Here is a 126,900-nt window from a genome sequence, read left to right as displayed (position 1 = left end):
TGGTTTTTCGAGACAGGGTTTCTCTGCAGCTTTTAGAGCCTGTCCTGGAGCTAGGTCTTGTAGACCAGGCTGGTCTTGAACTCACAGAGATCGCCTGCCTCTGCCTCCCGAGTGCTGGGATTAAAGGCGTGCGCCACTACCGCCCGGCTTTTGCCAGCTTTTCTTAAATTATCCTGACTACCTTTTGCTTCTGAGCTTTTATCTTTCTCTACTTTGGTATACCTTTTTTTACGTCTTTCTCCATGGCTGGCTGTGTAGCTGGGTGACTAGCCCCTGATGTCCTCCTCTCCTTGTTCTCTTGCCCCTCTACTTCCTCATTTCTCCTTCTATTTATCCTCTCTGCCTGCCAGCCCCACCTATCCTCACTCCTGCCTCCCTATTGGCCGTTCAGCTCTTTATTAGGTGTTTTAGACAGGCAAAGAATCACAGCTTCACAGAGTTAAACAAATGGAGCATAAACAAAAGCAACAAACCTTAAGATAATATTTCCCAGCAAAACCCTGTCTCAAAAAAGGAAGAAGGAAATAAAAAAGAAAGAATTATGATTTTACCACCATATAACCAAAAACATTATACTTATTTTTCTTGTGGGTTTTTTTTTCTGATGTATCTCCCCCTATACTGTAAGTCCCCCAAGTGAGAGTTCTTTCTCTGTTTCGTTAGCTACTATATCGGTCAGAAAGACAGGATTTGGCCAAAGGGTAGGGACCTAGTAGGTAGATTTTGAATGAATAAATGATTAAATGAATGGCTCCTTAAAAAGGTTAGTTTCCATACAACTCAGTTGAAGAGCTGAATTACAACTGTAGTCCCCGATAGTGTCCCATTGCTTACGGGTCTGGCTGGAGATCCCTACATTTCACTGGCTGTGTGTGTGCACCTCCCAAGCTTCTTACTCCCTCCACCCCATTGTGTTCATCTATAAATTAGGAGGGCTGTACTGCTGACCTAGAGGGCTTAAGGAGATTAAATGCACAGTGCCTGGCACACGGCAGTGTTCAGTAAATGCTCCCTATTGTTACCTTAATCCTCTGCATGGGTGGAAATGAAACACAGCACTGGGTGAGATTAGAAATCTTCCAGAACCAATGGCCTAAACTAAACACTCAAAACAACCGATCTGTATTTCAACAACTATGAAATACATAATTTAAGCTGTGATTCCTAGAGAAGAGGCCTAGGAATGTGTATTTTTTAAGCAAAATTCTTTAGGTAGTTTTTTGTGTTCTTTGTTTGTTTGGTTTTTTGGGTTTTTTTGTTTTGTTTTGTTTTGTTTTGTTTTTCGAGACAGGATTTCTCTGTAGCTTTTGGAGCCTGTCCTGGAGCTAGCTCTTGTAGACCAGGCTGGCCTCAATCTCAGAGATCTGCCTGCCTCTGCCTCCCGAGTGCTGGAATTAAAGGCGTGTGCCACCACCGCCCGGCCTTTTGTTTGTTTTTTTGTTGTTGTTGTTTTACAAGACAGAATGTCTCTGTGTAATAGCCTGTCCTAGAACTCTCTCTGTAGACCAGGCTGGCCTTGAACTCACAGAGATCGCCTGTCTCTGCCTCCCCAGTGCTGGGATTAAAGGCATGCGCCACCATGGCCAGGTACTCGAGGTAGTCTTTATAATGATATGCACATATTTGCTTGCGTGGTTTAGGACAGTAGTCCAGAATGGTATCAAATTCATAGTCCTTCATTCTCAGCCTCCCATGTAGCTAGGATTACAGAATATTCTCAGGTGGGAATGGTAGTTCTCACCCCTAGTCCCAGCATTTGGGAGATGGAAGGACTAGGAAGTAATAGGAGGCATTCAAAGTCAACTTCAGTCACAGATTGAGTTTGAGGCCAACATGGGCTATATGACACTGTCTCTCAAAAACAACAAAAGTAAAATAAAACAAAACAAAATAAAATAAAACAGCAATAACAACAAAGTTTCCCAACAGGCATTCAAGATGACTGGAAGTAACTCCCATATATACCATGGCATGTGCACACCCACACATATGTATGCATATGCACATTAAATAAATAAATCAATTTTTAAAATATTTAGCTGGGTGGTGTCCCAGCACTCGGTGGCAGAGGCAGGAGGATCTCTGAGAGTTTGAGACCAGCTAGAACAACCAAAGCTACACAAACCCTGTCTCAAAAAAGGAAAAAAATCACTTTCCAATCTTCATTTTATCTCTTTATTTACTTAGGGTTTTCTGATTGTTTGTTATTTTTGTTACGTTTTCAAGAGAAATGACCCAGGTAGCCCAAGCTGTCATCAAACTAACTGTGAAGCAGAGGCTGATCCTTAGGAAGATTGCCTGGTACCCTGCCTCCATTGGATCCATGTGCTAGGATTACAGGCGTGTCACCATGCCCAATGCCTGCTAGCTTGCTTGTTTGTTCATTTATTTATTTTATGTATTTTGAAACAGGGTCTTAGTCTTATTCTGTAGCCAGAAGGGCTTGGCATTCATATATTGTCTAGACTGACTGCAACAATTCTTCTACATCGTCCTCCTGCGGCAGAGATAGCAGGCTGACCACCAGGATAGGTCTGCATTTAAAATAGCCTTCTTCTCCAGGCTATTCTTTTTTTTTTTTTTTTGGTTTTTAGAGACAGGGTTTCTCTGCAGCTTTAGAGCCTGTCGTGGAGCTAGCTCTTGTAGACCAGGCTGGTCTCGAACTCACAGAGATCCGCCTGCCTCTGCCTCCCGAGTGCTGGGATTAAAGGCATGTGCCACCTCCGCCTGGCTTCCAGGCTATTCTTAATCCCAGCACTCAGGAGGCAGAGGCAGGCAGATCTCTGTGAGTTCGAGGTCAGCCTGGGCTACAGAGTGAGTTCCAGAATAGAAAGGGCTACAAAGAGAAACCCTATCTCAAAAAACAAACAAACTCTGGTTAGCTTTGTAATTTGAAAATTAACCTTGGTCAAATCTAGACTCAAATGTGGCCACATTAACATTATCCCTAACTGTCATAGAAAGTCACATGGTTATGCAAGAGTTTGTTTCCTTCTCTAGGTTTCCAGTGTGTCATCCTCAAAATCATGTGTTCAAAACTTAATCCTCTGGCCAGCTATGGCGGCACATATTTGTAATCTCAGCACTCAGGAGGGAGAGGCAGGAGGATGAGAAATTTGAGGTCATTCGTAGCTACATGGTGAATTTGAGGCCAGTCTCGGCTATATAAGACTGTGTGTCAAAAAACAAACAAACGAAAAACTTAAAAAAAAAAGACTGTATGCCAAATCAAAAAAATAAATAAAAATAATAAAATAATGATCTTATTGGCATTGGTCTCTCCCAGCTACCCAGATTGTAAATTCTTCAAGGTTTAAGGGGGAATACAGAGTTCATCTCTCTTTTAAAAAAAATGATGAAAGCAGCCATATGGTAGTGGCCTTAGTGCACACCTTTAATCCCAGCACTCAGGAGGCAGAGGCAGGCCGATCTCTGTGAGTTCAAGGCCAGCCTTATCCACAAAGGGAACTCCAAGGCTCTTACATAGAGAAACCCTGTCTCGAAAAACCAAAGCAACAAACCAACCAACCAAGCAAACAAGATGAAAACACCAGGCACTTTGCTGACCTCAGTTCTGTTGGAGGGAGACTGTGAGGAGACTCGCAGAGACTGTGTCAGGGAAGGAAGATGCAAGTGGCAGCATCTATGTCGAGTATTCAAGGGACAGAGCTGGAGAGTCAGAAGCAACGTCTCCCGAATTCACTTTGCGGAGGTGTGACCAAATGCCTGACTTATTAACGTAAGGGAAGATGTATTGATCAAGCAATTGGTTTCAGAGGTTTAGTGCATGGCCACTTAGCCCCATGCCCTTGCATCATGGCAGTGGCAGCCCATGGTGAAAAAGATTGTTAACTCCGTGGTAGACAGGAAGTGCAGAGATCAGACACACTAAGTTATTGGCATTATCTTCAAAGGCACACCCCCAGTGATCTACTTCATCCAGGTAGGCCTCAAAATAGATCCACCAGCTAGGGACCAAACTCTCAGGAACCCACGAATTACCTGTATCCCTAGTGAGGGGCTGGGGGGGGGGGTAGGACTCAGAGGTGTGTCACTGTCTACCACGCTCAAGGCAGGCTTTGGATTCAGTCCCCAGAACTGAAGAGAGACAGACAGACAGACACAGAGGAAAAGCAGAAGGGCAAGATGGAGACATAGCCTAGTTGTAGAAGGCTTGGCCTGGCATAGACAAAGCCTTGACTTCGTTTCCCAGAACCACATAAAACTGGCTGAGGAGCACAACACGCTTGAAACTCTCAACTCTGGAGTTGGAAACAGAAGGGTCGGGAATTCAAGGTCATCCTCAGCTAAGGAGCTAGTTTGAAGCCAACCTAGGATACACCAACCCCCGTCAAAAATAAGAAAACAAAAGAAATGGAATTCTTGTTATGCTGGGACAAAAACTGTGAGCCTGCAACATTCACCATGCCTACGTAAGCATCTATGTGCTGTAGGCTTGGGGGAAAGGTCAAAAGGTACTCTCTTAACAGCTTTGATAAAAGCCAAAGAATAGGGGCTGGAGAGATGGCTCAGAGGTTAAGAGCATTGCTTGTTCTTCCAAAGGTCCTGAGTTCAATTCCCAGCAACCACATGGTGGCTCACAACCCATCTGTAATGGGGTCTGGTGCCCTCTTCTGGTCTGCAGACATAAACACAGACAGAATATTATATACATAATAAATAGATAGATAGATAGATAGATAGATAGATAGATAGATAGATAGATATAAAAAAAGCCGAAGAATACATTGCCTAACACTTGAGAAAGGGAGGTAGGGAGTTCTCTAGTTCAAGGATAGCCTGGGCTACATATTGAGACCTTGCCTCAAAATAAAAATGTGTGTGTCTGTCGTGTGTGTGTGTGTGTGTGTGTGTGTGTATTTGTTTTGAGAGCCTCTCCCTACCCTCCTTTGAAAAGCTTCTTTTTACAGTAAATTGTTATTAGCACAGAAACCCACAACAGGCCAAGACACAGAAAATAAGAGGCTGCTGAGTGCATGGCCCTAATAAATACACAGCATCCTTCCATGACCAAGGGTCAGGGATCATTGCAAAAGAGAGGGAGGAAAGAGCATAAGAGTCGAACAGTGGATGACTACAAGGAAACATCTGGAAGGGAGGGAAGGAGGGAGGGAGGGAAGGAGGGAGGGAGAGAGGGAAGGAGGGAGGGAGGGAGGGAGGAAGGGAGGGAGGGAGTGAAGGAGGAAGGGAGGAAAGAAGGAAAATTATTTTAGGGAACATGTGGTTTCATCCTCTATTTTCACCTTGCTTTTTGTTTCCATCTAATTTTGTTTTATAGGCGGGCGGTGGTGGTGCACACCTTTAATCCCAGCACTCAGGAGGCAGAGGCAGGCGGATCTCTGTGAGTTCAACACCAGCCTGGTCTATGAGAGCTAGTTCCAGGACAGGCTCCAAAGCTACAGAGAAGCCCTATCTCGAAAAACAACAAACAAACAAATAAATAAGTATATATATATATATATATATATATATATATATATATAATTTTGTTTCATTTCTTGAGATAGGGGTTTATTATGTTGCCCAGGCTGGCTCTGAACTTCCGGCTTCAAACTTCACTTCTGTCTGAGCCTCCCAAGGAGCTGGGAGTACAGACTACATCCCACCACACTCTGATTGTCAAGATGAGAAAACTGGGTACCAAAGAGACTAAGGCTGGGATGGGACTTAGTTGGTATTAAGTTTGGAACATAGCCCCCAGCCTCTGGCATCCATCCCAGCCTCCCTGGCCTGGGAGTTACATTGCTCTGGACTCCAAATTCCAGCATGCCAGGTCCTGACCCCTCCCTGCACTCAGCCACTGGAGAACATCATTCTTAATAAAACGATGGGCATTTTGATTTGGTTTGATTTGACCTAATTGGATTTTTTGCACTGGCGGAGCTGCCTCTTTCTTATTATTTTTACTTAACAGTTGGTAGAATGTTTACCTAGCAGAAAGATCTGGATCTAGACTTGGACCCTGGTACCCTGTTTCAAAAGTAAATAAATAAACAAATAAATAAATAAATAGCAAAGACTAAATGATTCTAAATTAATCTAAATAAATAATAAACAAAAATAAAATCTAAATAAATAAATAGCAAAGACTAAATGGTTCTTTTTTTGTATGTTTGTTTGAGACGGGGTTTCTCTGGTAGCCCTGGCTGTCCTGGAACTCACTCTGTACACTAGACTGTGCCTGAACTCAGAGATCCGCCTGAGTTCCAGTGCCGGGATTTAAAGGCTGCTGCTGTCATTCCCCTTTCACATGATTCCTATTTGGCATTTTTCTCACAGCAGCAGGTATAAAACGCCAAGAAGAGAAGGACCGTTCTTAGGTCCACTGTTCCCACAGTGAGTCTCTCACTAGAAGCCTAGGGAGACACTGCCTCCATTTCCTGAGTTCAGTGGGAAACTGCCCGAGGCCACTCTGAGGTGGCCTCTCCCACCTCAGAGGACAAGTCACCATGTCCTTTGCCTCTTTCACACCCTTTCCAAAAGTACTGTTTCTCAACCTTGTGTTTATGCAAGCTCTTGAACAGCACACATGCCTGAATGGAAAGACACTCTGCTTGGTTTGCAATGAAGGCCAAAGGCTAGAATAGGTTGGCCACTCTCCAAATGCCTTCCCTAGAGGCCTGAGGTGGACAGAAACGAAATAATTATTTTTTTGTACATTGTGAGTGGAAGCTAGGTTCATCAAGTAGAGTAAGTAAGTTTGCTTTACTCATTTTTGCTTCTCTATCTATCTGGCACTCCGCCTCTCTGTTGCACTCTCTCCCTCTCTGTCTCTGTCTCTGTCTCTGTCTCTCTCTGTCTCTGTCTCTCTCTGTCTCTGTCTCTCTCTCTGTCTGTCTCTCTGTCTCTCTCTGTCTCTCTCTCTGTGTGTGTGTGTCCCTCCCTCCCTCTCTCTCTGATGTTTTGAAACGCAGTTTCATATAGTGACGCCGGTCTCTCTCTGACTTGTTACTTCAACCCTGATCATGCTCCTGAGTCATCCCAGCTCACCTCCGGAAGGCTGGGATCACAGCAGGGTACCACCATGCCCAGTTTATGCTGTGCTGAGGACCAAACCCAAGACTTCGTGCATACCAGGCAAGTACTCTCCCAGTGAAGCTAAATGTCCAACCTCCAAACTATCTTATTCTTGATGTAAAAGAAACATTGGGGGAGGAGGGCATTGATCAAGAATATGCTAAGAGGGTGAGGAGATGGCTTAGTTGGTAAACGGCCTGCCACACAAACACAAAGACCTGATCCCTACTAACCAGGGAAAGAGCTCAGGCACAGCGGCCTGTGTCTGTAGGTCACTGCTTACAGGCGCAGAGACCATTCAAGCCAATCATTGAGCTCCATGAGCTCCTGGCTCAGTGAGAGATCCCGTCTCAGAAAATCAGACGGAGGACTGGGGAGACGGCTCAGTGGTCAACCACAAGCCCTCCACAGTATAAGGAGGGAACTAGGCTGACTCCTGAAAGTGTCCTCTGACCACCACACATGCATTGTTGCGTGTGTGCACACGCACACACACATTTCCCAGTTATAACAAAAATAAAAAACTTTAAATGATAATATTAAAGATAGAGTATGACTGAAGAACACCCAACATTGATTTCTGTCTTTCCCATGCACACACACATAAATGCGCACACGTGCACACACACAAGGAAAAGAAAAAAAGAGAACACACAAATGGCCAGCTGACGGGCAACTGATAGGAAAAGATGTAACTCAAAAATATTATATTGGTAGAGACTAGTTTGCCTGGTTTCTAGTTCTCACTCAGGTTAGTTATAAGCACGTATTGAGTGTAGTAGCAGAGTTCTTGAGCAGCTGAGGCAGGCACTCCCAGCTCAAAACTGACCTAGGCTACAGAGCGAGACCCAGTGTCAAAACAAACATTAAAAAAATAAAGCCAGGTGGTGGTGGCGCACACCTTTAATCCCAGCACTCAGGAGGCAGAGGCAGGAGGATCTCTGAGTTCAAAGCTGGCTTGATCTACAAAGTGAGTTTCAGGACAGCCAAGGCTACCCAAAGAAACCCTATCTCAAAAAGCCAGGAGAGAGAAAAAGAAAAATGAGCCTGGCAATGGTGGCGCACACCTTTAATCCCAGCACTCAGGAGGCAGAGGCAGGAGGATCTCTGTGAGTTCGAGGTCATCCTAGTCTATAAGAGCTAGTTCCAGGATGTAGGCTCCAAAGCTACAGAGAGACCCTCTCTCGAAAAACAAAAACAACAACAAAAAACGTTTATGAGATTAGAGGCAATAAAATAGTATTTGAAAAAAAGAGAAATATCCTGTCTTAAAAAATACATGAATAAGCCAGGCGGTGGTGGCGCATGCCTTTAATCCCAGCACTCGGGAGGCAGAGGCAGGCGGATCTCTGAGTTCAAGGCTAGCCTGGTCTACAAGAGCTAGTTCCAGGACAGGCTCTAGAAACTACAGGGAAACCCTGTCTCGAAAAACCAAAAAAAAAAAAAAACATGAATAAATAAATAAAAGAATGCAGTACTTCATCAAAAGGCATATCATATACCTGTAAAGACTGATATAGAATTGGGTTGGGCCAAGTGCCTGCTAAGCTTTTCAACTTGAAAGATAAAAGTAGCTTTCCACAAACCTTTGGACGAGAAAGTGTGATCTACCTACGACAAGAACCTTTGGCCAGCCACAGACTTGTCCAGAGCCTCTGCCACAGCTAAATGATTCTACACTAACAGCTAAGGAAAGGGCATCTGGAATATTCTATGGGGACTGGAGAGATGGCTCAGCAGTAAAGAATGTACAGTGAGTCAGGCAGTAGTGGGGTACACCTTTAATCCCAGCATTTAGGAGATAGAGGAAGGTGGGTCTCTAAGTTGTAGGCTAGCCTGGTCTATAAAGGGAGTTCCAGGCCAGACAAGGATACACAGAGAAACCCTATCTCCAAAAGCAACATAAATAGATAAAAACAAGAGTAACTGACTTGCCGGGCAGTGGTGATTCACACTTTTAATCCCAGCACTCAGAGGCAGGTAGATCTCTGTGAGTTTGAAGACAGCCTGATCTACAGAACAAGTGCCAGGACAGTCTCCAAAGCTACAGAGAAACCCTGTCTAGAAAAACCAAAAAAAATAAAAATAAAATAAAATTAACTGACATGGAGGCACATGCCTTTAATGCCAGCCTCAGGAAGCAGAGGCATGTGAATCTCTGTGAGTTTCCAAACATCTAGTGCTACACAATAAGACCCTGTCTCAAATAAATAAATAAATAAATAAATAAATAAATAAATAAATGTCTAGTGGCCTTGCAGAAGACCTAAGTTCCATTCCTTCCTTTCCCAGCTCCCCCACTAGACCGGTCTCCATTGTCTTTAACCAGCTCTGAGGGGTCTGGCACTCTGACCACTGTAGGCACTAGCATTCACCTGCACACACCAACACAGGCATAACATAAACCTTTAAAACAAGAATATTTGATGAAGATGTCATCCACTATAAAATCATTAAACAGAAACTCTCAAATGTGCCAAGTCAGGAAACACAGCAGCAATGAGCCGAAATAGAAATTGTAGATTAAAAAGAATCATGGCATTTTATTTTTTTTTATGTTATGTGTCAGTGTTCTGCTCACACACATGTCTGTGAACCTCTTGAGTGTTTGGTTCCTGTGGAAGCTGAAGAAGGGGTCAGATCCTCTGGAGCTGGGTTATAACTGTGAGCCATCTTGTAGCACTGGCAACCAAATCCTAGTCCTCTGCAAGAGCAGCAAGAAACTCTGTCTCAAAGACAAAAGAATAGCAAGTACTCTTCATCACTGAGCCATCTCTCTAGCCCCAACTCTCTCTCTCTCTCTCTCTCTATGTGTACATATGATATGATATATATATTATGTTATGCATATTGTTGTTGTTGGTTTGGTTTTTCGAGTCAGGATTTCTCTGTGTAACAGCTCTGGTTGTTCTGGAACTTGCTTTGTAGACCAGGCTGGCCTCAAACTCACAGAAATCCTCCTGCCTCTGCCTCCAGAGTGTTAGGATTAAAGACATTCACCACCATGTCCAATCATGATATTTTTAATCTTTATAACTGTAGATAATCTTGAAGAAACAGGTATCATTTGTTCATAAGCATTAATATGAATTCATAAATTCTTACATTTTATTTGATTCCATTTAGCTTCTATATTAGGCATGAGTCAGGGCACACTCCTGTAACTTTAGCACCTAGGAGGTAAAGATTGAATGATCAGGGAGTCCAAGGCTAGCCTAGTCTATAAAAGGCTGTACCTAAAGCTGGGCATGGTGGCATGCGCCTTTAATCCCAGGATTTGGAGGTAGAGATCCTAGTGGATCCCTATGAGTTCAAGGTCAGCAAGGTTCCAGACTAGCTGAGCTACACAGTGAGACCTTTTCTTTAAATAAATAAATAAATAAATAAATAAATAAATAAATAAATGGCCTTGGGTGTCAGATGTAGCTGTGCAGCTCAATAGCACAGTGATGGCGTGGTGTGATTTAGGATCCCGGTGCCATCTTCAGTGCCATTTAAATGAAGTTAACTCTTGCTGGCAGGAAATTTCATAATTTGTTATTTTTCTTTTCTTTGTAATTTTCTTGTTTGAATGCTGTTTTGTTTTCTTTTTTCTTTGGTTTTTCGAGACAGGGTTTCTCTGCAGCTTTTTTAGAGCCTGTCCTGGAACTAGCTCTTGTAGACCAGGCTGGCCTCGAACTCACAGAGATCCGCCTGCCTCTGCCTCCCGAGTGCTGGGATTAAAGGCGTGCGCCACCACCGCCCGGCTGAATGCTGTTTTTTTGAGACAGGGTTTCTTGTAGCCTGACTGGCCTCTAACTCATCTTATAGATGAGGATAACTTCTGATTCTCCACCTCTGTCTCCGAAGTGCTGGGCTTACAGGTGTACACGCGCACGCTCGGTTTATGTGGGGCTGAGAAGCAAACCCAGGGGCTTCCTGCATGCAAATGTTCTATCAACTGAGCTGCATTCTAAAACGGTTATATTTTATTAATTGTTTGAAGGTTTTAAACTTTTTTAGGGGCTGGAGAGATGTCTCAGTGGTTAAGAGTACTGGTTGCTCCTCCAGGAGACTTGGGTTCAATTCCCAGCATGCACATGGCAGCTCTTTATGAGGGTGTCAGATCTGCTGGAACAGAGTTACAGACAGTTGTGAGCTGCCACGTGGGTGCTGGGAATTGAATCTGGGTTCTCTGGAAGAGCAGCCAGTGCTCTTAACTGCTGAGCCATCTCTCCAGCCCCCCAAAGAATGACTCTTAATTGTAGAAATTCCTTCATCAGATTGGTCTTAGACAAGTCTTTGGGGAATATTCTTTTTTTTTATGTATATAGTATTCTGCCTGAGTGTATGCCTGAAGGCCAGAAGAGGGCACCAGACCTCATTACAGATGGTTGTGAGCCACCATGTGGTTGCTGGGAATTGAACTCAGGACCTTTGGAAGAGCAGGCAATGCTCTTAACCGCTGATCCATCTCTCCAGCCCCATGGGGAATATTCTTGATTAGTGATTGACGTGGAAGGGTCCTGCTCACTGTGGGTAGTGCCATCCCTGGGCAGGTGGTCCTGGGTGTAAAACAAAGGAGTTGTGCAAGCCAGTGAGCAGCATTCCTCCTCAGCTTTTGCTTCAGTTCTTGCCTCTAGGTTCTTGCTCTGATTTCTCTCCATCATGAACTGACTGTAAACTATATGGTGAGATAAAGCCTTTAATCCCCAATTTGCTTGGTGTTTTATCACAACAACAGAAACCCTAACTCAGACACCAAGGAAACATTTTTATCCACTGAGCCATCTTCCTGGTTCCATAAAAAAAATATTGTAATTGGACGGCAGAGGTACCCATCTTTAATCCCAGCACTCCAAAGGCAGAGGCAGGGAGATCTCTGTGAGTTCAAGGTTAGCCTGATCTACAGAGTGAGTTCCAGGACAGCCAGGGCTACAATAGAGAAAACCTGTCTCAAAAAAAATTATTTAACATTTATTGAGAACGAGCCAAAAGAAATAATAGTTGTTCAGTTATACACTAGATACCTTGCATGTACTGGACTGTCTAATCCACATATCAGCCATTAAAATACATATAAAAATAATCATTTCCCAGTATAGGAAACTGACGTTTTCAAGTATTTCTTTTTTAAATTTTAGTTATTTAATTATTTTGTAGTCTGTTTTGTCCACATGTATGTCTGTGCACCACGTGTGTACAGTGCCCTTTGAGGCCAGAATAGGGTGTTGAACCCCTCTGGCACTGAAGTTCTAGACAGTTGTGAGCCGTCATGTGGGTTCTGGGAGCCCATTCTCTGAAACAGTAGCCGGTGCTCTTAAGCACTGAACCGCCGCTCCAGCCATGCATGAGGATTTCTTAATTCCCTGATCCCACAGCGAGGGCAGGGCTCAAAACCCTGCTCGGTGCCAAAACCATTGTGCCTATTTCCAGCTTCACCAAGTTCAGCCCTCCGGGGTACGCCTGCGGGCATTCATGTAATTCACTTACATACCTACAGTATTCCATCTGCCCAGGGCAGGACCTAGTAGGGTCAGACAAACGCAATACCCGCTTCCTGACCAAGGCTGTTACTCAACACCTCGGCGTTCGGGAAACATCTGCTGGTTTCAGTGACAATGATCTTAAATGCCGTAATAACTGCAAAGCCTCGCGCTCCAGGTGGAAGGGATGTGACGATGACGTTCAGGCATCCCAGCCCTTTGCCATGCTCTGCTGGAAGGTGACCAAAGGGCAAAGTCCTGTTGACTCATGACTTCCTTCAGCAACCTCACTTTCGTTGGTAGCGGCACTTTGCACTGCTTCAGAGTTTTGTTTTGCTTTGGTTTTTTTTTTTTTTTTTCGGGTAAGGACTCACTCTGCAGCCTAGGCCAGCCTGGGACCCACTGTAGAGCCCAGATTGGCCTGAAATTCATTGCAGTATCCCTGGCTCAGCCACCCAAGTGCCGGGATCACAGGTGTGTGCTGCCACATCTGGCTGATGGTGATTTCAAAATCCCAAGGAAATGTGTGAATCTTCCTATGTGTTTAATTACATATGTGTATGTACATCATGTATGTGCTTGCAGAGGTCGGAAGAGGGCTTGAGAACCCTTTGGAACTGAAGTCACAGATGGCTGTGAGCCACCATGTGGGACCTGGGAATTAGTCCCAGGTCCCCTACAAGAGAAGCAAGTGCTCTTAACCACTGAACCATCACTCCAGTTCCTTCCCAAATATTAGTAATTTTTTTAAGTTTTTAAGTTTTTTGTTTGTTTGTTTGTTTTTTTGAGACACGGTTTCTCTGTGTATCTTTGGCTGTCCTGGAACTCAGTCTGTAGATCAGGCTAGCCTCAAACTCACAGAGATCCACCTGCCTCTGCCTCCTGAGTGATGGGATTAAAGGCATGTGCCACCATGCCTGGTAGTAAATTTTTTTATTATGTGTTTACGTGTGTGTGTGTGTGTGTGTGTGTGTGTGTGTGTGTGTGAGAGAGAGAGAGAGTGCAAATGCATGCAGGTACCTGGGAAGGCCAGAAGAGGGCACCGGATACCTTAGAGCTAGAGCCAAGGATATGTTTTGGGTGCTGAGAATTGAACTCTTGTCCTCTGCAAGAATAGTAAGTGCTAGCCAGGCAGTGGTGGCACACACCTTTAATCTCAGCACTGGGGAGGTAAAGACAGGTAGATCTCTGTGAGTTCAAGGCCAGCCTGATCTATAGAGCGAGTTCCAGTACAGGCTCTAAAGCTACCGAGAAACCCTGTCTCAAAAAAACAAACAAATGGCCTGGAGGGATGGCTCAGCCGTTGAAGGCTAGGCTCACTACCAAAAATATAAGAATTCACTTCCCAGCACCCACGGCTGTTCCTCCAGGTAATAAAAAAAAATAGTAATGTGTTCTTAACAATTGAGCCATCTCTCTAGCCCTTTTCCAGATTATTTCTGACCCATGTTTAGATGAGTTTACATACACGAAATGAGGATAAAGTAAGTCACATATTCTCACTATTACTAGTAAAAGCTTAAGCCACCAATAATCTGCAAAAAAAAATCAAATGACAATAAATGAAACCTCTTCCGTGTCTCCCAGAAACGCCAGTGCTAGGTCAGATGTGAAAAATGAAGACACAATCATAATCATAAAGGAATGTCACTGGTCCTGTCTCCATTGTACTTACCTTCTGGAAACTCCCTAGGGCATGAGTCACATAGGCTCTGACTGTTCCCAACTGAATCTTCCTCAGATACAGCAGTTCTCTTAAATCACATTTTAACGCATTTTTGCGAGGGATCCATACATCATGGCATGTGTGTGAATTCTGGCGCTCTGGAGGAAAAGGAGGGTGTCTCTCTGTGAGTTTAAGGCAAGCTTCGTCTACATAGAGAATTCCAGACCAGCCAAAACTACAGAGTGAGACCCTGTCTCGACAACAAGAATATGGCCTTCTCAAGAGACCAAGGCAGGCAATCTCTGTGAGTTTGAGGTTAGCTTGGTCTATATGGTAAACTCCAGGCCAGAGCCAGGGTTTACATGGTGAGACAGAAAGAGAAAGAAAGAAAGAAAGAAAGAAAGAAAGAAAGAAAGAAAGAAGGGAGGGAGGGAGGGAGGGAGGGAGGGAGGGAGGGAGGGAGGGAGGGAGGGAGGGAGGGAGAAGAATATATAGCTGTAAAGTAGATATGGTAACCAATAATCTCAGCGCTTAGGAGGCCGGGCCTGGAGGATAGGAAGTTTGACTGGGGGTATACCTCTGAGATAGAGCACTGGTCCACTTTTCTAGTAGAGGACCTGAAAGACATTCATTATCGACACAATGTTTCAAATCTACGCTATTTAATCTAACATCTTTGGGGGGCAGACTTATGATAAATTCCACAGGGTGAACTTCTGGCTTATTACACATAGTGACTCTTCTCTGACCATTCAGTCTTAGGATCATGTCCTCTCCAAGACTGCACAGACCTCCACTTGGAATGAATCCCTTTCTCCACCTAGGCAGCTACTTCTCGTGTTAGTATATATGCTAGTGTTGTTTGTTGCTTGTGACGCTCCACTAGAAAACTGAACCAGCGCTGTGGAAAGCTGCTGGTAGGGACGACCAACCTATACAGGGCGGGAGCCTGTCCGACATAAAGGTAAGCCCCCTTCTCCCATGCCTCTCCTGTCTCCACTGAGGACTAAGTTTGACCACAGCTGCCATCTGCAGAATAAATATTTTAGGGAAGGTGATGAGGGGAGAGGAAAGGGCAGCTGGAGCTTCCGGTTTGCTGGCTGTGTGAGAAGGGCAGGAGGAAGATCACACGGAGCTGGGTAGCTGGAGAGTGATTGAGAGCACTAGCTGCTCTCCCAGAGGACCTGGGGTCCATTCCCAGCACCCATTTAGTGGCTTCCAACCATCTGTAACTGGTTCAAGGGGATCCAAGGGTCTCATCTGGACTCTGCAAGCACGGCCACATGCGGAGCATAGACATCCATGCTATGTAGGTAAAACACTCACACACATAAAATAAAAATAAATAAACCAGGATGAATGACGAGGTACTGGAGAGGACAGAAAGATGGAGGAGCGAGGTGGTTTTTTTGTTTGTTTTGTTTGTAATTAATTTGCAGGGTTCTTCTGGAGGGGGATACTGCAGGGTTGGAGGACTGGGAGGCGAGAGGGAGTCGGGCACATGATGTGAAATTTCCAGTGAATCAATAAAGAATTCTGTTATTAATAAATTAATAAACCTTTAAAAAATCACACGGAGCCATTGTATAATAACTTCATAACCACCACCCTTCTCTGGACCGTTGATGCTTCCAAGGAGATGGTATGTCTCTTGCCAGCGTTTTTTTTTTTTTTTTTTTTTTTTTTTTTTTTTTTTTTTTTTTTTTTTTTTTTTTTTTTTGAGGTAGGGTCTATGTAGCCCTAGGCTGGCCCCATCTTACTGTGTAGCTGAGGATGACCTGTGACCTGGAACCCCTCATCCTGCTGCCTTTCTCCGTCTGCAGCTCTGCGATTAACAGGTATTTGCTACTGCACTGGACTCCCTGCTGAACTTTTGGGCCTTGAATTTATATACTATCCCCAACACTCCTTCTGTTATAACCAAAGGCTAGGAAGGAGCAGGGGGGCGTGGCTCAGAGGCAATGACTTTGTAGCCTAGTAAAGACCTGTTCCTAGCAGCCGGGGCGAGGGAGGGGGTACGGGGGAGTGGGAGGGAATGCAATTCCTCCCCCGGGGGATCTCCTCCCTCCCTGCCTTCTCACTTACCAATTTTCTTTCCACCTTTTTTTAGTCACTCCCCCACCCCCCACCCCCGCCTCGCCCCGTAGTTATTTCTTGGCAGCATTTAAACCACTCTATTTCTTTAATTTTCAAAAGCCTTCCCTGATCCTAGCGTATTCCACCGCGTATGTCTCCAGCACAGACACTGAGCCATCTGTTCCTGATGTCTGTCGGATACAGCCTGAATGATGAACGTGATCGTACCGCTCCGGATTTAAAAAGCAAAAGAGGGGGGGAAAAATCCAAACTCCTTAGCCAGCCTCACACTGTCCTGTCTTTCACAAGAGCAAGCGTGAGAGGGCTGGAGAGATGGCAGGAGTTAAGAGCACTTGTGTCTCTTGCAGTGGATGGGAGTTCAGATTGAGGCATCCACACTGGGCAGCTCATGACGGTCTTTTACTCTACCTCTCTGTCCTCTTCTGACTTCCTCGGGAACTCTCACACACTTGACTCCACACACACATACACATGACTTTAGAAATAAAAATAAGTCTTAGGTTTATAGAGATGGCCCAGCATTTAAGAGCACTGGCTGCTTTTCTAGAGGACCTAGGTTCAATGCTCGGCTCACAACCTGTAAAACCAGTCCTGGAGTATCTGGCGCCCTCTTCTGGCCACTACAAGCACTGCATGTAGTGCACAGACATACATGCAGGCAAAACCCCATATACAAAAATAAAAATAAAAATAAGTCTGTTTGCGCAGTTGTAGCGCATGCCTTTAATCCCAGAACCCAGGATGCAGAGACAGGTGGAAATCTGTGAGTTCAAGGCTATCAAGCTAAAGAATGAGTTCCAGGATAGCCAAGGGTACACAGAGAAACTCTGTCTCGAAAAAACAAAACAAAACAAAAATCTACTCATTTGTTTGGGCTGGAGAAATGTCTCAGGGGTTAAGAGCACACATTGCTCTTGCAGAGGACCCACGTTCCATTTCCAGCACCCACATCAGGCAGCTCACAGCTACCTGGAACTTCAGCTTCAGAGAGCTGACCTCTCTCAACTCCTTGGGCACATACACAGACACACATACTTACATATAAATAAATAATAAACAAAATTAAAAAGAACTTGAATTTGATCCTCCAAAACATACATTTAAAAGCTTGACATGGGGATGGGACTGGAGAGACGGCTCAAAGGTCAAGAGCACTGACTGCTCCTCCAGGGACATGACTTCAATTCCAGGCACACACATGGAAGCTCATAACTGTAACATTCGGGTCCAGGATGTCAAGCACACACCACCGCCTGGCAAGGGACTTTATTGTAGGGGGAGGAGGACAGGATTTGACAGAGCCCAGGGCAGCCTGGAACTAGTTATATAGCCAAGAACAGTGTTGAATTATTTTTTTTAAATATTTATTTATTCTGTATACAATATTCTGTCTGTGTGTATGCCTGAAGGCCAGAAGAGGGCACCAGACCTCATTGCAGATGGTTGTGAGCCACCATGTGGTTGCTGGGAATTGAACTCAGGACCTTTGGAAGAGCAGGCAGTGCTCTTAACCGCTGAGCCATCTCTCCAGCCCCAGTGTTGAGTTCTTGATCCTCCTGCCTGAACCTCTGAAGCGCTGGAATTCCAGGCATTTCCCACCAGATCACTATGCCAGTATGTCGGGCTCTTTTATAGTTCACTCCTTCCTTTTTAAGTTTTTTAAAATTGAAATTCCTAGCCTTTAACCCCAGCACTCGGGAGGCAGAGACAGGGGGATCTCTATGAGTTTGACACCAGCCTGATCTACAGAGCAAGTTCCAGGACAGGCTCCAAAGCTACAGAGAAACCCTGTCTTGCAAAACAAACAAATAAATATATACACACATGAATATATATATATAATATATATTATTAAGTTATGAGAGCTATTGGGGGAAAAGCCTAAGTTAAGGCTTATAATTAATAATAAGTCTCCAAGTAATTATTCATGGGCTGGCAGTCCAAAGATAACCTGACAAAGTTTGCTACCCATGGTTGTATGCTCTTGCAACCCCAGCACCTGGCAGACTGAGGCAGGAGGCTCATGAGTTGGAGGCCAGCCTGGGCCTGCCCAGAATGGACATCACAAGTGTGCAGCACTTCTGACCCTGTTGGGGTAAGTGCCCAGTTGATGTTTGCAAGGAGGAATAAACACAGAGAACAAAGGCAGTAAGAGGGTTGTAAAAATGTGTCCTTTAAGCAGAGCACTTGCATATGAGCAAGCAGAGCACTTGCACATGAGCAAGCAGGGCATGGGGGCATGAGTAAGCAGGGCATGGGGGCATGAGCAAGCAGGGCATGGGGACATGAGTAAGCAGGGCATGGGGGCATGAGCAAGCGGAACATGGCAACGTGAGTAAGCAGGGCACTGAACATGAGTGGAAGCAACTAGGTTTGAAAGACAGGTTGTTGGTGCTAGGCAGGAAAATGCCTTTATAGACTGTATTCTAATATATATCATATATTTTATATTGTATTGAAAGCACTTTATAGATTATATTATAGGCTATAGCTCAAAAACACTCTTGATGACACTGGCTCCCTGGTCTTTAATTTGGTTTCACTAGCACAGGGCTTAAAAACCTTTGACCCTTGAGCGTCTGTTGTGAGGAGGTCACATTTGTGATTGTAGTGCACCTGAGAGGCTGAGAAAGGAGGATAGTTTTGATTTCCAGGGTAGCCTGGGATACGGAGTTGAGACTGTTTCAGCTCTGCAGACCTAACCCCAAGCCAACCAAACCAAACAGATGCAACATTGACTCAATAATGCTTTCTGAGGGTTCCTTGGGAGAACTGAGTTTCACTTGAAGAATCCTGTGAGCGAAGGTAGTCTCAGAAAATCAAAGGCACCACCTTCATGTTGGACGCTCATCTTCAGTCCACTGTACACACATCTATGTACTCCCTGCCAACTGTTTCTCAAACACACACTTCCCGGATGTAATCCAGAGTCAGACAGGCAGTAGATGGAAGCTGACTCACTGTAGAAGGCAATACTGGGACAGAACACGCCCCAGATAATGGGAGCACCAGAAAGACAGGAAGCTGGTACTTTGGCAGTGCCTGTGTGAGAGCTATGCCTTGGTGACCTCCACAATACGGAATGTGGCCTGTGATATCATGAGCCCCAGGACCACAGATTTTCATGCTCCCAGCAAAAGTCAGGGATCTAGGGAGCCTGGCTCCCTCCCTTCTTCCTTCCCTCCCTCTTTCCTCGATTTATTTTTGTTTGTTTATTCTGTAGCCTGGGCTGGACTAACACTTGTGGAAATTCTCCTGCCTCACCCAGCCTCACATGGGATTATAGACATGCCCAGCTTGCTAGTCTATTTTCCTTCTAGACAGGGTCTCCTGCGGCACAGGCTGGCCTCCAGACTACTGTGTAGCTGAGGATGCCCTTGAATTCTCGGTCCTGCTTGCACCTGTAGAGGGTTGAGACTGAAAGAGAGAACCTTCCTACCCTAACTACGCATATATCCTCCCCCACCTCTTTTTCCTTTTTTTTTTTTGTTTTTGTTTTTTTGAGACAGGGTTTCTCTGTGGCTTTGGAGCCTGTCCTGGAACTAGCTCTTGTAGACCAGGCTGGTCTCGAACTCACAGAGATCCGCCTGCCTCTGCCTCCCGAGTGCTGGGATTAAAGGCGTGCGCCACCACCGCCCGGCCCTCTTTTTCCTTTTGTATGGCATTTTCCAGACTCCCTTCCTCCCCCAAACAGAGTTTCTTTGTATAGCCCTGGTTGTTCTTGAGCCTGGAACTCACAAAGATCCACCTGCCTCTGCCTCCCGAGTGCTAAGATTAAAGGCATGAGCCACCACTGCCCGGCTTCCTGGACTCTTTTTTAAGACTTATTTTTATGAGTATGAGCAACAGTTCTCAACCTGTAGGTGGTGATCCCTTGAGGGTCGTTAGGCAATCACGTTTCCTTCCAGTGGTCTAAGGAACTGACCCCTCCATGAGGTCTATCCACCTGCTGACAGACCCACATAAATTCCCATACTGTATGAAAGGGTTGCAGCATTAGGAAGGTTGAGAACCACTGCTCTAAAGAGCAGCTTAAGGGGGAAGCCCAGAGTCAGAACTAGCACTAAATCCTGATATACCATCAAGTCCCCTGTGCTCTTATTAAGAAAAAGAAAAAACAGAAAAGAGAAGCATAATTCTGCCAGGTGTGCAAGGTGAGCCCGGGTAATAACTGTTTGAAAAGAACAGCTCTGGTATACTTAAGAGATAACTCTGGCAATGTCTTTGCTGTGTAAATCTCCCATCGGCCCAAGTGGCCAGACTTGAAGAGTCTGATCTCGGTTTAAATTATTCAAAGTGCAACCCTGGATGGGGACCTGAAAGAGATTTGAGAATGACAACATATGTGGAATGCATAAGCCTAGGGGTGAGTGTTGATGAAACCTCCTGTTCGATGCTCCTACCTGAGCAGTAGCCACAGCTGAATGAGAGCTATTATTAAAAATAAAATTGGTCTGGGAGGTCCTTCTGTCTATGTGTTGCTTTTATTGGTTAATGAATAAAGAACCGCTCTGAGCCTAGGACAAGGGCAGAACAGAACTAGGCGGGAAAAGCTAGGCTGTATACTGGGAGAAAGAAGAGTGGAGTCGGAGAGAAGCCATGGATCCACCATCTGAGACAGACACTGGGAACTTTAGCTGGTAAGCCATAGCCACATGATGATATACAGATTAACAGAAATGGATTAAATTAATATAAGAGTTAGCCAATAAGAAACTAAAACTAATGGGCCAAGCAGTGGTTTAATTAATACAGTTTCTGTGTGATTATTTTGGGCCTAAGCTAGCTGGGTGGCTGGGAACCAACAAGTGGCCCTCTTCCAACAAACAGGCATGCCAACGTGGTGGACTAGATCCATGTGAAACCTGAGAGGGCTCGGAAAGAAGCTCTACACACACACACACACACACACACACACACACACACACACACACAAAACAGAGTTTAGCTGCATTTCTTTTTCAGCTAACAGCTTGCTGCAGCTTCTTTAAGAGAGGTTTTCATGATTCAGTGGTAGCAGCGAAAAAAAAGTGCTGTTTTGAAATGCCAGCTTTCTGGGTTGTGCTACCAGCGTGAAACTCTGACTCTTTCAGGCAGGAGGTCCAGCTACAGAGCATTTGAATAGGGTTTGTGATCACACTGCTGCAGCTTGCTTAATGGGGACACGGACTTGCTGTGTGCCTGAGAATGGAGCTGTGTGCATGGCTCTCAGAGGCGCCAGAGGTTCCACCATGCTGGACTGGGTAGACAGCAGGAAGTACCATATATACCATAATAATGGCACAGCTTAAGTTTCAGACTGGGAGGACAAGCAGGAAGTACTATCTATGCCATAGTAATGATGCAGTTAAGTTTTACGAAGCGCTTAGCATTTTAAAAAGTGCTCCTGGCTGGGCGATGGTGGGCACACCTTTAATCCCAGCACTTAGGAGGCAGAGGCAGGCGGATCTCTGTGAGTTCAAGACCAGCCTGGTCTACAGAGCTAGTTCCAGGACAGGCTCCAAAGCTACAGAGAAACCCTGTCTCGAAAAAAAAAAAAAACAAAAAAAGTGCTCCTGGACAGTAAAGAATTACAGATGTGCAATAAAGACAAATCCAGATGAGGCACAGTGCTGGACAAATGTACGTGGGCTTGGGAGAGAGAAGAAAAAGAGTACAGAGAGTTATAAAAAGAAGTAAATGGCTTTTTTAAAAAAACAAAAAAGTCTTTAAAGAGACAGAGTACAGACAGTCATAGATTAAAAGAAGTAAAGAAAAATAAGCCATGTAAAAATGGAAAATTCAGAGAGTCTGGATTATGTATATTATTGTGTTTTCTTTGAATTTTTTGACTGTGAATGAGCTAAGTACAGAGAGAATTTCATTGTATGGGCTGCCAAGCTAAACCAGCATGTATATTATAAAGGTATCATGACTTCCAAATTTGGGTCTTAGGATATGTTGCTTTGGAAAAGAGGTTCTTCTTTTGTTTTCACAGAGGATGAGAACCTGTGGATTGCTTCCAGACTGGTGTGGTTTGATGGAACAAAACCCCCCGAAGGTCACTGTGAACACCCCCAAAAATTACTATGCCCAACAATCAGCAGAAAGCAGTATGGAGAAAACTATACTCATATTCCCAAATATTGTCTATAAATGTTTGTTTACATTTAAAGGGGGATATGATATAGATATGAATAATTTGCATTGATATGGATCTTGGTTTATTGATACAAATTTAAGGTCAATTTTGTTATATGTATATGTATTTCTGATCTTGATTAAGGTATAGTGTTTGTGTAACTCATTTAAAAATGTAATGTATAATTAAGAAATATAAGTTAATAGATACTCATCTATATCAGTCAAGCCTGTAGTCATGTTAGATTTTCTAGATGTATAGAGATATAATTCAGTTAGATAGGTATTCTTCAAATCTTTCAGAGACCTTCAGAATATGGCATTTAAAATGTTTAAGAACTTAAGACTCTTCATGACAGTGAGACACATCTGTTCCTGGAGGAGCAAGTTACTTCAAGAGGCTCCTTATGGAGTTGGTTAGCCATATGGGCAAGAAACTGCTCTTGCCTGGACTGCTTGACTGGACAAGCAGAACCCACAGAGAAATTACTGCTGAACTTGCCTAAAGGTGAAATGGTCCTTTGGGGTTCCTGCTTCATAAAAGACTCACTAGACATTCTGCAAGATAGAAAAGAATGTGACTGGCAAACTGCCAGTATAGGCAGAACTGTCTTTGAAATTTCCTGCTTCATGAAAAAAGTCTGCTGGATACTATGGGCCTGTAGGCTGAAGGTGGGTGCCTCAATGATACGGAAGAACTTTGGGTGACTTGGGCAACAAGATGTTTCTGTCAATTCTAGAGTTTTGGAAGTTGATTACAATGCACATCCTGTTTACTTAGGTAATATTATATCCTTCTGGAGACTTTGATGGAGTTGAAGAATTTATAGTTATAGTTTTCCTTAGTTGTGATAAAAGATTAAGCAGATATATTGTAACTGTAATTCTTGCTTGATACCTGTTTTTGTTTTGTTTTGGTTTTTGAGACAGGGTTTCCCTGTGTAACAGTCCTAACTGTCCTAGAACTAGCTCTTGTAGACCAGGCTGGCCTCAAACTCACAGAGTGTGCTGGGAATAAAGGCATGTGCCACCACAGCCTAGCCCTGTTTTGTTATATATAATTTTACTGTGTTAAAGCATTCCTTTTTGTTTAAACAGAAAAGGGGAAATGGTGTAGGAGGTCCTTCTTTGTGTTGCTTTTATTGGTTAATGAATAAAGAATTGCTTTGAGCCTATGGCATGGAAGAACAGAACTAGGTGGGGAAAGCTGAGCTGTATGCTGGGAGAAAGAAGAACAGAGTCAAAGAGAAGCCATGGAGCCATCACCTGAGACAGACGCTGGGAACTTTAACTGGTAAGTCAGTGCCATGTGGTGATACACAGATTAATAGAAATAGGTTAAATTAATATAAGACTTAGCTAATAAGAAGCTAAAACTAATGGGCCAAGCAGTGATTTAATTAATACAGTTTCTGTGTGATTATTTTGGGTCTAAGCTAACCGGGAACCAACAAGCAGCCCTCCTCCAACATCAGAGGACAAATTTTGGGAATCAGTTCTCTCCTTCGATCATGGGGGTTCCAGGGATTGATCTCAAGTCATCATGTTTGGCAGCAAGCATCTTTATCCACTGAGCTGTCTTTGCTACCCCAGGACAGGACTCTTGAACAAGAACATCAAATTGAGTTGATGAGTTGGAGAAGTAAGCCACGTCTTTATTAAGGATGTGAGCATTTCAGGAGGGAACAACGGTTACCAAAACTCTAAGGCCCAGACTTTGTGATAATTGGGATAAAGTGCTCATCTTGGTTTTGTGGTGTTGGGGATTGAACATCAGGGACTAAGCACATATTAAATAGCACTTTGTTGAGTTATAACTTCAGGTTCTATGAATGGTTTTTGTTTGTTTGGGGTTTTGGTTGGGTTTAGTTTAGCTTGGTTTTGGTTTTCTGAGACAGGGTTTCTCTGTGTAACAGCCCTGGCTGTCCCGGAACTCACTCTGTAGACCAGGCTGACCTAGAACTCACAGAGATCTGTCTGCCTCTCCTCCTGAGGGCTGGGAGTAAAGGGGTGCGCCACCCCTGCCTGGCTCGATGATAACTGTTGTATGGAACTGTGGGAGAAATAAACCGTCTCTTTCTCAGGTTGCTTTGGTCGCGGTGTCTCATCACGGCGATAGTAACCCTAACTAAGACAGTCATCCCCTGTTACTACCACTTCACAAATGGGAAAAGCAGCCTGGAGGAAGCAGAAAGCGGCTATGAGATGCTGCAGCCGGAAAGCCCCAAAGCCTCCGCTCTAAGTTAGGTTGCTCCTCTCAGTAAAGCCTCTCTCGCCTAGCCAAAGCAAGGCGCAGAGGGACTGACTGAAGGCAGAAGAGAAATAAAATCTACCTGCAGCTTTGGCTGACCTGTCTAACTCCACTCTGGTCTGAAAAGGAGTTTGTGTGTCAAGTATACGTTGTCTCCAGGCTGAGGAAAAGAAGCTAAAAAGAGGGAATGTTTTTGAGCGAGAATGCTTCTTTAAAATCTTGGAGTCATTTAAAACATACATTTGAGGCATGGCAGTGGTGGCACTCACCTTTAATCCCAGGCAGAGGTAGGCAGATCTCTGAGTTCAAGGCCAGCCTGGTCTACAGAGTGAGTTCCAGGACAGCCAGGGTACACAGAGAAACTGTCCCAGAAAAGCAAAAAGAGAAAGAAAGAAGAGACGAGACGAGATACATCATCAGATAACATGAAAAAAAAATGAGCCTCTGGTTAAAAAAAAAAAAACAACTATTTTCAAAAATATTGTTAAGCTCAGCCTGGCAATGCATGCTTTAACTCCAATATTCAGTAGAGACAGGGGGATCTCTTTGAGTATGAAGCCAGCTTGGTCTACGTGCCAATTTTGAAGACAGCCAGGGCTACATAGTAAGGCCTTGCCTTAAGAGAGACAGAGAGAAGGAAGATAGCAAAAAAGAACCACCCAACCCCGAAAAACAAACAGAAAAGGTTATTAAATATGGCTGGCTTAAGCATAATTTTTTTAAAGATTTATTTATTTATTATGTATACAACAACATTCCTTCCATGTATGCTTGCATGCCAGAAGAGGGCACCAGATCTCATTATAGGTGGCTGTGAGCCACCATGTGGTTGCTGGGAATTGAACTCAGGACCTCTGGAAGAGCAGTCAGTGCTCTTAACCTCTGAGCCATCTCTCCAGCCCCCCTTAAGCATAATTTTTACCAGACCCCAGAGCTACATCCTAGGGACGAGTGAATGGGAAACCCTCACGTGCACTACATGCCAGGCCCACAGCTGCCAGGACCAGGCCACTGCTTTACTCCTGCATTATCTCTGCATGCTACTTGCCCGCATTTGTTCTGGTTTCCTTTCTCTTGTGAAAATAATTAGACGGAAAGCAAGTTAGGGGTTTACTTGGCTTCCACTTGCCAGGGCACCGCCCATCACTGAGGGAAGTCAGGGCAAGGACTCAGGCAGGAGTGTGAAGCAGAAGCCACAGAGGAATGCTGCTTGCTGTCTCGCTTCAGCTACCTTTCCGTTATGTTTGAGACAGGCTTTAACTATGTATGTAGCCTTGGCTGGCCTGCAACTCACTATGGAGACCAGGCTGGCCTCAAACCCAGAGAAATCTGCCTGCCTCTACCTCTGAAGTGCTGAGATTAAAGACATTAAAGACACCAAAACAGGGGCTGGAGAGATGGCTCAGCGGTTAAGAGCATTGCCTGCTCTTCCAAAGGTCCTGAGTTCAATTCCCAGCAACCACATGGTGGCTCACAATCATTTGTAATGGGGTCTGGTGCCCTCTTCTGGCCTGCAGACATACATGTAGACAGACTATTGTATACATAATAAATAAATATTTTTTAAAAAGACACCAAAACAGGTTTCCCTATTTATACAGCCCAAGGCCACCTTTCAAGGGAATGGTGTCACCCATAGTGGGCTGGGTTCTTCCTACTCATTTATCAAGACAACCCCCCACTGCCTTGTTGGCAGGACAGTTTTAACTAGGGCGTTGCTCAATAGAGGCTTTCCTTCTCAGGTGACTGTAGGCTGTGCCAAATTTAACCAGGGGGCTGGACAGACAGCACAGTGGTTAACATTGTTTACTGAGCTTCCAGGTGACCTGCCTTTGGTCTCTAGCACCCACAGCAGACGGCTTACAACTGCCTATATTAATTGCAGCTTCAGGGGACACGACACTCTTTGGCCTCTGGGATTACCAGAATACACATGACATATACACAAACAGACACATAAATGTTTTTTAAAAAGATGTATTTATTTATTACGTATATAGTGTTCTGTCTGCAAGATTTGTGGGCACACCAGAAGGCACTAGATCCCATTACAGATGGTTGTGAGCCACCATGTGGTTGCTGGGAATTGAACTCAGAACCTCTGGAAGAGCAGTCAATGCTCTTAACCTCTAAGCATCTCTCCAGTTCCTACATAAAATTTTTTCAAAAGCTAACTAGGGCATTATTAGAATCTCTTTCTTAAAATGGGGACTGCAGCAGCCATGTCAAAGAGCTCTTGTGAAGCAAACGAGACCTCAGCAACTGTTGAATATGGTCTACTCTTAAGGTCTCTCAAAGCCCAGGCCAGCCCTGAATTTACAAAGAATGACCTCAAACTTCTGATCTTTACACCTGTAACTCCTAGGTGCTGGGATTACAGGCATGTTCTACCTGCCACACACCCAATTAATGTAGGCTCTATGGCTGAAATCCGTAGCTTCAAGTACACAAGGCAAACACTCTACCACAATATCTTACTATAATGCATATTAAAACCTTCAGCCTGATGCCTGGTGGTGGTGGATGGTGGCATATGCCTTTAATACCAGCACTCCAGAGACAGAGGCAGGCAGATCTTTGAGTTCACATCCAGCCTGGTCTTCAGAGCGAGTTCCAGGACAGACAGGACTACACAGAGAAACCCTGTCTTGAAAATGAACAAACAAAAACCTTCAGCCTGAAGTGGTAGTGCATATATTTAATTTCAACATTCAGGAGGGCAGAGATAGGCAGAACTTGTGAGCTCCTGGCCAGACTGGTTTCCACAGCAAGTTTCAGGACAGCCAAGGCTACATAGAGAGACCCAATCTCAATCACTCCCCAAAATGCTACCCCCAAAACCAAAACCAAACTTTCAGAGATGACATATGGGTAGAATTCTTTCCTGTAAAACATCCTATCTTGGGTCTCCCTGATTCACTGTTTGTGGTGGGTGTGGGTGTGCACTCATGTGCATGTGTGCACATACTCACAAACTTGAGCGTGAGTATGTACATGTAGAGGCAATTACCCAAGATCAGGTATGGATCTTTAGGACACATCCATTGTTGTTGTTGTTTTTTTTTTAAGCAGTGTTGCTCATTGGCCTGGAACACATAAGGCAGGTTATACTAGTTGGCTGGTGAGCCCCAGGAATTTGTCTCTACCTTCCAAACACTGAGCCACTGATGGAGGACTCTCCTTGGTTAATAAAGAAACTGCCTTGGCTTTTTGATAGGGCAGGATTTAGGTGGGTGGAGTAGACAGAACAGGATGCTGGGAATGAGGCAATCATTCCTCGGGCAATCGTCATGCCTCTCCTCTCTGGGACAGTAGCCATGAAGCCAGCCACTAGGTCAGACATGCTGAATCTTTCCCGGTAAGACACCACTTCGTGGTGCTACACAGAGTATTAGAAATGGGTTAATCAAGATGTGAGAATTAGACAATAAGAGGCTGGAACTAATGGGCCAGGCAGTGTTTAAATGAATACAGTTTGTGTGTTGTTATTTCTGGGGCTAAGCTAGCTATGCGGAGCCGGGAGGGATGAAAAGCAGGCCCACCCGCTGCTCATCACTACAGGCCACTGCACCAGCTTTTTAAAAAAACATGGCTTTTCAAGACCAAACTCAGGCTTTGGTTGCAATCACTTTAGCAAACGAGTTATCTCCCCAGCCTTGTGATCTCTTCTTCTCCACACTTTACAGTCCAAGCACTTACTAACTGGAAACCAGTTACCACCTGGGGGGGGGGGCACGGGGACGGGGACAGGACTCACCAAAGTTGGGGGAGGGGGTGGAGGGGAGAGGGAGGGAGGAAACCCAGAAGAGTTAAAATGCATTCTTGTTCTCTTTTAATTGAAAACCCTAAAGAGTCACACCCACTTGGAAACTACTTACTTAATAATTAATTAGTGAGGAAGGAAAGATCGAAGCAGTAAGCTTAAAAACTGTCAAAAAAAAAGGCCTGCTGACCAACATGGAGGAACTCGGTGGCGGTCGAAAATACTTTTAAGAGGTCTTTCAGGTTTCCTGTAGAAAAGAAGAAAGAAATGAACATCAGTTATCCCCCCAGGTCTTACGAAGAGCACCAGAAGTTCCTAGTTCTCTCTCCTGTGAGACCAGGTGTCACTCTAGCCCATGGGGATCTGGAACTCACAACAAAGCCCAGGCTGGATGACAGCTCAGGATCCTCCTGCCTCTGCTTCCTGAGGGCAAGAACAGGTAAGAGCCACTAGTCGGTTGTTTTTGTTATTTTTTAGACAAGGTCTCAAGTAACCCAGGCTGACCTCAGACTGTGTAACCAAGGACAACCATAAACTTTTGATCCTCCTCCTTCCACCTCCCTCACGCCAAGATTACTGGTATGTAGTCAGTGCTGGCGACTGATCCTGGAGTTATGCACACTAGGAGAACACTGCCAGCTGAGCTGCTTCTCAGCTGCTTCCTTTTTTGTCTCATGTAGCCCAGGGTAGCCTCAAACTGACTATGTAGCCAATAATCTTGAACTTTTTAAAAATCTTTTTATTTAAAAAAATTATGAACCAAGCAGCGGTGGTGCACGCCTTTAATCCCAGCACTTGGGAGACAAAGGCAGGCAAATCTCAAGTTTGAGGCCAACCTGGTCTACACAGTGAGTGAAAGGACAGGCTCCAAAGCTACAGTGAAACCCTGTCTCAAAAAACCAAAATAATAATAACAATAGTAATAATAATAAAATAAAATAAAAAAATTTTTTTTTTTTTTTTGGTTTTTCGAGTCAGGGTTTCTCTGCAGCTTTTTTAGAGCCTGTCCTGGAACTAGCTCTTGTAGACCAGGCTGGCCTCGAACTCACAGAGATCCACCTGCCTCTGCCTCCCGAGTGCTGGGATTAAAGGCATGCGCCACCACCGCCCGGCGTAAAATAAAAATATTTGTGTCTGCCCAAATATACGTCTGTGTATGAAATGCATGCAGTCTCCTCAGAGGCCAGAGAGGGTATTAGATCCTCTTGAACTGGAGTTACAGATGGATATGAGGCAGCTGATGTGGGTGGGGGGAACCAATCCTGTGTCCTCTGAAAGAGCAGCAAGTGCTTTTAACTGCTGAGCCACCTCCAGTCTCTGACCTTGAACTTCTGACTCCCTCACCACTTTCCTAGAGCTGAGAGGCGTACGGGTGTACACCATCATACCTAGTTTTTGTCTCCTGTTTTGTTTTTTGTTTTTATAAGATTTATTTATTATGTATAGTGTTCTGCCTGTGTATATGCTTGCAGGCCAGAAGAGGGCACCAGATCTCATTACAGGTGGTGGTGTTGCTGGGAATTGAACTCAGGACCTCTGGAAGAGCAGTCAGTGCTCTTAACCTCTGAGGCATCGCTCCAGCCCTTGTCTCCTGGATTTTTTTTTTTTTTTGTCAACTTGACACATACTAGGGTCATCTGGGAAGACAAGAGGTATCAGATTGGCCTGTGGACAAGTCTGTGGGGGCATTTTCTCCATTAATGATTGATGTGGGAGAGGCCAGCCCACCGTAGGCAGAATCACCGGGGCAAGGGTACTGGGAGATACAGGGTAAGGGAACATGAGCCTCTAAGGACTGTGCTTCAGTTCCTGCCTTTGGGTCCCTGCCCTGACCTCCTCTTTAAACTGAAAGAAAGCCCTTTCCTGCCCAAGGTGCTTTGGTCATGGTGTCTGTCACAGCAATAGAAAGCAAACAAGGAGAGACTGTTTTGTTTGGAGACATCGCCTCACACTGTATCCCTGCGTGGTTGGCCTCCAACTCCAGCAGTAGGTCTCTGGAGCACTGGGATGGCTTACAGGGGTAAGCTGCCCTGTCTGCCGGGATAGATTTGAGACGTATTGTGGCATTTCTGAGCGAGGCCTTTCTCACCGACCTGCAAACTGCCAAAGCATAGACTTTCACTAGCAGCCAGAAGACACCCGGGAGGGGTCGGGTACGGTTCCAACTAACACGGGAAGTCTTGGAAGGGTGTGAGAGATGAACGAACAGGGTGGCACAGACCCGTAATCTCAAGGCTGCAGAGGTTGAGGATTGCCACAAATACCATGCCAGCCTGGGCTACACTGGGCCACATCAATAAAACAACACAGCATGTGACCATGGCCCATGGTTGAAATTTCGGCATTTGGAGGGGATCAGTGGAGGCTGAGGAGTTCCAGGCCAGTTTAGGCGACATAAGACTACTACTGTGTCAGAAAATAAAAAATAAAGGCCAAGCAGTCGGGGCGCACGCCTTTAATCCCAGCACTCGGGAGTCAGAGGCAGGCGGATCTCTGTGAGTTCGAGGTCAGCCTGGGCTATAGAGTGAGTTCCTGGACAGCCAAGTCTACACAGAGAAATCCTGTCTCGAAAACACAGAAAATAAAAAAAAAAAATTATTAAAAAGAAAGAAAAAGAGCTAGACATTGTTGCACATGTCTCATCATCCTAGCTCGTGGAAGCTGGTGACAGGACGATCTGAAGTTCAAGGTAATCCTCCACTACACAGTGAGTTCGAAACCAGCCTGAGATAATAGGCGATTATACTTCCTACCCACCACCAACGGGCTCTGCCTGCCAATACCCTCTCAGGGCAGGCGCGTGCGCGGCCGCGGTTGCAGTTGGCGTTGACGCCGCTTGCGCTGCGCGTTGATCAGGATCTGCGCCACCTTGCGCTCGTGGCCGCCGGGCACCGGGTGGTTGGTGCGCAGTTGCTGCTCGCGCCGCGTCCGGCCCTTGCTGCGGCCAGCTCCGGAGGCCGGGAAGTCACGCAGGTAGTAGTAGTCCAGGCTGTCGTACAGCTCGTCGTCGAAGCCCGCAGTGGGAAGCGCCTCCGGCGGCGGCGGGCGCACTCGAGCCCGTGGGCGGGAGACGGAAGGACGAGCTGGCGGGTCCATCACGCCGCTGCGCTCCGCCCGCCGCCGCCGCTGGCTACTCCGGCCGGAAGGCCCCGCCCAGTGCTCCTATTGGCTCCGCTGTAGGGGTGAGCCCTGTGACCTCACAGAGGGGCGTGGCTTCCGGCGGCGCTTCTTTGTTCCAGATTGGGAATCCTAAATGTTCCTGCGGGAGAGTATTGTTAACTGTAAACTTTCTGGTGCCATTGGTCAAAAACCTGGAACAAGGGAATGTGGCTCCGTGGGTAGAGTACTTGTCTAGCATGCACGAAGCCCTGGGTTCCACCCCCAGCACGGTATAAATCTAGTGTGGTTGTGTACACCTGCAATTCCAGCACGGGGATAAAAGATGGGGGCCTTTCAGGCCGTATGTATTGGCTAGCCCAGTTTGGGTTTATTTTTGCAAAAGGAAATAGGCTTGCGGAATTACTTTTGCTTTGTTCGTGCGTTTCTTTGTGTGACATGATTATTGTCTTCAATATTACTTTTTCATTGCTATAGCCAAATACTTGGCAAGAATAAGTTTAGAAGAGGGTGTGTTTTGGCTCACAGTTTGAGAATACAATCAGATGGGAAGGCATAGTGGGCAGGATTATGAGGCTGCTTGTTCATACCTGCATTGGTCAATCAGGAAGTAAAGAAAGGGAAATTCTAGAGCCTTGTTCGCTTTCTTCCCCTCTCCATTTTGAGTCCGCAGCCCACTGGATGGTGTGATCTACATTCAGGGTGGGTTGCCCCTTCTCAGTCTATAATCTCTGGAAACTTCCTCAACGGATACACCCAAAAGCATGCCTCATAAATTGAGAAGACAGACCGAATGACCATCCCAAGCTGGAACGGAGGAACTGGATAAGAGTTTTTGTTTTGTTTTGTTGTTTTTGGCTTTTCAAGACAGGGTTCCTCTGTTGTAGCTTTGGAGCCTGTCCTGGAACTAACTCTGTAGACCAGGCTGGCCTCGAACTCAGAGATTCACCTGCCTCTGCCTCCCAAGTCCTGGGACTAAGAGCATTTATTATTCAAGCACAGGGACTTGAGTTTGGGTTCCCAGCATGCACATAAAAAGCCAGGTGTGGCTGCATAGGCCTTTCCCCTCATCCCTGTAGAGGAACTACCAAGAGAGGCTTGCTGGCCAGCCAGTATAGCCAAAACAGGACAGATTCAGTGAGAGACCCTATCTCCAGGGAATAGGCAGAGCAATAGAGGAGAACACTCAACATCCTCCACCACTGTGTGTACGAATGAATGGAATATAAGAGCATGTGTGCATGTATGCATGTGCTTCCACACACATACACAACCAAGCAAGAGCAAAAATAAAAGTAGCTGTTCAAGGGCTAGCAAGATGGCTCAACAGATAGCACTTCTACAGAGATCTGATGAAAAGAACTCCATCCCCAGACCCCACAAGGTGGCAGGAAGGACAGGTGGACAGGGACATACTCTCTCTCTCTCATTTATTGTGAGTGGTAGTTTGATTTGAATAGCTGGTAACAGTGCTTGGAGAGGTTTAAGACGTAAGGCCTTGGGGATACTGTATCACTGGAAGTGGCTTGTTTTTTCAAGATAGGGTTTCTCAGTGTAGCCTCGGCTGTCTTGGTACTCATTCTCTAGACAGGCTGGCCTCGAACTCATAGAGATCACCCTGCCTCTGGATCCCAAGTGCTAGGATTAGGGGCATGAGTCACCGATGCCTGGAACAAAAAGGTTTTTTAAAAAAATATTTTGTCCCTGGTGTCCTCTAGGACTTACCCAGAAGGCAGCGCTTTGATCTTAGGTCATCATGGCGGGCAGACCTGCTGTTGCAGCATCAAGCAAGTGGCTGGTTTTCGAAAATGGTATTATAATGCTGCTGGATTCAACAAACTGGGTTTAATGCGAGATGATACACTACACGAGACTGAAGATGTGAAAGAAGCCATAAGAAGGCTTCCTGAGCATCTTTATAATGACAGAATGTTTCAAATTAAGAGAGCCCTGGACCTGTGCATGCGGCATCAGATCTTGCCTAAGGTGCAGTGGACAAAATATGAGGAGGACAAATTCTACCTTAAACCCTATCTGAAAGAAGTTATTTGGGAAAGAAAAGAGAAAGAAGAATGGGCAAAGAAGTGATCTTGTAGTTGAGATCTGTGGATGTGCCTGGTCTCAGCATATTTTTATGAAGTTGTTTCAACCTGAATCACAATTTAAGAATTATTTGCAGATGCCTCACTTTAAATAAATGTATATTGAAGCCAAAAAAAATATTTTGTTTGAGCTGGGCAGTGGTGGCACACACCTTTCACCGCAGCATTTGGGAGGCAGAGGAAGGAGGATCTCTGTGAGTTCGAGGCCAGCCTGGTCTACAAGAGCTAGTTCCAGGACAGGCTCCAAAGCTACAGAGAAACTCTGTCTCGAAAACAAACAATAAGAAGAAGATTTAGTTGTTTATGTATATCAGTGTTTTGCCTGCATGTGTGTATGTGTACCACATGCATGCCTGGCACCCGAGGATGGTAACCAAAACACTGATACACATAAATAAATCTTACTTTTTTAAAAATACTTATTTGCTTATTTATTTTGTATACAACATTCTGTCTGTATGTATGCCTGAAGGCCAGAAGAGGGCACCAGACCTCATTACAGATGGTTGTGAGCCACCATGTGGTTGCTGGGAATTGAACTCAGGACCTTTGGAAGAGCAGGTGATGCTCTTAACCGCTGAACCATCTCTCCAGCCCCTAAATCTTACTTTTTAAATTAAAAAAAAAAAAGCCCTACAGACTTTTTGATGGAAATTAGATCCTCTGAAACTGTTAATTATGGATCAAGTCTTCTTGACCCTCCTATTGCTGTGACCCTTTAACACAATTCTTCATGTTGTGATGACCCCAACAATAAAATTATTTCATTACTATTTCATAACTGTAATTTTGCTACTGTTATGACTTGTACTGTAAACATCTGATATGTGGGATTTATTTTCTTTTTCTTTCCTTTTTCGTTTTTTCCAGACAAAGTTTCTCTGTGTAGCCCTGGCTGTCCTGGAACTCACTTTGTAGGCCAAGCTGGCCTTGATCTCACAGAGATCCGCCTGTCCCTGCCTCCCAAGTGCTGGGATTTAAGGCATGTACCACCACCACCACCTGGCATAGAATTTATTTTCACTGTTACAAATTGAACATTATTAAAGCATAGTGATTAATTCTCCCAAAAAAACAGTATGTATATATTGTGAAATATTTATTTCCAGTTATAAATAATGAAATTTTGTCTTGAATCATGGTGTAGTATCACGGGTAAGTCTTTTTTTATTGTGTATACAGTGTTCTGCCTGCATGTATGTCTGCAGGCCAGAAGAGGGCACCAGATCTCATTATTGATGGCTGTAGCCACCATGTGGTTGCTGGGAATTGAACTCAGGAATTAACTCAGCCAGTGCTCTTAACCTCGAAGCCACCTCTCCTGGGTAACAGTCTTAATATAACATCAGTACCTGGGTGGCAACTTTAATTCCAGCTCTTGGGAGGTAGAGATAGGAGCATCTCTGAGTTTGAGGTCAGCATGGTATACAATGCAAGTTCCAGGACAGTCAGGCTACACAGACAAACCCTATCTCCCAACAAAACAAAATAAAGAACAAAACAAAACCCAGAACAACTTGCTACATTTTGCAACAGTATCTGTAAAATGCCAACTTCAGCCAGGCAGTGGTGTCGCACACCTTTAATCCCAGCACTTGGGAGGCAGAGACAGGTGAATCTCTATGAGTTCAAGGCCAGCCTGGTCTACAGAGCCAGTTCCAGGATGGGCTCCAAAGCCACAGAGAAACCCTGTCTCGAAAAAACAAAACAAAACAAAAACAAAACAAACACACACATAAAAAGCAAAACATCAATGCCAACATCAGTGTGAAGGTTGAGATTGCTTCTTTCTCACTAGATCAGAAATTCTCGGGGCAGTCTTTGCAAGAGCACAACGGAGATCATTTTCCACAGCGAGCCTACGTCTGTATTTGGACTTGATAACCAACAAGTTGGAAAACCCTGTCTCACAAAGATATGTTGTTGGAAATGGAAGGAGGAGGCGCAACACGGTCTCAGACAGAACAGGGTAGGACTGCAAACACTTGACCCAGAACTGTGTAAGTGGCAACGCAGAGAAGTCAGATCTCGCTGCTTGGCTGTTAATAAGTCTGCCAAACTCCTCTTGTGCCGTCTCAGGGACATCTTCAACTCTGACTGTGAATGGGCTTCTAGCAAGGGCAAATGGGACGGCAGGTAGATTTGGAATGTACCAGGAAATTTCTTCGGCAAGCACGTGCAAGTGCTCTTTCACGGAAACGATCACTGAAGTCCTGCCAGAGGGTTTAATGTCATGTTCCTCAAAAAAAGCAGAGAGGGTAGGCAACATGTGTGTTTTATTTTCTTCCAGCTCTTTTTGCCAAAGCTGAAGCTTCATTTGGAATGACTGGATCTTTTCAGACAAATCGAGGCATGTCGCATTTGGTCCTTGCAGTGATAAACTTAATTCACGCAAGACAGCGAAGATGTCGACCAAGTAAGCTATTTTCTGCAATTCACATTGATCACTGAAAAGTGCTACGAACTGTGGTCTTGCTTTCTGACTAAAAAATATTCTGAGTTCATCACGAAGCTCAAAAACACATTTTAAAACGGTTCCTTTGGACAGCCACCTCCCTTCGGTGTGAAACAGCAGAGCTTTGTTCGGGGCGTCAAACTCGCTGCACAGTTGCGAAAACAGTTGACTGTTTAACGTGCTCGCCTTGACAAAATTGACAGAACCGACGACGCTCTGCATGACTTCTTTTAAGTCTTGCGGCAGTGTCTTCATTGCTAACGCATGCAGATGAACCATACAGTGAGTTCCGATGACATCCGGCGACTCATTCAGGACCAGACGCTGAAATCCAGACTGACATCCTAGCATAGCCGGAGCACCGTCGGTGCAAACACCGCAAACCATATCCCACGAGAGCATGTGCTCCTTCAGAAATGAACCAACTCTGTCAAATACGTCATATGCAGTGGCTGTTGTTTCAAGAGGTTTGCAAAAGAGGAATTCATCTTTAAAGTCGCCGTCGTTAATGTACCTCACGTAAACCAGTAACTGGGAACAGTTTGCGACGTCTGTAGATTCATCGAGCTGGATACTAAACATCGGAAGTGGAGAAGACTTAATTTCCTGGATGACCTGGTTAAGAATATCGGCAGACATGTCATTTATTCTTCTGCGGACAGTGTCATTAGATAAAGAAACCGCGCTCAGCTGCATACCAAATTCCTTTCCGATCAGAACGCGAACACTGTCTTTGGCCTCTGGCAACAGTAAATCCTCAGCAAAACTGTGAGGCTTCATAGTCCTGGCGATTCTGAGCGCCACCAAGTAGGAAAACTCAACGGCTATGACATTCTGTTTGGGATATTTGCTGCCAGTGTCAAGCCTGGCTTTCTTGAGCTCATCAGCTTTGCTTCTAAAATAGTTGATGTCCTTGTCAGCAAAGCTCAGGTGCTTGCTGTCAAAATGGCGTTTCAGTTTGTTTGGCTTCATAGACTCCGCCGAGAGAACGTCCCCACAAATAACACACTGCGGTTTCTCAACGCCTGCTGTCGTTTTTGAGGTAAAACCATACCGTAAAAATTCTTCACTGTATCTTCTGTTCTTAACCTTCTTCTCTACACGGTCCACTCTTGGGGGATGGCCCTCTAATGAAAATAATACACAACAGTAGCTTTAATAATACAGAAGATTATTAAAGGTGGTGGCACACGCCTTTAATCCCAGCACTCCGGAGGCAGGGGCAGTTGAATCTCTATGAGTTTGAGGCCAGCCTGGTCTACAAAAGCTAGTTCCAGAACAGCTGTTACACAGAGAAACCATGTCTTAAAAACAAACAAACAAACAAACAAAATAGTTCCCATAATCCATACTTTTTTCTACAGTAGTTGATGACTTTACAGTACATGATTTGACACTTACCAGGTAATTATAAATCATGAAGTGTTTGTTTGCTGCTTTCAACACAGTAGCTGCTACTACACATGAGTAACTGGTCTGCATAACTATATTTTGGCACCAACCCTGTCACATACACCTGCATATGCACAGGGCGTATGTGATGGGGTTGGCACAACGATGTTATCACTGGTCACCCCTATGTGGACTTATCTGCGTGTAGGCAGCCCCGCCCGGAGACTATGGCAGAGCAGGGAGTCAGTTCCTAAGATGATCACAAAGATGTGTTTTCCAATGTCCTAGATGACCCCAAAGGGGTCACAACAACTCGCTAGTTGAGAACAGCCACTCCATAGGGGTGAGGACTATCAACCACTCTGAGCAGATGACAGGTCACCTACCATTTGCAATTCTGCACTGCCACAGCACCTCATTGAAGCCCTCGCAGAGCTTGACGTCACTCTGATTCTGGGCACACTCCAGAAACTGTTTGATCTCAAGAAAGCAAGGTCCAGGAGACTGCTGGGCCAGCAGCTGGGCTCCCCGGGGCTCCTGGCAAGACACAACATTAAGTACTCCTGAGAAAGTGTAGGTGCACAACAAGAGTCGCATTCACAGACTGTTCACAGCTGGGGAAACAACTAGAAAAAGGTGAAAACTTAATTTTCCATCCAGTAATATGGTAGTGAAAACCATTTAAAGGCAGAAAGCAAAACAAAAAACGTGAAGGTTAAAAACCAAAGATACCCTCCAATTCAGAAAACAAACAAGGCCATTGGAGTGTGAACGAGGGAGTGGTTCTATGAAGGCTTTGCTCAGTATACACAAGCTCTGGACTTCACCCCAGCACTGTAAATATAAAATCAAAGAGTTACAACCTGGCTAGGGAAGCCGGGGATGACAGTGCACACCTTTAATCCCTGCACTCAAGAGGCAGAGACAGGCAGGTCTCTGAGTAAGAGCACCTTTTCAAAGCCAGGTCCAGGACAGCCGGGGCTACACAAAGAAATCGTGTCTTGGAAAACAACAACAACGAAAACACAAAACCAAAACAACAAACCAGGGTAGGAATCCAATAATAAGTCTGTCTAGTTTACCTTGGGTTTGAACCCCAGAACTACATATGGAAACACAAAAAAGTGAACCACTCTAACCGGACAGTGGTGGCGCACGTCTTTAATCCCAGCACTTGGGAGGCAGAGGCAAGCAGATCTCTGTGAGGTCGAGGCCAGCCTGGTCTACAAAGTGAGTTCCAGGACAGGCTCCAAAGCTACAGAGAAACCCTGTCTCAGAAAAAACAATACCGTGACACATTCTTAGGGAAAACAGGACTATTATAGGAAAGAGATAGACGAGAACTTTAGCTACACCACCTTCAAGAGATTACATGCTTCTTAGTACACACAAAATCCACAGATGCACAAGAGGGCAGAAACTATCAGGTCAGGAGTCACAGGCTGTGAACGGGACTTGTGATTATGTAACCGAGACTGAACTGAAAGGCCAGGCCTCATGGCTGTAAATCCAATGCTTGAGAAGCCAACCAAGGAGACAGCTACAGACTTGGAGCCAGCGTCGGTCACACACTGAAGACTGTCTCCGAGTGAAGCATAGGAATCCAGTTAGCCAAGATAAACTCTTAAAGCCAAGGCAGGATTGCCATAAATTCAAGGTCAGCTTTAGTCAGATTCTCTCAAAAACAAAATCACCTAGAGGGAAAATGGCCATCTTCCAGTAAGTTGGGCTGGACTGTGACAATTCCAGTCTGCTCTACTTACTGGTGCTCGCCTAAGGGTCTAACTCAAACCACACTACGTGTGTGATGCTCACACACTAGTGTGTGGATGGGTGTGCCCACAGGAGCCCAAACAAGACATGGGTGGCCTTCCCTCTACCACTCTCCATCCTACTGCCTTGAGACAGGCCTCTCACTGAAACCCGTCATCTCATCTCAACTGCCAGCTGGCCAAGCTGTGGGTCTGCTCATCTCCCCTCCACAATGCAGGAGACGCACATATGCATGGCTATGCCCAACTCTTTGTGGGTTCATGGGATTTGAACTCAGGTCTGCATGGCTTCAGAGTAGGTGCTTACTCACTGAACCACACCCCAGCAAACCCCTACTTTAAAGGGGTGAGGTGGGGAAGCACCACTTTGTACTGCACTCCTAAAATTAAACAAACACAGCTCCTACGTAAAAGATGTTTACCAGCTGCCAAGTTCTCTCAGAAGACACAAGCACACAAAGGAAAAGCGGCCCCAGATCCTACCTGGTAAGTGATGTCAGGCCTCGCAGGCTCAGCACTGCCACCTCCACTGAAGGCCCCGGTGACGGCATGACCCAGGGTGTGGCCCACTGCAGAGCCCACAGCCACACCGGCTGCAGTGGTCGCCATCTGGGCCATCAGGCCTGGCTGCCGGGGGGCAGCCGCAGGTGAGCCAACTGCAGATGGTGCAGTCGCTGTTGCTGGAGGATGAGCTGCAGGCGCTTGTCGGGGAGCAGGCCTCATCTGAGGGGCCCGGCTAGGAAAGAAAAGAACCAAACTCATCAGTTCCCAGTTCCAAATGGCTCTGGAAGTTACTGAAGAAGTGGAAGAAGCCAGGTTCAGAGGCACACACCTGTACTGCCAGCACCAGGATGGAAGAGACAGAAGAATCAATAGGCCAAGGTCATCCTACACAGTCATTTCTTCTTCTACATCATTCTTTTTCAGAGCATAAAAATTGCAACACTGGAGGTTAAGAGTACTGACTGCTTTTCCAGAGGTCCTGAGTTCAATTCCCATTAACCACCGTGTGGCTCACAACCACCTATGAGATCTGCAGCCCTCTTCTGACTTGTACATGCCAGCAGAATATTGGTTTTTGTTTGTTTTTGATTTTTTTTAATATTTATTTATTTATTATGGATACAATATTCTGTCTGTGTGTATGCCTGCATGCCAGAAGAGGGCACCAGACCTCATTACAGATGGTTGTGAGCCACCATGTGGTTGCTGGAAATTGAACTCAGGACCTTTGGAAGAGCAGGCAATGCTCTTAACCTCTGAGCCATCTCTTCAGCCCCCTGTTTTTGATTTTTTGAGACAGGATTTCTCTGTAGTTATTGGTGCCTGTCCTAGAACTAGCTCTTGTAGACCAGGTTGGCCTACAACTCACAAGATCCGCCTGCCTCTGCCTCTGCCTGCCTCCCAAGTGCTGGGATTAAAGGCGTGAGCCACCACTGCCCAGCCAGCAGAACATTGTATGCATAATAAATACATTTAAAAAAATTGCAACACTCCCTCCTTTGCTTTCCTCCCTCCTTGACTGACTGCAAACTCGTGGCTTCTTTTTTCATTAACTGTTGTTAGATGCATATATGTGTACACATAGACATTCTTATATATGATCTCAGTCTGTATGGTACTCGTATGCATGTTTTCAGGGCCGACCTCTTGGTATTGGGTAACTAATGGGTGTGTCCTCACTGGGGAAGACTATCTCTCCTGCTCTGGGCATTCCTCAGTTGCTCGTAGCTCCTGCTGAAGGCTGAGCCTTCGGGTTTTCCACCGTACTTAGGCGTATCTACTGTCATCCTTGTTCTACAGCGTGATTTTAAAGGATATCCTCCTCTCAAAAAATAAAAACAAAAACCAACTAACCAAAAATCAAATAAATGCCCTAGCCAAAATAAGAGCGAGTTCTACCTAGGAATCCTACACCAGCCTCACCCAGTACTGGGATTACTGGGGGGCATTTTCACCCTGCCTCACTTCATTTTAAATCTTTTTTATAATTGCTTACATGCACATATGTCTGTGTACCACTTGCATGCCAGAAGAGGCCTTTAGATCACCTGGACCTAGAGTTACAGATGGTTTTGAAGGGTCACGTGGGTGCTGGGTATCAAACCTGTGTCCTCTGGAAGGTCAGTCAGTTCTCTTAACTGTAAAGACAACTTTCCAGCCTCATTTTAAATCTCTAAACTGTCATACCGAACCCACGCAGGAAGACTACAGAAACTGTTTCCAATTGCTGCATATAAACATTGCTGTACCTCTTTAATCTTCTTTTTTTTTTTTTTTTTTTTTTTTTTTTTTTTTGGTTTTTCGAGACAGGGTTTCTCTGTAGCTTTGGAGCCTGTCCTGGAACTAGCTCTTGTAGACCAGGCTGGTCTCGAACTCACAGAGATCCACCGGCCTCTGCCTCCCGAGTGCTGGGATTAAAGGCGTGCGCCACCACCGCCCGGCTTCTCTTTAATCTTCTGTTAAGGTTTTAACAACCAAGCATATACTATTTTGTCCTTTTTGAAACGACTTTCATGTATCCACATGGCTCACAGTATCTTTTTAAAAAGTTAATTCCAATACTTCATAAAATCATAAACATTAAGAGTTAGAAAGGGCTGTGGTGGTGGTGGTGCACATCTTTAATCCCAGCACTCGGGAGGCAGAGGCAGGAGGATCTCTGTGTTCACGGCCAGCCTGGTCTACAGGGTGAGTTCCAAGACAACCAATGCCACACAGAGAAACCCTGTCTTGAAAAACAAAACCAAAAAAAAAAAAAAAAAGAAAGTTAAAAAGTAAGATGGAGAGATTGCTCAACAGTTAAGACTTGCATACTATTCTTCCACAGTGCACAAGTTCAGTTGCCAACAACTCTTAACCGCCCATAGTGAAACTGAGACCTAAGCCACCTAATACCTCTGGCCTTCCAAGGCTCACATCCCTGCTTCATGTGCACATACTCATTCACAGGTAATAGCAGCCTGAAAGATTATTCAAATATTAAACAGTTACTGCTTGTACAACAGTATTGCAGGCTGGGTGTCAGTGGCTCATGTCTTTAATCCCAATACTCAGGAGGCAGAGACAGCAGATCTCTGTAAACTCAAGTCCGTTCCAGTACATAGAGTGAGTTTTAGGACAGCAAGAACTAGAGAGGGAGCAAACGGCTTTCATTTTATTACTCTATCAGTTTCAAATTAAATGTCATCAGATTAAAGAAGAAATATCATACAGCTATTGCCAGAGAATCTAGTGCGTCTCAGCCTTCCTAAGGCTTCGACGTTCTAATACAGTTCCTCATGTTGTGGTGACTCCCAACCATAAAATTATTTTTGTTGCTACTTCATAACTATAATTTTGCTACTGTTACGATTGCAATGTATATATGTTTGGAGACAGAAGCTGGCTAACAGTGTCCTGACTCAAAGATTAAGAACAGCTGCCAAGCCGGGCGGTGGTGGCGCACGCCTTTAATCCCAGCACTTGGGAGGCAGAGGCAGGTGGATCTCTGTGAGTTCGAGGCCAGCCTGGTCTACAAGAGCTAGTTCCAGGACAGGCTCTAAAAAAGCTGCAGAGAAACCCTGTCTCGAAAAACCAAAAAAAAAAAAAAAGAAAAAAAAAAAAAAAAAAAAAAAGAACAGCTGCCAAGGTGTACTGAAATTTTAGGACAATCAAGGAGTCTCCCTAACCTAGTTAACTTCTGAAAAAAGATTCAGAGCTTGGGAGGAGGGGAGATGGCTGATGAAATCTCTCACTGGAGAGTGGGGCTTGCTGTCAAGCCTGACAACCTGAGTTCGAATCCTGGAATCTACAAGATGAAAGGAAACAACTAATTTCCACAAGCTGCCCTCGACCCTGCACACACATGCACACACGTGCACGTACACGCACACACGCACACGTGCACACACACGCACACGCACACACACACACACACACAGAAATTCAAAGATTTAGTGCTCTGGTTAACAAACATTTTCCTGGCAGGCATAAGATCCTGGGTTTACTAAACTAGAAAGAGAAAGAGAAAATATATAAGAGGCCATTGTGACAGAATTTCTGTTGGCCTGCTGCCAGAGAACTAGCAAGTAGCTAACCCCCACTTCCCAGGCCTCTCCTGGAGTGAGCGCCTAGCTGTAATCCTTGAACAATGGAGAAGGATGACCCAAAAGTCAACAAAATCCAAGACAGTCATGAGGTAATGTTGAGAATGTAGATCAAGGCCTTCATTTTACCAATCAAAAAAGATGACGGCAGCTGGGTATGGCATGGATGGTGGCCCACACCTTGAATCCCAGCATTCAGGAGGCAGAGGCAGGTGGATCTCTGTGAGTTCGAGGACAGCCAGGGCCACAATGAAACCCTGCCTCAAACAAACAAAACAAACCACCAACTCAAATCAAAAAGAAAAATGTAGGGAAAGTGACCTGTTGAACTGCAACTTTTACTAATCTTATTTCATTTTAGTTTTTGGAGACAGGGTCTCTCCATGGGTAGCCCCTACTAGCCTTGAACTGGTGGCAACTCTTGTCTTTGGGGAGACGGGCATGTTGGACAATCTCGGTAGATAAGGCATTCATTCCCCTACCATATAGACAGTCCTCAGGTTTCCTCCCAGCAGGGCCACAATTTTTAACCTCCTACGATCTTATTCCCCCAAAACGGAACACCTGGAATCTGGATGCTGTCAGCAAATTTCCTGCTTATCTTCCCTCAAGGGCAGCAGTGCTTATTAATCCGTGGTTGTTTCCCCTCCGCGGGTCTCTTCCAGAGGGGTTGCCTAAGACCATCCTGCACATCAGATATTTACATTACGATTCATAATAGTAGCAAAATTACAGTTATGAAGTAGTAACGAGAATAATTTTATTGTGGGTGGTCAGCACTACATGGTGAACTATACTAAGGGGTCACAGCATTAGAAAGGTTGGGGTTCACTAAGCTCAATGTTAGGTCTCCTCGACTGAAGTGGTGGGAAGAGAGAATTCTAAATTCCCCGCTCTCCACACGGAAACACGTACACGAATATTTTTTTTAATTTTTTTTTCTTTCTAAAGACCTTTTAAAGCCTTTAATCCCAGCCATCGGGAAGCAGAGATAGGAAAATCAAGGAAGGCCAGCCAGGCCTATATGAAGTCCAAGGACCTCAAAAACACAGTAAAACAAAATCACCTCAAGACCTTCACATAAATCAATATTTCCTCGCCTCTTTGTTGACTATGTCCTCTAAGGCCTTTCCCTCAAGCAGTCTAGGACAAAGGTCACGCTCTAGGGTCCTCTACCGTAACGCACAGAGCGCGTCCCCGTTCTCGGGGAGCCCCCTTCCCCAGGAGCGGATCCCTTCCCGACTGCACGCACCGTCCCACCACCCGCCAGCAGCCCCCTACCCACGCCCAGGCGGCCCGCGCTCAGTCCTCACCCCTAAGGAGGGTCTCACCTGCCTGGAGGGGCCACCCGGGAAGAGCGGCTTCCGCGCCGCATCCTAGGTGTTTGTATATTCACCGTCCAGACACAGCAAACTCCGAAACGCCCATCATCGGCAAAGAGAGGAAGATGGGAGGCGGGGCCTCAGATCTTAGCCAATCAGAGCCCAGGAGGAGCACGGACGCTGAAGGTCATTGGAAGAGCGAGACGTCAGTAACTGGCAGCGGCTGCACCCCACGCCGGGAAGTTGCCTGGCGACGGGGCGTTGTAGCTAACCAGAAGTTCTTGGGATTGCTCTGTCAAAGCTTGTTCTTAGATTCTGTGAGGGATACTTAGGTTTTTGCATCCAATAGACAATTGGCTTACTCCACTACTCAGGCTGTTCTTGATTTTGAGATTCTCCTGCTTCAGCCTCTCAAGTAAATTTGATTGGGGCATTAGAGGTATGTGTCGCCATGCCGACTGTATTAATAAGTGTTAAACCTGAAACTTGCAAGGAGAAAGACTAAAGTCATGATTGTCTAATCAAAGCAACCTTTGATTTAGAGGTACACTCCTTACTGGCCAGCCGGCTGTCTAACCTAAATCGGCATTTAAAAAGCAAACCCCTGGTTTGGAGAGATGGCCCAGCGGTTAAGAGCACTAACTGCTCTTCCAGAGATCCTGAGTTCAATTTCCAGCAATCAAGTGGTGGCTCACACAACCTGTAATGAGATCTGGTGCCCTCTTCTGGCCTACAGCCAGGATACTGCATAAATAAATAAATCATTAAAAAAAAAAAAAAAAGCAACCCCTTACTAGACTTTTGCAGCCTCTTTTATGTGGGAAAGATAATAGATTAATAGAAAATAGCTGTGTGTTTACAGAGGCGAGAGAATTGGCTGTTAGAGATTGTTAGAAAAATACAATGAAAGAGGAAGATAAGGATATATACATCTTGTTAATGGGATCACACATCAGATTTAAGAAGCAACCTTATTCATGAAAAGAAACCTATTTTTTTTGTAAAGTATGGGGGTTTAAAATAATGGCCCTCTTGATTTGCAAGGTATGTTGCTCCTGTTTGGGCCTCACGTTCCCCCGTTGGCCTATGTTACCCTTCCAAATCTTTGACATGAGAGAAGCATTGCTGGTTGTCGGTTGAACAGTATTCTGGCATTGAATATCTTGCATGTGATAAGGCTAGTAGTACATTGAAAAACACGGGGCTCAAATATTATGATTGAGAGAACTATCAGAGAGCCAACGAAGGGAAAGAACCTTCTTAGCCAGGAGGTGCCAATCAACCCGTACATTCTCTGTGTAAGTCATTGATTTGGTTATCAGTGGTGTGGGAGAAATCTGATATATTGGAACAACACATTCCAGGGAATTGCTGACAATGAAGATTATGTCTGAGCAATAGATAGCCTAATAATGTAGCTCTATTTTGTAAGACTGTCGTTCTTAACTCTCCCATTTTGTTGATTAATTTTTGCCATCTTTAGCTATTCAGCAGGTTATTTTAGAAATCTCCTTTTGCATCCCCACAACCAAGCAGGCACAGGCAATACAAAGGCAGCTGCGACTGCCATTGAGGTGGGTTCCAGCAGCTGTAGGGAATCAGCAGAGTTTTCAGTTCCCTGACGTCATAGTCCTATTAGCAGATTGTAGAGACGACTGAATGAAATAGGTGTGACGTGTCCTAGCCCACGCATGCTCTTACAGCCTTCACGGAAGGCAGAATAAGTGTATTGTCATACACGAAAAGAGTTTTCCCTCAGGGAGTGCATGATTGGAAATAGGGTTGAGGTGGGGAGGAACGTCAGTTCAATCAAAACCTAGGCAGCGAAGGGGAAAAGGCACCATTTACAAAAATATCGCGATAACCTTGGAAATGTGTTTACTGGGGCACGTTCAACGTGCCTGCTTGGTTTTTTTTTTTTTGTTTTGTTTTGTTTTTGTTTTTCCTAAAAGCCCAGGAATTGAAAGATCCCCTTAGACACAAAAGGAATTTGTTTGCTGTTAGACCCTAGGTGGAGCTAAAAACTAATATCCAATCTACTACCAGTTATGTTAATTTAGACAGAAGTGACTAAGGACTCTGTTTTTCTCTTTTTCATCTTAATGCATTTGCAATGTCCATTAACAGATATTGTTAAAGAATATTAATTATAATCAAGTCTGGATTGTTACATTGGGACCGGTCAGTCATATTTTTTTTAATATTTATTTATTTATTATGTATACAATATTCTGTCTGTGTGTATGCCTGAAGGCCAGAAGAGGGCACCAGACCTCATTGCAGATGGTTGTGAGCCACCATGTGGTTGCTGGGAATTGAACTCAGGACCTTTGGAAGAACAGGCAAACAGGCAATGCTCTTAACCGCTGAGCCATCTCTCCAGCCCTGGCCAGACAAATTAATTCATCCTGTTATGCCCACGTAATGAGCTCCCCCAGGAGTCCAAGTTCATATGCAGAAGCAGAACCTTTATTGCAAGCGCAAGCTTGGGCTCTCTGTCCATTGGATCTGGGAGAGCTTTGAGCTCAGCTATGGCGTGGTTTTTAAAGAATAAAGGATGGGGAAGGGGAGTTCTGGATTCAGATGGGGGCTGAACTCGTGATTGGGCAGGAGTGGGGTAACAGAAGTCTTGTCAAACAGGGATTGGTACTGGCGCTGCTGCAAAGGAATTGGCAACCAATGTATAAGTTAAATAGGCTATTCTTAATATCCTGGAGCATCTAGTACTTGTTTGTCTCAATCCTGATTGGTCCCCCACAGATACAGCCTGTGGCTTTTCCTGTTTTTTTTTTTTTTTTTTTTTTTTTTAACTGTAAGGGTGAGGCCTAGTCCCAGTATTGTTTGTCTGCAGCCTGTCATGGCTGCACTGATGTCAAGTTAGGCCTCTTATCCCAGTCACCCTCCTTCCATTTGGGAAAAAAAAAAGTTTGTTTTCCTTCCTTCAGAGAAACAATGGGAGCTAGTGGGCGGGAAAACCTCACAAAGTAAAATTAAAGTATTTCTGTAACATTTCTGTGCCGTCTATGTCCCCAGTTAAAAGACAGGATCATAGCCGGGCAGTGGTGGCACATACCTTTAATCCCAGCACTCAGGAGGCAGAGGAAGGTGGATCTCTCTGAGTTCGAGGCCAGCCTGGTCTACAGAGTGAGTCCCAGGACAGGCTCCATAGCTCCCTGTCTCTAAAAAAACCAAAAGAAAAAAAAATTAAAATAAAGACAGGATCATGATTCCAGGGCAAATTGGAGCATAATTGTTATCGAAAGAGCAATCATAACAATCAAAGGCACCTACAAAGTAGAAACAATCAGAAATCTTAGAATTTTTAATTTTTAATGAGGCATATTCAGTAACAGTCCACTTCTTTTCCTATTAGAAGTCAAAGAACAACTCATGGGAGTGGATTCGCTCCTTCCATCCCTGTCAGGGGATCGAACTCAGGTCCTCAGTATTGGCAGTCGACGCCTTCATCTCACCAACACCATTGCCTCCAACTCGTGATCCTCCCGCCTCTGCCTTCTTCAGCAAATCCAACCGGAGTGCGCCACCACAACCGGCTGCCACAGTTTCTAATAAAGCCTGGTTAGTACACTATCTTCCAGTCACACTGGAGGCAGGGCTCCTTTAGCTAAATTCGACTTTGTGGAGCTTAGTATTTCCAAGCAAGTTTACTAGTAAATTCTTTTCTTATAACACCATTTTACTATGAGCCTCTCCTGCATCACCAGCACTAGGAGACTGAGTCATAAGAACAGCGAGTTGCAGGCCAACGTCCGTTAGGTAAGGCCTTGTTGCAAAAGAAAACAATCTGAGAAGGGTTAAGTAAACAATCCAAGGCCCTCTCTGGTAGACAAGGCAAGGATGACTCACTCAAGGTTGCATTTAACCCCGTTAACATAGTAGGCATGGCGACGTGCCTGTAATCCCCAGTCCAGTTTCCTCCAGAGGCTGAGGCAGGAGGATCTGAAAATGAAAGTCAGCCTGAGACTGGGGGAAGCCAGTCGTCCAACGGAAGCAAAAAGCTACCACCCAGCAGAGAATCTGGGGACGAGATTTGAGAGGGCAACCCGAGGAACTTCCGGTTAGCTACAGGGCCTGGTCGCCAAGGTCTTGACTTCCCGACGTGTGACGCAGGACCCCCGGCGTTCCCCGTTACTGATGTCTGGATCGTCCAATGACCTTCAGCGCTCGTGCTCCTCCGGGGCGCTGATTGGTTTCCCCTCTGAGAACCCGCCTCCCCTCTTCCGCTCTCCTTGGTAGAGAAGGTGCTGGACGCTCGTCGGCATTTCGCAGTTCGTAGTCTTTGGACTTCGAGTGTGTGAGAACCTAAGATGCCGCGTGGAAGCCGAAGCCGCTCTTCCCGGGTGGCCCCTCCGGCCAGGTGAGACCCTCCCTAGGGGTGGGGACTGAGCGAGGGCGGCCAGGGCGACGTTCTGGAGGCAGAGAGCGGCCGGCGGGTGGTGAGACAGTGCGAACACGGGGAAAGGGATCCGCTCTTGGGGAAGAGGGCGCCTCGAGAGCGGGGACGCGCTCTGTGCATTACGGAAGAGGACGCTAAAGCGTGACCTTTGTCCTAGATTGCTTACGGGCCTTAGAGGACATAGTCAAAAAGAGGCGAGGAGAAATTGATTTATGTGAAGGTCTCTTTCGGTGGTTTTATTTTACTGTGTTTTTGAGGTCCTCGGGCTAACCTTGGACTTCATATGGGCCTGGCTGGCCTTCCTTGATTTTCTTGACTCCGCTTCCCGACGGCTGGTCTTTAGAAAAATAAATAAATTTTGTCTATGTACGGGTCCTCGTGTGGTGAGCCTAATATTCAGAGTTCTCTCCTTCCATCACTTTGGTCCAGAATATTTTACATTTAGTGACAAACGCTCAATTGAGACAGCTCCGCGGCCCACGTGAAAATAAGTAGGAAATTGTTGACAGTTTCCAGATTTTTAGGGAATAGAATCGTATAAAATTAAAAATTGTTGTCTTACTGGAAGGGAATCTGAGGACTGTCTTTATGGTAGGGGAATGCCCCATCTCCCACCAAGATCGTCCCCTATACCACTGTCTCCCCAAAGACAAGAGCTGTCACCAGTTCAAGGCTACCCATGAAGAGACCCTGTCTCCAAAAACTAAGAGAAATAAGATTAATAAAAGTTGCCGTTAAGACAGGTCACTTCACCTAAATTTTTCTCTTTGATTTGGGTTGGTTTCATTGTGGCCCTGGCTGTCCTGGAACTCACAGAGATCCACCTGCCTCTGCCTCCTGAATGCTGGGATTCAAGGTGTGGGCCACCATCTTTGCCATACCCAGCTGCCTTCATCTTTTTTGATTGGTAAAATGAAGGCCTTGATCTACATTCTAAACATTATCTCATGACTGTCTTGGATTTTGTTGACTTTTGGCTATCTCTCTATATTGTCCAAGCTGGTCCTAAAGTCATGTGCTAATGATCTTGTCCCCCCGCTGGACTACAGATATATTTTTGCTTTCTATATATTTTCTCTTCCTACTTTAGTCAACCAGGGTCTCAATGCCTGCTAGGAAAATGTTTGTTAACCCAAATTCTAAGTCTAAATTGGTTTGTGTACCTGTGTGAAGGTCACAGGGCAACTTGTGGGAGTTGCTTATTTCCTTCCTTGTGGACTCCAGGAATTGAACTGAGGTTGTCAGGCTTGGCAGCAGGCACCTTTCACCTGGAAGTATTTCATCAGCTCTCAAGCTCTTCATTTTATTTATTTATTTATTTATTTATTTTTGGTACAGAGTTTCTCTGTGCACTGGTTGTCCTGGAATTCATATGTATACTAGGTTGGCCTAGAACTAGAGAGATCCACCTGCTTCTGCCTTCAGAGTGCTGGAATTAAAGGTGTGCACTACCACATCTGGCTTAAATTCTAGATCTTTTTGTTTTTCTTTTTTTTTTTCTTTTTTGTTAAGTGGGTTTGTGAGCCTTGGGAGGTCAGAGCTGTCAGATGACCTGGAGCTGGGATTTGCATCGGGTGGTTAAGAGCTGCTGGGAACCTAACTTGTGCTTGTGGAAGAACAATTATTACTGTTGAGGCATTTCTCTCCCTTTCCCACTTAAAGCTGATGTTTTAGGAGTATTGGAATAACTGTTCTTTAAAGATACTGTGAACCATGTGGATATATGAAAGTATTTTTTTTAAAAAAAAAAAGACAAAATTGTTTATACTTGGTTTTTTAAAACTTCTGATCCCAGCACTCCAGAGAAGGGGGAAGGTGGATCTTTATGAGTTTGAGCCCAAGGGGCTGGAGAGATGGCTCAGAGGTTAAGAGCATTGCCTGCTCTTCCAAAGGTCCTGAGTTCGATTCCCAGCAACCACATGGTGGCTCACAACCATCTCTAATGGGGTCTGGTGCCCTCTTCTGGCATGCAGGCATACACACAGACAGAATATTGTATACATAATAAATAAATAAATAAATGAGTTTGAGGCCAGCCTCGTCTACAGAGCCAATTATAGAACAACCAGGTTGCACAAAGAAAACCTTGTCTTGGGGGGGACAAAATGGGATGATGGACCTTACCCAAAAGATTAAAGAGACAGAATGTTGTATATGTATATATAAGAGGCACAATGTTGTATATGTATGTACATGAGAGGCACAGTGTTAATGAGAACAAGTTTCTGTAGTCTTCCCGCATGTGGATGGTGATGCCAGGCAGTTGTAGCACACACCTTTAACTCCAGCGACTAGGAGAGAAGGTGAGTTCCAGGACAGCCAGGGCCATACACAAAACCTGTCAGTAAAAACAAACGAACAAAAAACGATTTAAAGACTGGAAGGTTGGCTTTATAGTTAAAAACACTGGCTGATGATCTTTCTGAGGACCCAGGTTTGATTCCCAGCAACTCTAGGTGATTGAAAACTCTCTTCTGGCATGCAGGTGGTACACAGACATACATGCCTGTAAACAATCATAAGATAGATTTAAAATGAAGAGAGGCAGGGTGAAAATGCTTGTAATCCCAGTACTGGGTGAGGCTGGTTTAGGATTCATAGGTAGAACTCGCTCTTGTTTTGGCTAGGGCATTTATTTGATTTTTGGTTGGTTGGTTGGTTTTTGTTTTTATTTTTTGAGAGGAGGATATCCTTTAAAATCACGCTGTAGAACAAGGATGACAGTAGATACGCCTAAGTACGGTGGAAAACCCGAAGGCTCAGCCTTCAGCAGGAGCTACAAGCAACTGAGAAATGCCCAGAGCAGGAGAGATAGTCTTCCCCAGTGAGGACACACCCATTAGTTACCCAATACCAAGAGGTCGGCCCTGAAAACATGCATACGAGTACCATACAGACTGAGATCATATATAAGAATGTCTATGTGTACACATATATGCATCAGTTAATGAAAAAAGAAGCCACGAGTTTGCAGTCAGTCAAGGAGGGAGGAAAGCAAAGGAGGGAGTGTTGCAATTTTTTTAAATGTATTTATTATGCATACAATGTTCTGCTGGCTGGGCAGTGGTGGCTCACACCTTTAATCCCAGCACTTGGGAGGCAGGCAGAGGCAGAGGCAGAGGCAGGCGGATCTTGTGAGTTGTAGGCCAACCTGGTCTACAAGAGCTAGTTCTAGGACAGGCACCAATAACTACAGAGAAATCCTGTCTCAAAAAATCAAAAACAGGGGGCTGAAGAGATGGCTCAGAGGTTAAGAGCATTGCCTGCTCTTCCAAAGGTCCTGAGTTCAATTTCCAGCAACCACATGGTGGCTCACAACCATCTGTAATGAGGTCTGGTGCCCTCTTCTGGCCAGCAGGCATACACACAGACAGAATATTGTATCCATAATAAATAAATAAATATTAAAAAAAATCAAAAACAAACAAAAACCAATATTCTGCTGGCGTGTACAAGTCAGAAGAGGGCTGCAGATCTCATAGGTGGTTGTGAGCCACACGGTGGTTAATGGGAATTGAACTCAGGACCTCTGGAAAAGCAGTCAGTACTCTTAACCTCCAGTGTTGCAATTTTTATGCTCTGAAAAAGAATGATGTAGAAGAAGAAATGACTGTGTAGGATGACCTTGGCCTATTGATTCTTCTGTCTCTTCCATCCTGGTGCTGGCAGTACAGGTGTGTGCCTCTGAACCTGGCTTCTTCCACTTCTTCAGTAACTTCCAGAGCCATTTGGAACTGGGAACTGATGAGTTTGGTTCTTTTCTTTCCTAGCCGGGCCCCTCAGATGAGGCCTGCTCCCCGACAAGCGCCTGCAGCTCATCCTCCAGCAACAGCGACTGCACCATCTGCAGTTGGCTCACCTGCGGCTGCCCCCCGGCAGCCAGGCCTGATGGCCCAGATGGCGACCACTGCAGCCGGTGTGGCTGTGGGCTCTGCAGTGGGCCACACCCTGGGTCATGCCGTCACCGGGGCCTTCAGTGGAGGTGGCAGTGCTGAGCCTGCGAGGCCTGACATCACTTACCAGGTAGGATCTGGGGCCGCTTTTCCTTTGTGTGCTTGTGTCTTCTGAGAGAACTTGGCAGCTGGTAAACATCTTTTACGTAGGAGCTGTGTTTGTTTAATTTTAGGAGTGCAGTACAAAGTGGTGCTTCCCCACCTCACCCCTTTAAAGTAGGGGTTTGCTGGGGTGTGGTTCAGTGAGTAAGCACCTACTCTGAAGCCATGCAGACCTGAGTTCAAATCCCATGAACCCACAAAGAGTTGGGCATAGCCATGCATATGTGCGTCTCCTGCATTGTGGAGGGGAGATGAGCAGACCCACAGCTTGGCCAGCTGGCAGTTGAGATGAGATGACGGGTTTCAGTGAGAGGCCTGTCTCAAGGCAGTAGGATGGAGAGTGGTAGAGGGAAGGCCACCCATGTCTTGTTTGGGCTCCTGTGGGCACACCCATCCACACACTAGTGTGTGAGCATCACACACGTAGTGTGGTTTGAGTTAGACCCTTAGGCGAGCACCAGTAAGTAGAGCAGACTGGAATTGTCACAGTCCAGCCCAACTTACTGGAAGATGGCCATTTTCCCTCTAGGTGATTTTGTTTTTGAGAGAATCTGACTAAAGCTGACCTTGAATTTATGGCAATCCTGCCTTGGCTTTAAGAGTTTATCTTGGCTAACTGGATTCCTATGCTTCACTCGGAGACAGTCTTCAGTGTGTGACCGACGCTGGCTCCAAGTCTGTAGCTGTCTCCTTGGTTGGCTTCTCAAGCATTGGATTTACAGCCATGAGGCCTGGCCTTTCAGTTCAGTCTCGGTTACATAATCACAAGTCCCGTTCACAGCCTGTGACTCCTGACCTGATAGTTTCTGCCCTCTTGTGCATCTGTGGATTTTGTGTGTACTAAGAAGCATGTAATCTCTTGAAATCTGGTGCATTTGAAGTTCTTGTCCATGTCTTTCCAGTAATGATCCTATTTTTCTTTAAGAATGGCCTTTTTTGTACGTTGTGGTGCTGGGGTTCAATCCCTGGGCAAAGCACACATACTATTGAGTTCCTGGCCAGGTTTGTTGCTTGTTTTGATAGAACTTGTTGGCGACTGTGGACTCCGAGACCCTGAATTTCCTGTGCCAGAAGAAACAGCTTGTCTTTCCTATGCTTGCAGCTGCTCAGAGCACAAGCCTGATGGCAGGGGCATGGTTTCTGGTGGGCCTGCAGCTGAAAGATCCCAAGAGATGGGCTGTGGCCAGAACACTATATAAGCTGCCCCTGAGCACAATAAAGGAGGCATTCTTGTTTCAAGGATGACCTGAGTCTTTGTGTATTTCAACCTCCAACCCCTTGCCGGACTCGCAAGCCATACTGTAGTGCAGTCGCTAAAAGAACTTGTTCGGATGTGTTTGTGTGTGTGTAACCTTTGGTGTCCTGTAACTAGTTCTGTAGGACAGGTTGGTCTAGAACTCTATCTGTCTCTACCTCTGAGTGCTGGGATTAAAGTTGTACACCACCACCTCCTGGCTCTGGTTTGGTTTGTTTGTTTTTTCTCTTTTTTGTGTTTACAATGTTAGGATCAAGTCCAGAGCCTTGTGTATACCAAGCAAACTTCTCATACCTAATGTTGTGACTTGGCAGGAGCCTCAGGGAGCCCAGGTGATGAACCAGCAGTCTTTTGGACCTTGCTCTCTTGAGATCAAACAGTTCCTGGAGTGTGCCCAGAACCAGAGTGACGTCAAGCTCTGCGAGGGCTTCAACGAAGTGCTGCGGCAGTGCAGAATTGCAAATGGTAGGTGACCTGTCATCTGCCCCGAGTGGTTGATAGTCCTCACCCTGTGGGGTTTTGGAGTGAAGACTCCAGTGGTTCTGTGGTTTCCCTCGTAATTTCAGCAGTTCACTGACTCACTGCAGTGCTTGGTTTTGTTTTCCCAGCCTATGGGAGAGAGCAGTGTTACTTGTCCAAAATTAGAACTTTTTTTTTTGTTTTTTGTTTTTTGAGACAGGGTTTCTCTTTAGCTTTGGAGCCTCTCCTGGAACTAGCTCTTGTAGACCAGGCTGGCCTCGAACTCACAGAGATCAACCTGCCTCTGCCTCTCGAGTGCTGAGATGATTAGAACTCTTTAGCTAAATTTCTGCTTCAGGCCTTTTCTCTAAAAACGCACACACCAGTCTTCATCATGGTAAGAATGGAATTGAAGTTTGATTGAAGGAAAACTTAATTGTCTTGGAAAAGTAAACAGTGTATCTGCGCATTGTTGGTTGTCGTCTGACTTAACCTTTTCTTTTAACAGGTTTAATTTAATCAAGAAGTTTAAACTGAAGAAATTGAAGTGGCCCTACGTAATAGTGCACGTGTGGACCCTGAGTAAACCTATTTCTAACAGCTCCATTGCTTCAGAGCAGCCACGAAGGAGTTCTAACTGTATAGATAGTATTCCCTGAGGCTCATAGTGTTGGGGACTGGGCAAGTGATGACCTCCCTGAATCAACTGTATTGTTTTTTTTGTGAGTTAACGAAAATAAAACTTTTATTCTGAGGTGTGGTAGTTGTCTTTATTGTGGGGTCATGGGTTTTGTATGCTTGCTCAACATAATAGAGTTTGTACAAGGACACAGCTATATCAGCACGTCTTTTGATTCATCTAGTCTAGTGGTTCTCAACCTTCCTAATGCTGGACCCTTCAATATATTTCCTCATGTTATCAAGATCCTCAGGCATAAAATTAATTCAGCTGCGACTTCATAAAGCTCATTGTCAACCATGGTGCTCATTTATGGTTTTAGCTGCTCCAGGGTCCCATAAACTTGTACCTGGTGCATAGCAATGTGAAATCCTGCAGGCAAGCACACCCACTAAGGATCCCTTTTTTTTATTACTATGGCAAAGACATCCTGTGCCTCACTGGTTAGAGCATGGCCTCACACTGGGGGGTGTTAGAGACAGGGTATCTCTGTAGCTGTGGAGACTGTCCTGGAACTCACTTTGTAGCCCAGGCTGGCTTCGAATTCACAGAGATCCTCCTGCCTCTGCCTCCTGAGTGCTGGATTAAAGGCGTGCACCACCACTGCCTGGCTTCACACTCTTAAGACAGTTGGCACAGCATACAGCTTTTGAGAGAAAGGTGCAACATTGAGCTCATTTTTTTCTTCACTTCAAAAGGTACTGATCCTCAAGGGTTTTTTTCCCTGCCAAATGGCTCGTTTACAAGTTTTTTGTTTGTGTGTGAATGTTTGTTTGGATGTATACAAGTGTGCCTTGTGTGTAGTATCCTTAGAAGCCAGAAAACCAGTTCTTCCTGGAACTGGAGTACATACAGCTGAGAGCAACCATGTTGGTGCTAGAAACATCCTGAGTGCTCGAAAGGAGGCGGTGCTCCTAACCACTGAACCCTGTCTTTAGCCCCCCCATGTTTTCATATGGGGTCCTTTTGTTTTTTTCAAGGCAATGTATGTAATGGGGGCCTTGACTGTCTTAACTCACAGATCTGCCTGCCTCTTCCTCTTTGAGTACTGGGACTAAAGTTCTGTATGTGTGGAATCTTAACCCTTTAATGGAAGAGTACATTTTTGTTAACCTTTAGCACGCGCTGATGATGTGTTAGGGACTGTGTGTGACACTTGGTGACTGCATGCTTTCCTAGCATTCAGGCCCTGGGGCCAATCTTCACCCATGCCAGCAGGTCACGTGGGTAATTGCTAAGCAAGACATACTACAGGGTGGGCCTCCTGTGTGTGTCACTGCACTAAGAACCCCTCTTACTCCCCAACCACCTTTTTTTTTCCTCTCCTAGTCAGTATTTCTCTGTAACAGCCCTGGCTGTCCCAGAACTATCTGTAGACCTTGAACCCAAAAAGATCTGCCTATCTCTGCCTCCTGAGTGCTGGAATTAAAGGCATGCACCACCACCACCACCCCCACACACACTCTGAAGCCTTTTTGTTTTGTTTCCCTTTGAGATAGGGCTTTCCCTATGTAGTCCAAATCGGCCTAACTGACTATCCTGCATCGACCTCCCAAGTGCTGGGATTAGAGGCTTGTGCTGCCATCCTCTGTACAAGTAGTTTCTGTGTTTGGATATTTCTACTTGCAAAACTAGGCTAAACCCACACACCCTCTATGTTTGGTATTAAACTCAGCTCCTCGGGAAAGCTCATCCCAGTGCTCCAAGCTCTAGCCTAATTCTTCAGGGATTGCTCCAGGTTTAAACCAGACTGGGCATGGTGGTCCATGTAATCCCAGTACTTAGGAAGCAGGCAAGAAGATTGGCACAAGTTTGAGCCAGTCTGTCTCACATGTGGCTGAGTCAAATGTAGCACTCAATCCGAGGAGAAGTAAAAGGTCATTGCCATGCTTGGTGGTGTCTACCAGTAATCCCAGCACAGGAAGGCAGAGGCAGGCATGCAAATTTGAGGGTAGTCAGGGCTGTGTAGCAAGACTTTAAAAACAACAGTGTGCTCCTTTTCAGAGTTGGTGTTTCCAGGCCCTAGAGATGGAGGGCTCATGTTGAACACTTGCTGCTCTTTCAGAGGACCTGCGTTCAGTTTCCCAGACTCATACTGACTCACGAGAGTCTATAACTCCAGTTCCAGGGGATCCAATGACCTTTTCTGACCTCTGAGGGTGTAAGACATTCCTGTGGTGTGCATACATGCTGCCAGCAAAAGATCCATACACATCATTTGTTGGTTTGTTTTTCGAGACAGTATTTCTCTGTATAGCTCTGACTGTAGTGGAACTCGCTTTGTAGGCCCGACTGGCCTCAAACTCAGAGATCCTTCTGCCGCTGCCTCCTGAGTGCTGGGATTAAAGGTGTGCGCCACCACCCCCTGGCATCATACACATAAATCTTAAAAACGACAAAAAAAAAAAAAAAAAAAAACAGCAGAACTGGTTCATCCAGTAAGGTCGTACGCTGCTTCTCCAGAGTTTGATTTCTAGCACCCACATCAGGTAGCTAAAACAATGTATAACTCTAGCCCCAGGGAAATCCAGCACCTCTGCCCTCTCTGGGCATGTGCGTTCATGTGTGCACATACACATGATGAAAATTACAAAAACCATCCGAGCTTCCCCTAGCCTCCACCAGGTGGTGCCCCTGATGCTGTTTCGCCCCAGGCCCTCTCCCTACTTTATCTTGGCCTGCATCCCGGGTTTGCAGTTGTGGTTTATTTTTGGCCGGCCAGCCTTCCATCACCAAGTACCAAGCCCCAGAAGTAGAAAAAGATAGCAACTCCAAGCATAAGTAGCTGCTCACCACACCGCTTCGGTCCTTCACGCTCCTCAGTCTCCAAAGGGCTCCAGGACCTTGGAATTCTTATTTCCATTTAAGAGCCTACAAGGACATAACGGTGAGTATCGAGGCAGCAGTCGGGGAGCGGTGGGGTTTTGAGGCAAAGACAAAGCCTCAGATCTGTTTGACCCATTTCTCTTGAGACCTGGGAGACCACGGGTTCTCAGAACACCTGTCGGGCAGTGACCTGCAGGTCACGCAGCTGGTTATGCCCTTTGATTAGCTTTCTGGGAGGGATAGTAGGTTTCAGAATTTTGGACCACCTACTTTTCTTTAGAATGCTTCCCTCTACAGTGATTCTAAGAACAAGTGTAAAGGGCTAAATGAAGCAGTAAATAGAGAACCATTGTTGGCTCTAGTCAAGCCCTAGGAACGGGGAGATGGACACATACATTATCCGAAAATGTGAGTGTAGCCAGCCTGGCTCAGGATGTCATCTTGGTCCGGTGTGGGCCCAGAATTGCTCTATGCTTATGCAAGGGATATGGTGTGACTGTCATAATAAATGAGGGTCACAAATGCCCATCTTGGAGCTTTACAATGACCTTTCAGCAAACAGGCTGGTTGTTGAGGGGAACTAACATCTTCAGGTTCTGTTGGCTGTTATGTGCAACAGGCCAGGTTCCTGTTATTGGCAAAGGAGACAGTTGTTATTCTAAACCTTCTCTTGGTAACCAGGCACCCAGTATCTGGGACACCAGGCTTCCAGCAACAGCCAGCTTGAGGCAGCCAGGACTGCTGCGTGTCTGGTCAGCAAATTGGGCCCTTTGGGACACCAGGCTTTTCTGGGGCTCCCACAAGTGGACTGGAAGCATATGCTGTTGCCTGCTTGCCTCTTCCTATTGCTGGATGATATTCTGCCTTTCTCAAACCCTTGGTCTGGAGGAGGAGTTCAGTTTCCTGGTAGGGGGGGTCTCTATGTTCCTGGTACAAGATGGGTCAGCTTAGCTTCTCCACATCCAAGCCTGATCACCCAGACTCTGGGCTGATGGTGTAGCTCAGTGTTTGAGTGCTTGCCTGGCATGCGCAAGGCTCTGGGTTCTATCCCCCAGCACCTAAAAATAAAAATAAGAGAGCCAGGAAGTGATGGTGCACAACTTTAATCCCAGCACTCCAGAGGCAAAGGTAGGCGGATCTTTGAGGCCAGCCTGGCCTACAGAGTGAGTTCCAGGACAGTCAGGCTACACAGAGAAACCCTGTCTCCAAAACACAGACACACACACACACACACACACACACACACACACACACACACACACACACACAAAAAACTACCAAACAAACAGGCCAGTGGCCAGCCTGGTCTACATAACAAGTTCTAGGCCAGCCAGGGCTATATGGGACTTTGTATAAACAAAAAAGGGATTAAGGGCATTGACCACCACAGCCCAGCCCTATATGCTTTTTAAAAAATCTTAAAAAAGAAAATGGGGGCTGGAAAGGTGGTTCAGCGGTTAAGAGCCTGACTGTTCTTCCAGAGGTCCTGAATTCCCAGCAACCACATGGTGGTTCACAACCACCTGTAAGGAGATCTGGTGCCCTCTTCTGGCCTGCAGGGACACATGCAGATAGAACATGGTATACATACTAAATAAATAAGTTGAAAGAAAGAGAGAGAAAGAGAAAGGAATAAAGAAAAAAAAGGAAGGAAAGAAAGAAAGAGCCAGGCAGTGGTGGTGCACGCCCTTAATCCCAGTATTCAGGAGGCAGATTGGATAGATCTCTGTAAATTTGAGGCCAGCCTGGTGTTCAAGAGCTAGTTCCAGGACAGATAGGGCAGTTACACAGAAACCCTGTCTCAAATAAATAAATAAAACGAAATAACGAATAAAAGAGAAAGGAAAGAAAGAAAAAGTGGGAGGAGTGGGGAGTTGACCGCTTCTTTCTGCACCCCTTTCAGAGGCCCTTGAGATTCCCCTGAGACCTACCTGAGCATGACCCGGGATGAAGCCCTCCCTGACTCCCATTCTGCACAGACCTTCTATGAGAACTATGAGCCCAAGGAGATCTTGGGCAGGTAAGACTCAGACCCCCTGCGGAAATCCTGACCTCACCTTTACCTATGATGGGAAAGATTGGTGCCACTCTCAGCCCTGGCCCCATTTCTGTCCCCTTTGTTCCTCTGCTTAGGGTGAGAAGTATGTGTTACAACATAGGGCAGAACATCTGTGCCTTTGACTGACGGACTGATTTTAATTTTATTTTCTGAATATGAGTGTTTCGCCAGTATGTTTGTGTACTCCATGCATGTCTGGTGTCCTTAGAGGTCAGAAGTGGGTGTCAGATCCCTTGTCCGTAGCTATGTGAGAACTGTACCCAGGTCCTCTGAAAGAGCAAGTGCTCTTAATTACAGACCTTTCTCTAGTCCCTGTAGTGCCTTTAGTAAGGGGCTCCCCTGGAGTGTGGGGTGCCAAGGCCATTTCTTCTCTGCCCACAGGGGAGTCAGCAGTGTGGTCAGGCGCTGTATCCACAAACCTACTTGCCAGGAATATGCTGTCAAAATCATTGACATCACAGGCGGAGGCAGCTTCAGCTCCAAGGAGATACAGGAGCTTCGGGAAGCCACACTGAAGGAGGTGGACATCCTGCAGAAGGTCTCTGGACACCCCAACATCAGTGAGTGGCTCCTTCCTGCCCCACCACCCCTGGCACAAGCCATAGCCGTGTGCTTTGTGGTGCTTCTGCCCTAATATCCCACCCAAGTCAGGGCATGAGAGCCATCTCGTGATCAGCGATACTCGTCCATCTTCACTTTGTGTTCAGTGACTGCCAGCCCGTTGTTGCGGCTCGAGGTCACAGGTGCCACCCTCTCTACTCAGACAGGGTGGGGATAGATAGGGTTGGGTGCAGGTGAGGAAGGGGTCCTTCCCACACCTCAGTGATTGCCCTCCTCCTGCCTCTGGAGCCAGCCTGCCTGGTCCCTGTGCCCCGTGGCCCATGCCAAGGCTCCTCTGCTCCTTGAGACCAGCTAGCCTTTTCCATTTCAGTACAGCTGAAGGACACTTACGAGACCAACACTTTCTTCTTCTTGGTATTTGATCTGTAAGTACCCAACCCTGGAGCTCTCCACGGGGCCCCACCAGGCTGTCAGGGGACCAGCATCAACCTCCCAACCCCCATGATGAAACACCAGGCAAAATCGAGTTTTTGAAACCTAGAATACCACTTATGGAAAAGTTATATATTTTCTTAATTAAAAAGTTTCTTTTAGACAGGGTCCTTTTGGGTAGCTCTGGACACCCTGTAAACCACGGTGGCCTTAAATTCACAGAGATCCACTTGCGCCTGACTCCCAAGTGCTATGGTAAAAGACATTGCCACCATGCCTGGCTTCAGTTTGATTATATGTTTTTTGTTTTGCTTGTTTGTCTTTGGGCATTTCAAGACAGGGTTTCTCTCTGTGTAGCTCTGGCTGTCTTGGAACTCTCTAAACCAGGCTGGCTGGCTTCAAACCCATAGAGATCTACTTGCCTCCCAGGGATCAAAGGTGTGCGCCACCACTGCCCAGGCCTTCCTTCTTTTTTTTTTTTTTTTTGTTGGAGGCAACACCTCTTTATGAAGGCCATACTTAGCCCAGACTGAACTCATGATCCTCCTGCTTCAACCCCTAGAGTGCTGAAATTACAGGTGTGACCTCCACTCCTGGTACTAGTTGGTCTCTGGGGATGAATTAAGGGAGGAAAGAGTGGAAAGAGCAGCTGGGTGGTGGAAAAAGGAATATGGGAGAGAGAAGCCCGTGGCTGAGGTGACATTTAGGGTGTTGTTCAAAGACCAGTATCATCACTCTGTGTTTGCACCAACAGGACAAGGGACAGGAGGTCTTTAACACTAAGCATCAAATATAAACAACACAAAACCTGACATACTGGCACAAACTTGGTGTTTTTTTTGTTGTTTGTTTGTTTGTTTGTTTTTGTTTTATTTGGTTCTCTGAGACAGGGTTTCTCTGTCTAGCCCCGGCTGTCCTGGAACTATTTCCATAGACCAGGCTGGCCTTGAACTCACAGAGATCTGCCACCTCTGCCTGCCAAGTGCTGGGATTAAAGGTGTGCGCCACCACTGCCAGGCTAGTGGCACATGCTTGTAATCTCAGCTCTCAGAAACTGAGACGGGGAATTGCTTCAAGTTCATGGCCATCCAGGGATACATGCTGAGTATCGGACCACCCTGGACAAGACCCTGTCTCAAAAAACAAAAGGGAACAAATGATAACAACACAAAGTGCATGGGAACTGTGCACTGCAGACTTACCATCAGTTTCTATTTGAAAAAATAATTGCCAGGTGGTGGTGATAGATGCCTTTTGGAGGCAGAGACAGGCAAATCCTGAGTTTGAGGCCAGCTGGACTACAGAGTGAGTTCCAAGACACAGAGAAAAAAATCTGTCTCAAAAAACACCAGAGGGGGGCTGGAGAGATGGCTTAGTGGTTAAGAGCATTGCCTGCTCTTCCAAAGGTCCTGAGTTCAATTCCCAGCATGATGGCTCACAACCATCTGTAATGAGGTCTGGTGCCCTCTTCTGGCCTGAAGACATACACACAGACAGAATATTGTATCCATAATAAATAAATAAATATTAAAAAAAGAAAACTTCTGCTAGAAGTAATCTAAAAAAAAACACCAGAGGGGGCTGGAGAGATGGCTCAGATGTTAAGAGCACTGACTGCTCTTCCTGAGGTCCCGAGTTCAATTCCCAGCAACCACATGGTGGCTCACAACCACCCGTAAGGAGATCTGGTGCCCTCTCTGGCGAGTAGGCATATATGCAGACAGAACACTGCATACATAATAAATAAAAACCTTTAAAAAACTAAAAAAAAAACAGATAGTAATAATAATAATTATGATGATGAAGGAAGGGAGAGAGAAAGGAAGGGAGGGAGGGAGGAAATAAAAAATTTCCTCTGGGCGTGGTGGTACATGCCTTTAACCCCAGCACTTGGAAGGCAAAAGACAGTGAATCTCGGTGAGTTTGGGGCCTGTCTGATCTACATAGTGAGTCAGCCAATCAGAGTCTATACTGAGACCCTGTCTCAAAAACAAAGGAAAGAAGGGAGTGGATGGGAAGGGAGGGATCAGAGGATGGAAGAGGAGAAGGAAGGAGAGGAAAGGCTTGCTCTTCGGAACTGGGCTTGGTGGCGCATATCTGCAATACCAGCTCTTAGGAAGCTGAGACCAAAGGATCAAAAGTTTGACGCCAGCTTGTGCTACAAAGACACACCTCATCTCAAGAAACAAAAAACAAAAAAAAAATATTCAGTTCAGTCTTTAGCTTTCTGATCTAGAATGTGGTCACTGCTAGAGCAATCTGGTTTTACCCTGTAGGGCTCCTTGGGACACCAGTAAAAATAGCTTCTCCAAGCCACCTCTCTAAAGGTTAAAGATATTTGAGCTGCCCCCAGAGGTTACTCAGGACAGGGCCCTGTGAGTACAGCAGGGATGGTTACAGCAGGGCAGGAGAGGGGGCCTAGCAGCCCATCCTGTGGTTAAATGGAAGATAGAACTGGGCACAGCGGCACAGTCCCATAATCCAAGCATGCAGGAGGATGAAGCAGGAGGATGGATTACTGGTACAGATTTGAGGTTAGCCTGGCAGCAGCGTGGGTCCCTGTCTCAAAGTTCTCTTATATAGACAATGAGAGAAGAGAGAAAACAGAAAGTATTAAAGGATTCAGCAGCTACAATAGGAAATGTTTCAACACTACAAGGCTGTCAGTTGTCTCAAGCAAATCCTTTCCTTACATTGGCTGTGACGTACAGAGAGGACACCTGTTCTGGGTAGTTTTTTGTCAACTTGACACAAGCTAAAGTCCCTGGAGAGGACAGAGCCTCAATTGAGAAAATGCCTCCATGAGATCCAGCTGTAGGTAAGCCATCAGGGCATTTTCAAGGGCTGCGGTTAAAGGCCTTCGCCACCAGGACTGGCCTGTTCCTCCATTATTTAAACCTTTATTTATTTATTTGTTTGTTTGTTTGTTTGTTTGTTTGCTTTTTTGAGACAGGGTTTCTTTATGTAACAGTCTTAACTGTCCTGGAACTCACTTTGTAGATCAGGCTGACCTTGAACTCATTGAGATTCACCTGTCTCTGCCTCCCAAGTGCTGGGATTAAGGCATGAGTCACCACTGCCTAGCTTAAACCATTTATTTATATTATCTTTAATTAGGTGAGGGTGTGTGGCTGAGAGATGGCTTAGGGGTTAAGAGCACTGACCAGTCTTCCAAAGGTCCTGAGTTCAATTCCCAGCAGCCACATGGTGGCTCACAACCATCTGTAATAAGATCTGGTGCCCTCTTCTGGCCTTCAGGTATACATGCAGGCAGATGCTGTATACATAATTAATAAATAAACCTTTAAAAAATTAGGCGAGGGTGTGTGTGTGTGTGTGTGTGTGTGTGTGTGCGCGCGCGCGCGTGCACGTGCCTGTGGAGGACAGAGGCTGTTCTGAATCCCCTGGAGCTACAGTTATAGACAATTGTGAGCAGCTTGACATGGGTGCTGGGAACCAAACCCAGCTCCGGAAGAACAGTAAGTGCTCTTAACTTCTGAGTCATTTCTCCAAAGAGTTCCATGTAGCCCAAGTCACTATGTAGCTGAGGCGGGTCTTGAACTCCTGATTGATTCTCCTGCTGCCATTTACCAAGTACTAGAGTTACAGGTTTATGCTGCCGCTGCTGGCTCTTTGCATATATAATGGGCAAACTTGGCTTCTCCAACACTTACACTGTTGATTTCGTTCCATTTGCTTCCTGGCAAAAACATTCCCAAGTCCAGAGACCCTGATACCTATCACCCACTCCCAGTACTGACGAATTCCCAGGGTGCCAAGCATTTCCATAAGCAGGGACGTTGCGTTTTCTCAGCCTTTTGCTTTTCTTTCAGTTCTTCCCAGAGAGCCCCTCCACTCCCTCCCAGGGGTTCCTGCCCTCAGAGGAACAGCCCACCTTGTCTTTGATGGCATCAGGGTGGGAACACAGATCTGGGGGCAGGTAAGGAACACTTTGTTCCCACAGGATGAAGAGAGGGGAGCTCTTTGACTACCTCACTGAGAAGGTCACCTTGACTGAGAAGGAAACCAGGTAAGGACGTGTGCCATCTCTACCAGTTCTCCAGCACGTCGGTGGTCTGGCAGGAGGCCTGGTGCGCATGTTTTGCTGAGGTCATGCTGGCTTCTGTGCCGCCCAGCTCTTTGGCTTATCTTCAGTCTAGAACCTAGACTGTCCCAGCCCATCCTGGTCCCCCATTGCATGCAGTGAGGTTGGACTGTGGGCTTTGGCTGCCCCGCCTCTTATCCCTGATGAGTGGAGAGTAATGTGTAGGAGAACACTCACTTCTGTTGTGTGGAAAAGATTTGTCCAATTCTAGAATCGGAAATTAAGCCAATGTGTCTGGAGAGATAGTTTAGCAGTTAAGAGCACTTGCTACCCTTGCTTTTGTTTCTTGAGACAGGGTCTCACTATATAGCCCTGTCTGATATGAAGACCAGGGTGGTCTTGAACTCACAGAGATCTGCCTCCTCTCTGCCTGCAGAGTGCTGACATTAAACACTTGCACCAGCACTCTGGCACACTTGCTAATCTCTCAGAGGACCTAGGTTTGGTTCCCAGTACCCCAGACCAGTGGCTCAAATGTCTGTGATTCTAGTTCTAAAGGATCTGATGTCTTCTGGCTACCCTGGGCACTCTATGAATGTGGTGCATATGTGTACACTCAGTCATACACACACACACATTAAGTAATACATACATACAATCTATTAAAAAAAATAGGCCGAGCCGGGTGGTGGTGGCGCACGCCTTTAATCCCAGCACTCGGGAGGCAGAGGCAGGCGGATCTCTGTGAGTTCGAGGCCAGCCTGGTCTACAAGAGCTAGTTCCAGGACAGGCTCTAAAAAAGTTGCAGAGAAACCCTGTCTCGAAAAACAAAAACAAAAACAAAAAAAAAAAAAATAGGCCGCTGGCCAGTGGTGGTGCCCACCTTTAATCCCAGCTCTTAGGAGGCAGAGGCAGGTGAATCTCTGTGAGTTCAAGGCTAGCCTGGTCTACAAGAGTTAGTCCCAGGACGATTAGAGAAACCCTGTCTTGAAAAAAAAAAGCCAGCTGATGGTGGTGCACGCCTTTAATTCCAGCACTCGTGAGGCAGAGGCAGGCAGATCTCTGAGTGTTAGGCCAGCCTGGTCTACAGAGCAAGTACCAGGAAGCCAAGGACACAGAAACCCTGTCTGGAAACAAAAACAGAAAGAACAAAAGCCAATATGCTGAATGGGTGTCTCAGGAGAATAGTGCTTACCCAGCACGTTTAAAGCCCTGATTCCTGTCTCTGGTACCTGGGGTAAAATACGAAACAAAAAATTCAAACTGACTGGTGACAAATATCTGTAATCTCAATAATAGGGAGGCTCAGGCAGAAGGATCACAAGTTAAAGGCCTACATGAGTTGCAGGTGACGCCTCGTTTCCCCAAAAGTAAAACAGTTAGGCCATAGTTCAACTACCAGAGTGTTTGCCTAGCATGCAGGAAGCATAAACTGGCCGGCCGTAGTGACACATAACCTCTAACCCTAGCACCTGGTGGACAGAAACAGGAAGTTCAAGAGTTCAGGGTCATCCACAGCTACATAGTAGGTTAGAGGGCAGCCAGAGCTGGGCCGTGGTGGCACACGCTTTTAATCCCAGCACTTGGGAGGCAGACAGATCTCTGTGAGTTTGAGGCCAGCCTGGTCTACAAGAACTAGTTCCAGGACAGGCAAAACTACACAGAGAACTCTGTCTCAAAAACAAAACAAAACAAAAAAAGACGTCCAGGCATGGTGGTGCTAGACTTTAACCCCAGCACTCAAGATGCAGAGACAGGCAGATCTCTGAGTTCAAGGCCAGCCTGGTCAACAGAGTGAGTTTCAGGACAGCCAGGGTTACACAGAGAAACCTGCCTCAAAAAAAAAAAAAAAAAAAAAAAGAAAGAAAAGAAAAGAAAAGAAAGAAAAAGAAACTAAAGAATGTAAAAATGAACCATCGCCATGTATCTGCCTCCTCAGAAAGATCATGCGAGCCCTGCTGGAGGTGATCTGCACCCTGCACAAACTCAACATTGTCCACCGGGACCTGAAGCCAGAGAACATCCTTCTAGATGATGACATGAACATCAAGCTCACAGACTTCGGGTTTTCCTGCCAGCTGCAGCCAGGAGAGAGGCTCCGAGGTCTGGTACCATGGCCTTGCCCCATAGAGGGGCGTCAGGGATGGAAATGGCCTGAACGTCTCCCCAGAATAAAAACTCTGCCCCCTCAGTGGCTGAGGAGATGGTTCAGTGGGTAAAATGGGATATGTAAGCATGAGGACCTAAGTCTGAATCCCCAGAGCCCACATACCTCCAGCACTGGACAGGCCGCTGGGAGCAACCCTTGGGGATCGCTGGTCAGTTCCAGGCCAGGGAGAGACCCTGCCTCAAAAACAAGATAGAGAGCAACCAAGGAAGACACCTGACATTGACTCCCGGCTTTCACATCACACACACATATCCCAGAAATGACTCAGCAGTCAAGAGCATGGGCTGCTCTTTCAGAGGACCTAGGTTCGAGTCCCAGCATCAACATAGCTGATCACAACTGTCTGTAACTCCAATTCCAGGGGATCCCACACCTTCTCACTTCCTTGGGCCTCAGGCACATATGATACACAGATAGGATACAGAAGACATCCAAATACGTAAATTTCTAAAAAAGAAAAACAACATGTATTTCTTATGTAGAGGACCCAAGTTTCAGTTCCCAGCACCCACATAGGGAGACTTTCAGAGTCACCTATAGCTCCAGTTCTAGGGAATCAGACTCTTCTGATCTCTGAGGATTTTTACTATGTGCACCTACCCTCATACAGATACATGCACACAACGTATAATAAAAATAAACCTAAAAAATATCCTACTTCAGAGGCTAGATGGCTCTTGAGTCAAGTCCTCTTCTAGGATTCCATGGACCTAGGTTTCCCCAGCTTGAGCTTCATGCCAGGGTGCCCAGAAGGACCGAGGAATCCACAGGTAGCCTTGCGAGTCTGTGTACCACGGTGCTACTACCCATCGAGTGTGAAATACGCGAGCCCTGCCAAGCCTTCTTCTCGCCTATCCCTTGGCTGCCTTGGGTAACTTCTCCCAAAAGCCCCCGTCGACCTGTCCTGATTAGTGACTGTTCTTGCAGAGGTCTGCGGGACCCCCATTTATCTGGCCCCTGAAATCATCCAGTGCTCCATGGACGAGAGCCATCCTGGCTATGGGAAGGAGGTGGACATGTGAGTGACCTGGGTAGATGCGGGGAAGCGGGGGTGGGGGGGGTGGAGGGGTGGGGGGGATGAGGGGGGTGTCACAACTCTAGCTGGAACCACGGCCAGCCACTCCTGCATGCCTCCTTTACCCATGAGGCTTAGAGTGACCTGACTCCCCGCCAACCTCCAGGTGGAGCACCGGCGTCATCATGTACACGCTCCTGGCTGGCTCCCCACCCTTCTGGCACCGGAAGCAGATGTTGATGTTGAGGATGATCGTGGACGGCAAATACCAGTTTGGCTCACCAGAATGGGATGACTACTCAGACACAGTGAAAGACTTGGTGAGAGGCCACGTCCGCCAGCTCTCCAGTTCTCAAGGGAGAGAGAAACACCCCAAAACAGGGAGCACACTCCAGAGTGGAGGAATCTCAAGGAGGGACCCCTCTGTATTTGTCTCATTGCTGAAAAAAAAAAAAAAAAACTAGCAAAAGCTACTTAAGGAGCTGGAGAGGTGGCTCAGAGGTTACGAGCACTGACTGCTCTTCCAGAGGTCTTGAGTTCAATTCCCAGGAACCACACCAACCATCTAATGAGATCTGGTGCCCTCTTCTGGCCTGCAGGCATACATGCAGGCAGAACGGTATATGCATACTAAATAAATAATTTTTTTTTTTTTTGCAATTTAAGGAAGGAAGGGTTAATTCTGGCTCATGCTTTATGACTCCAGGTGTGTGAGAAGACTGGTCACGTGGCGTCCACAGTCAGGAAGCGGAGTGAGAGCAGATGTGGTGTTCAGCTCGCTTTCCCCTTTTCATTCAGTCCAGGATCCCAGCCTAGGGAATGGTGCCACCCACATTGAGGGTGCAGCTTCCCACCTCCACCTATCTAACTAATCCCTCACAGACGCCAGAGATCTTTTTTCACGGTGGCAGCGAGTACTGACCATCACATCCTGTGTCTTCCGAAACGCTGCTGGGAGCCTCAGTGCCGTTCTGTTCTCACAGGTGTCTCGCTTCTTGGTGGTGAAACCCCAGGACCGCTGCTCGGCAGAAGAGGCTTTGGCGCACCCGTTCTTCCAGCAGTACGTGGTGGAGGAAGTGCGGCACTTCAGTCCCCGAGGAAAGTTCAAGGTACTGAGATTTAACTTGGCCCAGCGGTCAAGGGGGACTTTGCTTTTGGCTCCTGGGGTACTCTATACCAGCTTGCACGATGCTCCCAGAGTCTTAAACTTACAGGGGATTCTAGAATTGCCCCCCCTCCTTTTTCTTCCTTCCTTCCTTCCTTCCTTCCTTCCTTCCTTCCTTCCGTATACAATATTCTGTTTGTGTGTCTGCCTGCAGGCCAGAAGAGGGCACTAGACCCCATTACAGATGGTTGTGAGCCACCATGTGGTTGCTGGGAATTGAACTCAGGACCTTTGGAAGAGCAGGCAATGCTCTTAACCTCTGAGCCATCTCTCCAGCCCTCTTTTTTCTTTTGAGACAGGGCTTCTCTGTATATCAAAATGTGGAACTCACTCTGTAGACCAGGCTGGCCTAGAACTCAGCTCCGCTTGCCTCTACCTCTTGAGTGCTGGGATTAAAGTTGTGCACCACCACCACTGGCACTGGGCAAATTGGTCCTCTTCTTGTACCCACTGTTTCAATTCAGTTTCTGGTTGCAGGGAATGTCAGCTAAGTGATTCTGTTAGCCTAAATCCCTGTAGATACTTGTGGTCTGGGAATAGGGGGCTTCATGAATAGCATCCCGAAATCCATCATGGGCTTTCTGACAAGCTCAGCTGCGGGCTGAGGGTTCTCGGTGCTGCCCCCTGCAGGTGATCTGCCTAACTGTGCTGGCCTCGGTAAGGATCTACTACCAGTACCGTCGGTTGAAGCCCATAACCAGGGAGATCGTCATCCGAGACCCCTATGCCTTGAGGCCTCTTCGTAAGCTCATCGATGCCTACGCTTTCCGAATCTACGGTCACTGGGTGAAGAAAGGGCAGCAGCAGAATAGAGCCGCCCTCTTCGAGAACACACCCAAGGCTGTGCTCCTCTCCTTGGCCGAGGAGGAGGACTTCTGAGGGGTAGTAGGACACTCCAGAACTGTGGAGTCCCCAAGAGTTCTCTGCGTCATTGCAGGTGGCCCTACTCTGTGCACCCCACTAAAAGCACAGGGTGTTCCCATTAAACAGCAGTAATTACTGGTTTGGTGTGGTGGCCTATGCCTGTTGTCCTGAGGCAATAGGATCCCAGGTTCCAATACAGCCTAGGCAGCTTAGTGATGGTTGCTTCAAAATAAAATCAGGGCTGGGAATGTAACTCTGTGGTGAGTGTAAGGCCCCAAGTTCAACCCCTGGTATGATAAAAGTAGATAGATAGATAGATAGATAGATAGATAGATAGATAGATAGATGATAGACAGACAGACAGATAGACGATTGATTGATAGATTAATAGATAGATGATAGATTAATAGATAGGAGATAGATAGATAGATAGATGATAGACAGACAGATAAACGATTGATTGATAGATAGATTAATAGATAGATGATAGATTAATAGATAGGAGATAGATAGATAGATAGATCCAATGCAGCACAGGCCGTGGTGCCAGGCAGGAGTGGAAGGGCAGAGAGCACATGTGCTTTGGGAGCTAGAGGCCTCCTGGCTTCTTTATTGTGCACCTTCCTCATGGTCTTGGGTTCTTTCTCCTTTCTTAGACTTATGTATTTTATGTGGGCTTCATCCAGCTGTTTATTATGTGCACCCCCTGCCTGCAGTACCTGTGGAGGGCAAAAGAGGGTGTCAGATGCCCCGAAACTGAAGTTCTGGATAGTTGGGGGCCACCATGTAGGTGGTAGGAACTGAACCCCTCTTCTGTAAGCACAAGTTCTCTTAAATGCTAAACCATCTCTCCAGCTCCCATCTCAGTTTCTTTATGAGCCCAAGGTTACTGATAATTGAGGAAGTGGAGGAAGGAGGATGATCAGGAGCTCAAGGCCATTCTTGGCTACCCAAGGAGTTTGAGGCCAGCCTGCACTACATGAGACCCTGTCTCAAACAATTTTAAAAAGTGGACTTAACTAGGCGGTGGTGGCGCATACCTTTGATCCCAGAACTCGGGAGGCCAGAGTCAGGCAAATCTCTTTGAGTTCAAGGTCAGCCTGGTCTACAAAGCGAGTGCCAAGACAGGCTCCAAAGCTTCAGAAAAACCTATCTCAAAAAACAAAAAAAAAAAAAAAACAAAAAACAAACCTTTCCGATACACAAATGCAGAGTTTATTGACTTCATGATATCCATCAACACCATGGGAACCAGAGCTTCTCCAGAGACATGTTTGCAGAGGTACATGGAAGCCCCTACATGATTACATGATTAACACCCAGAGGAGAAGCTAGAAGAGCACAGACCTTGTTACTCCTACAATGCACAGCTTCACCTGGTAAATTATTTGCTCTACTGGAGTGTTTTACTACTGGGCCCTGTGTATAACCGCAGCACTCGGGAAGCTGAGGTCAGAGGACTGAGAGTTCCAGACCTGTCTTGTCACATGATGAGTACCCTGTTGCAAACAACAAACAGGGAGGCTTTGGGCACCATCACACAAAGAAAGCATTTTCCTTCTACAGACTTTCCCAGGAGAACTGAAAGCTGAATCAGAGAGGAAGAATGGAAAGATTTATTTTTTTGAGACAGGTTTTCTTTTTTTGTGTGTAGCCTTGGCTGTCCTAGAACTCACTCTGTAGACCAGGCTGGCCTTGAACTCACAGAGAACCCCCCTGCCTCTGCTTTCCCAGTGCTGGGATTAAAGGTGTGCGCCACCATGGCCTGCTTGAGAGGGAACGATTTTCCGTTCGCTGTCTTTTGGAGAACTGCTCCAGATACTGGAGCACTGGAGTCCTTTGTCCGTAATCCCGCACTTCAGAAACTCCCACCTCCCAGCCATGACCATCCCGGCCCTCCTCTTGCAAGCTACAGTAGTCCCCTCTTTGGGTTGAGTGTTCTTTTGCCCTTAGGAAGCATCTGCCAGAGAGAAGGAGGCTCAAAGGGAGGCCACCTGCAGGCTGACATGGAACGTGGTATCCGACGCCTCTGGAACGTGGGCAGGACCGAGGAGGGCCTTCTCCATCCCTGCCTGGGTGCTTACAGATCCTCCTTCCATTGGCCTGTGCTGGAGGCGCAGCGGAAGCCCAGGTTGTCTGAGGCAGAATCTGGAGTGTTGCCCATCCTGTGGCAGAACAGGGAGAGAGTGTGCATACTGTTGGGGGAATGGGGTCTGCTGGGAAGAGAGCCGGTGTGGTGGCCCCCATAGGCTCATCTATTTGAACGCCTAGTCCCCAGGTAGCGGAACTAAGAAGGATTGGAGTAGGTGTAGCCTCCTTGGAGGAAGTGTGTCACTAGCGGGTGGCTTTGAGGTTTCACAAGTCCACAACAGGCCCAGTGTCTCTCCTCTCTCTGCCTGCGGATCAGGATGTCATGATCTCAGTTGCTGCTCCAGTGCTATGCCTGTCTGCTTCTGGCCACTGATGACCATGGACTAAGACTCTAAAACTGTCACCAAGCCTTCAACGAAATGCTTTCATTCACAAGGGTTGCCTTGGCCAAGGTGTCTCTGCACAGCAGCCAGATAGTAACTAATGCAGCTGGTCTGAAGGCAACTCCAGCTCGTGTGCTACAAGGGGTAAGAGGAGAGAATGGGGAGCTGAGCGGCCACAAAGGATTGCAATGGAAGATCATCTTTTTTTTTTTTTTCCAAGACAGAGTTTCTCTGTGGCTTTGAAGCCTGTCCTGGAACTAGTTCTTATAGACCAGGCTGGTCTTGAACTCACAGAGATCCACCTGCCTTTGCCTCCCGAGTGCTGGGATTAAAGGCGTGTGCCACCCCCACCCCCCCACCCCCCCACCCCCCGCCAGGCTGGAAGACGATCTTAATGACCACTGATAGGTAAGTGGCTCCTACTCTGCGCTCAATGCACTTGTAGGTGAGAAATGAGTTTCACAGCAGGTAATGCTTGCTATTCCTTGTTGTCAATTGGACTCCATCTGGAATTAACTAAAACTCAAAAATGGAGGGACACAGCTGTGAGGGATTTTTTGTTTAATTTGAAGTGGAAAGATGCACTTCTCATCCAAATCTTTAAAGACCCACCTCTGTTCCGGGCCACACCTTCTGCTGGAAGTCTATAAGGTCATGGGAGAAGGAAGCTTTTGTTTCCTGCCTGCTTGCTCTTACTTTGTTAGCAAGTTCATTCCTTCACTGGCATGAGAGCCGACTTCTTTGGGATTCCAGTGTATATTGGAGACCAGTTGAAACATTCAGTCTCATGGACTGGACAATTAATTACTGGATTCTTAGACCTTCTGTGCAGGCAGGCAGCCGTCATTGGATTAGCTGGACCACAGTGTGTAAGTCATTCTAAAAAAATTCCCTTTATATAGCTATAGATAGATAGATAGATAGATAGATAGATAGATAGATAGACAGACAGACAGACAGACAGACAGACAGACAGACAGCAATTCATTCTATAAGTTTTGTTACTCTAAAGAATCCTGACTGATACATGCAGTTAGTTGGCTCTGGCAGGCAGGGCCTCACCATCATCCAAACCTACAACCTGAAACTACAAAGCCTGAGGGGTCTTGGCCAAGGCCAAACAAATCAAACCTACAGTGAGTAAAGCAGAAGTCCTGAAGGCTGGAGTTCAGTGCTGGGGGAGCCACCACTGACCGCACCATGAGACAAGCAGTCCCAACACCTCCCTGACAAATGACTCTAAGCACTGACTTTTTGTGCCTGCAGCGCTAATTGAGTGGGTTAGCTCATGCCTCCCGGCTGTGACCTACTCATGTGCAATTCTATCTCCTTCCCTCTGCCCTGCTCCCTGTGAGAAGGGACCCCACAGTGTGAGGTTGCCGGAAAGTTCCCTTACTGCTGCTGAGTCTCAGGAAGGGGTCCCCCGGCTGTCTTGGGGACCCATGTTTACTTCCCACGGTCAGCAGTACTGGCTTGTTTCTCTTAGAACTTTCAGTGGAGGCAGGAGGTGCAAGAAGGGTGAGAGGTGTGAGCTGTAATCCTGAAAGAGGCGGGCGAGGAAGGGATTGGCGTGAAGAGCTGGGATGGGGTGCAGAAGCAGCATCCGCGCCAGCTCTGGGCCACTTGGACCCAGGAGCCCAGCATCCACACCCTCAGCCATGGCTACAGAGGCTCGTGGTGCCCTGACCTAAGATCCTTACCTGGTGGTGACCCGAGCCTGGTGATTGGCTGAGCCGTCAGCAGTGTCGATCCATGACGCCCCCCGGAGGACACGCATATCCTGGCCAGCAGATTGGTATGTGGACGCCGTCCATTCCCACACATTGCCCATGAGGTCGTATAGTCCTTCAGCGTAGCAGTGGGTTATTAGATGGGGGAATAGGGGACTCCCTCCACCCACCTGATACCGCGGGAGGCCGGGGGAGATTTTCCTCGGCCACCTTGTCAGACACTATACAATAGGAGATCTCACCGTAGTTGTTCTGAGGGGGGAAAGCGTTCACTGGTGACAGTCCATGAAAACCGTCTTCAGCTCTGTCACCCTTGGGGAACTTTCCCTAACAAGAAGAATGAAAGTGTAAAATTTATCAGCCCGTCCGGAGGCAGGTGCCCTGTCCACCCAGAGGAAAACAATGATCACTTTACTCTGCAGCGTGGGGGAAGGACGGTGACCTCAGGTTCCCTTACATGGAGCTTTGGAAAGAGCACTGCTGTTTCTAACTAACCATCTATGCCCTGCATCCCCAGCCTGGGATAGAAGCCCTGGAGTCAATACCGTCACATAGCTCCTGCTTTTGCTTAAATATAAATATACCATTTGTATTTATTGATGTGATTGTTCAATTTTATTGTTGTTTCTATCAAAACTGGGGTTCAGGAGCTGGGAAGACAACTCAATGAGTAATGCATTTGCTGTGTAAGTATGAGAATGAGGGGGCTGGAGAGATGGCTCAGTGGTTAAGAGCGTTGCCTGCTCTTCCAAAGGTCCTGAATTCAATTCCCAGCAACCACATGGTGGCTCACAACCATCTGTAATGAGGTCTGGTGCCCTCTTTTGACCTGCAGGCATACATGTACACAGGATATTATATACATAATAAATAAATAAATAAATAAACAAATAAATAAATATTTTTTTTTAAAGTATGAGAATGAGTTCATAGCCTGAGAACCCATATAAAAGCTGGGCATAGGGCATGCATCTGCAACTCCGGTTCTGGGGGGCAGAGGCAGGCAGATCTGGGACTGCTTGGTTAGGCAGTCTAGCTGAAATGCTGAGCTCCATCTCCCACTGAGAAGTCCTGTCCCCAGTAATGCTGTGGAGTGGCTGGAGGGATGGCTCAGCAGTTAAGAGCACTGACAGCCATTCCAGAGGACCCGGGTTCAATTCCCAGCAGCCACATGGCAGCTCACAACTGTCTGTAACTCCAGTTCCAGGGGATCTGGCACAGACATACTTGCAGATAAAACACAAATGCACAAAAAAATAAATAAATAAAAAGGTCTTAAAAAAACTGCATGCACTGCACCACTGTGCTTGTAGAGGGCCCAGGAGAACCTGAGTTCTGTCCCCAGCACCGGTCCTGGAACTCACTCTGTAGACCAGGCTGGCCCTTAACTCAGAGATCTGCCTGCATCTGCCTCTGAGTGCTGGGATTAAAGGCCACCACATGCCTTTATAATTCAACTTTTAAAATTTAAATTATAATTTAAAAATTTTTAAGTGCTACAAATACAAAGTGGATAAGCAGCTGAGGAAGACACAATACATATACACCTGCACACACATGCACAGGTCTATAGCTCTATGTTGGGCACAGAGCACACATATGCCCAACAAACTAGAGGCTCCTCCTCCACAAGGGAAGATGACCGGGCTGTCATTAGCTCGACAATATATGATAGTCTGTTGCATGATCTCTTTTAATAAGTGAGTGCTTAACGATGTTGCAAGGGTGTTGGTGAGATGCAGGCATTTGCTGCCAGGGCTGAGGGCCTGAGTTCAATCCCCAGACAGGCATGGAAGGAGAGAATCAATTCACATAAGTTGTCTTCTGACATGCACACACCCACATATATCTTTACTTTTTTATCTTGTTTTATTTTATTTTATTGAGACAGGGTCTTGCTACTGTACATTCATTAAAATTTTTTTTTTCAAAACAGGGTTTCCCCATGTAGCCCTGCCTGTCCCAGAACTGACTCTGTAGACCAGACTGACCTGGAACTCAGAGATCCGCCTGCCCCTGCCTCCTGAGTGCTGGGATTAAAGGCGTGTGCCACCCTTGCCCAGTGATCCATTTTTAAATTTTGTGTTAGCTGCTCGGTAAGGCCTTGAACTTGTGATTCTTCCTGGGAGGACATCCTTGTCTTACCAGGCCCTGCTAGGCCCTGTCGTCTGTGTCCATGGCCTTAGCGGTGCTCCATACAGCACTGAGTCCCACCAGGGACTGAAACGGTCCCTCTGCAGGGCTCGAGCAAGGCTTGGAGAAGGAGGAAGGTGGGTCTTACCTGCCACAAATTGGTGCGGTTTGGCTGGAACTTGTTCCCCCATGGATAAACCTGGCCTGCATGACAACAAAGAGACCAAAAAGAAAGAACTGGGTGGAAAGACAAAAAGAACAAGGAAGCCAGAAGGAAGGGAGGAGGTGGAGAGAAAGGGAGACTGACTTCACTTCCTTCCATTCATTCAGAGTCCTCCCCCGACCTGGGGAGAAACAGATAGAATCTCATTAGACCGCTGGACACCACAGCCCTGCAGTTCTTAGTGTGGCGGAGGGACACACAATGGGGGTGGTATGAGGAGCTTGTTAGCTGGGCTTAAAATGCAATTACAAACAGGTAGAAAGCAACTCACTTGCTACATTTTAAAACTACTGGCCTGTGGTGGTGGCGGCCCACGACTTTAATCCCAGCACTCAGAAGGCAGAGGCAGGTGGATTTCTATGAGCTGGAGGCCAGCCTGGTCTATAGAGCGAGTTCCAGGACAGCCAGGTCTACACAGAGAAACCCTATGTCAAAAAGCAAAAAAGTAAAATAAAATAAAATAAAATAAAGCTATTGATATAACCTTGTGTTCATGAAGAGTACAGAAGTGCCTAGCGTGGGAAATTGGTTTCCATCCTAAGGACAGTTTACATAGTCAGGGCTGAAGGACAGATTCATGAGCAAATTCCGTGACTCCTTCTCCCTTCCACTGTGGTGATGCTCCTGCCTCAGCCTTCCAAATGCTGAGACTCTAATCTCTGTGGAAAAGGAGTGGAGTTTCCGGTAACTCTTCTTTGCCCGACCTATTGTGTTCTATTGTATTTATTCAAATGTAACTTAGCTAGGTGTGGAGGCGCACAGATGTTATTGTTCTTATTATTTTCTTTTAGAGACCGGGTCGGTCTCACTGTGTAGTCCTGGCTGTCCTGGAACTCACTACACAGACCAGGCTGGCCTCAAGCTCACAGAGATCTGCCTGCCTCTATCTTCCAAGTGCTGGGGTTGAAGGCCTGTGCTGCCACACCTGTTATTAGAGCCATTGGGAGTATGGCTGGGGTTACACAGTAAATCCAGGCCAGCCTGGGCGACAGAGGGAGAATCTCTCTCTCCCTCTCTCCCTCTCTCCCTCTCTCCCTCTCTCTCTCTCTCTCTCTCTCTCTCTCTCTCTCTCTCTCTCTCTCTCTCTCTCTCTCTCTCTCTTTCCGTTCATTTTGTTTTTCCAGGTAGGCTTTCTCTGTGTAGCATTGGTTGTCCTGGAACTCATTCTGTAGACCAGGATGCCCTTGAACTTATATAGATCCGCCTGTGTCTGCCTCTCAAGTGTTGGAACGAAAGGCATGTACAACCATCACCTGGCTGGCTCTCTCTCTGTCTCTCTCTCTATATATATATGTGTGTGTGTGTGTGTGTGTGTTATTGTTTTTTTGTTTTCTTTTTTTTTTTTTTTTTTTTTTTTTTGAGACAGGGTTCCACTATGCAGTTCTGGTTGTCCTAGAATTCACTATTTAAACCAGGGATGGGCCTTGAACTCACAGAGATTCTCCTGTTTCTGCTCCCCCAAGTTCTGGGATTTAAGGTGTGTGCCACTATGCTCAGCTTTCTAAGAAAATATTTTAGGGCTTCAAGATGAGCAGATAAGCCGGGCGGTGGTGGCGCACGCCTTTAATCCCAGCACTCGGGAGGCAGAGGCAGGTGGATCTCTGTGAGTTCGAGACCAGCCTGGTCTACAAGAACTAGCTCCAGGACAGGCTCTAAAGCTGCAGAGAAACCCTGTCTCGAAAAACCAAAAAAAAAAAAAAAAAAAAAAAAAGATGAGCAGATAAACATTATTTTTTGTTGTTGTTGTTGTTGTTTTCAAGACAGGGTTTCTCTGTAGCTTTGGAGCCTGTCCTGGAACTAGCTCTTGTAGACCAGGCTGGCATCGAACTCACAGAGATCCACCTGCCTCTGCCTCCCGAGTGCTGGGATTAAAGGTGAGCACCACCACTGCCCAGTCAGATAAGCACTCTTGCTGCTTTTCCAGAGAATGTGAATTCAGTTCCCAGTATGCCCATCTGTAAGTCCCTTTATGTCGCGTTGCAGATGACTGGTCTAAACTGGATCGGAGATGAAACCACAGAACAGCAATTGCCCTCACCAGTTTTAGAAATCATTACTGGGGGAACTCGGGGCCCTCTCCAGCCTTTCTAGCCCCAGTGCAGGGAGGGGCAGGAAGATGAGAGAGTGGCCTTGGCATCTACATACCCTTCAAGCCCCCTCGGGCCGCAAACTCCCACTCCTCCTCTGTGGGCAACCGCTTTCCCCGCCATGTACAATAAGCGACAGCATCGTTCCAGCTCACATGTACCACCGGAAGCTCCAGTTTCTCTCGGATGCCAGAGCCGGGACCTGCAGGCTGACAGTCAAGGAGAAGTGAGACGGACTTCCGGGATCTACGGGAAAGGCTGACAGAGGCTTGACTTGGGGTGCCTCGGTTCAGCTTTCGCATGAGGTAGAGGGAGGAAGTCGGGAACAATGACTCAGTGAGTGAGAAACAGGACCGTGGCTGCACACACCTGCCATTCATTCCGGCACCCAGAAGAGTGTGGGAGGGGGAACCTGGCTACGGAGTGAGATGCCATGAGAGAGGAGGAAGGAGGGGGGACAAAAAGACTGATTTGTCAGTAAAGAGAGCCCCAAGAAACATGGGAAAGAATTAGCGCAGAAGGAACAGGGATACTCCTGAAATGTCCTCGTCAGTCCTTAAAACAGCACTCCTGGCTGACCAGGCACGGTGGCGCACACCTTTACTCCCCGCACTCGGAGGAAGAGGCAGGCAGAGCTCTGAGTCTGAGGCCAGCCTGATCTACATAGCCGGTTCCAGGCCAGTCAGGGCTACACAGGGAGACCCTGTCTCAAAAACCAAACAGATGAAAGCATCCCGGTATCCTTGGTGTTTTTAGGGACTAGGGGTTCAGGGAAACCAAATTTCCAAGAAGAGGTAGTCACAGAAAATGAGACAAAGGAAGCAATACTCACCTGCCTCCAAAAAGCCCTCTGCACTGGCAGCCACCAGAGAACAGACTGCAAAGACAGAAACAGCACAAGGGCTAGACGCTCTGACCCAGCTAAGGAGCCTTCTCCACTCGCCACTGAACACAGACTGCGGGCTGTGCATGGACTCTTTTTGTTGTTGTTTTGTTTTGAGACAGGCCTCACTATGTAGCCCTGGATGGACCGGAACTGGTACTCACTATGTAGACCAGGCTGGCCGCAAACTCAGAGATCCTGAGTCTGGGATTGAATGCATACGCCACAACACCTGGCTATGGATAGAATCTTTCAAATGGTACTCTGGGGTTGGGCACACAGCTCAGTGGGCAGAGCGCTTGCCCAGCATGCCCGAAGCCATGGGTTCGGTCACCAGCACTGCGTAAACCCAGTACGGTAGTGCACACCTGTAATCCAGCACTTAGGAGGCAGAGGCAGGAGGAGCTCTGCGAGTTCAAGATCAACCTGGGCTACATTGTGAGCTCCAGGCCAGCTACATAGTTGAGACCTTGTCTCAAAAGCAAACAAAAACAAAGCACCCCCCAAGCAAAGCCAAAGTGAGGAGAATCAGTCTCTCTTCCAACCCCCGACCCCAGAACTGAACCCCACGTTTTTGCAAAAGCTAGTAGGCGAGCCCTCTGCCCCTGAGCTACATCTAGCCCCCTTTTTAAAGATTCCATTTTGAGACGAGGTCTCCCTGAGTGCTCAGGCAGCCCTTGACCTTATTACCCTGCCCCAGCATCCCAAGTAACTGCGCTTCCAGGCATTCACCATCAGGCCTGGCGGTTACCACCCTGGCTGCTTGGGTTAACATAGCGGTATGTATTCCTTCTCTCTGTCTTCCACCCGGCCTCCACCATGGCACCCAGCTGACCCCTTCCCCTTCCCTCAGAAGACTCTGCACACCCCCTTCCGTCCCGGTCCTGTGACCAGCTCTCTCACCGGCATCTGATTTGCTTGATTTCTAAGCTCAGGGGGCACAAAATCCTCAAAGACGAAACTCCACCCGAAGGTCTCTGCCTCGGTCCGGAACTTTTTCTCTCGGACAAATTCCCTGGGAAGAGACAGTTCACTTGGCAGCTAGGATTCCGCGCCCTTCCCTGCTGTCCTCCGCTCTAGGGAGCCTTGTTCACGAGCTTTGGGAAATTAGCCTGACACCTGTGAGAAAGTTTCTTTTTTCTTTTGTCTATGAAAGCTACTTTTTTCGTTTTTGCTTTTTCTATCAAAGACAGTTTTTCTTTTTCTTTTTTTCTATTAAAGGAGTTAGTTATGCCTGTCTCGAAAAACCAAAAATAAACAAATAAAACAGGATTTCCTTATATAGTCCAAGATGGCCTTGAACACCCAAATTCTCCTGCCTGAGTGTTGTGAAAACCGGAGTGTAATACCACAACCAACTCTAGTCTGCGAGTTTCATTGTAGACAGGGTCTCATTTTGTATTGTTGGCTGGACTGGGACTCAGTAGGTAGAGCAGGCTAGCGTCGAACTCACAGATAGCTACGTCTCTTCCTTCCTGGGATTAAGGGCATATGCCACTATGCCTGGCTTAGTTCTGTGAGGGATTTCTTTTTAAGTTTAAGAAAATATTTTATCTCATTAGTTTCATTTATGTGTGTGGAGGGCAGGATATGCACCATATCCAAGCAGTGCCCATGAAGGCCAGACAGGCTTGAGATTCCTTGGAGCTGAAGTCCCCAGCTACCTGACCCGGGTGCTGGGAACTGAGCTTGGCTCTGGAAGAGCAGCAAGCACTCCTAACTGCTGAGCCATCTCTCTACATCTAGTGTTTTGTTGTTATTTTGAGTCTTTCTGTGTAGACTTTCTGGGTCTTCCTATGTAGTCCTGGCTGTCCTAGAACTCATTAGCACACCATAACTCACAGAAATCCTCCTGCCTCTCTTGGGATTAAAGGGGTACACCACCAAGCCTGAATCCTCTACTTCTAGTTCTGAGAGCTTTTTAAAAAGATATATTTATTATAATTATGCGTATTTTTGCCTGCATGTATGTATATGCAAGACTTTTTTGTCTTGTGCTCAAGGAGGCCAGAAAAAGGCATCTGGTCCCCTGGAACTAGAATTACAGGCAGTTGTGAGCTGCCACATGGGTGCTGGGAATTGAACCCTGGTCCTCTGCAAGAAGAGCAAGTGACCATAACCACTCATCCATCTCTCCAGATTGCAAGTCTGAGAGTTTTTTGTTTGTTTTTATTGTTGTTTTTGAAGACAGGGTTTCTCTGTGTATCTTTGGTTATCCTGAAACTCACTTTTTAAAAATCAGGCTGGCCTCGAATCACAGAGATTCGCCTGCCTCTGCCTGGCAGTGCTGGGATTAAAGGCATGCACCACCACCACACCGGGCATAGTTCTGTGAGTTTTAATACAACATACTGGGCTGAAGATGACAACTCATTGACAGAACATTCGCTTAGCAGTGGTGAAGCCCTAGGCTTAATCCCCTGTACAGTACATAAATAGAGAGGTCTAAACTTCCTCCACTTCACAAACTAGGCCTAAATTTCAGTTATTTAAACAAAGGGCTGTTCATCCAAACACTCTTGACAACAGGGATGAGAGAGAACACAAACAAGGCCGGAGTCGGTCCCACAATGTCTCAAGGACAATTCCCACGACCCCCTTAAAACTTACCCAAGTATGTCCAAAGCTGAAACCTCAACCAATTAAAAATATACTAATATAACTGTTGCTTGCATAATCGATTGTGTTTGAGATGACCTAACCATCCCTGAAATTCCCCTAACTAAGCTTAAAAAGAGCCTGCACGTGGGCTGGAGAGGTGGCTCAGTGGTTAAGAGCATTGCCTGTTCTTCCAAAGGTCCTGAGTTCAATTCCCGGCAACCACATGGTGGCTCACAACCATCTGTAATGGGGTCTGGTACCCTCTTCTGCCTGCAGGCATACACACAGATAGAATATTGCATACATAATAAATAAATATTTAATACATAAATAAATATTTAAAAAAAGAGCCTGCACATTCCTCTCGGCCGTTGTCGCTATTTCGTGCAGATAAACAACCCTGCGTATGCTAGTACAATAATAAACGCTCTTTGTTTTTGCATGCCATTTGAATCTAGGGTCTTCCTTCAGAAAAATAAATAATAAATAAATAGATAAATTAATAAATAAAATAAATAAAAGCATGTAATCACATCTACACACCTGTAGCCCCAGCAACCAAGAGGCTGAGGAAGAAAGGACCATGAGTTCCAGACCAGCCTGAGCTAAAACACGAGACTGTCACTAAAACAAACCAAGAAAGTATATGTTTGCGATTATACTATAACTCAAAAAACAACTGTATCAATCACTTCCAAAATTTCCAACTGTCTCTGTAACCATTTATTTTTATGGCATTTTTTTTTCTGAAAATGTCCTTTTGGCTTATTTATTTATTTATTTTTTGAGACAGGCCTTCTCTATAGATCAGGCTAGCCCGAAACTCACACAACCAATCTCATCTTCACCCTCAGTCTCCCCGGTGCTGGGATTCGTCACATGGAGCTGGACAGCAGAGAGTCTGGCTCTGGCTCTTCTTGACTAGCACTGTGCATCAGATTCACCTATGCTTTGTTTGTGTTTTTTCAGTATCAGTATGTTTTGCTTTTATTTACTTACTTATTGATTTTTTTTTGGGGGGGGGGCAGGGTCTTTCTGTGTAGCCTTGGCTGTCCTGGAACTTGTTTTGTAGACCAGGCTGGCCTCGACCTCAGAGATCCACCTGTCTCTGCCTCCTGAGTGTGGGGATTGATGGTGTGTGCCACCATCCCCAGCTACATTTGTTGTCCTTAAAGAGGAGCCAGGTTGGATTCCCAACACCTGCATGGCAACTCACAACCTTCTGTACCTCCAGTTCCCGAGAATCTGACTTCCTCTTCTTGCGTCTGAGGGTGCCAGGCATGCATGTGGGTGCACATACTAACATACAAGCAAAACACTCATGTACATGATTTAAGAAATAACAAATGAGGTAATATTTTTTGTGATTAGTAAGATACTTTTCTATTTAACATCTTTTCTTTCTTTTTTGGTTTTTGGAGACAGGATTTCACTGGTTGAGTAGCCGGAACTCACTCTGTAGACTAGACTGGACTCAAACTCAAGAGATCCACCTGCGTCTGCCTCCTGAATGCTGGGATTAAAGCTGTGTGTCATCACTACCCAGCTGCTTTTTATTTTTTTTTTTTTATGGTTTAACCTTATTTAATGTGCATTGGTGTGAAAGTGTCAGATCCCCTGCAACTGGATCTTCAGACAGTTGTGAGCTGCCATGTGGGTGCTGGGAATTGAACCTGGGTCCTCTGGAAGAGCAATCAGTGCTCTTAACCACTGAGCCATCTCTCCAGCCCTATTGCCCAGCTTCTATTTAATGTCTTACAGCCATCTCTTGTATTTATTTATTTTTGAGACATGAAGATTAGAATTAGAAAAGACCAGCACCCTTACCTCCCCCTGCAAAACAAAACAAAACAAAACAAAACCCACCAAAACTTGAAATACCTGAAATCTTTATTGGTGACAGGAAACACGTCAATGGCAAAGGATTTGACTGTCACTTCCCGGGCAGGCCCTTCGCCATCTCTGCCATCTGGAGCATTGGTCCCCATCAAAAATCGCCCACCTGGCAGCTGCACCATGGCAGGAGCCTGAGCACTTCCTGCAGAACAGGACAGGTAGGAGCAATGCATGCAGATACTTGTACATAAATCACTTACCTCACCATTTCCCTTTATAGCCTTTGCTGTTGTTGAGATGGGGCCTCACTCTGAAGACCTGGCGCATCTGGAACACTATATAGACTGGGCTGGCCCCAGACTCACAGAGTTTCACTCCCTCTTGCCTCCTGAGTGCTCAGACTGAAGATGTGCTCCAACATACCCAGCTTTTTTTTTTAAAAAAAATATTTTTATGAGTGTCTATCTGCATGTATATAAGTGTATTGTGTGTGTGCCTGGTACCCACAGAGGCGAGAAGGCACTGGGTCTCCCCTTCCCTCCAACCCTGGACTGGCTTGGAACTCACAGAGATCTGCCTACCTTTGCCTCTCGGGAATTAAAGGGATGAGTGACCACACCCAGACTTTCAGGGTGCTGCATCTAGCCCTCTTCTCATTCTGACACAATTCTATCCATTTCAGGAATAATTCCAAGGGATCAAAATGAGTAAGTAGGGAAACATCAAATTAAAATGGAATTAAATATCCAACAATTACAATATAAATAAACTAAAATCTTAAAAATAGTTTTAGGGACCAGGCTAAGTTTCTATCCTCTGCCAATATCTGCATACACATGGTACACATATACACAGAGGAAAAATAAAAGACCCCCCCTTTTAAAGTCCACTGATGGTGGACTCTAATCCTACCACTTGGAGTTGAAGACAGATATTTGTAATTTTGAGGCCAGTCTGGTCTACACAGTGAGATCAGCCAGGACTACAGAGTAAGACCTGTCTCAAGAGAAAAAAAAGTTTTAAAAAGACATATGGGGGTGTGAGGCAGTGGTAGCACACATCTTTAATCCCAATACCCAGAGAGCAGAGGCAGGTGGATCTCTGTGAGTTCAAGGCCAAGAGCTGCAGCACAGCCAGGGCTACATGAGAAACCCTGTCTAGAAAACAAAAAACAAAAAAGACAGATGGGGTGACTCACCTCCAATCCCAGCACTTAAGAACTGAGAGGCTGGGGTAGGAGGATCCTGAGTTTCAGGCTAGCCTTGGCTATTGAGTGAGACTGGTTCAAAAATGAAATAAAATAACAAATTGATGATGGCACACACCTTCAATTCCAGCACAAGGGAGGCAGAGGCAAGTGGATTCTGTGAGTTTCAAGCCAGTCAGAGCTACAGAGTGAGACCCTGTCTCAAAATACAACAAAATAAAACCTAAGACCATTTTTTTTATATACCTATAATCCCAGCTCTAAGAAACCTGTGACATCCATGAATTCGAGGTCTGCTTGGTCTACTACATAGAGCTCCAGGCCAGACAGGGAGCCGTAGTTACTCTGCCTCAAAGATAAAACAGGGTGCTAGAGAAATGGCTCCGCGTGTAAGAACACCTGTTGCTCCTGCAGACACCCCATGTTCCAGTACCCCGTCAGTGGTTTATGACCACGTTTCTTCAGTTTCAGGGATCCTACCACTTTTCTTCTGACCTCCGTGGGCACCAGGCACACACATACATAGAGGCAAAACACTCAGAAAGTTCTGTCCAAGCCGTTAAAGGCGCACACCTTTAATCCCAGCATTTGGCAGGCAGAGGCAGGAGGATCTCTGTGAGTTCGAAGCCAGCCTGGTCTACAAAGCGATTTCCAGGACAGTCAGAGCTGATACACAGAGAAACTGTCTCGAAAAAAACAAAACAAGGGCTGGAGAGATGGCTCAGAGGTTAAGAGCACTGACTGCTCTTCCAGAGGTCCTGAGTTCAATCCCCAGCAACCACACGGTAGCTCACAGCCATCTGTAATGAGATCTGGTGTCCTCTTCTGGCCAGCAAGCATACAGACAGACAGAACATTGTATACATAATAAATAAATAAATCTTTAAAAAAAAAGAAAAAAACAAAACAAAAAAAACAAAAAAGTTCAATCCAACCAGTAACTAGAGAAAAAAAAAGGTGTATTTAAACAGACGATAGGGTTCTGTTAGTTGTAAAGAGGGAGATGGCATCGGATTTCTGTGTGACTTTGTGATCTTGACCTTTTAAAGCTGACTTTCTACAAATAAAAGCTATGCATCACACGTGAGTGCACCAGCTCAAGATAGGGAAGTGGGATTGGGAGGGCAGGAAAACCAGCGTGCAGTACTCTCGGCACTCAACGGCCCAGGCAGAGCTGCATACCAGACAGACCCTGCTTCACAAAACCGAAGTGCAGTTTCATGGTGGGCAGCCCCTAGCAAGCGACCCGAGATCCCGCAAAAACCCTCCCGAGGCGGGGGCAGCATCTGAAAGGTTGGGTGCCATCCCTTTTCAGGTGCTCAGGAATGGGGTAAACAGGTACTGGGCCGAACACTGACCTAGCTGAAGCCTGGGACTGGACAGGAACCACAGCAGAGACAAGAGAAGGAACGAGGTACCCATGCCGACGAGCAAGGAATCAGCACGCATGCGTCTGCTCGAAACCGGTCTCTGGGTTGACTTTCTCACGCCTGCGCACTTGCTTGAGGGCAAGCACCCTGCTCTTTGACCAATGGCAGAGCCGTTAGGAGACCCAGGTGGCGCTCCTTGGTGGATCGCCCGCGGGGACCGCCCATGAATGAATTAAACACTGGCTTATCCACTTGGACTGAACTCATATATCCTGAAATTGTTTGTGTACTGTAATGTTGAGTGCGTGCATGCCCAAGTTGCTGGAGTTGCAGCTGGTTAGGAGCAGCCCAGGAACTGCTGGGAACTGAGCATGAGCAGTAGAGCACTTCTAAATAGCGCCCGGAACTAGCTCTTAAAAACCAGGCTGGCCTCGCCTCTGCTGGGATTAAAGGTGTGCGGATCAACGTTTTTTGTTTTTCTAGACAGGGTTTCTCTGTAGCATTGGAGCCTCTCCCTCCCGCTGGGATTAAAGGCGTTTACCACTGCCCAGCCAGGTTTTACCTTATTTCACTCATTGTAGAGAATACTAGGACCCCCCCCCCCCACCACACTCCCATTTGGGAAGATGGCATACACAGCTCAACATATAAATACACGGAAACCAAGAGTATTTAGATGGGAAATAGTTGACAAGACTTGTGACAGGTATGATGCGAAAATGTAAAACTCAAAGGTTTGGAAACAGCCTGAAATTGCTTTATTTCACCGTCTTCATTCTTCAGCCATATTCTGGCTGTGATCCTTATTACCCTTTCTGCTGCTAGTGTTCTCAAGCTGTTTGCAAGGGGGCTTCAGAATTGTTACTCCCTGCCCCAGCCTCCATGTGATAACCTCAAATTCACTTTTCTGAGGGAAGCAATTTTTAGCAGTTACTTCAGAAGTTGGATGATCCAGTACCTTTAAGTATTTATTAGAGACACTATGAAAACCATAAATTAACCACATGTTTTGCACTGGTAAGAATCTTACATGTTTAACATAGAGTTAGTTGGCTAATTTATAATACATCCGCTAAAAAAATCTTTTGAGCTGGGGGGTCTCCTGCAGCCTGAGTTGGAAAAGAACGCCCTGACCTTTTTTCCCCCCAAAGTGCTAGGCTTACAGGCTTGCTCCACTATGCCTTGTTTAGGAGAAAACCATTACAATTTTTCAAAGAACATTTAAGGAACAAGGAAGACAACACACTTATCTTAATATGTAATTTTGTATCATTGTAGCTGAAACATCTTGTTCAGTGTGTCTGCTTTATGAGTACACTTAGAGAAAATTTTTTTTTTACAGTATTATAATTTGAATAGGTGCCAAATGTCCTGTTCCCTTTTCTTCAACCGGGAAGAGAAAATTTCTTTTCCAAATCACTTGAAGCTTGGATAAAAACGACCATTTCCCCACGTCATCCTGTAGTATTACAGATGCAGTGACAAGGGAGACTTCCTCAACCTTTCAGAGAGGACATCCCGGCTCTCATGATCTCATCCACCAGGAGAATGTTGGTGGCAATCACAGTGCAGGAGTGCAGCAGCTGCTTCTTCACACAGTAGTTGTCCCACACCCCCATCTCGGCTGCCACCATCGGCTCACCTGCAAGACACCACAACTTGAAACCACGTATTATCAAATGTCTTTTTCAAGAAACCATTCTATTTTATAAACAAACCGTGCCAACTCTAGAATAGGAAACAAGGGCCAATTTAGAGTATTTTTAGGCAGTGTTTTGCTATGTAGCCAAAGACGGTTTTCAGGCTTTGTTCCTGCACCTCAGCTCTGGAATCACAGGCTGCATCATGTCAACCTCAGCATCTCAATTGACCACTCAATGCATTAGTAAGCACCAGAGTCCCCCAATCACTGCTCCTCTCCAAAATATCTTTGGTGTGTGCTTGAGCTCTCTCTTTAAAAATGATTTACAGTCAAAGTATTCACTGCTTACCAAACATCTGGACATTCCTGTTCTTGATACGTTCCTGTTGACCTACACTAAATGGGCTTTTGACTCCTCATTCCAGCAATACCTTCTACCAAGTGACAGTATGGACGGTAGGCCTCTTATATGTGCATATTTGTGTTACAGGGACTAAAAGCAGGGATACAAGCATGCCACGAACTTTACTCCACCAATTAAAATATCCACTCTATGCCTGAATCTGTCATCTAGTTAGTCCAGTTTATGTGTCACTGGTACCCAAGCACCAAGACCCCTCAGTCTGTCATTTACTCCATCCAGCTCCACCCAACAAGGTGCGCTCTCACCTGTGTTCAGGTCCACACCTACTAGTTGACCCGACTCTGAATGCTCCGCTTGAACTTTGACTAGTGTTTCCTGAAGGTCAAAACCAGAGTTCTGCGCAAGAACCTAGCAAAGAGATTTAATAAAAGACAAACTGAGAATAGAATGTTAAGCCTACAATAAACAAACAGTATTTTAAATTAAATAAAAACCCTAGTTGCCCTCCTACCAAATAAATAACTGAGGTGGTGGTTTGCATGCACAGGGTCAGAACCATTCACGGTCTCGTCCAGGGGACAGGCAGGTGTTGTTGATAATACACCTCAAACCCTCACCATAAATACGTACCTCACAGAGATTGATGCCTATCCTTACACAACCCATACAGACAATGGCTTCCCAGGCTGGCGCAATGCAGCTGTCATCTGTCCACTTAGCCTCCCCCTCTGCTATGTGGCTACTGGTCCTTACTTTGTGACAGACCTCCATGCTGGCTTTCCACCTTTCTTTTGTCCATTCTCCTCTGCACAGCCGCAGAGATTTACAGCTCGTCTGTCTTGGGGTGTGGTAGGGTGGGTATTCTTCTAAACTCTACAAACACTGCTGGCTGGCCTGAAATGTTATGTTGGCCAAGATCAGCCTGCCCTGCCACAGGCGCTAGGATTAAAGGCATGTGCCACCCTGCCTTGCCTGACATAGTTTAGGAAACTAACATTTACAACCGACTCTAGCCCAAAGGCTGTCAGCAAATAAAACTAAGGTAAAAATTCTAACCTTGGGAATAATGAGCAAGGCGTCCGCAAATGCCTGGACTCCAAGCTGAGCCCTGCCCTTCACGCTGGGTTTGTATTTAATCAGAGCTTCTGCCATTGCCACTTCTACTGCACCAGCACCTGGGACAACACAGCCTGTCGGACAAGGAAAGGAAACGCTACGTTATGGAGAAAAACACAAAAGTTTAGAGCTCATTGTAAGGAGAAACACACACATAGCACTTAACTTCTTATGTCTTCACTTCACCTGTGATTAGTCATATGCAGTTCACCTGTTCCTGCAGTACTAGCGATGGAAATGCAGATCTCATATACGCTAGGTATGTGCCATACCAACAGGCAATACCTCAGCACGGACCTGCCTCTTAAGCCACACGAGCACCAAAACCAATAGCAAAATGGTCCTACCTAACCATAACTCAGTACTTGATAGCTCAAGAGCCACCAATTTTAATCACTTACTTGTACTTACTTTTAATAATGATATACCATAAAAACAGCATACCAATCATTTTAAAGGAAGACATTACTTTTGCATGGTGTCTGGCTGTGTAAATTACTGACTAAAGAACACAGTATTCAGCCATGCCTTTTAGACTTGCAACAAAAACACAATGCAAATATAGTGTGGTTCTTACCATCATCAATGGCATTTTTGACAGCCCTCAAGCCATCTCTTATAGCATCCTTGATTTGAGTCAGTGTGTGCTTATTTGGTCCTTTAACCAACAATGTGACAGAACGGGGATTATTACATTTCTCAATAAAGGTGAACTTCTCTTCACCCTGGGAGAAGAGAAATTGTCAAAACAGGTTACCCCAGGCATGGTGGTGCACCATGCATGGGTGCGTTAATCCCAGCACTTAAAGGCAGAAGCAGACAGGTCTGCATGATGTCCAGGTAACCCAAACACATACAGTAAAACCTTGCTTTAAAACAACAAAAAAACCAACACATAAGAAGTAAAAACAGAGTAGTATGCAAAGAATACAGGATTGAGTATATGGAAGAATAACAGGACAGTCATTATTCCAATTACAGAAAATTTGAAAGGGGGGAATGATCACAGGTGCAAAAGAAATTAAAAAATTTAAAGTCATATTACATATAAAGCACCAAGATATATGAGGAAATAATTTTTTCAAAGATTTATTATGTATATATACTGTTCTGTCTGCAGGTATTCCTGTAGCCCAAAAGAGGGTACCAGACCTCATTACAGATGGTTGTGAACCACCATGTGGTTGCTGAGAATTGAACTCAGGACCTCTGGAAGAATAGCCAGTGCTCTTACCCTCTGAGCCATCTCTCCAGCCTGAGGAAGTCAGGTTTTTTTTTAGAATGGTATAACCACTGTTAAGTTGTTCAGGTTTGGTAAATAACCCTCATGCAAGCAACCTGGAACAAGTTCAATGAAAGAGACATACACAAGTCGGGTGGTGGTGGTACATGCCTTTAGTTCCAGCCCTTGGGTGGCAGAGGCAGGAGGATTTCTAAGTTTGAGGTCAGTCTGTTCAAGTTTCAGGACAGCCAGGGCTACACAAAGAAACCCTATCTTGAGAAGTCAAAAAGCCCGAGTGAGTTCTAGTCCAGCCCAGGCAATATAGGGAGACCCTGTCTCAAAACAAATACATAAAATTGTTAAGAAAAGCCAGGAGAGCTGGGTGGTGGTGGCACACACCTTTAATCCCAGCACTTGAGAAGCAGAGGCAGGCAGATCTCTGTGATCTGCATGGCTTACAACGAGTTTCAGGACAGCCAGAACTGATACAGAGAAACTGTCTCAAAAACCAACCAAACATAACCCCAGCAGCACAGACCCTGAGAGAAACAATAAACGGGACCTCCTGAAACCGAAAAGCTTCTGTAAAGCAAAGGACACAGTCAACAAGACAAAACGACAGCCTACAGAATGGGAAAAGATCTTCACTAACCCCACATCAGACAGAGGTCTGATCTCCAAAATATACAAAGAACTCAAGAAATTGGACACCAAAAGATCACATAATCCAATAAAAAATGGAGTATAGATCTAAATAGAGAACTCTCAACAGAATCTATAATAGCTGAAAGACACTTAAGGAAATGTTCACCATCCTTAGTCAGAGAAATGCAAATCAAAACAACTCTGAGATTCCATCTTACACCTGAAATAATCGCCAAGATCAAAAACACTGATGACAACTTATGCTGGAGAGGTTGTGGGGAAAAGGGAACACTTCTGCATTGCTGGTGGGAGTGCAAACTGGTACAACCCCTTTGGATGTCAGTGTGATTTCTCAGAAAATTAGGAAACAACCTCCCTCAAGACCCAGTAATACCACTTTTGGGTATGTATCCAAAGGATGCTCAATTGTGCCACAAGGACATGTGCCCAACTATGCTCATAGCAGTTTTGTTTGTCATAGCAAGAACCTGGAAACAACCTAAATGCCCCTCGATCAAAGAATGGGTAAGAAAAATGTGGTACATTCACACAATGGAGTACTACTCAGGAGAAAAAAAATATGACAGCTTGAATTTTGCCTGAGGAAACCCAGACACAGAGAGACAATTATCACATGTACTCACTCATAGGTAGTTTAAACATAAAGCAAAGAAAGCCAGCCTACAAACCACAATCCCAGAGAACTGAGATAACAATGCGGACACTAAGAGAGACTCACATAGATCTAATCTACATGGGAAGTAGAAAGTAAAAAAAGACAAGATTTCCTGAGTAAATTGGAAGCATGAGGACCTTGGGGGAGGATTGAAGGGGGAGAGGAGAGGCAGGGAGGGGAGCAGAGAAAAATGTAGAGTTCAATGAATATCAATAAAACTAATATATATACACAAAAAAATCAACCAAACAAAATTAGGAAAAATCAGATTTTGAGTTTGTAATTTTCTATCCAATCACTGATAAACAAAATACTATTTCTTTAGGAAAATACTTACCAAGGTATACTCATAGACAAGACCCGCATGTCCCAAACATTCAGGATTCAGGTCATCAAAGGAATTCAGAGCCACCCCACCACAAGCAAGTGTCAGCCTGTAACAGTGAAGCACATTATCCAAAAATATATAGTAAGCCATGTCGGTTATGTTCAAGAAGACAACACTCTTTCAGAAGGTGATTTTCAGAATGACACCATGAAAGTGCATTTTTGTTGCTTTGTTCAAGTCAGGGCTTCCCTGTGTATCAGTCCTGGCCAGCCTCGAACCCAGAGATATGCCTTCTGCCTCCTATGTACGGGGATGTAAGGCATATACCACCACTGCCCAGCTGATGAAAGTCTACTTTATTTTATTTATTTTGATTTTTCAAGACAGGCTTTCTCTGCGTAAGAGCCCTGGTTATTCTAGAAGAAACTGCATTTAAATCAAATCCCTTCCCACTCACTGTAACTCAGTTGGTAACTGAGCTTATAAATCTCCATTTAAACCTCCCCACCAAGGCTGTCAAAACACTAGGAAACCAGAATATGGATGGGGTTCTATGGGGGAGAATATTTCTCAGGAACCTTCCTTCTCTTTCTTTTTTTAAAAATATTTATTTATTTATTTATTATGTATACAATATTCTGTCTGTGTGTATGCCAGCAGGCCAGAAGAGGGCGCCAGAGATGGATGTGAGCCACCATGTGGTTGCTGAGAATGGAACTCAGGACCTTTGGAAGAGCAGGCAATGCTCTTAACCTCTGAGCCATCTCTCCAGCCCTTCTGTTCTTATTTTAAAAGCTTAGACGAGATATGTATGCAGACTAGTAGGCTGCCTCCTCTCTCCAAGTGTCAGTGTTAGAAGTTTGTATGCAATCACACCAACACACTGTTTTCCTAATGTCTCTAGACGAAAGAAGCAAGTCTTGTTGATGTCATGGTTAAAAATAGATCATGTGGCTGGGCATAGTGGTTCATGCCTTTAATTACAGTGTTCAGGAGGCAGGCAGATTGAGGTCTGTGAACTCGAGGCCAACCTTGTTAGTGTGTTCATAGTGAGACTGTCTCAAAATAAGACATGTAAAATCTCAGAAGGTGAGAGCAACCAGTATCCCCACAGGCAGATGAACCAACACACACCCAAGGAAACAACAGCCAGCTTTAGAGTTGGACTCATGTTACAAGGTAAGCCAATTAAATAAAATACATCAAGCTACTGTTCCTAAGTCTGTACATCCCCACCCCAAATGTGTATTTTCCATTTTCAACTACTTTCTCTAAAGCTAATAAAGGGGAGGAGCACACAGGGATGATGGCACATCACTGAGCACTTAAGTGTCTCTTGCACAGCACACACATGTTGATTGACCGCCTGTAACTCTCCAGTTCTAGGGGTTCCAATGCATGCTCACAATACATACACATACACGTAAAATACAGATGGCACAGTGGCACACGCATTTAATCCCATCACTCAGATCTCGTTTGAGGTTATATGGGCCTGACTTAAAAATAAAATCTTAAAACAAAATTAAAAAGATGTGGAAAAGGACAATTATCCTCAATCCCCTTAGTGTCAAATGCTGGGAGACGAAAAAAGAATGAAGAGAAGATGACAGGCAGCGATGATGAGCAGTGTAGTGAATGTACTCAATGCCAATGACCTCACTTTTTATATTTTTCTCTGAGCACATAGAAGCCCAAGAGAGCCAAAAGAGGGACTTGATCCTCTGAAACAAACTGCAGATGAACCCATGCAAATGCTGCTAACTGAACTCAGGTCCTCTCTAAGAACATAAGTATTTCTAAAAACAGCCATTCCTCCAGCACCATGCTGGTTGGCACTAGAGGTGCTTATCTGTAGCCATGCACTTTGGAGGCTGAGGATTGTCAACAGTGAAATTAAATGATAAATTTGGAGGCCCATGACAGGGCCTTAAACTAAAGGCTAGGTCCTTCAATGAGTATATAATCCCTGGGACCCACATGTTAAGACAGAGCTGACTACTGCAAACTGAATTTATGCTTATTATATACTGTGGTATGTTGTAATGAAATCAATGATTTTGTTCAATTAATATAAGCTAACAAAATGCAAAAACAAGCAGAAGCGCAAAAGGAATAATGTTAATCTCTTACAAAGTATGAAGCTGGCTCCACTCACCTCTCCATGTTTCTCCTCTTGGCCCGACGCAGAGCCACAATGCCTTCTTTTGCAAGGGCATCTAAGGAAAAGGGGTCAATCCCCTTTTGATTAATGACGACAAATCCTTTATCCGAGTCACCACAGACTTTCCTCTTCAGCTCTATTATCTTTTTAACCCTGTCTTCAATGAACTTCCTTTCAGCTTTTACTAGCTTTTCTCTCTCTTCCGCACTCTTATAAAAGAACCCAGAATTCACTTCTCTACAAAAGAAAAAAAAAAGCCATATAGAAAGGGGAGATTTCATTTTTACCTCGGTTTTAATGAGAGTAAAGGGACTGCATCCCGACAGACACATTCCAGGTGCTCTACCACCAAGCTACGTATAACCCACGTCCCTTTCTGTCTTTACAGTGGGGGAAATGTTAATGTCCTCCTACCCTGAAGGGTTATGCCATAAACTCACGTTTTCTCATACTCCAAAGACACGTTGCATGTGAGGATGTAGGCATTCTCTACCCTTTTCTTCATATCAGGATGCCGTGCTCCATGATCCAAAACAAGCCCTCTGATTAAGCTATAAAACAGGAAAATTACACCACTCCTATTTATATATGCCAGGTGAGAGAGACACACCAATAAACTTTTATATAAACATCTTGATAACTTTTCAGGTAAACTTTTGGTTAGAAAGCATGTCCAGGCATCAGGTTACCTACCTTGTATCAGTTTCAGATTTATGTTTCATCTCCATGATCTCAACCATGAAGAGGTCAATAGGTTCATCTTTTTTCTTAATGGCCAAAATGGAGTCCACCACAGCCTATGAGATAACCATTATATAAACTTTAATTTTTAGAGGATGACACACTTTAGTTGACTTTATACAAGTGTAAAGATTGAAGTAATTTATATCTCTAAAACCCGAACTTGCAATCGTCTGAAAATTATCAACCTTCCTATTATTGCAAACACAGGTAACTCATGGGCACAGTCTGTGGCCCTTCAGAAGAGGCAGAAGGACTGGGGTTAAGATTAGGAAAAAAAATCTCAAACACACTCTATCCCTAAAAAAGCACAACCACACCTTGTAACAAATTTATTTTTTGTTTTTCAAGACAGAGTTTCTTTGTGTAACAGCCCTGGCTTTACTGGAATTCCCTCTTGTAGACCAGGCTAGCCTGGAACTCAGAGATCCTCCTGCCTCTGCCTCCCAAGTGCTGGGATTATGGCATGCACTACCACCGCCTAGACTACAATGTATTTTTTATAATAAATTTACAGAGAACTAGCAGACAAGTTTGAAAAGTGCTCCAAAGTATTAGAAAGAATTGATAGCTGGGCGGTGGTGACGCATGCCTTTAATCCCAGCAGAGGCAGGCATCTCTACAAGACTATTCTAAAAGAGCTAGTTCCAGGATAGGCTCTAAAACAGAGAAACCATGTCTTGAAAAACAAAACAAAAAAAGAATAGATAATTACCCTGATTAGCCAGGCAGTGGTGGCACACACCTTTAATCTCAGCACTTGGGCAGCAGAGGCAGGTGGATATCTGTGCCTTTGAGGCCAGATACAAGAGCTAGTTTCAGGACAGATTCCAAAGCTACAGAGAAACCTTGTCGCATTAAAACAATAACAAAATTAAATTCTGATTAGACCATGAGAAACATCAAACTATCAGTTTCCATAAATGTACGCGGTGTGTGTGTGGGAATAGAACCAACCTATTTCTAAAAACTAAGTCTCTACTTTATAATTCTTTTTTGAAAGTTTCAGTTATTCTCCCAATCTTTCCACTTTGAAGACAGATTACTTTATTACTACCTAGGGAACAACCCGAATGCCTTACTTTACACAGCATTCCTGTGAAGACCCTATGTGTGCAACACTAAACAGACACTTATAGGAGATTTTCTCTATGTAATGTATCACATGCACAGGCCATGCTAATCACACACCTCTGTTAAGACATCTGCAAGTTCAGCATGAACTTTAGTTCGCAGAGATGTTCTGGCCACATCGACGAGTGTTTCTCTGTCCATCTCTCTGCTTACTTTCACTTGTTCCAAAAATTGGAGGGCCCTTTCCTTTGCAGCTTCAAATCCTTCAGTTATTATCCTGGGGTGAAGACCCTATAAACAAAATAGTTACAAAACCACTGCCAACATTTGCATAAACAACAATTCACTAAGTTCAGTACCACTGGAAGGGACAGCAGGGCCATTTATATTAACACAATCAAGGTAACATGATGTGCTCATTTTCTGAATACATTTAAAGGACACAGTACTCCTTTCAATGCAGAGGAAAAGAACAGACTTTACTCTAGCACAGAGTCAAGGCCAAGAGAACCACAAAGCACACTTGGGTGTTCACTGTGCAAACCAGAATACCAAACCTAAAACAGGCTCCTAAAATTTTGCTGTCAGTATCTTGCCTTCAGGTAATCTCAACTAATTCACACTGTCTTGAAATATTTAAAAAAAGAGAGACTAGCCTATTACATATAAATACATAGTCATTTTATATATAGTTGACTTTTTCTTCATTCATGTTGGACCAAGATAAAGACATGCAAAGGCTCCCAGATTTAAGCATCTTGATCTCATATTCTATGGTGTGCTCTCAGGTAGAATCACATCAATCTACACCAAGAGCCCACCACACAGCACGCCACAGAAACAGTTGTCACTGCACCTCGGAGATGTAGAGGTCCGCCTGCTTCAGCAGCTCCCCAATGATGAGGACGTTGGACGTGGTGCCGTCGCCCGTTATGTCATCCTGGGCTGTGGCCACTTTCGCTATTAAAGAGGCTGTTGGGTGTTGAATTTGCTGAAAGTAGAAAAAGAACTATTTAAATGACTTAAAACGTTACCTAAGGTAAAACATAAGACAAACATCTACTTAAACTGTCCGGCTTGGCTACGTTGTTTGGATTATCAAGTCATTTTCTTTTTTAGGATTTGAACTGTTGGACCAATTTCATCTGACCCTCGGGACAAAAATAATTATAGTAAAATATAATTAGTCAGGTGTGAAGGTGTACAGTTTCAACCCCAGCATACAGGAGATAGAAGCTGGTTACCGCTGTGAGTTCGAGGCCAGTCAGGGCATAGTGAAATTCTGGCTTAAAGAAAAAAAAAAAAAAATCAAAGAAAGAAAATTTTCATTTCTCCTGTAGTTGAATGGAAAGGCGAGGATTTATTTTGGTTTCTCTTCCCCACTTGTCCTGTTTTTGAGGGAGGGTCTCACTATGCAGTCCTGCCTGGCTTTGATTTTTGTTACGTTTCTGGTTTTTTGAGACAGGGTTTCTCTGTAACTGCCCCTGGCTGTCCTGAAATTGCTCTGTAGACCAGACTGTCTTTAAATCCAGAGCTCCTCCTGCCTCGCCTCCTGAGTGCTGGGATTAAATCATGCCACCACCACCCGGCCTTTTTTTTTTCTTTTAATAAAAGTCTTTTAGCCTAGACTACAAAAGTAGCTCCCCCTTCAAGAAAACGCAGGGACCTAAATACGAGTGTCAGACTCCAAGCCAGAGCCCTTCACCCAACATAGTATTTTCTCCGTTTCTGTCTGAAAGATATGAGCCACCTCTGGAATGAACACAGTAACACTAACAAAGAGGTCGAGTTTTTTTTTTTTAAACTTACACTGGCAACCTCTTACCATTTCGTGAAGCAGCACATTGCCATCTTTGGTAAGCTTGATGTCTCCAGCACCAGAAACAAGCCTGTCAAAAGGGCAGAAACTGATGAGCAAGAGGTGACTTCTCTCAACTAAGAATTCCATAAGGAAGCCAAGGGTTGGTGATGTCTATCTCTTTTCCTCTTTTGAGACAAGTGAACCTCTGGGAGTTGGAGGCCAGCCAGAGCAAATCAGCCAGCACCCAAATAAATAGATAATGAAAAGCCCCACAAAGGCCATAATAGAATGTAGGACACGAAGGCTGGCTTTTTTTTTTTTTGTAGCGGGTACAAAAAAAGGGAAAAGGAGCGGGGGTGATTAAAAGCAAAGTAAAGCGATACGTCCCAGTAAATTTCATTAATTTACCAACTATAAGGCAACAAAAAAAAAATCCCATGAAATCTGGACCTTACTCCCACATCCTAGTAAGCTCGGGGCCACGGGGCTGGGTAAAGAAAGGTGCACACGCCACCCTCTTCCTCCAAGGGAAGTGGGTGCGACCGTCTACCCGAAAGGCGCGAACTGGGCGTTTTGGATGGGAGGCCGCACAGACATTGTAGAAAACGCCCCAGCGAAGGCCCGAAGGCGGCGGCTCGAGTTTGCGGCCACCGGCCCGCCAGGCCCATCCTCCCGCCATCCCGGCCTTACATCTTCATGGTACCCTTAGGCCCCAAGTTGGTCCTCAGAACATCCTGCAGGCCCCGTGCAGCGCTGATGTTCACTGCCAGCGCTGCCTGCGCCCGGGCCACCTCGGCTTTAGGGTTAAGGGTCTTCACCGCCGCCATGGTTGGCCTAGCTCAGGGAGAGGCCGAGAACAACGTGCTCTATGCGGGTCTTCTCGAAAAGTCCTACGCACCTGGACCGCCCCCAGCGTGCTCACAGGGCACCTCCATTGGGCTGCGGCTCGGCTGCTGCCCGATGATTGGCTCAGACGGACGCTAGTCTCTCGAGGCTCCGCCCATCACGCCCAGTTGCGGCGTCATTGCGCCACCGAGAAACTTGTTCTCTGGCAATCGGCGCTCCGAATCTTAAGGTTCCGTTATGGTCGCAGCACGTTGTCGCCGATCCGCCTTCTATAGTGTAGCGGTTGCTCTGGCAAGAACGTCCTATAGATCGCGTCTGAGGGATGCTTCAGCGTCTGGGCGTGACAGGAAGCAGAGGCATCGGCTTCGCTTTGCGTGGTGTCTGTAGCTCGTGGACTCTGGGTCCCGGGATGTGCCTCTCACTCTCTCGCGAGGTTTCCCCAGATTCATTTTCCTTGCTTGTTTTATCCATAAATGTGGGAACACAGAAGAAGAACGCTTCCCCAGTACACTGGTGGTTTAAACCCGGGGAAGAAACGTGCAATGCCAGGTAGAAATTCCTAGATGGCTTTAGAGGCGACTAGATTGGTGCGATAGGCGTTGAGGTGACTCAAGAGTTGGTTCATTCTTAGGGCCCGGGCCACTGAGGCAGATTTGCAGACTCAGGGTTTGTTGGGTTGTTTTTTCGAGATGCTATTTCTGTGTATCCTTGGCTGTCCTGGAACTCGCTCTGTAGACCCGCCTGCCTCTGCCTCCAGAGTGCTGGAATTAAAGACATGGTCCCCAACCGCCCGGCTTTTTATTTTTATTTTTGTATGTGAAACAAGGTCTCACTCTGGCCCTAGATAAACTACCCACTGTGTAGTCTGGACTGGTAGCTAACTCGTAAAAGTCTTCTGCTTTAACCTACAAAATGGTGTGAGCTACTGTGCCTGCTAAAAGCTCAAACTTGACAGTGGTACCCAGGCTTTGAAAGGAATCCTTTAACTTTAAATAAAAAATGTTTTTAACTTAGCTTTATTTTATATGCACTGGTGTGAAGGTATCAGATCCCCTGGAACTGGAGTTACAAACAGTTGGAAGCTACCATGTGGGTGCTAGGAATTGGACCTGGGTCCTCTGGAAGAACAAGCGCTGAACCATCTCTCCATACCCGTTTAGCTTGTTGTTGTTGTTGTTGTTTCGAGACAGGGTTTCTCTGTAGTTTTAGAGCCTGTCCTGGAACTAGCTCTCGTAGACCAGGCTGGCCTCGAACTCACAGGGATCCACCTGCCTCTGCCTCCCAAGTGCTGGGATTAAAGGCATGCGCCACCACTGCCTGACTTTGTGTGTGTGTGTGTGTGTGTTAAAATGTATGGGTGTTTTCTCTGCCTGTATGCCTGAGCACTTAGGTGTATATGCTCTTTTTTTGTGCTCAATTTTTAAGCTGTTACCTGAATTTATAAACATGTATATCAATAGAAATCACTTCACAAAGATGACAATTCATAACACCATTGAATATATTATACTAGTCTATACTGGAGGTTTTGCTATTTTAATTGAAACAAATTCTTCATGCTCTTCAGTATCTGTCTGATACTTACTGCAAGAATGAAACAAAACCAGGCATAGTGGCATACATTTTAATCCCAGCACTAGGCAGGCAGGCAGATCAATGTGGGTTCAAGGCAAAGGATCTACATAGCAAGTTCCAGGCCAGCCATGGCTACATAGTGAGACATTGTCTCAAAAAAGAAAAAAAAGAGGGCTGGAGAGATGGCTCAGTGGTTAAGCGCACTGACTGCTTTTCCAAAGGTCTTGAGTTCAATTCCCAGCACCCATATGGTGGCTCACAACCATCTGTAATGAGATTTGGTGCCCTCTTCTGGCCTGCAAGCAAAACACTGTATACATAATAAATAAATCTTTAAAAAAAAGAAAGAAAGAAAGAAAAAAGAGTGGGATAGTGATGGTGCATGCTTTTAATTCCAGGACTTGGGAGGCAGAGGCAGGTGGATCTCTTGAGTTTAAGGCCAGCCTGGTCTAGAGAGTGAGTTCCAGGACAGCCAGGACTGTTTCACAGAGAAACCCTGTCTTGAAAAGCAAAGCAAAGCAAAACAGCAACAACAATAACAAAATGGGGGGGGGGGGATATTGGAGGTGTCTTTTTTTAACTTGTGGTTTGTTTTATTTTTATTTATTTTTTTATTAAATTTATTTGTTATGTATTCAATGTTCTGTCTGCATGTATGCCTGCATGCCAGAAGAGGGCACCAGATCTCATAGATGGTTGTGAGCCACCATGTGGTTGCTGGGAATTGAACTCAGGACCTCTGGAAGAGCAGCCAGTGCTCTTAAACTCTGAGCCATCTCTCCAACCCCAGTTTGTTTTATTTTTGAGATAGGTCTTACTATGCAATCCTGCCTCTACCCACCTCCTCTCTACTTATATATTTTTATGGGTATTTTGTATACACATAAATCTGCACACTAGAAAAAGGCATCAGACCCCATGTGAATGTTGGGAAGGAAGAGCAGCCAGTGCTCTAAACCACTGAGCCATGTCTCCAGCCCTATCTGCCTGGCTCCTAAGTGCAGGCGTTACAGACATGCACCACCACACCTGGCTTGCATATGCTGGGCAAGTGCTTTTCCTCTGAACCACAGTCCCAGCAATGTGTCTTTCTCACAGTGAATATCACACAGCATCACCACATCTGGCTAAGATTTTTGTGTTTTGTTATGGGTTTTTTTTTTTCGAGACAGGGTTTCTCCGTAGCTTTTGGTACCTGTCCTGGAACTAGCTCTTGTAGACCAGGCTGGTCTCGAACTCACAGAGATCCGCCTGCCTCTGCCTCCCGAGTGCTGGGATTAAAGGCGTGCGCCACCACCACCCGGCTTTTGTTATGTTTTTAACATAATTCATTGAATGACTGCATCACAATTTATTTCAACAACCTTCCACTGGGTTATATTTATTCTGATATTTTGCTATTAAAAATCTCTATGACAGTTCACATATATGATAGAAGCTACATTTGAGGCTGTTGCATGCTGTGGTCTACTTCCACAACAGGATTTAATGACTCTTTTGGGTTCCAGTCTTTTTTTTTTTTAAGATTTATTTATTATGTATATAGCATTCTGCCTGCATGTATATCTGTTGGCCAGAAGAGGGCACCAGATCTCATTTTGGATGGTTGTGAGCTACTATAACGGTTGCTGGGAATTGAACTCAGGACCTCTGGAAGAGCAGTTCTCTTAACTGCTGAGCTGTCTCTCCAGCCCCAGTTCCCAATCTTTTAAAAGAGTTGTTGTTGTTCGATACAAAGTCTCAAAAAGGTTTTATTATACTTGCTTGTGTGTATGTACGTGTATGCATGTAACATGTATGTGTTTACATCTTTTATCTGTGCTAGAGCATATAAGTAGAGGTCAGAGAACAACTTTTTTTGTCTGTTTTGTTTTTGTTTTTTTGAGACAAGGTTTCTCTGTGTAACAGTCCACGTGGTCCTGGAACTCACTCTATAAACCAGGCTGGCCTTGAACTCACAGAGATCCACCTGCCTCTGCCTCCAGAGTGCTGGGATTAAAGGCATGCACCATCACTGCCCTATGATGGGACAACTTTTAAGAGTTGGTTCTCTCTTTAACTTATTTATATCTTAAAGCGAAAAGCTAACAGGGTCTCCTGTTGTCTAGGCTGGCCTCATTCTCATTATGAGCTCAGGATGACCTTGAACTGATTCTTTTGCCTCAGTTTCCAGAGTGTTGTAAGTATGGCTATGTACCACCATACCTGGTTTTGTTCTGAGACAGGCTTACTGTGTAGCTCAAGATGACCTGACACTTACTGTGTAGCCCAGGCTGGCCTCATCCCGGCAATCCTCACACCTCATGGTCCAGATTGCTGGGATTAACAAACCTCTAGCACTCCCCTGCTTTGATCTTGGCATCTTTGAGTATCCAGCAGTTATTTTAGACTTATTTGGTGTAGTTTGATGTTACCTAATGACTAAATTCATTTTGGCAAGAAATATTACAGGGATGACATGTGCTTATTGCGGCTTAAGAAAAGTCATGTGATTCCGGTTTAGCCCATTGTTAGTGCTGTTAAATTTGACCATTTATTTGAAAGTTGCTGGGTTACAAAAAGTCTTAACTTTTCTCTTGGGGGCATCTGCAGGGCAGACGGCTCAGCAGTTAAGAGCCCTTGCTGCTGCTCTTCTAGAAGACCTGAGTACCCGTAACTCCAGCCCCTTGGAATCTGACGCCTCTGGCCTGCACTCTTGGGCACCGCACCTCCATGCAGGTACATAATCCTATGCATAATTAGAAAAATAATAAAAATAAATCTTTAAATTTGCTCTCTGTATTCAGTCAGTAATTCTATAAATATTCTTGTTTTGTTGTTTTGTTTTGTTTTTGTTTTCTCTGTATCTTTGGAGCCTGGGAACTTGCTCTGTAGACCAGGCACCAGGCAGCCCTTGAACTCACAGAGATCTGCCTGCCTCTGTCTCCAGAGTGCTGGGATTAAAGGCATGTGTCACCACCTCCCAGCGTTGTTGCTATTTTTATGACAGTTGTGTATTTTTGTATGTTTGTTTGTTGTTTGTTGAGACAGTCTCACTGTGTCTCACTGTGTAGTCCTGCCTGACTCTCAACTCAAAAAGATTGCCTGCCTCTGTTTCCCAAGTGTTGGAATTAAAAGTGTGAGCCATACCGGGCAGGGTGGCCCATGCCTTTAAACCCAGCACTCAAAAGGTAGAGGCAGGAGAATCTCTGTGAGTTCAAGGCCAGCCTGGTCTACAAAGTGAGTTCTAGGACAGGCTCCAAAGCTACACAGAGAAACCCTGCCTCAAAAAATCAGAAGAAAAAAAAGTGTGAGCCACTACACCTGTCTTTCTAATACACTGATATTTTTTCTTTCAATTTTATGTTTGTCTTTGTGTGTGGTTGCAGGTGCTTGAAGAGGCCTGAGGTATCAGATCCCATTGGAGCTGAGTTCACAGGCAGTTGTGAGTTGCCTGTTGTGGGTGCAGGGAATTAAACTCAATATGTGCTCTTAGCCACTGAGCCATCTCTCCTGCCCCGACGCAGTTTTTAGATGGATATGTACTTTTGCTGAACATCAACACTGCCACCTTGTGCCCAAACCTTGTACAGGTATGAGATGAGGGCTCTAAAAGGACCAGGAACAGCTGGCAGATTTTATTTAAATAGCTGAAATTTTTATGAATAGGTAATGTAGGAATAATAGCACAAACGAGCTCTTGTAGTCATTCATATTTATAGTAGCTAAGCTTTTCTTTTCAAATAAAAATTTTCATTGCTGTTTATACTTAAATGCATATGTTTAGTGTTTACCATCTTGCATCTTTTGTTATACTAATTTTGAACTTATTACCAAGCACATATGTGTCATTGACTAGATTGATACTTTTTAAAACTCTTAATTTCTTGAGGATTACTTAGGCAAGCTCTCTACCTCATCAAAACCATTTCTGAGGCTGGCTAGATGGCTCAGCTGGTAAATTTGCCACTAAGCCTAATGACATGAATTTGATCCCCAGGACACCTATAGTGGACAGAGGAAACTGACTTCATGAAGTTGTCCTGAGTTCCACGTGCACACTGTAGAACCTCCCCCACAGTGATTAAATAAATGGAACCTAAGAGAATCCCATCTCCAGTGGACGCCCCACGTTTACAGCCATTTTTCAACTAGTGAATTCTGGGAATCATAAACTTCAAAGTCATGTCTGATCAAAGAGATTGGGGACTCGTGTTACTGGGTTGAATTTTATATTTTTTTTTGTTTGTTTGTTTTGAGATGGTCTTACTGCATAGCTGTAAGTTAGCCTGGAACTCACTATGTAGACTTGACTGGCCTTGAACTCACAGAGATCCACTTGTCTCTGTCTCCCTCCTGAGTTCTGAGTTTAAAGACTTGTACCATCTTTCCTGAATTGTGTATTTTTGAGAGCTTCTCTGGCTTAAGGGCATGGTTGTCGTGGCTAAAGGCCTGCCTTAGCCTCGGCATTTTCTCTACTTGGCAAAGCAGAGGATCAGCTAGCTACTTCAAGTTGTCTTCAGTTGGACTTCATTGCCTAATTGCAGGCAGCTTCGTGCAATGTGAATATTTGGAAACAACACTTCTTACTGGTTATGCTAAAATAATAGCTGGACAAGTGACATCTGGAAGGGGGTAGGTGGGAAAGAAGAAAGCAGGTACATGCTGGACCTGGTGGATCAGGGCCTGTCATTCCAGCCTTTCAAGAGACTGAGGTAGAGGGAGCACAAGTTCAAGGACTGACAGGGATACAGAGTGAGTTGAAGGCCAGCTTGGGCAACTTAAACTCATTTTCAAATTACGGATTAAAATGAGAGCTATGTAAGGCTATAATACTCACAAATAGAACATTTGACTAGTATGTGTAAAGCCCTAGGTTCACAATTCCAAGTACACACACACACATATGTGTGCACGCATGTGTGCACATGCGCACACACACACTCACACACAATTCCAAGAAACAAAACCCCTAAATCAACCAAATGGACGGATAAAACAAAACAAGTACACGGGCTGAGAAGTTGGCTCAGAGGCTGAAGTACTTGCCATGCAAGGCCAAGATTGAGAGTTGAGATTCATGGAACTCACATAAACGTGGAAATGGAAGCCTGTGAAATTCCAGCACTGGGAAGGCAGAAATGTGATCCTCAAAGTAAGCTGGCTGGGTAGAATAGTTTTTTGTTCTGTTTTTAATTTATATTTTAATGTATAAGTTCTCTGCATGTATACCTGCATGCCAGAAGAGGGCATCAGATCCTATTATACATAGATGTTTGTGAGCCATCTTGTAGGTGCTGGGAACTGAACTTGGGACATCTCGAAGAGCAACCAGTGCTCTTAGCCATTGAACCATCTCTCCAGCCCCAGGTAGAATAGCTTTATGCACCAACTCTGAGTTCAATGGAGAGATCCTACCTTAATGAACAAGGTGGAAAGCAATTGAGGAAGACACCTGCTACCAACCTTGGGTCTCCAGGTACACACACAAGCACCCATCACTCACAAGAAAACATGCATGCTCACCACTCAAATATACACATGAGGAAAAAATTGCAAAGATTAAAAAAAGATAGGAGGGGGACTGGAGAGATGGCTCAGAGGTTAAGAGCACTGGCTGCTCTTCCAAAGGTCCTGAGTTCAATTCCCAGCAACCACATGGTGGCTCACAACCATCTGTAATGAAATATGCTGTCCTCTTCTGGCCTGCAGGGACATATGCAGGCAAATCACTGTATACGTAATAAATAAATCTTTTTTTAAAAAAGTTTCATATTAAAAAAAAAGATAGGAGGTGGAGAGATGGCTCAGTAGTTAAGAGCAGTGGCTGCTTTTCCAGAGGACGTAGGTTTGATTGCCAGCACCCACATGGTGGCTCACAACCTGCCCCAGAGAATCCAATGTCCCTTTCTGGCCTCAGCAGGTACCACACATGCAGGAAGTGCCAGACTTATATGTAGACGAAACACTCATACATATTAAATAAATAACAATTTTAAAATAAAAAAGAATTATTTTTATTCATGTGTATGTATGTGCCTGCATGTGTGCTGGTGCCCTCGGAGGCCAGCAGGCACTGGATCTCCTGGAACTGGAGCCACAGGTGGTAGTGAGCCACCTAATGGAGGTGCTGGGACCCAAACCTGGGTTTTCTGTTATAGCAGTAAGTACAGTTAACTCCTGGATCTTTCTCCAGCCCAGCAAAGATTTTTGGCTTTTTTTTCTTCTTCTTCACTTTAAGTATGAACAGAGTATCTTTATTTTTAGACAGGGTCTTTCCTGTGGTTCAGGCTTGTCGCAAATTCATTATGTCGTCAGGATGATTTTGAACTTCCAATCCTGTCTCCACCTCCTGAGAGCTGGAGTTTCAAGCATTTGCCACTGTGGGGTTTATGTGGCGCTAGGAATGGAACCCTATTCTTGCACGCCAGGCAAATACTCTGCCAAGTGAGTTACTTTGCCAGCGGATCTATGTAGATTTTGTAATTAACAGGGGTTTCAGAAAGGGCTCACAAGGGGCTTTGTGCATTGCAAAATCAGTGCAGAGGTCCCTCGCTTCCCTCGCGTGCAGGAACCCTGCACTGGGGCACTGCGTCTGAAAGTCGGGAGCTCTTTCGGACTATCTCAACAAACTGGAGGTCACAGAGCTCTCAAGACGGTTCTGTCGGCGCAGAACCCCTAGGAAGGGAAGGGGTGGGGGGCGGGACCGCGAAGTCCCTCCCCTGGGGGCTGGACCGAGGCGGCCTTCCAACCCGGTTTTGCAGAGCCGAGATCTGCTGTTTCCAGTTGGAAACGCACATGAGAAACTCTTCTGAAGCCACTGGACTCTTCAGAAGATCCCAGACGAGCCTTGGGTGAGGACTGTGGTCTCCTGCACGGATCACCTCCCTTAAGACGCAGTACTCGCGCGTCACGGCAGCTCCAGACCCCGTCGCTACCGGAAAGTTATAGGCACAGGAACCGTGAAGACCAGCGCGGCCCAGGAACCGGGGTGAGTTCCCCGCTCGCGCTTGTCTAGCCACAGGGCAGCTTTCAGATGCACCGGTCCTCGCTTTCCCACAGCTGTAACCTCTCTGATTCTTTGCTGGATAAGTAGATTATCTCCTAGGACTCCAAGACTTTCCTTTCGTTAGTTCATATTTTGGGTAGCTTCACTTTTTTTTCATTCTCCAAGACAAACAGCATGAATGAATGATGCAATCTGGCCCAGGAGACTCATCTGTAGAAGACATGAACATTCTCCAAACTGAAGTGTCTTGACTTTGCCATCATTTCCATTAGAAATAGAATTTGAAATAAACATATATATGTACACATAAACATATATATATGTACACATAAACATATACAATTATAAAGGAATAGCTTTAATTTGGGTGTTAAATCTTTCATTCATTAGATTTGTTCGTTTTCTTTAAGTGTGTGTGTGTGTGTGTGTGTGTGTATCTGTACCTTTAGAGGCCAAATGTGTCAGAACCGCAGGAGCTGGAGTCATGGGAGATTGTGAACTGACCCCTGCGACCCATGTGGGTGCTGGAAACCAACCTCCTTTTTCTGCAAGAACATCAAGCACTCTTAACCATTAAGCAATCTCTCCAGTAACAATTATATTTTCTATATATGAGTCATACATATCATAGTTAGTCTCGTGCGTGTGTGTGTGTGTGTGTGTGTGTGTGCACAGGCTGGCCTTGAACTCCTGATCCTCACGCTTCCATTTTCCAGGAGTTTAAAGCTTATCTGTTGGTAGACATTTGGGCAATCACCCACAAACACACCTCATGAAAATGTTTCTCTCCCCACCTTCCCTTTTCTTTTTTTTTTTTCTTTCTTTTTTTTTTTTTTTTTTTTTTTTTTTTTTTGGTTTTTCGAGACAGGGTTTCTCTGCAGCTTTTTTTTTTTTTTTTTTTTTTTTTTTTTTTTAAGAGCCTGTCCTGGAACTAGCTCTTGTAGACCAGGCTGGCCTCGAACTCACAGAGATCCGCCTGCCTCTGCCTCCCGAGTGCTGGGATTAAAGGAGTGCGCCACCACCGCCCGGCCCTTCCCTTTTCTTGTATGAATCTCTGAAAGCAGGGGCTGCTGGGGTTTGTAACTTTATCTTTAACCTACAAGAAACGTGCTTAAGTCCCATCCCCCACCCCCCAGCACATGAGAGTCCCCGCTGGGCCATGTCCTCAGTACGTTTATCTTCACAACAGCTTTGCTCATTCTTTCTATGAGCACAGCTCTTTCTGAAGGGTGTACTCTCTGGCCAGGCTGGTGTGTACTTGTGGTGATCCTCCTGCCTTAGCTTCCCAGGTGCCAGGAGTATGGCCACCAGCCACCAGGCATGGCTTTTGGCTCAGTTCTTAACTGTTCCTGCTTATCTTCTCCCCTCCCCCCACCCCGAGATTTAGCACCTTCATTTACTACACTTATATTCGAAGTGTGTGTGCGTGTGTGTGTATGTGTGTGTGTGTGTGTGTGTGTGTATGTGTAGGCCAGAGGACAAATCTGGGAATTTGGGTGTTATTCCTCAGGTGTTTCTACTTTTTTTTTTTAATGTTTATTGGGAGAGAGAGAGAGAGAGAGAGAGAGAGAGAGAGAGAGAGAGAGAGAGAGAGAGAGAGTTGTGTACCTGAGGGCACATCGTGCATGTGCTGGACCGAATGTTTGTGTGTTGAGTGTGGGGGTGTGCAAGTGCTCGGGTGGAGGTCAGAAGACAACTTTTTGGAATCAGTTTTTCCCTTTTCTAGGCTATTCTAGATTCCGGGGATTGAACTCAGGTCATCAGGTTTGCATGGCAAGGGTTTTACCCACCAAGCCATTTGACCATTCTAGTGATTGAACTTAGGTTGGACCTTACCGTGTGAGCTGTTTTCCTGGCACCCACTGCCTTGAAAAAAAAATTTTTTTTGAGGCAGGTTCTTACTATGTAGTAGAGCTTGACTTTAAATTTAAAACCTGTGCCTTATTCTCCTAAGCACTGAGATTATGGGTGTGTATCAGGATGTTAGTTATTTGCAGTTTTATTTTATTTTATTTATTTATTATTTATTTTTTTAAGACAGGGTTTCTCTGTAGCTTTGGAGCCTGTCCTGGAACTAGCTCTTATAGACCAGGCTGGCCTCGAACTCACAGAGAGCCTCCTGCCTTTGCCTCCCAAGTGCTGGGATTAAAGGTGTGCGCCACCTCCGCCTGGTGCGGTTTTATTTTTTAAAGACTTACTTATTTTATGTTTGTGAAATGTTTTACTTGTATGTATATCTGTGCACCATATGTGCGCCTGGTGCCTCCCAGGGGTCAGAAGAGGGTAAGGGCATCAGATCCCCGGAACTGGAGTTACAGAGGAGTATGATATAACATCTGGGTCCTGGGACTTGAACCTAGGTCCTCTGCAAGAACAGCAAGTGTTCTTAACTGCGAAGCCATTTTCTCTGCAGCTTCTATTTGCATTTTAATGTTTCTTATTGTTGTTGTTTCTTCTACTTAATTTTTAAAAATAACTTCTGGTGGTGCTGAGAATGGAACCTGGTGCCCACTAAGTAACTCTTTACCACTGAGTACTTCCCTGATGTTAGTGATGGAAATCACAGTTCACAGTTGTTAGCTTTACTCCCTTGAGGCTAGCGCCAGAATTCCTTTAAATATATATATGCATATGCCATGGCACATCTGTAGAGGTCAGAGGTTGACTCAGGAACCAGTTCCCCCCTTTCACCAAGGGCTCCAGGGATTGATCGAGGGCCATCAGGGTTTCAAGGTGAGCATCTCTGTCTGCCGAGCCATCTTGCCAGTCCCTGAATCGTCCTGACTCCTTCACCATTGCTCTTGGCTTTGTTTCCCTGACTTGTAACTAACTGATCGATTACGTGGTTTTGTAGTATTGAGCATGGAGCACAGGCCAGGGCACGCTACCGCTGAGCCACACCTGCGCTTCTAGCTCCTCGTTATTTATTTCTTTTCCTTCCTGAGACAGGATTAAAACTCAGAGCCATCCTCCTGGCTCAGGCTTCCTTAGCCCTTCAAATGTTGAAATTACAGGCATGAGGCAGCACACACACACACACACACACACACGTGTGTCTTATTTTGAAGAAAGCAAGGACTATTGGGTCTACCCTATGTTCAAGTCTCTTCATTCTGTATCTGTATGTTGTTCTCCCCGCGGATCCTCTTTGTGTTCTGTTCATCAGGCAGAGTAGAAGCCACGGACAAGGCTGTAATTACTCTGCTCTGTTTGAACATCACCCAGGGGAAGCAGTTTTTGTTAGAACAATCTTACTAGGAGGTCTATCAGTCTTCCTTCCCCCACACCCTGCCCCCCGACAATTCTCTTTGTGACTGAGTCTTATATAACCCAGGCTTGCCTTGAACCGCTAACTCCTAAGATCACCTTGAACTTCTGATCCTTTGGACTGATTCTGTCCCTTGAGTGCTGGGGTTATAGGTGTAGGTCATCAACCCTGGCTTATGCACTTCGGAGGGTGAAACTCCAGGCTTGGGCGAAACTCCAGGCTTGCTGCATGCCAGGCAAGTACTTTACCAACTGAGCCAAAAACCCAGCCTTTCTACCTCCTTCTTTGCCATGAGTCTGTTCCTGGTTGTTCATTTTCTCTCTCTCTTTTTTGTTGGTTTCTTAGGCTCTTGCAAAACCCACAGATATTTCTTTAAAAACAAAACTCTAACTTGAGGTTTACTGTGCATTTTTACCTTCAAAGGGGAAGAGAAAGACACTGTCACGCAGGAATCCAGCTCTGGAGAATCGTGAGTACTAGTATGTCCATGCATTGCGTCCTTAGATTTGCCTGTGAGCTAACCTCCTCAAGTGAAAAGCAGCATCTGTTGGTTTGAGGATGTGGCTTGGTGTGTAGGGCGCAGGCTTACTGTGCTCAAAGCACTGGGGTGTAATGTAGGTGTAATGTTTATGCCTGGCATCTCAGCACTCAGGAGGTAGAGCTGGGAGGATCAGGAGTTCAAGGTTACCCTTGGCTATGTAGCAGGTTTGACACCAGGTAGGATATAGGAGACCTGTCTTTGAAAAGAAGGAGGAGGAGAAGAAGCATTGTCTATCATAACATGCTATACGCATGTCACTTCTGTTTATAAGTTGCTGGGAATTGAACTCAGGACCTCTAGAAGAGCAGCCAGTGCTCTTAACCTCTGAGCCATCCCTCCAGCCCCTATTTCCTTTTTTTTAAATTACATTTTTGTTATATGTGTATGGGTGCTTTTCCCATATGCATATCTGTGTACCGCTTGCATGGCTGATGCAACTGGAAAGAGCTCCTGTAACCTTAGGTGCCTTGCACAAGATACTAGATGGAAGAGCTTCTATCTGTTTAAGCAAGGAGATTTTCTTCCTCTTACCCCAATCTGGGCCTCCTAAATCCAAGCCCCGGAGGGAAACCCCTTTCTTCACTTTGGCGCTCCGGTGAAGGGCTTGTCAGCACAAACTTAAGAACAAAGTCAGGAGGCTCCACTGCTGAGCTGGAGCCCCAGTCTGCACCCCTGAAGGCAGTGGGTGGGCCTGAGCCTCTGTGTGGACACAGTCCTTTCTCCCTGCACTCCCATGTGAAGTTCCAGAGTCCGTTTCCCAGCAGTGGTTTTTCTTTCTCTCTGTGGACGTCTAATGTACACAATTTACTTGGAAGCAGCTGAACTTAGTTTTCTCCCCTATCGCCAAGTTTTGTCAAGGTGTTTTTTAGACCAGGCTCACTGTGTAGCACCAGCTTGGCGCTCGCGATCCTCCTGCCTCGGCCTCCTTAGTGCTGGGAACACGGTGTGCACCACCACCCATACCCACTATTTATTGATTTAGAGATAGGATCTCTAGCCCAGGATTGCCTTGACCTTATTACTCAAGCCCACTGCATGCCCAAGGATGACCTTTAGCCCCCACCCTCCTGCCCTCTCCTCCCCTCCCTCGGGCTGAGATTGCAAGCACAAACATGCACCGCCCTGCCGCCCAACATCTCTGGAACACCGGGAGCCTCTGCAGGACACGGTTCCTGACAGGTTCCGCGCCAGGTGCCTGGCCTGGATTTGTCTTTTCTCTAGTTCCGAGGCCCCGTATTCTGTCATCATCTCATCTGAGCTCTTACATAACTTGCCTTCCTGGCTAGCTCTCCCTTAACCTGTGCCTCATGGTCCTGCCCCGTCGAATCACATGATGTATTTACGGAACAAGCTTTATTTCTTTTCTGTGTGAGCACAGAGGTCATAGGACAGCTTTTCATGATTCCTCTCTTCTCTTCTGCCGTGCGGCTTCCAGGGATGGAGGTTTGGCAGCAGGCATCTTTACCTATTGAGCCATCTCCCTGTTACCATTTTATTGGAAACAGGGTCTTATGTAGTCCAGATTGGCCTCGAATTTGCTATGGAGCTAAGGATGGTCTTAAACTAACTCTCTCACTCTCCTTTTTTTTTTTTTTTTTGAGACAGGGTTTCTCTGTGTAGCCCTGACTGTCCTAGAACTCACTCTGTAGACCAGGCTGGCCTTGAACTCACAGAGATCTACCTGCCTCTGCTACCTGAGTGCTGGGATTAAAGGTATGCGCCACCACCCAGCAACTCTCTCTTTTTAAAAAATTATTATTGCTATTTTTAGGTGTGTGTGTGTGTGCCAGAGAGGGTGATGGGTCTCCTGGAGCTGGAGTTACAGGTAGCTGTGAACAGCCAGATGAGTGTTCTGGCAAATGAATTTGGGTCCCTTGAAAGAGCAACAAGCACTTTTAACTACGGAGCCATCTCTTCAGCCCCGATCCTTTTTTGTTTTGTTTTGTTTTTGTTTTTGTTTTTTGTTTTTCAAGACAGGGTTTCTATGTGTAACAGTCCTGGCTGTCCTAGAATTTGCTTGGTAGACCAGGCTGGGCTCAAGCTCACTGAGATCCACCTGCCTCCATCTCCCGAGTGCTGGGATTAAAGGAGTACGCCACCACCACCTGGCCTTCAGCCCCAATCTTAAACTCTTGATCCTCCTGCTTCCACCTCCAAAGAGCTGGGATCCCAGGCATACATCACTACACCTGACTTAGGTGAAACTTGGGGTTTCGTGAATGCTGAACAAACTCCCACTGAGCCGCATCCCTCGCCCCTTGTGATTCAACTTGACATCTTTAAGCACACGTTTCTCTCTTTTCTAGGAGGAAAATTCTTCCCAGGATGGTCTCCCACTCCGAGCTGAGGGAACTCATCTGCTCAGCAGACGCAGTGTGCTTTGATGTCGACAGCACAGTCATCCGAGAGGAAGGCATTGATGAGCTGGCCAAATTCTGTGGTGTGGAGGCGGCTGTGTCTGAAATGTATGAGCTATCTTTATTCCCTTTAGGAGATGCTAAAGAAGTCACCACGTCTTTAAAAAGCAATGACCAACTGGGCCTGGTGGCGCACACCTTTAATCCCAGCACTCAGGGAGGCAGAAGCAGGCAGATCTCTGTGAGTTGGAGGCCAGCCTGGTCTACAGAGCAAGTTCCAGAAGAGCCAGGGCTGTTACACAGAGAAACCCTGTCTCAAAAAAAAAAAAAACAAAAAAACAAAAAAAAAAACCCAAAAAAACAAACAAACAAAAAAACCCAAAACCAACCAACCAACCAACCACAAACAAACAACAACAATGAAAAGACCGGATGAAAGGCTAAGGTCTCAGTTCCTAGATTCTGGTTTTGGCCCAGTGCTAAGACAAAGCTCCAGATTCACCCCCTCCCCTCCCCCCACCCCAGTGGTAGAGTGCTATCTTCATCTGTTTATCTGCAAATATTCCAGCACAAACAAAGGTAGCAAAGCATGAATGTCTCCGCAGAGGAGATGCAGTCTTAGGCAGGCTGGGAAAATGATTAATCCAAGAAGAGAGCCTAGGGCTCTAAATATTCAGTGCCCCCGGTCAAGGTTAAAAGTGCAACCCTACTGCCTCAGTGGAGAGAGATGCCAGGCCAGAAGCTCTGTCCCTTCCCTTTGCCCTCCCTGCTCTGCCGCAGCGACACCATCCTGAGCTACAGCTGCATTTGACACGGGAGCTTTCAGCCTTCGGTTTCTTTCGAGGTTATGGTTTGCAAGTAAGGTGCTTGTGTTTGGGATGTGAGGGTTTCTCACCCGTCTGTGGATGCACAGTCCACGGTGTCAGAGTCTCTGTGTGATTCCCGAGCAGACCCCTCCTGTACGCGGCATGCACCATGCTTGTTGTAGAGTTGGATTTGCGGCAATACCTTCCTGATGGTTATCATGAAGTCCTGGCACAGGAAGGCGTGTTGACTTCAAGGACAGCTAACCCGGCTGGCCTGATCATGGGTCTTCCTCCTAGGACACGGAAAGCCATGGGAGGAGCATTGCCTTTCAAAGATGCGCTCACTGAACGCCTGGCACTGATCCAGCCCTCCAGGGAGCAGGTGCAAAGGCTCCTAGCTGAGCACCCCCCTCACCTGACCCCAGGGATAAGGTAAACACAGCCTTGGCCCTTGGCATACTGTCTTGCTATGAGCTTGGGGATTTGCGGAACTCTTTCCTCCAGAGAGTATCTGTTACTGTTGCCTTCTGCAGGGCTCTCTTGGTACTTATATCTGCTCTTATCTTATTCTCTGGTCTCTTGTATGTTTGACTTTATGCTTTCACCAGACTTCTCTAGGAGTTCCTTATCTTAGCGTTAGTGCAATGGTTTCCCGAAGCAGAGAAGTCCCACCCATTAGTTTCTTTTTTTTTTTTTTTTTTTTTTTTGGTTTTTCGAGACAGGGTTTCCTTGTAGTTTCTAGAGCCTGTCCTGGAACTAGCTCTTGTAGACCAGGCTGGCCTCGAACTCAGAGATCCGCCTGCCTCTGCCTCCCGAGTGCTGGGATTAAAGGCGTGCGCCACCACCGCCCAGCCACCCATTAGTTTCTAAGCACATCTGAAAAACACATATAATGCTGGTAATGGTGGTGCGCATTTCATAATTCTCAGGAAGCTGAGACAGGAGGGTCTGAGTTCAAAGCCAGCCAGGGTCACACATTGAGACCTTGTCTCAGAACACACACACACACACATAGGCTGGGTGTCTGTGTAGCATACCCTTGTAGTCCTAGGACATAAGAGGTGGGGGCAGGTGATCAAAAGTTCAAAATAATCCACAGATACATGAGATCCTATCTCAAAATAAGCCAGCAAAACAAACAACAAAGCTAAACAGGTGTGGGTTCACATCTGAAATACTAGTGCAGAGGTAGCTCAGGCAGGATTGCTCTTGTGAGTTCAAAGCCAGTCTGGCTACATAGCAAGAGTTTGTCTCAAAAACAACAACAAGCTGGGCAGTGGTGGCGCATGTCTTTAACCAGCACTTGGGAGGCAGAGGCAGGAGGATCTCTGTGAGTTCAAAACCAGCCTTGTCTACAAGAGCTAGTTCCAGGACATGTTCCAAAGCTACAGAGAAACCCGTCTCGAAAAACAAAACAAAACAAAGAACAATGAAAAAGACAACAACCTCACAATAAAAGAACACAAAAGTGGACCCATAAGAAAAATGTAATTGCTGGGGAAAGGGCAAAGCCTCAGCAGAGAGACTCATGGCTTCAGAATGGCCACTCCGACTGGATACAAGTTCAGTAAAGAGACTTTATTCAAAAACACACAACCCAAATGAACACCACATCACCAGCACCAGCCCCTCCTCAAACATGAAATGTTAATCCCATAGGCATTATCTTTATAGATGGACTTCCAGCACTGAAGCTAAGAAAATAATAATAAAAAAAGCACCTTTTTCATGTTTCCTTTTTGTATTAACAGCTGTTTTGTATCTTGTGTTTATTTTGTAGGGAGCTGGTCAGTCGCCTACAGGAGCGCAATGTGCAGGTGTTCCTCATATCTGGTGGCTTTAGGAGTATCGTGGAGCATGTTGCTGCAAAGCTCAATATCCCAACAGCCAATGTATTTGCCAATAGGCTGAAATTCTACTTCAATGGTAAGACTTTTTAATCACCGGCTAATGATAAGATTTTAATGGTAATATATTCCCTTTCTTATCTGTTCTGTTATTTAATATTCTTGTTAGTGTCCGTTGAAATGTAACTTAAAGAGTGGTGGCTCTGGGGTTAAAAGCACTGGCGCTCTTCCAGAGGACCTGGGTTCAGTTCCTAGCACCCACATCAGATGATCCACAGCTATGTAACTTCAGTTCCAGGGAATACAACTCCCTCTTCTGCAAGGGCACCAGGCACTCATGTGGAGCACAAACAAGCATGCAGGCAAAACATCCACACACATAAATAAAAACAAATAGATCTTTTTTTTTTCTTTTTTCTTTTTTTTTTTTTGGTTTTTCGAGACAGGGTTTCTCTGCAGCTCTTTTAGAGCCTGTCCTGGACCTAGCTCTTGTAGACCAGGCTGGCCTCGAACTCACAGAGATCCGCCTGCCTCTGCCTCCCGAGTGCTGGGATTAAAGGCGTGCGCCACCACCGCCCGGCAAACAAATAGATCTTCAAGAAAAATTCATACGCGCGCGCGTGCGTGCGTGTGTGTGTGTGTGTGTGTGTGTGTGTGTGTGTGTGATACAAGTGCCCTTGGAGGCCAGAAGACCTTACCAGATGTCCTGCAGCTGGAGTTACAGGCTATTGGGAGACCTGGCTCGGGTGCTGGGAACTGAACCCTGGGCCTCTGCAGGAGCAGATGTACCCTGAGCTGCTGAGGCATCTCTCCAGCCCCGTGTGAATGGCTCTGTTGACTGATAGCCTCTGCACTTTGGTGTTCTTTACTCTGCTAAACAGGCTGAGGTCATCCGCCCTGGCTTGATTTTGCATATTCATGCTGCCACCAATCTAAAATGTTAGCCTGCTGGCCTACTTTGTGATGCTACAGTTCAGGGCTGGTTGCTTGTTTTACTGTGTCTGGAGCAATATAGACCCACCCAAGAAGGAGTTTGGTTAATAATGAGTTACTGCATTTCCATTGCCCTTGGGACACTGGGGTCACAGCTACAATTTCCGTTGTCTCAAGAGGGCTCCAGTGATGCTGGGCTCTTGAGGTGCAGAGGCAGGAGTATTTCAAGTTGGAGTCCAGTGTGAACTACAGAACAAAACCTAGTCTCTAAATACAGGATGAGCGACGGCTCGGCAGTTAACTGAGTACAGGCTGTCGTTTGGAGGACCTGAGTTTGTTCCCAGAGTAGTGTTGGTTTGCAGCTCACAATAGTCCAGATTCCACACACCTTCACCCACATGTACAGCCTCCTTATTCACAAACACACACACACACACACACACACACACACACAAATAAAGCATAATAAATAATGGAAAACAAAATAGACAGCGAACAGAGTGCTCTGGGGCTGGGGCTGGGGTCCCTTGGCAGAGCGTTTGCCCAGCCTGCTAAAGCACTGGTTGGCACTTAAATCAGGCAGGGTGGTTCCGACCTATACTCCCAGGTGGCAGCAAGAAGATCAGGCATTCAGGGTCATCTTAGGATACACAGTAAAGTTCTAGGATAACCTGGGCTGTATGAAACCCTGTTACAAAAGAGCCAGAAGCTCTGTAGTTATGTCATAGCATAGGTAGCGAGTAGTCTGGAAACCAACCCCATGAGGCCAGTGAGGGCTCAGCAGGTGAAAGAGCTCGCCCAAGAAGCCTGACTTGAATTCAGTTCCTGGAACCCACATAAAGGTGGAAGGAGAGAACGGACCCCACAAGTTGTCTGTTGACCTCCACACAGGTGCCATAGCATGCACGTCCCTTCCCACTGATTGAGTTAGCCAAGCTTTGGTGGCACATGCCTTTCATCCCAGCACTCGGGAGGCAGAGGGAGGAGGATCTCTGAGTTCGAGGCCAGCCTGGTCTACAGAGTGTGTTCCAGGACAGCCAGAACTACACAGAGAAACCCTGTCTTGAAAAAAAAAAGTATGAAGCTGGGAAGAGGATACCTATGTAATCCCAGCATTTGGGAAGCAGCACCAGGGGATTAGGAATTAAAGGTCATATTTGGCTACTTAGACTCCATCTTTAAAAATAAAAACAAAACTAAGCCAACAAACAAAACAAATGAGTGAACCAGGCCTGGGGATTCGCTCTTAACACTTGGGAGGCCGAGGTGAGAATATTTCTTCAAGTTCTATACCAGCCTGAGCTACAAAGTGACCCCATCTGAAATACACCAAACAAGTCCCAGGCCCCACTAATGAGTGTGTCTGTGTTCATTTCTGTAATAGTAGAAATAAATCCAGAGTTGGGGATGGGATTTAGTTGGTAGATCACTTGCCTAACACGCAGGAATTCCTGGGTTCCATCCCCAGCACTGCACACACCAGGCATAAGGGCGCTTACACACCTGTGATGGCACGCTCCAGGCGTGGGGGCGACAGAGAGAGAGAGAGAGGGAGAGGGAGAGGGAGAGAGAGAGAGAGAGAGGGAGAGAGGGAGGGAGGGAGGGAGAGAGAGAGAGAGAGAAGGTCATCCTAGGATTCATAGTAAGTTCAAGGATAACCTGCTCTACAGGAGCTCCTATCTTCAAAAAAGTAAGGAAAGTTGGTTAATTCCTTTAGGTAATATTACTATATTAATGTGATAAATCAATGTATTACATGTAATGTATTATGTATAATATATAAACTAATGTATTATGGTGGTCTGATATCTCAACAAGGCTTAAAACTGCTACCTACATCTGAAGTTGAGGAGATGCAGCTAATTCAATCCAAGTGACCCACTAGAGCCACCTCCTCAGGAATATGGGTCAGGTCCCATGCTATGCGACCAATCCAGAGCTGTTTTAGACTTAACACTTATATTTAAGTTCGGTGTCATCCGTATGAACAAGCTCTGAGCCTAACGTCTTCTCACTGTCCTCTGAAGGTGAATATGCAGGTTTTGACGAGATGCAGCCAACAGCCGAGTCTGGTGGCAAAGGAAAGGTTATTCGATTTTTAAAGGAAAAATTCCACTTTAAGAAAATAATCATGATTGGCGATGGAGCTACAGACATGGAAGCCTGCCCTCCCGCCGTACGTACTCAAGGGTGCTGGTTTTTTGTTTTCTGGTTTTCTTCAGGTGGTAATTTTTTTCTATGTCTGGCTGAAAACCCTATGAAGTTAACAGCAGAAGTTAAACTAAAACAGCTAAGTATCATGATAAGAACACAAAGCAACCAAAAGACATTCAGCCTAGGAACATGCATGATGTGTCTTGCTCACTGCTCCATTGCTGTGAAGAGACACCGGGGCCAAGGCAACGTATAAAAGAAAGCATTTGAACCGGGCAGTGGTGGCACACCTTTAATCCCAGCACTCCGGAGGCAGAGGCAGGAGGATCTCTGTGAGTTTGAGTCCAGCCTGGTCTACAGAGTGAGTTCCAGGACAACCAGAGAAAGCATTTTGATTGGGAGCTTGCTTACAGTTTCAGAGGGTTACTCTGTCATCATCATGGGGGAGCATGGTGGCAGGCAGGCAGGTGGAGCAATAGCTGATGGCTTACATTCTATCAGCAATTGGAAGCAGAGAGAGCAATACTGGGTATATATAGATACATACACATATATACATATAAGTAGCAATACACACATACATACATATATAAACATGTTTTTAAGTATGTACATAATTTTTCACAAATATATTTTGTTTATTTTATATATGTTTCTGGGTGTGCCATTTTAAAAGATGTTAACCCCCTCCCCACTTTCCTTCCTAGGATGCTTTCATTGGGTTTGGAGGAAATGTGATCAGGCAACAAGTCAAGAGCAATGCCAAGTGGTACATCACTGACTTTGTTGAGCTCTTGGGAGAATTGGAAGAATAGTCTCAACTTCCTGCCCACTCAGAACAACTCCAGTCTCTCAGAGCTACAGTCAGGAGGTAGCTAGTTTTGTCTACTGCAGTTCCAATATTAATATGACTACTAATTACCTGGAGAGTTTTATACTCTGAATTCTTTGTGTATACTCCTACCTATATTTTACCTGGAGCTTTCTGAGGTGCGTGGTAAATTAAATGCTTTTGCTCTTGCAACATGGTTTCAGCAGCCTTAAGTGAGTATGGGGTTTCTCTTAGCTATAAAAAGAATGTTGGTATATCTGAACAGGCCTGTTCAGTTTTCTTTTTTCCTATTTATTTATTTTTGTTGTTGTTTTTGAGACAGGGTTTCACTGTATAGCCCTGGCTGTCCTGGAGCTAGCTCTGTAGGCCAGGCTAGCCTTGAACTCAGAGATCCTCTTGCCTCTGTCTCCGAGTGCTAGGATCAAAGGTGCATGTCACCACAGCCAGCTGATTTGTTCAATTGTCTTTTTGTTTTGTTTTGTTTTTCAAGACAGGGTTTCTCTGTGTAACAGTCCCGGCTGTCCTGGAACTCACTTTGTAGAGTAGAGTGTACTCGAATTCAGAGATCCTCTTGTCTCTGCCTCCCGAGTGCTGGAATTAAAGGTGTGTGCCACCGCTGTCTGGCAATTTATTCAGCCTCTTAGGCATGCCTGTGTCTAGTGTTTCAGTGACTGTGAGTATGTAGGTACAAACAACCCCTTGCCAAGAAGAGGGTTGCAGTTTCCCCATTCTGCGTGCAGAGTCCCTGTCCCCACCTCATTAGAGGAAGCCCTGGCACAGAGGAGTGTAAACCCTCTTTTCACCTGACTTTGTTTCGTGTGGCTGGGTATGGTGGGTGGTGCACACGTGTGATCCCAGTACTTGGAATGCTGAGGCAGGGGGATGGAAAGTCCCAGGCCAGCCAGAATAAGAGCCTGTCTCTAGAAAAAGGATATAAAGAAAAAAGATGTGTTGTGTTTTTAATGTCACAAAGGTTTTAAGAAAGTAAGAGCCCTTGCCATTCTCAAAGAGGACTTGGATTTGGTTCCCAGCATGTGACTGTTCCCGGAAAACTGAAACTACAGTTTCAGGGTATCTGGTGCCCTCATCTGGCCTCCACAGATACTGGACATGCATGTGGTGCACTTACATCCAGGCAAAACACACATGTAAAATAAAAATATAAATTTTAAAGCCAAGAAGTAACAGAGCTGGAGAGATGATGGTTAAGAGAACTTGCTGCTCATATAGAAGATCTGAGTTTAGTTCAAAACTTTCTGTAACTCTTTAGGCATGTGCATTCATGTGTACACACCCACGTGCATTCATGTGTACACATCCACATGCATTCATGTGTACACACCCACGTGCATTCATGTGTACATACCCACATGTAGAAGCACACACATAATTGAAAAGAATAAAAACAAACATTTTAATAAGTAACGATGGAAGCTTAAATAAAAATACTGGTTTAGGCCGGGTGGTGGTGGCACATGCCTTTAATCCCAGCACTCGGGAGGCAGAGGCAGGTGAATCTCTGTGAGTTCGAGGCCAGCCTGGTCTACAAGAGCTAGTTCCAGGATAGGTTCCAAAGATAAAGAGAAACCCTGTCTTGAAAAAACAAACAAACAAGCAAAAACAAGACAAAGAAAGGAAATAAAAAACACATTTATTTTTGAAAGTTACATCCAATACGTATGGTTTACAAATCACGAAAGAAAGTAGCCTTTTCCTAACAACTGCACAGTTCTTGGGCCTAAGAGCTAGCTCAATGGGTAAAAGGGATCGCTGCAAAAGCCTTGCCATGTGAGTTCAATTTCTGGAATTCGGCACAGAAGAGACAACTCTCTCAAAAGTTGTCTTCTAACCTCTACATGTGTGCTGTGGCATGTGCAAACCACACATGCACATGTGCACGCAGGCACACACACCAAGTTCTTTTCCACAGATGACTTGGGAAGAAAGACCTGAAGGTTCCCACTATCAAGAGTGGGACAGGCCGGGCGGTGGTGGCGAACGCCTTTAATCCCAGCACTCGGGAGGCAGAGGCAGGAGGATCTCTGTGAGTTAGAGGCCAGCCTGCTCTACAGAGTGAGCTTCAGGATAGCCAAAGCTACACAGAGAAACCCAGTCTTGAAACAACAACAACAAAAACAAACAAAAAGAGGCTGAGGCAGGAAGACCATAATTGCCAGGCCAGCCTGGGCTATAGGGAGATCCTGGCTCAAAACAAACGATAAACAAATAAGGAAAAAACAAGCCTTTAATCCCAGCACCAGGAGGAAGAGGCAGGCAGATCTCTGGCTTTGTGGCCAGCCTGGTCTACAGAGCAAGTTCCAAGACAGCCAGGACTACATACAGAGAAGCCCTGTCTTGAAAAATCATAGAAAAAAAAATCCTAAAAACCAAAACAAAGCAAAAACCTTAGGTTTTGGAGGAAAGGCACGGAGGAGTGTGTTGGCAGAGCTCACACGGGCTCCCAAACAACAAGGCTGTTGTCCCACAGTTGTAAATGCTTCCTGGCAGCTCTCCTAGATGTCGCTTTGTGGCTTTGCACTTTTCAGCAGAGCAAAATGGGCAGGACCAGGCCTGCTGGGTCCCAGCAGAGCGCTGCTACAAAATGTCTTAGTTCTCATGACCACCTAGGGCACACAAGCCCAAGCAGAGGTGGAGGAGGCGGCCACCACCGAGTTGGTTAGGAGAGCTTGCTTCAACAGGACAGCGGGCAGCCTGCACAGGTGCAACGCCAAATTGGCCCCGGAGGAATCTGATAAGGGTGCAGATTGAGATTCTGATAGAGAACAGTTTACAATGCTACCAGCGGTTCTGTGGGCTATAGGCCACTGGCTCTGAGCTCACCACCCCGAGGTACTACAATCTCCTCTTTGTTGTGTCAGGGGGGTGAATATGAATGAGGCAAGAGCTCTTTCATGGTTTTCTAATTGTAGACTGGGTGGAAGTAGTCAGGGATCCTCTCAGAGTACAGTGGGGTGGGGGTTCCCTGAGTGGTAGCTCCTGCTTGGGGTGCCATTTTTTCAATCTATAAAAACTGCTTCTATAACCAGAGGAAGTTGAGGAATTGAAGCTCGTCCTGGTAGGAAGTTGAAGCAATATAAGCCTTTATAGCTGGCTATAGTGGCAGACACTTGTAATCCTAGCACTCTGGGGCCTGAGGCCGGAGGATCTGAGGCTCCAGGCAAGAACGAACTTCACAGCATGATTCTGTATCCAAGAAATGAAGCAAGCGGGCAACAGTGGTGCCTGCCTGTGACCCCAGCAAAGCCGGATGATCAGCGTGTTAAGGCTCATCCTGGGTACAGAGAGAGACTGAAGCCAGCCTGCCTGATCTGCAGGAGACCCTGTCTCAAAACAACTGGGCAGTGAGATTGCTCGGTGGGAAAAGGTGCTTCCCAGACAACCCTGGTTCGAACCCCAGAGAAGCCACTTCACAAGACTGTCTTCTGACCTCCGCCACTCCATAGCACACACACACACACACACACACACACACACACACACGAGCACATGTGAGTAAAACTAATAAACTTTTGGGGGCGCTAAAGAGAATTCAGGTTCCTAGGACTCACACAGGGTGGCTTACCCTGTGTCTCCAGTTCCAGGAGATCTACTGCTCTCTTCTGGCCTCCACGGGCACCTGCACTTACCTACACATAGGCACGTCTACACACACGCATAAGATATTAAAAAGGTGGTGGTGGTGAACACTCCTTTAATCCCAGAACTTGGGAGGCACAGGCAGGTAGATCTCTGAGTTCGAGGCCAGACTGGTCTTAAAAAGTTCCAGAATAGCCAGGGCTACACAGAAAAACAAAAAACAAACCAAACCAAAATGAGGAAAGGGTGGTGAGGACCAGTGTGATGGCTGGACCTGTACGGGCTCTTGCTGTCAATCCTGAGGACAACCTGAGCTTGTTCCCTAGGACCCAATGGTGGAAGGAGAGAAGAGATTCCACATACACACACCCACAAAATATAACTAAGAGGGGGGCCACAGAGATAGCTCGGTGGGTAAAGGCACTTGCTGACAAGCCTGACACCCTGAGTTTGATTCCCAGGACCCATATAATAGGAGGAGAGAATAGACTCTTGCAAGTTTTCCTCTGGTGTCACGCATGTCGCGGCACGTGCACTCGTAGACAGGCTCACACAGGGTGAAGAGTTGGAGGAGCTCAGTTGGCAGGGTGCTTGCCTAGCTTGCAGGAGGCCCTAGGGGTCCGTCCCCAGCACCACAGATCACCAGGTGTGTTTGCACAGGCCCATCTTCCTAATACCGTTCTTCACAAAGTCAGAGCCTTAGGGAGCGAGATTTTCCCGGCTGTATTAATATGCTAACGCTGGGGCCAGTGTTAATAAGTAGTAGGCCAGGGTGGAAGGGCCTGGTTTAGGTCAACTGTTAACCTTAGTAATACATTAGATACAGAATGCTGTGGAAATGGCTCCAGCTCTGGACGTGGCCTGGTGATCTATTTGTTGAAGACAGCAGTTCTTGTACTGCTGACCTCAGGCTTGTGGGAACTGCACGAGGAGAGACGGGAAAACACTTTGGAGGATGTGAACGGGACTCATGTGACTGTGGGCAGGTCACTCACTTGTCCAGATGAAATTGACCATTAATTAAGATTCTGAGGGCTGCCAGGCGGTGGTGGCGCACGGCTTTAATCCCAGCACTCGGGAGGCAGAGGCAGGCGGATCTCTGTGAGTTCGAGACCAGCCTGGTCTACAAGAGCTAGTTCCAGTGCAGGCTCCAAAGCCACAGAGAAACCCTGTCTCGAAAAACCAAAAAAAAAAAAAAAAAAAAAATCCCAGCACTTGGGAGTCAGAGGCAGGCGATCTCCGAATTAGAGGACAGCCTGGTCTACAGAGTGAGTTCCGGGACAGCCGGGGCTACACAGAGAAACCCTGTGTGTGTGTGTGTGTGTGTGGGGGGGGGACCCAAACCATGAATAAACAAACAAAAAAGATTCTGAGGGCTGTAGAGGCAAAAACAAAACAAAACCCCCTATCCTATCTCTGCCACTAAGGTGCTTCTCGAATCCCTGAAACCTCACTCACTGCTGCTGCTTTAGGGGGATCTCCTTTCCTTTCACAGATCCACCAGAACAGCAGCTTATCTAGAGAAGGAGTCGGACTGGAACACGAGAGGAGGCATGCCATGCTTTTTGATTTTTGCCTTTTCTTGGAGACAGGGTTTCACGGAGCTCAAGATGGCCTCAAACTATTAAGTAGCTGAGGATGACCTTGAACTCCTGGTCCTCCTCCTGCCTTCATCTCACATGTACTGGGATTAGAGCGCCTGCCACTGTACCCATATACGGATATATATGGTGCTGGGGACTGACTGAGCCTAGTAAAGCTTGTGCGTGAACACTCTGTCAAGTGAGCTGCATCCTTAGCCCTGGCCTTTTTGTTATTCTTTGTGTGTGTGTGTGTGTGTGTTTGTGTGTGTGTGAGAGACAGGGTTTCTCTCTGTTGCTTTGGAGCCTGTCCTGGAACTAGTTCTTGTTAGACCAGGCTGGCCTCAAACTCACAGAGATCCTCCTGCCTCTGCCTCCCAAGTGCTGGTATCAAAGACATGTAGCACCACTGCCCGGTTTCTTCATTTTCTTTTGTGTTTGGTTTTTGAGACAGGGTTTCTCTGGAGCTTTGGAGCCTGTCCTGGAACTAGCTCTTGTAGACCAGGCTGGCATCGAACTCACAGAGATCCACCTGCCTCTGCCTCCCGAGTGCTGGGATTAAAGGCGTGTGCCACCACTGCCCGGCCTGAGTTGTTTTTTTTTTTTTTT

General features: G+C 45.8%; 7 protein-coding genes, 2 non-coding genes and 1 pseudogene across 16 annotated transcripts; 4 read left to right on the top strand and 6 right to left on the bottom strand.

The window, feature by feature from the left end:
* Nucleotides 1-28,108: 28,108 nt before the first annotated feature.
* Nupr2 (nuclear protein 2, transcriptional regulator) lies at nucleotides 28,109-31,558 on the bottom strand. 2 transcript variants are annotated; one of them, XM_038345943.1, is made up of 2 exons: nucleotides 31,184-31,558; nucleotides 28,109-28,647 (listed from the first exon to the last, which is right to left on the bottom strand). In XM_038345943.1, the coding sequence occupies exon 1, from the start codon at nucleotides 31,494-31,496 to the stop codon at nucleotides 31,188-31,190; it is 309 nt and encodes a 102-aa protein (XP_038201871.1). In that variant the 5' UTR covers nucleotides 31,497-31,558; the 3' UTR covers nucleotides 28,109-28,647; nucleotides 31,184-31,187. The 2 variants fall into 2 exon arrangements, with proteins under 2 accessions (XP_038201871.1, XP_038201870.1); XM_038345942.1 differs by having other exon boundaries at nucleotides 31,158-31,555.
* Nucleotides 31,559-32,509: 951 nt separating this feature from the next.
* On the top strand, nucleotides 32,510-33,737 carry LOC119825210 (annotated as a pseudogene).
* A 966-nt stretch (nucleotides 33,738-34,703) lies between these two features.
* Nucleotides 34,704-40,327, bottom strand: LOC119825212 (protein ZBED8-like). The gene is made up of 3 exons (XM_038345944.1): nucleotides 39,722-40,327; nucleotides 37,853-38,003; nucleotides 34,704-37,201 (listed from the first exon to the last, which is right to left on the bottom strand). The coding sequence occupies exons 1-3, from the start codon at nucleotides 39,998-40,000 to the stop codon at nucleotides 35,382-35,384; spliced, it is 2,250 nt and encodes a 749-aa protein (XP_038201872.1). The 5' UTR covers nucleotides 40,001-40,327; the 3' UTR covers nucleotides 34,704-35,381.
* Nucleotides 40,328-48,870: 8,543 nt separating this feature from the next.
* Chchd2 (coiled-coil-helix-coiled-coil-helix domain containing 2) lies at nucleotides 48,871-55,588 on the top strand. The gene is made up of 4 exons (XM_038346440.1): nucleotides 48,871-49,026; nucleotides 52,836-53,088; nucleotides 54,690-54,840; nucleotides 55,343-55,588. The coding sequence occupies exons 1-4, from the start codon at nucleotides 48,977-48,979 to the stop codon at nucleotides 55,351-55,353; spliced, it is 465 nt and encodes a 154-aa protein (XP_038202368.1). The 5' UTR covers nucleotides 48,871-48,976; the 3' UTR covers nucleotides 55,354-55,588.
* Nucleotides 55,589-60,257: 4,669 nt separating this feature from the next.
* Phkg1 (phosphorylase kinase catalytic subunit gamma 1) lies at nucleotides 60,258-70,788 on the top strand. The gene is made up of 9 exons (XM_038346043.2): nucleotides 60,258-60,359; nucleotides 60,780-60,958; nucleotides 61,330-61,384; nucleotides 65,356-65,421; nucleotides 67,376-67,539; nucleotides 68,534-68,624; nucleotides 68,788-68,941; nucleotides 69,605-69,730; nucleotides 70,417-70,788. Exons 1-9 carry the CDS (start codon nucleotides 60,277-60,279, stop codon nucleotides 70,663-70,665), a joined length of 1,167 nt encoding a protein of 388 aa, XP_038201971.1. The 5' UTR covers nucleotides 60,258-60,276; the 3' UTR covers nucleotides 70,666-70,788.
* A 1,796-nt stretch (nucleotides 70,789-72,584) lies between these two features.
* On the bottom strand, nucleotides 72,585-87,304 carry Sumf2 (sulfatase modifying factor 2). Of its 2 annotated transcripts, none has more exons than XM_038346567.1 (9): nucleotides 87,183-87,304; nucleotides 84,663-84,819; nucleotides 81,084-81,195; nucleotides 80,130-80,174; nucleotides 79,356-79,506; nucleotides 77,136-77,191; nucleotides 75,097-75,181; nucleotides 74,825-74,969; nucleotides 72,585-72,815 (listed from the first exon to the last, which is right to left on the bottom strand). In XM_038346567.1, exons 1-9 carry the CDS (start codon nucleotides 87,271-87,273, stop codon nucleotides 72,731-72,733), a joined length of 927 nt encoding a protein of 308 aa, XP_038202495.1. In that variant the 5' UTR covers nucleotides 87,274-87,304; the 3' UTR covers nucleotides 72,585-72,730. The 2 variants fall into 2 exon arrangements, with proteins under 2 accessions (XP_038202495.1, XP_038202494.1); XM_038346566.1 differs by lacking the exon at nucleotides 72,585-72,815 and adding an exon at nucleotides 72,823-73,259.
* Nucleotides 87,305-88,144: 840 nt separating this feature from the next.
* On the bottom strand, nucleotides 88,145-99,873 carry Cct6a (chaperonin containing TCP1 subunit 6A). Its single transcript, XM_038344965.1, has 12 exons — nucleotides 99,658-99,873; nucleotides 98,992-99,055; nucleotides 98,023-98,157; nucleotides 97,284-97,457; nucleotides 96,045-96,148; nucleotides 95,792-95,902; nucleotides 95,346-95,588; nucleotides 93,197-93,293; nucleotides 90,894-91,041; nucleotides 90,257-90,390; nucleotides 89,506-89,608; nucleotides 88,145-88,836 (listed from the first exon to the last, which is right to left on the bottom strand). The coding sequence occupies exons 1-12, from the start codon at nucleotides 99,792-99,794 to the stop codon at nucleotides 88,691-88,693; spliced, it is 1,596 nt and encodes a 531-aa protein (XP_038200893.1). The 5' UTR covers nucleotides 99,795-99,873; the 3' UTR covers nucleotides 88,145-88,690.
* Nucleotides 90,716-90,844, bottom strand: LOC119825822. The gene has a single exon (XR_005287289.1). It is a non-coding gene; the product is annotated as a small nucleolar RNA SNORA15 (small nucleolar RNA).
* On the bottom strand, nucleotides 97,575-97,708 carry LOC119825826. The gene has a single exon (XR_005287293.1). It is a non-coding gene; the product is annotated as a small nucleolar RNA SNORA22 (small nucleolar RNA).
* An 8,241-nt stretch (nucleotides 99,874-108,114) lies between the features above and the next one.
* Psph (phosphoserine phosphatase) lies at nucleotides 108,115-121,306 on the top strand. Of its 6 annotated transcripts, none has more exons than XM_038344969.1 (7): nucleotides 108,132-108,358; nucleotides 112,068-112,113; nucleotides 114,492-114,650; nucleotides 115,646-115,780; nucleotides 117,129-117,274; nucleotides 120,156-120,304; nucleotides 120,990-121,306. In XM_038344969.1, exons 3-7 carry the CDS (start codon nucleotides 114,511-114,513, stop codon nucleotides 121,095-121,097), a joined length of 678 nt encoding a protein of 225 aa, XP_038200897.1. In that variant the 5' UTR covers nucleotides 108,132-108,358; nucleotides 112,068-112,113; nucleotides 114,492-114,510; the 3' UTR covers nucleotides 121,098-121,306. The 6 variants fall into 6 exon arrangements, with proteins under 6 accessions (XP_038200895.1, XP_038200897.1, XP_038200898.1 ...); XM_038344970.1 differs by having other exon boundaries at nucleotides 112,068-112,123; XM_038344966.1 differs by having other exon boundaries at nucleotides 111,990-112,113.
* The last annotated feature ends 5,594 nt before the right edge of the window (nucleotides 121,307-126,900 follow it).

This window comes from Arvicola amphibius, chromosome 10 (genome assembly GCF_903992535.2).
Source record: "Arvicola amphibius chromosome 10, mArvAmp1.2, whole genome shotgun sequence".
In the NCBI taxonomy this organism is placed as follows: Eukaryota; Metazoa; Chordata; class Mammalia; order Rodentia; family Cricetidae; genus Arvicola; species Arvicola amphibius.
This window is presented reverse-complemented; position numbering and strand designations above follow the sequence as displayed.

Excerpts from the sequence above, each read along its gene's own strand:
- Nupr2 (XM_038345943.1), bottom strand. The coding sequence starts at position 31,496 with ATGGACCCGCCAGCTCGTCCTTCCGTCTCCCGCCCACGGGCTCGAGTG.
- LOC119825212 (XM_038345944.1), bottom strand. The coding sequence starts at position 40,000 with ATGAGTTTGGTTCTTTTCTTTCCTAGCCGGGCCCCTCAGATGAGGCCT. Across the intron at positions 38,004-39,721 it reads GGCCTGACATCACTTACCAG|GAGCCCCGGGGAGCCCAGCT; the intron begins GTAGGATCTGGG and ends GTGTCTTGCCAG. Across the intron at positions 37,202-37,852 it reads GCAGTGCAGAATTGCAAATG|AGGGCCATCCCCCAAGAGTG; the intron begins GTAGGTGACCTG and ends TATTTTCATTAG.
- Chchd2 (XM_038346440.1), top strand. The coding sequence starts at position 48,977 with ATGCCGCGTGGAAGCCGAAGCCGCTCTTCCCGGGTGGCCCCTCCGGCC. Across the intron at positions 49,027-52,835 it reads CGGGTGGCCCCTCCGGCCAG|CCGGGCCCCTCAGATGAGGC; the intron begins GTGAGACCCTCC and ends TTTCTTTCCTAG. Across the intron at positions 53,089-54,689 it reads GGCCTGACATCACTTACCAG|GAGCCTCAGGGAGCCCAGGT; the intron begins GTAGGATCTGGG and ends GTGACTTGGCAG.
- Phkg1 (XM_038346043.2), top strand. The coding sequence starts at position 60,277 with ATGACCCGGGATGAAGCCCTCCCTGACTCCCATTCTGCACAGACCTTC. Across the intron at positions 60,360-60,779 it reads CCCAAGGAGATCTTGGGCAG|GGGAGTCAGCAGTGTGGTCA; the intron begins GTAAGACTCAGA and ends CTCTGCCCACAG. Across the intron at positions 67,540-68,533 it reads GCCAGGAGAGAGGCTCCGAG|AGGTCTGCGGGACCCCCATT; the intron begins GTCTGGTACCAT and ends CTGTTCTTGCAG.
- Sumf2 (XM_038346566.1), bottom strand. The coding sequence starts at position 87,273 with ATGCGTGCTGATTCCTTGCTCGTCGGCATGGGTACCTCGTTCCTTCTC. Across the intron at positions 79,507-80,129 it reads AGAGGGCTTTTTGGAGGCAG|CCTGCAGGTCCCGGCTCTGG; the intron begins GTGAGTATTGCT and ends CTTGACTGTCAG. Across the intron at positions 74,970-75,096 it reads CCCCCCTCAGAACAACTACG|GACTATACGACCTCATGGGC; the intron begins GTGAGATCTCCT and ends GCTACGCTGAAG.
- Cct6a (XM_038344965.1), bottom strand. The coding sequence starts at position 99,794 with ATGGCGGCGGTGAAGACCCTTAACCCTAAAGCCGAGGTGGCCCGGGCG. Across the intron at positions 89,609-90,256 it reads CCTTGCTCATTATTCCCAAG|GTTCTTGCGCAGAACTCTGG; the intron begins GTTAGAATTTTT and ends TCTCTTTGCTAG. Across the intron at positions 88,837-89,505 it reads AGGTGTGGACCTGAACACAG|GTGAGCCGATGGTGGCAGCC; the intron begins GTGAGAGCGCAC and ends GGTGTCTTGCAG.
- Psph (XM_038344967.1), top strand. The coding sequence starts at position 114,511 with ATGGTCTCCCACTCCGAGCTGAGGGAACTCATCTGCTCAGCAGACGCA. Across the intron at positions 114,651-115,645 it reads GAGGCGGCTGTGTCTGAAAT|GACACGGAAAGCCATGGGAG; the intron begins GTATGAGCTATC and ends TCTTCCTCCTAG. Across the intron at positions 115,781-117,128 it reads CACCTGACCCCAGGGATAAG|GGAGCTGGTCAGTCGCCTAC; the intron begins GTAAACACAGCC and ends TTTATTTTGTAG.